Source organism: Pituophis catenifer, unplaced genomic scaffold (genome assembly GCF_029215685.1).
Source record: "Pituophis catenifer annectens isolate HBS135680 unplaced genomic scaffold, rPitCat1.0.hap2 SCAF_2, whole genome shotgun sequence".
Lineage (NCBI taxonomy): Eukaryota > Metazoa > Chordata > Lepidosauria > Squamata > Colubridae > Pituophis > Pituophis catenifer.
This window is the reverse complement of record NW_027256882.1, coordinates 148,717,265-148,844,684: the sequence shown is the minus strand read 5'-3', so window position 1 is coordinate 148,844,684 and position 127,420 is coordinate 148,717,265. Positions and strand designations below refer to the sequence as shown.

Genomic DNA, 127,420 nt, shown 5'->3' with positions numbered 1-127,420 from the left:
GTGAGGTAGTTCAGATAAGATGCATATTCAGGACTACTACTTCTGTCTTTATTACAAGTTTACATTAAGAGAATCTTGCAAGTCTGAAAGTGCCCCTCCCTCCCTTCCTTCCTTCCCTTTCACTGTCCTCTATTGCAATAGGTGGTTAAGGCTCTATGACACATATGCAGCCCCACTTTTGATATAGAGAGAATGGCTGCATCATCAGTAGCCATGGGGTAAGAGGAGGAGGAAAGCTAGGGTTGTTAAAAACAAGCCTCAACAATGTTCATATAAAGATTGAAGAGAAAGATGGCAAGATTGCATCCTTGATTGACCTCGACAGTAGCAATAGGTTCTGTCAGATCCCCTTTGCTATTACCATTGAGCTTTATGATACTGTAGTGTCTTCGTGTAATTGTATAATCCCCTGCTGGCAAACCTATGGCATGCGTGCCAAAAGTGGCACTCAGGGTTCTCTCTGGGCACGCATGCCGTCGCCCCAGCCCAGCTCCATCACGTTTCTCCATCATGTTTCTCACCATTGTTTGCAGGACTAAAAAAAATGTGTGAAACAGCATTCTGCCTTCGTCGTGGTGCATTTGCTATTGCTGCCTCCATGGCCTGCCCCTTGCGCAGCACAGTGAAGTTTGGCGCGCTTCACAATGGGGGAGATGGAGTCCTGTCCTTCTTCTGAAGCCCATTATGACATGGAGCCACAATGTGATCTTGCATCGCCATGGGCTCGCTCTCGCATCCTGGATGTCAGTTGCTTTTCCTGCAGAGCTGCCGGTGTTGGGATGCCCTGCCTCCCCGCCAGCTAGCTGGTCTTTGACATTCTGCAGATGAGCTGAGCATGGATGCACTGCTCCTGGGCTCCTTGACTTCCAGACACCAGATTCCCACCACCCAGCCCCAGTTCAGGGGTTCCTTCTCCCCCCTCAGTGGCAGGAGAGAGAGGGGGGAGAGAGGGAGGGAGGGAAAGAGAGAGGGAGGAAAAGAGAGATGGAGAAACAGAAAGAGGCAGAGAGGAAAGAGAGATGGAGGGAAAGAAACAGAGATAAAGAGAGGGGGAAGAAAGAGAGACAGGGAGGGAAGGAGAGAGAGAGGGAGGGAGGGAAAGAGATAGAGAGAGGGAGGGAAAGAGAAAGGGGGGAAGAGAGGGAAGGAAGGAGAGAAATGATATTACAAAAGTTTTTCTTTTTTATTGTTGCTATATGTAATATTTCAAAAGCAGGAAAAAAATGAAGGGGCATAAAAGTGCATTTATCATGTTTTTCTTAGAACAATTAGCTGAACTCTGCATTGTTTATCATTATTTTAGGTAGTAAAACCTCATTATTCAGGTTAAATTGCCGGGTTGGCACTTTGCAATAAATAAATGGGTTTTGGGTTGCAGTTTGGGCATTCGGTCTCTAAAAGATTCGCCATCACAATCAATGCAAATAGATGGTGATCTAATTGTTGAGGCTGTTAATTTTATCATGAGTTTCTCTTGGGATATGGGATCAAATGCCACCTTTAGTTCTAGCAAGGTGATATAAAGGGCTCCGTTTGGGAGATTATCAGTGGCATAGCAAGGATGGGCAGTGGGAGGGGTCCACCCCAGGTGCAGGCAATAAGGGGATATATTGTCTGCAATTTAGGGATTACAATGAGACTTTTTGGAGGACTGATGGTGGGGATGGAGTTGGATCGCTTCTGCCATCATGTTGATCAGCTGTTTGACAGTTGGCGCTGTGGCACAGCAACACCAGAGAGGGTGTTAAAAATGATCCCACTCTGGGCGTCAAATATGCTAGGTATGTTACTGTACAGCATTTCTCTGCTAAATGGTGTAGAATTATACACTGGGTTATTGTTGAATATGCAAACCTGAAACTGGCTTGCTTAGACCCTGGGATATTCTCAGAAGGTGGAAAACATTTTTCTTGGATCTTCAGAACCACGTCCAATATATTGCCTAAAAATTTCTGAGATTTGCTGGTGCCTATTTTTAAGATTTGTTGCTTGGGATAGTATACGGAAACTCATTATATGTAGGTGTGAGCTGTAAAAATTGACTCCCTCTCCCCCAAATAACATTTGTTGCTGCGTCAGTGATCAAGTCATGATATAAACACATACAGGTAGTCCTTGACTTGCAACCACAATTGAGCCCAAAATTTCTGTTGCTAAGCAAGTCAAGGGAGCGTTGTCCCATTTTACCACCTTTCTTGCCACAGCTGCTAAATGAATCATTGTAGTTGTTAAATCAGTAACACAGTTGTTAAGTGGATCTGGATTCCCACTGACTTTGCTTAGATCCCGGGATACTGCAACCATCATAAATATGAGCCAGTTGCCAAGCGTCAGAATTTTGATCCTGTGACCATGGGGATGCTGCAATGGTTGTTAAGTGTGAAAACAGTCATAAGTCACTCTTTTTAATGCTGTTGTAACATTGGTCACTGTGTGAATGGTTCTAAGTCAAGGACTATCTGTATGCTGTAAATCTATATTGTGAGACTTGAATAGCAATCCAGACTGACGCACAACAGATAAGCTTTCTGGAACACAATACTTTTTGGGCCAAGATGCGAGTAGAGCTCAGTCAAGAATCCTGTGGGGATCTTTTTTACCAGTTTTAAGTTCTCATAAACTAATTTCTAGGTGGTTCTAATTTTAAATATCTCCAAAATGCCAGTTTCCAGCAAAAACATTCTAAATTGCAGTCACACGACTGCAGGGCATTGCAAATGACTGTAAATGCAGGCTGGTTGCCAAGTGCCCAAAATGCAGTCGTCATCTAGGTTGTAAGTATCTTTTTTCATGGTCCAATGGTCCATCATAACTTCAAATGGCCATTGAGTGGCTAGTTGGACATCAAGGATTACCTGTTCTTTAGTCCTATTTTGTTCAATGAGACTGACTTCTTTATTTAATGGATCAGATTAAGGTACAACAACTTAAGCCATATATTCATAAGCGAGATACAAATTTGACTCAACAGGTTCTCTCAAAATGATCCTCAGTATTTTCTTCCACTTATCCTCAAAAAACCCCCATAATAAACAATGGGTTTGTTACCGGTAACAACCACAACATTCTCCGAATGACTGCCACAAAAAAAATGTTGTAAAACTGGGTGCAGTCGTGTGATGACCCACTTAACAACTACCACAACTTGTGACTGCAATTGCAGACTCCATTCCGGTCGTAAGTCCAGAATAAGAAATAATATTCAGAGAGCCCAAGCTCATAATGACAACAGTGCTAATAGGAACAGCCATATAAAATAAAAGTCTTGAGTTCAGCTGATTCCTCATGGATACATTTCTTTAGTTTTCTCGTCAAGAACACACAAGTAAATTGCTAGTGCTGTCTTCCAGGAAATGCATTTATTTTATTAAGTACTACCCCCAGGCTTCCCCCGCTCCCCCAATTCTAGAACCACTCAGATGCAGATTCCCTCGGATCAATGTTTCTTAATCAAACTCTGCAACTGACTGTGACTGAGTCTGGGCCTGGTACAACCATATAAGAATCTGAAGGCCAGAGGCTGTGACCAAACATTACCTAGTGATCTTTTGGATCACTATGTCTGTGCTGTGTGTTTGTCTTTGTGTGCATGTGTGTGTGTCTGTGGAGGTGCTTCATGGCTAAATATAGCCCAGTTTTGGACACAAGCTGAGTTGGATGAATTCCCATTGTCCTTGGGAGGCCAGCTGCCTGCAGTCCAACCAAAGACTCAGCATGGATAGCACCTGTAGTACACAGGATACACTAATCTGTTTGATGAGGGACCAAAATATTAGTGACATGGGAAATGCTATGTCAAATCCTAGTGGTTGCTGAAGCTTGCCGCTGTAGGGAGAGTGACAAGAAACATATTCAGAATCAGTGTAAAGTACCATTTTGTTGCAGGTATAAAGTTTTTATTAACAACCCAATATCACGGATAACATAAGCAATAATAAAGAATACTAAACATTGCACAAACATGTTACAGGTAGCCCTCAGCTTACAACAGTTGATTTAGTAACCGTTTGAAGTTACAACATTACTAGAAAAGTGACTTAGGACTGATTTTCAAACTTATGACCATTGCAACATCCGCAAGGTCACATGATCAAAATTTGGAAGCTTGGCAATTGGTTCATATTTATGACAATTGCAGTGTCCTAGGGTCATGTGATCCCACTTTGTGACCTTCTCACAGGCAAAGTCAACGGGGAAGTCAGATTCACTTAACAACCGTGTTACTAACTTAACAACTGCAGTGATTCACTTAACAAATGTGGCAAGAAAGGTTGCAAAATGGGGGCAAAACTCGCTTAATAAATGTCTCACTTAGCAGCATAAATTTTGGGCTCAATTATGGTCATAAATTGAGGACTACATGTATTAGGTCAGAATCTATTATTCTAACCTCTAAAAGGGTCCTGTCTAATGCTCCAGGAAACCTTTTTTGAGTTACAATTGTTTATTATAGGTCAGGAGTCAGCAACCTGTGGCTCTGGAGCCACATGTGGCTCTTTCACTCCTCTGCTGAGGCTCCCTGTCACTCAAAATACACGTCACAACTGCCAATGTGCGACACCCGCCGGCACGAGATTCATTGAGCTTTTCAACCCCCAGTAGGCCAACCATGGATAAATCCAAGAAAAGAAAAGTTTCAGAAGAAAACAGAACATTTAATTCAACTACATATGCTAGTTTTGTGGCTGCTCAAGAAATAGTCAGGCACGGGAAGGGTTTTGTGGCTCCCGGTGTTTTCTTTTCTGTGGGAAACGGGTCCAGATGGCTCTTTGAGTGTTTAAGATTGCAGACCCTTGTTATAGGAATTGGAGGGTGGGGTAAAATACACCATTATTTTGGAGAAAATACACATATATAAAGCAAGTAGCTTTATACTCCTCCCCAAAATGAAATTATAATGAAGTAAAAGTATAAGTATAAATAAAAAATACCAGCACTGTGAAATGCAAAGGAAATACTGTAATCATGAACAATACTGCAGTGGATTTCCAAAAACAGAGGACCAGCCCAGCTGACACAAAACAATAAAATCATTTTATCCTATTCAGTCCTCACTTCTGAAAAGCAAGGAAGGATTAATGACTCATGCCCATTTCACCACTTGGTTAGCCTCTTGCAATGCATCATTCATTCATTCATTCATTCATTAATTCGTTCGTTTGTTACCCATCTCACTAAGGCAACCACACATGGGGTTGTTTGTGAAGATCCCTCAGAAAGTGGCTGGTTCAAATTAGTGTAAACTTTTTTGCAGATGAACTCTGTCAATATAGTTAAAGCACGTAACAATACATGTTGGAAAGACCATTATTACAAAGGAGGAACAACTCATCCTACATGGCGGTGAAGTTAAAACAAAAATCCAGAAAAATATTGGAAAAAAATACCGTACATCAAAATATTCTGAAAATTCTCAAAATAAAATTTACACTGAAGCCACAAATATTTTATTAGACATAATTCCAGAAAACATAATTGAGAAACACAGCTGAATAAGATATGTACTGACAACTGCAAGAACAAATATGGTACAACTTTGGAAAAGAGGAACCTGGCCGATGGGAAACTAAAATGTAAAAATATGAGCAATAGCAAAATTAATAGTATCCAGCAGAGTTCTCCAATCTTTCTGGCTTTGCGGACTGGTGAGGGGAGGGGAGGGGAAGGGGAAGAGGGGATACTTCTGCACAAATGGAGCGCGCTTTCCCACTTCTCACACACTTCTCACGCTCACCCGCCACTTCCACAGCCCGGTTCTGAAGAGCTCAAGGCCTGGTAGTGGGGCACGGCCCAGGGGTTGGGAGCCCCTGGTATAAAGGGTATAGCAAAAGTCAGGCTTCATAGATAATTTATTATCAATTACACTAAACTTTGAATTGGCTGCCATTTTCTTTTAACTCTTACTTGTTAGAGGCATGAATCTTTCAACATTTCTAAATAGTGTAGGAACACTTTCTCAGGAAAAAAATTAAATAAAATATATAAGGGCCTGACTTTTGGTATATCTTGTATATCCATAATATGGTAGTATCCAGTGGTCCAGTGGCTAAGGCACCAAGCTAGAAACTAAGAGACGGTGAGTTCTAGCCTCGCCTTAGGCATAACTGCTAGCTGGGTGATTAGCCAGTTATTGTCTCTCAGCCCAACACACCTCACAGAGTTGTTGTGGGGAAAATAGGAGGAGGAAGAAATATAAAGTATGCTCTCGCTGCCTTGACCTGTTAATAATAAAGGTGGAATATGAACAAAGAATAGAAATTTAACCAAAAGTATGGTTCACTGTAAAGAATAACTATCTTGATGAAGTCAGTTGTTGGCAAAACAAGATGAGTTATTAGAAAGTTTTCCATTATCTACCTACCTACCTACCTACCCACCTATCTCTATTTATTTAAATCATTTATACAGCAGCCCATCTTTCAATAAACTCTGGGCGGCTCCTAATCAAAAATCATATAAAAGCACTTGAAACTATAAAATTCAACCAGTTAAAACATTAAAAAAAAAACCTTTATGTTTGTTTTATTCTACTGTCACTATCTCATGTAGACTTTCTTTTTCCTTTGAATTTCATCAATCTAACAATAAAAGTAGGTTTTTAAAAAAAAACCTGATTCAAAATACAGTAGCCCACTTATTGACTGGCGTTAATTTCTATGAGAATATTATACTTAAGAATCCCCTTCCGGCTCTATGATTTCAGCAACGTTCATATTCTGTTATTCCAGAAATGTATGTACTGAAATTTATAAACTTTTATTGGAAATTCTGTACAGAAAGCTGCAGTAATCCAAAATGAAGATTCCTAAAGCATAAAATTATGTATTTGTGCATATGGTAGTAAGCCTAACTCAGTTTTACTAGAACTATATAAGACATTTTGTTTGTGCTTGGAATTAAACCTCTTGCTTTTGTTACTTTCAAAAATTCATTCAAGATTTTTAAGAACACTAAAGATAGCCAAAGGATTAATCAAACTTTTATTTCCTCCTCATATTTATATTCTCCCTCAGGACTGCAAACGGAACCATTACATTAATTTATATAAAACCAATTGATCAGAAACTCACCCAGCATCCAAAAAACAGAGATGAATCTATAAAATACATTTATGAATGAATCCTAATATATATATTTTCAATTATGATAAAAGCAAGCCATGAGTTACAATGTTGCATGAACCAGGCCCAACAGGCCTTTCAACAATTCCTTACTAGAACTTCTGAAAATTACTACCCCTGACATTACCAACGCTTCGTAATATTTACATTTAAAAATTCCAAGAACAAAAACGCTGAAGCTAATCCATAGCAGTAAGTTTTGACAACCTGAAAGGCCCTATTTACCAAAGTATCTGGCTTTCATCCAATTACTTCACAGTGGCAACATGTGGGAAACAAAGGCATTCTAATTTTTGATGACCGAATATGAATGCTGGGAGGAGGGGGGGACACTTCTGAAGGTCTGTTCGCAGAGATGGTATTAGTGTCTAATATTAACATTAGAAGTGTGCAGTGTTTTGGAAATAATTAGGAAAAGAGGTTTTAGAGCAGAGGTCTTCAAACTTGGCATATGCTATGCTATGCTGGTTGGAGAATTCTGGGAGTTGAAGTCCACAAGTCTTAAAGCTGCCAAGTTTGAGGACCCCTGCTTTAGAGTGAGCAAAGGCCCCTGAAGTTTTTGCAACTCTTGAAAGCAGCTATGCCTTTTTCTGGGGTTGTGTGACTGCCTGCTGAGAAAGAAAACTGGCTGCACTAACGAACTACAATGAGGAGCTACATTCAATGTCTGCACACTCCAAAGCGTCCATGCGGAGTCCAATCCAGAACACTGCACTGCCTAAATACGTGTATATACCACACACACTCACACCAACATCGCACCGCCTAAATATGTGTGTGTACACCACACACACACACCATCTCAAAGAGAACTTTTTGCAGCAGGGCGCAGAAGCACGTTCTTTCCGTGCGGGGATCTCCGATTGAAACGGAGGGAGAGAGAATCGGTCCTGTCGGAAACTCAGTAGAGCCAGCCAGGGTCGAACTACCCGACCTAGGAAGGGGTCGATTCAATCTAACGCAGCTCCTTACGTTGCCATCCTCTTCCCAGATCTGGGCAACCAAGATCCGTAAGAGATCGAAGTGGATCAGTTTCCAACCAAGACCCGTAAGAGATCGAAGTGGATCAGTTTCCAGCCAAGACCCGTAAGAGATCGAAGTGAATCAGTTTCCAACCAAGACCGGTAAGAGATCGAAGTGGATCAGTTTCCAACCAAGACCGGTAAGAGATCGAAGTGAATCAGTTTCCAACCAAGACCCGTAAGAGATCGAAGTGAATCAGTTTCCAACCAAGACCCGTAAGAGATCGAAGTGGATCAGTTTCCAGCCAAGACCCGTAAGAGATCGAAGAGGATCAGTTTCCAACCAAGACCCGTAAGAGATCGAAGTGGATCAGTTTCCAGCCAAGACCCGTAAGAGATCGAAGAGGATCAGTTTCCAACCAAGACCGGTAAGAGATCGCAGTGGATCAGTTTCCAGCCAAGATCCGTAAGAGATCGAAGTGGATCAGTTTCCAGCCAAGACCCGTAAGAGATCGAAGTGGATCAGTTTCCAACCAAGATCCATAAGAGATCGAAGTGGATCAGTTTCCCTGGAGAGGCGCCGGACAAGTCGACGTGCTTTCAAACGAGGAGAAATCATTCAGACGACAACTCCCAAACCCACCAGATCCCCTCCCTCACCCCCCACCGCCCGAGTCCCGGGGAAGAGTTGTATAAGGTACGACCGCTGGAGGGCGCAGCGGGACCTCACTTGGAGAAGTCCCCGAGGCCGGCGCCTGAGCGAGCGAGCGAGCGCCCCCTTTCGGGCTCGGCAGAAAGGCTTTCCGTCCACCGCGGCTCTGGCCAAAGTGTCCTGGATCTTCTTCTCCGCTCTTTATTGTTGGTTCCTTGGGACGCCCTTCGCGTCTGCAAGGAGGAAGCCGCAGCCCGGCCGCCTCCTGCGAGAGGCGCACCTGTCCCGCTCCTCTCCCGCCAGCTCTCGGCCAGGGCGGAGAAAGGAGGAAGGGACCTCTGAACCCATCCCACGTGCTTTTGTAACCACCCGGCCCGGGCATCGGAGGGTTAAAATCGGCGAAGGGATTCGCCCACCGAAGCGTGCGCTGCGGCTCCGTACGGACGCATTTCTCACTTCCCCCGCGCCATTTCGGCGTGTCCTTCCGCCACCCGAGCTTCCAACACAAAATAAGTACTGGGTTGCTTCCTTTCGGGAGGCGTCGCAACCATCTCGCGCCGAAGGCGAGGGGCTCGAATCGGAGCAGGCCTTTAAGCTGGTCCCTTCCCGTCCAGCGGGGGGAGGAAGCCGGGCGAGAAAGGGGGCCGAAGAGGAGAGACAAGTCCCTAACTCCGGGATCCCACCCTCCCTTTTGCATAGGAGGAGGCGGAGGGAGGGGGAGGTTAAGCAAACCCGGAGCTGGCCCAGCAGGACCTACTTTCCTCTCTGAAAATGGCTGCCTCGGTGAACACTTTCTGTTCAATTCCTTAAAGCCCTTCGTTGGGTTGGGGGGGGGGGAGCGGAGGGGGGGGATAAAGCTCAGCCACCGATGCTTCTTTGACTCCCGTTCTCTGCTCGAGCTGAGGATTAGAGTGCGAAGGGAGCAGGTGAGAAGTTTTATAAAAAAAAAAAAAGGGAAGGAGAGAGCGAAAACAGGAAAAGAAAGAGAAGAGGCCTGGAACAGAAGCTAGGGAGGAGATTAAAGGGAGGGAGGAGGGGAGGGCGGACAAAAAAAAAGAAAAGAAAAGAAGGGGAAATCTCCCTAGGCCGATAGACGGAGCAAAAGCTTGGGGTTGCGGCGGCTTTTTCTTCGCGAGAGAGAAAGAGAGAGAGAGAGAGGAGGTGGTGTTGGTGGGGGGGGGGGGCGATGAGGGCATTTAGCCTGCTTGGGGAAGAAGGTTCAGGGGTGCAAAGGATGATGGTGCTAAGCTAAGACTCCGGGTTAGTTTGGGGCTGCGGTGCCACATCCGCGAGGGGAGGCTTTGCCAGGCGGGAGGGAGGCAAAAGTATGAACGTTCCAGCGGACGGGAAACTCTGAACGTTCGCTTTCCCTCCATTCGCTCCCCCTCCCTCGGGAAAACCTCAGCGTTCCATCCGGAGGGCTCCGGCGTTCCATCCGGCCTCCCAAAGCGGTCTGTTTGGGCGCCTCTCGCTAGGACAGGGGAGGGGAGGGGAGGGGGGGAGTGGGAGGTCTAGGAAGGGCGACCGAGGCAGCCCCGAAAGCAGGGATCTATCTCTTCCCTCGGATGCGGCTGCTGGAAGATCAAAGGCAAACCCCGGAGCTCCCTTTGTGTGCCGTCCTAGGAAGATCTGGCTCGTCGCTCTTTTCTTTTGCCTTATTTTGAAACTCCGAAGTATCGTGGTGGAAGGAAGCCGAAGCACCCTCTCCCTTGTGTAAGGGGGCTGGGCTGCTTGGTGGTTTTTTTTTGTGTGTGTGGTTTTTTTTTTCCCCCCCCCCCCAGGGGTGGAGAAAAATCTTCGGATATTTGGATTTAGCATCCTTTCTAAACCTATTTTTTTTTTAAAATGTGTTTGTGGGTTTGCGTGTTGTTGTTTTTATCTCCCGAGTGGCTATAAGTAAGCAACCAGCATCTATTGGGCATCTTTTTTTTTTTTTCCTTTTTCCTTTTTAAAAGGAGGGGACAAATGCAAATCTTTCCTTTTCCCCCCTTTTCGATTTTTGGGATAATGATTTCTGCTGTATTTTGCCTATGGATTTTGGCGGGTGAGAATTTCTGGATCGTCTTGTAGAAGAGAGGTAGGTGAGGGTTTGCATTTTTCCCCCCCCTATAGCCCCACTGCTGATTCCTTTAACTGTATTTGAATATCAATGCTCTTTGTATCTTGAGGCTGTATTTACTTCAGACTTTTCAATCTTTTGTTGATTTGTGTGGCATTTTGGTGCATGAGAAGAAATCTGTTTAGAAAGTGTTTCAGGAAGAGGATGCATGGTAAAAGGCCTTAGAATTAGATCGATCACAAGCAAACTGAAAATATGTCTATGTACCCTTTAAGCCTAGGCCTCATGTTTCCATTGGCTTATATAAATAAGTGACTGTGTGGTGGATGATGGTGGTGGTGGGAGGTATATGGCTCCCCTTACATCCTTCTTATTGAAATAATCGAGTTATATATTTTTCAGCAGGAGGATCTGTTAATTTATTTTCCTGTCCATTGCATATCTGCTGGTATGTTTTGCACAAAGAATTAAGCCCGAGGGAACTGTACTTGTGTGGGGGGGTCAAAATGGTTGGTCTCATTGTATTATTCTAAAGGGGGGGAATAGAATTAGAAAGCATTTAACACAGAGGTGGAAGTGTTCATTCCTCTCCCATTAATTTACATTTCTATTTTGTTTGATTGGGGATTTGGATTAAAATGATAGGGCCAGTTTTTAACGTCTAACTGGGTGTTTCTCAACTCAGCTGCATCTGATGGGGTTTGTTTAAATGGAGAGCTTAACTGCCCAGGAGGTTATGGCTGCTCCTGGATGGAGTCCGTTCCCTTCTGTCCCTTAGATAGAATTGGCCTCTTAAAAGCAATGCTGTCCAGTTTTACAGAGTGAGCCAGAAGCCTGCTTTTTTCCAAAGCAGAGCAGCCAAGTGGAAAGGCCTGCTTTACCCAGCAGTCCTTTAGCGACCAGTGCAGCTTGCATGGGATTATGGAGGACTCCAAAGAGATTTACCGGGAGAGGAGAAATTGCATTGGCATTTTCTCTCTTCCCCAAATCAGCAGACTCCTAGGTGGTTTCATGCTTCGGTACAAGACAGGGTGGCAGGGTTTTTACTCGTCTCTTGAAGTTCAGATTCTTTCTGTAGGTTATTCTAAATGCAGAGTTGCATGAATTGAGTGGATGGCTTTCCTGTTCTGGTTTAATGGGAGGAGGGTGACTGACTTTTGTCCCTCTAGCTGTCAAAGGGGACTTTGTGGGCCACACCTGTTGCATGGATATCTGATCACTCACAGTTGGACCTATGCTGCCTGGAGTTTAAAAAATGGAGAACTTTGATTTTCTTAACAGTGGGTAGAGAGCAGCTGAACAGCAACTGGTTTTGAGGAGAGTTAACATGAAGGGACAGATCTCACTTGAGGCTGCACTGGATGTTTAAAATCCCACTGCATACATAAATAGATTTGGCGATGTTATTACTAGTAGAAATGGCTGTAGAGCTTTTCAGGCACCAGTATTTCCAGAGCGTGTATGAAAAAATGCAAAGGAGTTTGTAAGCGTAATATATATGTAGGAATGCTTTTTAACTACACAAACAGACCCAGACAGACAGACACTCTTTTTGTATGACTGTGTTAGAGAAAGGTCTGGTGATGATGTGAATTTTGTGTTCAGTTGGATGGAGGTCAAGGAATAGACCTGGTGGAGCACATTCCTCTCAGGGCCCTGAATCTTCCTTTGATATCAAGGCTTCATGATATTCAAACACATTGATTGCAGTGACTGTAGATATCAGATCTTTTCACTGTGACAGTTGTTCCTTGATTACATCCTGATGAGCATGTACTGTGGATCTGTCTTTGAAAAGTTTTTGGAAATTTCATGTGGTCCAGAGCATGCAACTAGGTTAGACACTAAGGTTTCCTATACTAAAACAGTTCCACTGAATATTATTGTTTTATTTTATTTAACACTGAGTATTATTATTGTTTTGAATGATAATGCAAGTTACTAGTTGTAAACTATGTATCTCTTCATTGAAAGACCACAATAATTCCCTCTATACTTGCCCTGCCTTTAAAGTCTTGATAAAAGAACCTCCTTCCTCAGTTCTGTCACCATTTGAGGTGCATGTGACAGAAGTAGAAGGTCTTCACATGGACTGCTTCTAAATTTTGAGAGAAGCTCCTTCTGTTACTCTTTCCAGGCCAAGTCAAAACATTTTTAATTAGGGAGTCCCAAGATGATTTGCTAATTCGTTGCTTTTTGTTTTATTACCAACATATTTTAAAATGTTTTAATTATTTGACAATGTGATTTGTAGGGTGCTTTCTATGTTACTCGTTAGCTGTGTTGAGCACCAATAATTTCTGGAAATATGAATATAAATTAATAGAATGCAGTAGTTTAAACTACTGGTCATAAAACCAGGTTTATGACGATATGGGAACCAGAAAAGAAATGGAAGACACATTACTGTCATTCTGCTGCTTTTTACTAAATTTACTAAATTTTACTAAAGGAAGCAAAACCTGAATGAAAAAAGCCTAGAAATGCCTCCCGAAGTTTCTTGAACAAATATATATATTAAGGAAACATTCCACGGAAAATATGAATATGAACCTTTGCTTTGGGGATTTTGGCCGTATCTGAATCCAGACCATTAAGTATAGTGTATTTTTCTTTGTATATGCAGAATCCAAGGCTCTGAGGTCAGTAGTTGAGCTGAAACATTACAATGTAATGTCAATGAATTTCTACTATTTATTCAAGTTTGGCCAGGTAGAGTTTTCAAGCTGTTTGCTACTAGCAGAACATGATGCTAATTGCATTATTTCTTGCTGTATCTAAAGAGTGCTGCAATCTAAAATGTGCATTGGTCCATGAAACTTGTTATGCAAAGTCCCAGCCTTAGGTTCTTGGTTTAAATCTGTAATTGTTTTAATATTGAGAGATCCTATTGAGAAAATTAGTTTTTGAGGAGTTCTTTGTTTCTTCACACTTGATAATTGCATATACTTATTGCCAAATTTTGCATACCAGCCTCAGCCTATCCTATAAACTGAGAACTATTCTTTTGGAATGACAGGTTGATACTTTATCTTTTCCATTTATAAGTTTGGGGGGGGGGAGAAGAACGTTCTGTTACATTTCCAATATTGTAGAATAACATATGTGTAATTTACACAGTGTGGAATGAAGAGCGAAAGCAATTTGATATAGCTTAATTGAGTATGACATCAGCAGAATCGTCATCCAGCATTTTATCTACTGATCCTACTTCTTGTATACTTGGTCAGTATATGAATAGGAAGAGAGTTGGATTGTTATGTAGGCAGATGGGGGATGCTGGGAGTTGTACAGATAGTCCTTGACTTGTGACCACAATTGAGATCAGAAACTGAGATCAGATCATTTTTAAAGATATTTTTTATGGTGTCATTAAGCAAATCACATGGTTGTTAAGCGAATGGCACAGTCGTTAAACAAATCATTGTTCCGAATGGGTGTTTTTCGCCAGAAATCAGCAAAATGTCGCAAATCAAGTTCATGTGACTGTGGGACACTGCAACCAGTTAGTTGAAAAGGCGAGCACTGAAAATGTGGTCATGTGACCTTGAGGTAGGTAACATGATGGTCCGAAATGCTTTATGGGATGTAAAGCACCCATTCTGAGAGAGTCCTAACTCCATCAGTCATAAGTCGACCTGTAGTTCGGTACCTGGAAGGCTATAGGTTCTATATTACTAGGCTAGACATGCAAATGTAGTTGAAATTTAAAAATAGTTAAATTCTGTGATAATATTTTGGCAGAAGTAGAGAATTGAAAAATGAATAGAAAATGAATAGAAAAAACTTTGTTAAAGATCATCTCCCCGGAACAAAAGTTTCTCTTGATTTATTATTTGTATTTCTCTTTAAATTATTAAAACTTCAGCCAGTTTCTGTTGCATATCCAGCCCAGGTAGTCCCTGATCTATGATCAGTGGAATGGCTCGCCTTCAGACGTCGTGGGTGTTCCATCACTAGAGGATTTTAAGAAGAGGCTGGACAGCCATTTGTCTGAAATGGTAAGGTCTCCTACTTGAGCAGGGGGTTGGACTGGAAGATCTCCAAGGTCCCTTTTAACTTTGTTAACTTCTGTTCTGTTCTATCATTCGCCCAGTGACCATTTCAAATTATGACAGGGCTGGATGAATGGTGGTTATGAACTCCTTGGATTTCCAGCCATCCCAACACTTGTGGTCATGTGATCGTGATTTGGGTGCTTGGCAACCAGTTCACATGTAGGACCAGTTGCAGTGTCCTGCAATCACGTGATTGCCATTTGTTAATTTCCCTGCCAGCTTCCCCAGAAAATCAGTGAGGTTGCAAATTGTTGGGGTAAAGTCTTCCCCATCCACCCACCCTCCCTGACCTGTGTCATACCTCTCGTGTACCCTTTCATACCTTTGCACATCTTCCCTGATCTTTGCTGTGTCTCTCACACACCCCTTCGCCCCATTGTATATCTTCTCCAACCTTTGTGCCTCTCTCACATCCTCATGCACCCCCTTGCACTCTTGTGCCATGCTCCCGGCCCTGCCCCATACCTCTTGTGCACTCCCAGACACCTTCTCGCACCAATATTGTGCCTCTTGCACACCTTTGCTCTCTCCCCCACCCAGTAGCAACCACTTATATGCCTGCCGGCCTGATACTTACAAGTTCTTACTGGCTTCTCCACTGATTTTGGTTGTGGGAAGCTGGCAGGAAGTTGCCTCGGCTAATAACTGGGATTCAGTTAACAATGGCAACCAGGACTGCGGGGATTGCCGTCGCTAAGCGATGCTGCCCCACTTTACAACCATATTGCTCAACGATGGAAATTCCAGTTCCAATTGTTATCATAAGTTGAGGATTTTCTGTAAAATACCTTTTTCCAGTTATTATCTCAGCCTGTCATTTATAGTGCTACATTTTGTATTTTATCTTATCAGGTAACATTTGTTCCATATCCACATTCCTTCATTAACGTCTTTTAGACATAGTCTATTCATAGAAACAGACTTCATTATAGGTAATGTTGATATTATAGATACTAATTTCTGGCTCTATTCTTCAAAGATCTCCTTTAATATTTCCAATGTTATAACATTATAATATTTTGTTTTTTGCAAGTCCCAGTATTAATTGACATCAGGGTTGTTACTTATCTAGCTTAAATTATTTGGACCCTTCTAATGTCCAGTTTCTAAAATCATCATTTATCTTTTATTATGACTTGCACTTGCCAGGATAACCAAAATAGGTCTGTTTCCCCCAAGAAGTTGTTCATTTTTTTATAATTAATTCCAAAATCAATATTCAAACATTTATCTGGTCCCTTAATCTGTTGATAACTTTTGGAAATGAGCTTTGTGAGCTTTGTGTTGTTTAAAAGACTCTGCCACCCTTACAAGAAAGATAGATAATCCCTTCACCCAAAGGAGACCATTATCCTATGGTCTGCTTGCGAGAAGCAGTCATCAGGAACACATGTGGGCAATCTTTTGTCTTCTCCTTATCCAGAGAGGTTAGAAAGAAATATCTACTCATTGGTTCCTTGGTCTTTTCAGCAGTTGTCAGCTCCATTTTTGCAGAGTCATCTTCCATTTGCCATACCATAGGGCATGCTAGAGGTTCCATCTGTGAGAGACCTACATTTGATAGGTCCCAGGAGAGTGGGCCTTCTCTGCCTTGGGGGCAACTTTATGGAACTCTTCCCCTCCCACCCCTTAGTTAGGTTAGCTGTATCACTCTGAATGTTCAGGAGGTCCCTCAAGACCTGCTTATGTCACCAGGCTTGGGGAAACAGATGACATTCTAAGGTCACTCTGGTATTGTGGATGACCTGTGATTGCTATACTTCTCTTTCCATTTGTGATTTGTATTTTTTTTTTAATTCCTTTAATAATTTTTACATTGTTTATAATAATGGCTTTTATATTGTGGTTTTATTTGAGTGTTATACTCTGTCCAGAGTCATTTCTGGTCAGATGGATGACTATATAAATTTGATAAATAAAATAATAAATAAATACCTCTCTCAAGATGTTCCCCATCTCAGGGACGTTTTCACCACAGAGATTCTAAAGGCATACCGTACCTTGCTGCCAAGAAATATTTGAAGACCTCTTTAAAGTAGTCATTAAAGTCTATTAATCCCGAGAAAGCTACAAAACTATTTCTAATGCTCTGGAGTCCCACAGATCCACAGTCAAAAGCAACCTTAGAATGGAGAAGATTGGGGACAATAGTAAATCTTCTCAACAGTGGCAACCCTCTCAAAATTACTCAAGAGCACGGCATAGAATTATCCTGAAAATCACAACCCCAGACCAACATCCAGGGAATTGCAGGCCTCTCACCTGGTTTGTGAAGGTTTTGTGATTCCATCAGCAAAAAAGAACTAGGTAAAAACGGGGTTATAGAATAGCAAAATGCAAATAATTGCTTCCTCGGGGAAAAAAACATTAATTTTTGTCCCAAAAAGCAACTAGATGACCCTCCAGATTTCTAGAGAAATGTTGTTGTTATGTTCAAAATATGATCTAGGGCAGGGGTCCCCAACCCCCAGTCTCTGGATCAGCCCGATCTGTGGCATGCCAGCAACCGGGCCGCACAAACAAGCAAAGCCCCATTTGTGAAATGCTGGCAGCAAGCAAAACTATGCCCCCTCCGGTCTGTGGAAAAACCTTAATGGAACTGGTCCCTGGTCCCACAAGGTTGGGGGCCACTGATCTAGGGAGACTATGTTCCTATGTCTGGTAGAAACCAAACACTGCATTCCACAATGAGACTCTTATACTAATTATGACATTTGGAAATGGCTTGGCTTGGCTGCCTTACTTCCTGGATGACTTGCCATCATTGAAGGAAGCAGATTTTCACAGCAGAACATCATGCTACGTTTCCATCAGTGGAAAGTGAAGCATAAGTGGGTTATGGAGCAAGACAATTCCAAGCATGTAAACAAGTCTTCTTGTAGACAGTAGATGACAAAGTCAACCCCATAGAAAAATTCTAACAGGATCTGAAACGACTACAGTAGTTCATGTGAGAAAATTCTCAAATGTTACTGAGTTGAAGCCTTTTGTCTTGGAGGAAATGGGCTATGTAGTGATGTGAAAAGCTAGTCACCAATTACTGCAGCTAAAAGTAATGAACCAGCCACTGAATTTAACAGGTAGGCTAATTATTTTTTCACACAGGCAGATTGTATGTTGGATGACTTTGTTTATAAAATAAATTCCAGACTTGAGTATTATTTGTTCATTCAGGCTCCCTTTATATAGTATAGCTATAAGACTTGGGTAAAGCATTCACGGAAAACTATCCAAAAATTCAGATAATCTGAAAAGTGAATTTTTTTAAAGAACAGCATAAATTGCTGTAGTTCCATAACTGTCTGGTAATGAATACTATTTTAAGTATCTAAAATAGACAATATTATGATCTACTATAATCACAATTCTGTGACACAAATTGTTTTCGTAGATTTGATTTGCAATTGTAACATGACAGAGCTCAAGTTATTTTTATTAATTGAGACTCACGTAAGTGAAAAAGTTTTTGGTTCGAAGAAGGCATCAGTATAGAAATATAATCACATTTGCTATTAGTACATTGTAATGTTTAGCCAACTATCAGGTTCAAATAATTCACTTAAAAGCTTTAGTTAAAAATGTCAGGTGTCAACAACGAGATCTACCTGTAAAGAGTTCAATTAGCTGTTTTATTGTTCAAGCCTATACACAGGAGTCTTCTCAGATTGATGATTTTCACCTGGGTAAGACTAGGTAAAGTTCAAGAACATTCAAGGGAATGTTAGACATAGCCCTCTTTTGCCCAGCTAGGGGTTCCAGACTAATTCTGCATTTGACTCCTCCTCCAGTCTCCAACAAAAACTAGACAATCCATGATCCATCTGGTCATCGTTTCAGAGATATTTCCTTACCAGATTCCTCAATGCCTTTAGCCATGGCAGAGCTTCTAATGTACTGCTTTCACTGGAAAAGTTCTGAAAAATTCAGAGAGATATTCAAAGATGAATCTGCCTTGAAAATAGCTCATGTTGAGCTGTATAGCACAAACATCAGGAGTTGACCACAGGAAATGTGTTACAACTTTCTGTCATAAAATGTTTGATAATAATTTTAATGACATTAAATGTTTTATAACATTTGCCAGGTTTCAATTCCATGGGAGTCATGGCTTCCAGATTTTGGACGTATTCTGTAAGTTAACCCATTTGTGGAAATGACTGTTTGGTTGTGTGTCAAAAAAGAATGGGTAGTTTTCTCAGAATTATTTTAATGCGAATTTGTTGTATTTGACGAAAGATGTATCTAATTTATGCAATCTGTCTGTGGTAGAAAGTGGCAACATTAATGCGTCAATAAGAGCCTTGGTACTACAGTGGTTTAAAGCACCCTGTTATTAACACAGCTGCCTGCAATTTACTGCTGGTTCGAATCTCTCCAAGGCTCAAGGTTGACTCAGCCTTCCATCCTTTCTAAGGTAGGTTAAATGAGGACCCAGTTTGTGGGGGCAATAAGCTGACTTTGTATAAATATACAAAAGTATGAAGGCTATTGCTTAATGCACTGTAAGCCACCCTGAGTCTCCGGAGAAGGGCGGCATATAAATCAAATTAAAAAAAAAAAAAAAAATGATGTGAAAATATCAGTGGTTAAATTTTGAAGGCAATTTAAAATAGCAAGAATACTCAAAGTCATAAGTTGTGTTGGTTGTAAATCGGGTCGCCCATGTGACCCACCTGGTTTTTGCAGCAATTGTTAAGCGAACACAGTTATTAAGCAAAGCAGGGGTTCGCTACTAGCCAGTTTTGCTGAAAACCAAAGTAAATGCTGGTTTTGGGCAAAACTGCCATAAAATGTAGTCATTGGGCCATGGGACATTGCAAATGATTGTAAATGTGGGCTGGTTGCTGAGTGCCCAACATTTGGTCACATGACTGCGGGGTCGTGTGGTCATCGGAACTTTGAATCTGGGTCATAAGTACCCCCAGGGAGGTCTGGGTAGCTTTGAATGAACGCTGAGTGACTGGTCATAAAGTCGAAGACTACCTGTAATGCCAAGTTACTGCCTGTAGAAGAGCAGCCAGAGTTAAACAAGTCATCAGCCTAGAATTGTTATGTTCCCACAAACAAGTCCAATCCCTCTTGAATTCTGTTGACACTTATCTGGCGCCAATTTAATATTGAACTTTGGTTGACTAGAGTCTTGTGTATAGATTTGAGCAATAGACCTTCTAACCTGGAACTTAATGTATGGTCCTGATTCTTTGTGCTGATACTGCCTTTATTTTAACAAAGGAAAACTATACCAGTGTTCCTCACCGTGATGCCCTTCAGGTGTATCTGTACCCAAATTGGGATTGCAATGGTGTGACATCCGTTTAAAAAAGATTGAGCTTCAGACATGCCTTTGAACTCTGTGGAATCCTTGATTATGGGGAAATTTATTTATTACTTATTACACTTCCTTTTATGCTGCTTCAGTCATCAGGACTCTGGTAAGCACCCCACAGCAGCAACACAAGACATAATAAAATCATAACACGGGAGGCATATAAATTTAATAAATAAATTTTTAAAAATTATATTGAATTCTTGAACCTGGATTTCAGAACCAAAGCTAATATTTTGAATTGGACCATCTCACAGAACTAAGAAGAGTGCAATATATCATGCTACATGAGGAGGCTTTTCCAAAGTGATCAGTATCGACCCCCAAAATTTGTTGCTATTATTGTAGTACTAGTTAAAGTCATATTTATTAAATGATTTTCATATAATAAATATTTGGGGGTCAGTGAACAATCTGAAACTTAATGGTAGGTTTGAGGACCTCTTGCACTACACTGTCCATTGAGTGCAGGAGAGCCACAAGCATAGATAGCATCTGGTTGCTTGTCAGTTTCAACTCATAATATAAATTTCTTATATGTTTTGTTTCCCCAAATGCTGCCTGCATATTGCTGAACATTTGCTGAAAGCCTGAAAAGTTCCTGTCCCTTCTAAAAGAAAAGCATTATTATTTTTTCTTTAGTAGGGGGAGATATGAGGCTGTTTCTCTTGGGCTGAACTGGATGCCCTGGTAACATCATGGACTGGACTGTGTATTTTCTTGGCAACAATATTTGATTAGTAACAATACGAAAAGTAAAAATGGCTTCTACCTACTTTTTAGAATATGGCCTTCGTTTTGCTGCCCAAAACTCAAGAGCATTTATCAAGTCAGACGAAGTAGTGCAACCCTAAACTAGCCTAAAATGGGCTACAGAAATTATTAATCATCTCCAGGATTTCAGGCTGATGATTGGAGTCATCACACACATATTGGTGTTTTGATGGAGTTGCCAAAGACTTTTTGATGGAGAGCCAATTTGGTCTAGTGGTTAAGGCACTGGGTTAGAAAGCTGGAGATTGTGAGTTCAAATCCCTCCTTAGCCATGAAAGCCAGTTGGGTGACTATGGCCAGTCACTCTCTCTCAGTCTAACCCATCTCACAGGGTGGTTGTTGTGGGGAAAATAGGAAGGAATATTACATATGTTCACAGTTTTAAGTAATTTATAAAAATAAAGGCAAGATATGAATAAATAAATGAAGACTGCATTTAGAACTTTAAAATAGTTCTATGCTGGGTCACTAAGTTGTGGCTCCCTTCCCATCCCTACCTTATTTGTCAGCAAATATCCTGCTAGATATTGGATAGATCCATGCTGTGCTAAAAGTAGCCCTGTAAACTTGGTCTACAGTTTTCGCTGAGCCATAAGGGCCAAAGAGAATTAGGCTCCAGCTATCAAAACAGACTTGCTGGCTTTGGGCTAGATGTCTTTCAGCTCCATGTACTTGTCAAGAGGTGTTGTGCTGGGAGAAGATTGGAGGAGGGTGTGTTGCTTTGACTTCCCGGAGGGGAAAAATGTGACATGCAGTAATGTATGTATGTATGTATGTATTGTTTATTTGATTCTGGCTTAGCATATTGTGTTAAGTTAGCCAATTGTAATTAAGTCGCAAGTTTTATTTAAAATGCACCTTGCTCAATACAGCATCTGGCAGTGTCTATTTTGGGATGTTAGGAGATATGGATTCTAATAATTGTGGGCGGACCTCTCTTTGCATACATTTTGGTGCTGCTATGTAGATCCTGGAATTTTGATTTGGCGATAGTAGTGTAAATGTTGATTCTGATGATTAGAGCCCAAACCATTAACCATTTTATGGAATTAGCTCTGTATTTTATACTCCCAACTGAGAATTGTGAACTTTGATTAATGTGTGTGTAGCTACATCTTTAAAGAAATCAAAATAGTGTGGTAAAACCAGGGGCGAAATGCTCCCGGTTTGGACCGGATCACCCGATCTGGTAGCGATGGAGGCGGGTGGTTCGGAGAACCGGTAGTAAAAATCCCTGCCCCCCCCCTCCCCAATGCCCAGCTGAGCCGTGCAATCATCAGAGGCTTTTTTTTTTTTAAATTTTTAAAAGCATTTTTTCTACAACCTCTTTGGTGGAAAAAATGCTTTTAAAAGCATTTTTTTAAAAAAAAAGCCTCTGATGATTGCACGGCTCAGCTGGGATCATCAAAGGCTTTTAAAAGCATTTTTTCTACAAACCTCTGAAGAGGTTGTAGAAAAAATGGTTTCAAAAGGCTCTGATGACCCCAGCTGAGTTGCCTGATCGGCAGAGGCTTTTTTTCTTTTAAAAGCCTCTGAAGATCCAAGCAGAGTTGCCTGATTGGCAGAGGCTTTTCAAAGAAAAAAAGCCTCTGCCGATCAGGCAACTCAGCTGGGGTCGTCAGAGCCTTTTGAAAGCATTTTTTTACAACCTCTTCGCCAAAGAGGTTGTAGAAAAAATGGTTTTAAAAGTTTTTTTAAAAAATGGCCACGCCCACCCAGTCACATTACCCCCCCAAGCCACGCCCACAGAACAGGTAGTAACAAATTTTAGATTTCACCACTGGGTAAAACCACTTTACTCCTTATCCCCAAGCTGCAGTCCTTTTCAAAATAATTAACACAGACCCAGTAGCATTTGGGTGTAGCAGCATGCTGCAAATAGTCTAACTGGGAGAGAGAACTAGTCAGTAGTGACTTTTCCTGTGATGTGTGACCTTTGACTCAGGAACAGAATTCAGTTCTGGTTCTCATCTCTACTCCAATTCAAAAATGTCCTTGAACATCTTGAGCACCTCCTGACAAAAAAAATGACAGATAGGTTTTTTGTTGCAGTACTCAATGAAGATGTTACTTGATTTATTTAAAGAAGCTCATAGCAGAAGTGAGCAGCAATCTTTTTATTCCAGTGCATGATTTGGGGGGGGGGGGGAAGCTGAAATGAAATGTAGCTAATGTGATCCCAGTTTTCTTCTAAATCCAGGGGAACTTGAATGATTCAGTGCGAGTGGTGATCTTCTATTTTATCAGCTTGGGTCTTGTGTTTAGCTTTAAACTGCAGCATTCTGGCAAACTGTATGTTGTACCTTAGGTCTTTGTCCACCTCTCCCTCTTCTCTTAAACTTCAGAAAAATGGCATTGCTAGGATGACCCACTTCAGATTATTAAATTATGGGATATGATCATTAAGTAAAGATCAAATTTATGGCATCTTTGGATGTAGAGTAGTGAATTTTAATATAATTGTCACCCACTAGTTTTTCATTAGGAAATTATCAAAATCCAAACTATGCTGATTTGCATGTAGTGCTCGTTTGTAGAATGAAATTATTTACAGTATTGTTTTTCTATTTCTCACTAAACTGTTTAGCAGTTGGTGGTATCTAGCTGAGTTTAGCTGATTTGAAAAAAATTTAAGGCCTGCTTAAAACTTGGATGAAAGAGCACCAGGAAATGTCAGAGCTGTAGGCTAGACTGGGAATTCAAAAAAAATATTCTGATATAAGACAATAGCAAACAATTTTCATATTGCCAGGAAAGGAAAGTAGATGGCTATGTCCATGAAATCAAGAGACATCAAATTTGACTTAAGGGAGACCTGGCTCGATTCACTGGCTTGCAAACACTGTTGATTGTATTGTGTCAAGCTATAATGTTGCTTATTTGAATTCAGTTTCTCTTTTTAAATGTGACCTTTGCCAATATAGCATAGTTATCAAGTTATATTAAAACTTAGTTAAGTCCAATTTCAGTTTGGCTCAGAGGTTCTGTATGCTATTAACTAAACAGGTCTGGATTTGTGAGGGTCTTGTCTTTTAAGCTAATTTTGAAAATAGTGACCTTTACAAGATGAGTCTAGATTTGAGTTGGCTTAGGTATATGTCAAAGGCAATGAATTCTAGATTGATAGAGGTGACCTTTGTTTGCTTCCCAGCCTCTCCTTAATTTGAAAAGGTGTCCAGTTTTGAATTTTTCCTTCAAAATGGAGTTTCCATTTGCAAGAGTCGAGGATTCCGCTGCTATGGCGATAGTGCAATTCAGGCCTAACAAAAAGCAAAACCAAACTTTTTCAGTGGGGCAGAAAAGAGGTATGGCGCAATTTGGACAGGAGAAAGGACAGAGAGAGATACGCTTGTCTCTTTATTCATCCTGGCATCAGGAAATAGGCCTGATTAAAGGAGAATTGGGTTCTCTTGAGCTACAAGGCCTTGCCTAGGCCCTAAAGTAAACTGCTTAAGAAAAGCCTCTTCTCCCTCACCACCCTCCACAAGGTTTTAAGCAGTTGCCTTCTAAGTTACGTTTCAGAAGTGGTCCAGGTTATCAAAGTTGCAGCCAGAACTTTGAAAAGTTGACAGGGCACATAGTCTAAACCAATACATGTGGCTCATACCCTTGCAAGATGAGGCCCCAGAATTTATTTTACTGCCACTAGCTTTTGTATGCTTTATTTTATAAAGTCACTATTATTAAGGGAGCATGAAGGAAGAGAATATCTTCTCAAGAAACTGCAGATTAATTCCCCATTTGGTCTAATGTCCTTTGAAAAATGGGGGGGGGGGAGAAGGGTTTTGAGGAGGTGGGCTAAGCTGCTTTTTCTACACAAGTCCTGCAGAACCATGCCTGAACACGGGCAGAGCTTGGCTGGAGGAAAAAAATGAGGTGGGAACACAGCTTGGGTGTAACACTTTGCAAAGTGATCAAAAGTATCCAAAGGGAGCCAGTGTGACTGGCCTCTTAGCTTTCTCCATGTCCCTCTTCTTTCCGTCTCTCCTGGCTCCTGCCTGGCTCTGTATATGCTTTTCCTTGCATGAATTCATTGCCCTCTCTATGCTATTCATCCTGTTTGGCAGAGCTGTGCACAGATCCAAATTTCAAGAGCCCTGTGTGATTGTTAGTGCGCACAGGCACTTTTTTGGCCCTGAGCCCAGGAAAAGTCACATCTGTTTTAAGATGCTACTGACAGATGTTACATGTGCACCCATACAGTCCCCAAGTCCCACTTTCGCAGATCACTGCACAGTAGGACTTTTTGGCATTAGGGTGCTTCTGTGCTTTGCATATTATTTACACCACTTAAACAGCTACTTTTCTTCCTTTTGTGTGTGTGTCTGTCTGTATCTGCATTTTTGAGTCGTCTTCACTCCTGGCTACATACAACATGAAAGAAGTCTCTGCAGTTTTCTTAGTAGTATTTTTAAAAATGGTTTGCCTTTGCTGCCTTCTTGGTGTTAAGAGTAAATATCTGGTCCATAATCACCCAGCTGGCTTTGTGTTTAAGGTAGGACTAGAACTCCCATTCTTCTGGTTTCTAGCCCAGTGCCTTTAACCACTTCACCATATTGACTCTTTAGTTACAATACTACCCTTGAACGTAACTCTGCTGAGTCCTTAAAGATCCGATAAGGATGAAAGTCCAGTTGTACTGTTAAGATATCTTACTGTATCTTCTGAGCCATGGTTTTCAATGAGGAATGTTTCTTGGAGTCTTTATTTCTTATAGTCAAACCAAAATGGCTAAAGAAAAAGCATAGATGGAGATGGTCCCCAGGGGCATCTGATTTCTAGTCCTTTCTCTAGTCACTTTGGCTTAATGAGCTTCCCAGTTCTTCATTCTGTGGTAGACATCCTGCTGGTGCAGCCGAGGGTCGGGATCCCTGCTTTTTCTATAGTTTTAGACTGCATTTTGTCTCCTGCTCTTTCTCACCCCTGCCTCTTTTAGGGGGAACATCAGCTGAAATATTTTTTGTTGCTTTCTGTGTTTTTGAGATGAAGTCAGTCTGTATAAATGCCAAAGGACCTTGTACAGCTTTGCCACCTCTTCCTGATAATGGAGGGCTTCTTCCTGTCCCCTTAACAAGGCAATTCTTCCATTGGGAATTATTGTTTTGAAGGATGGCTGTGAGGCAGGTGTCGCTTTCCTGGATTATAGCAATGAATAAGAGCTACAGTATTCGTTATCTCTCGCATGTAGGGATGGAAGCTGTCTTAAACTGACCAGTTGCTTGTGAATGGTTTTGCCTTGAGGTAATTTTCCTTGGTTGGGATTGCAGAGTCTACTTTAGAGGCAATAATTAGAGAAGAGTACAGAAGAGTTAAAATGTGGGATGAAATACAATAGCCTTGATCACGTTTGGGCACAATTTAATACTAGCTTTTCATTCTCCATAAATTAAGTTTAATGTTATGCTCTTATAAGAGATCTTGGGAATTTTTAAACCAATAAAGATTAGTTAGTGGTTGCCTGTTAGCTTTTTGGTGTAGCTCCTGGGTACCCAACTTGCCTTCCTGGACCACCTGATTTTATATTCCTATTTATTTTAATTAAATGATAAAATAGTATTGCTGTAAAGCAACGTGCCAGTTTTGAGCATCATCTTTATGTAAATGATCTAAGCATTCTTAGAAAATTCTTTAGAAGCATGACCACCCGCCCCATAAAGTCAAAGATACATTAAGGTGATAGACAGTGTTTTGAAGGCTTAGAATGATGGACAATTATAGAATAATGGAGAAGAGATCAGTTTGTTTTAGGATTGGAAGTTGTTATTGTCGCCTTACTGATTGCAATCGTAGTTTACTATTTGGGTGAGGGGTAAATATAGCATGCATTTTATAGGTTTCCTGGTTTAATCCTAATTTATTTTTGTATCTTGCCCAAACCTGAAATGTTTAAAAAATGGAAACTAAATCAGAAATACTACTTCTGCCAGATTGAATCTGGTTTGTTTAATGAAGTGTGTCCTGGTTTAAGTTACGATATCAGGATGAGCATTGAAATACGAAAACCACAAATGACTTTACTTAGGCATGCTGCACGTTTTTTATAGAAGACCTTTAAATGGTCTGAACAAACTGATTGCTCTAGTAATAGCAGGATGGTCTCTGAAGGTCACTTTCAGGTAATTTATGTGAACATACCTATCAGGGTAAATGGAACCCATTTCCTCATCCACAAATAGGCATGATCCTTATTTACTGAAGGGACATTAATTTGAGAGATGCAGACACTGGTTCTTAGTTTATTGGTCATACTTGTCAGAATATATTTGGAACTGGTTTAGGATTTTAGGAGTTTTAATCCAACACAAAGGGACGTAGTGGCTCAGTGGCTAAGACGCTGAGCTTATCGATCGAAAGGTCAACAGTTCAGCAGTTCGAATCCCTAATACTGCGTAATGGGGTGAGCTCCCCTTACTTATCCCAGCTTCTGCCAACCTAGCAGTTTGAAAGCATGTAAAAACTGCAAGTAGAAAAATAGGGACCACCTTTTATGGGAAGGTAACAGCGTTCCCTGCACCTTTGACGTTTAGTCATGCTGACCACATAACCATGGAGACGTCTTCGGACAGCGCTGGCTCTTCGGCTTTGAAACGGAGATGAGCACCGCCCCCTAGAGTCGGGAATGACTAGCACATATCTGCGAGGGGAACCTTTACCTTTACTAATCCAACACATAGAATGTTATATGTTTCTGCTGATCTTTCTGATTTTTAACACGGTTAGCTTTTTGCCTTTTGTTTTTCTTTTTGTGGAGATAGTGTGATTTAAACTTGTTTCACTTGTAATTTTGTGTTTAGTATTTGGGAGTTTTAGGGCTGAAAAGTTTGAATTTCTGCTTTGGAAAACATATTTGGATTTATCTCATACTCTTGTACTAAAAGCTGGAGATGTTGTAAGGCAAAGACAAACATAATCTATTAGGATTACTGTAATACTATGTTATTATTAAATATGGTATATTATTTAAAATCCACCTGTGAAACCTAGTTACAATAAATTATATTCAGAAGCCTTTTAGCTAGGCTGCTTTCTTTTCTTCCCATAAGACCGTTATTACCTGCTGCCGTTTGGAAAGATTCCTAGTTTTTTTTTTAGTATGTTTTTAAAAATGTACAGGTTTTTTTTCCCTTTTATATTTGTTGCCTGTAGTGGATTCTTGGGTGGATGGGGAGTCTTACCCTCAAAGGCAATATAGAGATAATTTTTAGCAAATAAATAAAAGAATTGCCTTCCTGGAGCTTGGGTGAATATACCATTTGCAGTTTTACATATCTTTGTGTTGGTTGCAGAGTAATATTATTTTCATACAAGGAACTTAATACAAAGTTGTGAAGTCTTCTTTTATGGCTGGAGCTCATAAATTAAACGTCAAAAAAAGGAGGGGAACCTATTTTGTCCTCCATACCACTGACAATCCTTTGAGTGTGAGATTTCTCTCGTATAGCTGTTTTTCAAATATTTGATTTGTATTTGATTTTATAATGAATTTTAAAAAGCCCCAAAATTGTAATATTAAAAGCAGAGGTTTCAAGTTTTCATTTGCACTTGACATCTAGTAGCAAGAATATCAAAATAAATACCCTGTGTTACACACAGTGGATGTTTATGTTAATGCTTATTACATTGCCCTACAATTACATTTAAGATAATTTTTTTAAAAAAAATGACAAGTATCTCAGCACACTGAGAATGAACACATTACTTTTATGGAGCTATCATAACCCTTAGAATTTAACACTAAATTCAAAAATACATTTAATTGCATAAAAATTTTACTTGTGCCTGGGATATGCTAACCTTTATACCACCCTTCCCCACTCGGGACACTTTCAGATGTATGGGCTTCAACTGAAGAATGCCCAGGTTGGACAAGGCTGCTTGATACTAAACTGTGATTGTATTTTTCTTTCAATATAAATGTTTGAAATCAAGAGTTGCCATAAGTAAGGTTTAAGGGATGGGGGTATTAACATTTATGTTGATTAGGATAGAATAACTGTAAGTCCTTGACTTACGACCACAATTGAGTCCAAAATTTATGTTGCTAAGTGGGAAATTTGTTGAGTTTTGCCCCATTTTACAAGTTTTCTTGCCACATTTGTTTCATTCATTCATTTCATTTCATTTATTGGATTTGTATACCGCCCTACTCCCGAAGGACTCAGGGCGGTGAACAGCCACAGAATAAAACACATAAATACAAATTTTAAAAACAGAATAAAACCGAATTAAACAATTTGGCCGAGACAAATTTAAAACACCCAATAATTTTAAAAACAAATTAAAATTTACATTTTAAAGGGGAAAGATTTAGGCCAGGCCGGCTTGATGGAATAAAAAAGTATTGAGAGCACGGCGGAAAGTGCGCAGATCTGGGATCCTCCGTATCTCCGGGGGGAGCTCATTCCAGATAGTAGGTGCCCCCACAGAGAAGGCTCTCCCCCTGGGGGCTGCCAGTCAACATTGTTTGGCCGACAGCACCCGGAGGAGCCCCTCTCTATGAGAGCGTACCGGCCAGTGGGAGGCTATTGGTGGTAGCAGACGGTCCCGTTGTTAAGCGAATCACTGCAGTTGTTAAATTAATAACACTGTTGTTAAGTCAATCATCTTTCCCATTGACTTTGCTTGTCAGAAGGTCACAAAAGGGAGACTGCAACCATCATAAATATGAACCAGTTGTCAAACATCTGAATGTAAATCACATGACCAAGGGTGTTGCTGCAATGGTCATAAGTGTGAAAAATGGTCATAAGTCACTTTTTTCAATGCCGTTGTAACTTTGAACGGTCACTAAACTAACTCTTGTAAGTCGAGCACTATCTGTACTGAGTTTGTAATCCACCATTTGTGTCAACTACAACTGCATACTAGGGCAAGCCTTAATTATTGAAATGAGAACATTCTCTTACAGAGTTCTTAATCCCAGGCAACTCTGATCCAATTGTTCTTTGATTCAGAACAGACGTTCACCCCTTTTGAATTATTAGGTGGGTGGGTGGGGGGAAACCCTTGCAAAAGTCCTGGAAATCGGTACTGGTTTTGGTAATGTGAACACAGGCATGCTTGGATGTCATTGTTTGGGGTTTTCAATATCAGAGAGGTCAGTGACCTGATTTTCCTTTTTGTTGCCCCAGAGTTGTTTTTCATGACACTACTTATGCTGTTGCCCGGCCTTCCTCAATCCGATACCCTTTAGATGTGTGAGACTGCAATTCCTGAATATGGCAGCCAAGCATGGCAGTGAACAGAGGGGTTGTAGTTATCACAACTAACAAGACTTCAGGTCAAGGAATGCTGCTTTAGTCCCAAACTCATGCCAATCTTTGTTTCTTATCCTTACTTCCTCATTCAGATGACTAGATCCTTGTCGACTAGATTATGGAAAACAAGTGGTTATAAAAGTGCCTGGCATAACCATGTACCTGTGTTAACATAGTCTTATTATATGAATGTATTTATTATACTTACACCTTAAAGCAACGAAACAGCTCTCAGCGATCGACACAGTATAAGGAAAAATGATTTGAAACATCCACCTTGCTCCATTAACGCTCCATCCAACAGCAGCACAAAGTGTGTAGCGTAAATTAGAGCAGCTTCTTAATGGAACTGGTGAAAGAAAGTGACATGAGCTGTTTTCTCTGTTTTCTAGGTCTCTTTGAGACAGGATGGATGATCAGAAACCACCTGGTGAGGAAAAATGCTCTGGTACACAAGGTAGGTATGCCCGTTTTGGTCTTTTCTCTTGATAAGCAATTTTAGGCAGATATATTACATCACGCAGCATGAAGGTGGGTGGATAGTAGTATTTAGAAAACATGCAAGCTGCAGTTATAGAACAAATGACATCCTCCTCCAAATTACACCTACAGCGGCTAGTCAGAAATTTTCTTTGATGGTGGCAAAATGGCAGTAGCATGTATCATACCTGAGGACCACAGACTAGTTTAGGGGGTAGGTTATAGGGGCAGGATTTGCTGTCCAACAGAAATGACTACTAACCTCTGATTAATACCTGAGCTCACTCTGCTGTCACCAACAATTTTGTGCTTATGAAGAGGGTGCATTTACGTATCTCTTGGACTACAGTTAATCCACTATCTAGCATAGCCAAATAGTTGGGAGATGACATGGTGAGGGGGCATATTTTAGGCTGAAGAAGATAAACAACCTGCTTTATACTTTGATACTGAAAAAAATGACAGTTGAAAACGATGTATGCTTTACCCTCGTTAACTGCAGTGATTAACAGTTATTCTCAAATTATTTGACTGGCTTGAATAGAATTTAGTTTGTTTTATCTCCAGACCAGTTCTGATGAGTAGGTTCTTAATATGCTTTTGGACAAGTCGTTTAGGCTATTTACTACCTGTTGTTTTTCCCAAGGGCCATTCAGTGTATCAAAGGTTTAGCATACTTTATTTCTCCCTTAATTTCCACCGGGAAATTCCAGAAATATAGTTTTATTTGATCATTTGCTGCTGGGTATCAGCAAAATGTTCTTGGAGATGCCAGTAGTGTCAAACCAGGGTGTTTGGGTTGTTTGAGATTGGCTATGTCTATTTTAACAGAAGGATGCTTTTCGTGTTAGAAATTTCAGGGATGGTTGTTTTGTTCCTTTCCTAATGAGCCACTCAGCCTGTTTTGCATCCTGATACCTCATCTGGGTAATTTATATGTTATACATCCCCCCGCTTTCAGACACTGGACTCATAGTTTGGAACTAAGGAAATGCCCATCATTATTTGTCAAGATACATTGAAATACCATATTTTTTGGAATATAAGACGCATCTAAATTAGAAGAGGAAAACAACAAACAAAAGTTTTTGGCTTACCTTTTTTTGGATCTTTTCCAGTCTTTTTCCAGCCTGTTTCAGGGCTTTTTCAAAACCATTTTGGGGGGCTTTTTTCAGCCCATTTTTGAGGCTTTTTTGGGGCCGGTTTCGAGCCTTTTTTGAGGCCAGTTTCGAGGCTTTTTGGGGGCCAGTTTCAAGGCTTTTTGTGGCACATTTTTGGGGCTTTTTTCGGCCTGTTTTTGAGGCTTTTGGGGCTGTTTTCGAGGCTTTTGGGGTCTGTTTTCAAGGCTTTTTTGGCCCGTTTTCGAGGCTTTTTTCAGCCTGTTTTTTCCTAAATGGGTCGAAAAAAGCCCCCCAAAAAGCCTCAAAAACAGGCTGAAAATGGGCCCCAAAAGCCCCCAAAACGGGCCCCAAAAGCCTCAAAAATAGGTTGAAAATAGCCTCGAAAATGAGCCCCAAAAAGGCCTGAAAAAGGCTGAAAAAAGGCCTGAAAACAGGGCGTGCGGAGCCAAAGAAATGGCTGGCAGGTGGGCGGGACTTCAGCAATATTCAATCTATAAGACATTTTCGCCCCCTTTTGGGAGACAAAAAAGTGTGTCTTATAATCTGAAAAATACGGTAGATACTGAACTTGCTGATTTGGAGGAAGGTCCCCATATGCTTTGACATCCTTAGAGCAAGCAATGTGGCAGAAATCATGAGTCTTATACCAGGGTGCCACAGCAGAGTCTGACTAACAGATGTCCTTTTGCAGCAGCAGATGGAATTGTGTCCTCAGAAGAGCAGGGCAGTGTGGAAGCTGATCCTCTGAAGCCGCCAGAAGAAGGCCTTGTGAGAGAAGCATTGGACACGGTGGATATTAAAGAGGAATTGCTCCAGACTTGCAGGTGAGAAGTTGTTTAAAACCACTTAGTGTAGTTTTGGCTCATTGATTAACTCTGAACCTAGGAGGTAGCTTAGCCTGGATGAATGCCAGAGGTTCCACCTGAGGTTTGCTCGCACTATAGCACTGAATGTGAAGCGGAGTATACATGGTTCTGATAGCAGAGGACATTTCTAGTTCAGGGTTGAACTGTGGGGTTCTTGGTGCTCTCCAAGCTTGGTGGTGTTTTTTTTTTTTTTTTTTTTTTTGCAGACATAATGAAACACCTGCAAGAAAGCCATCAAGCTCAGAGAGCACCAAGATTATACAAGGCTGTAACCAGGGATAGTAGAAGCCTGGAGTGTTTAAGTGGTATGGGGGTTGGTGGGATCCCGTAGATATTTTGATCTGGATGGCTCCTTTTAAGAAGGCTTGGTGTTTCGGTTGCTTATGGAATCGGGAGAGATTTTCATTCCTTTGTAGTGATGAGAGCTTTTTCTTTTTCTCTGCTTGCCTCCCTCAGCCTCCCACCCAAACGCTGTGCGTTCTGTAACTGCAGCAAGTGGAGCTTGCACGGACAGCGAGAACTGCTGCGATTTGATCCTGCACCTGGCTGGACAGCGGATCTTTCTGATTTGCCAGAAGGGAAGCAGCCCGCCTCTACAGAAGCTGGAAATGATGATCTCACCCTGATTGGCTTTGCAGACAGTGTGTCAGCAAGGGAGGTGTTTGAGCCAACAGGTGAGTGGTAGGTGTGGGGAAGCTTCCATCAAGGGAAGCCCAGTTTTTATATTCATTGTGAAGAGGTTCAGTTGTAACACACGAGGATCCTTATGATCCATTGAAAGCTCTACCCTGTCTCTATGTGTAGAATGCTATCAGTAAAATGGAATGGCAATTCTTGCAGTTCCTTAACTTTTATTTTCTCCCACCCTCCCTCTCTCCTTCTCCTACTTCTCCCCCACTCTCTATCAGTTAAAGTAAATTAGGTGAGGCGAGGGAAGCCTGATAGGGTCAGCTTCCAATTAAATGGAATCCAAGGCCTCCATACTTGATTCCCATGGCAACTAATGGACTTGGAGCCATGTCTAAAGAAACAAAACTTTGATTGCATATACTCAGTCCCAGGAGCCTTCTTTTCCATGCCAGAACCAAGTTTTCAGTACTTTCACAAAACCACTTCTAAATTTCTCCCCTCACCTGTGTTCGCGTGATTAGTTTTGTGGAAGATGTTTTGGAATAGCAGCTGTTTCTGAATAACTAGGGATCTGAAACGGTAATTCCTGTATGGAGGTGTAGCAGCAGATCTTGGAATAATACATTCCTCCTCTTCAGTTATATCTCCTTGTTCGTTCCAAATTCTCTACCTTATCAGTTACCTCAAACCATAGGTCCCCTCTCCTTGGCTGAACTTCTTAATATCATAAGGGAAGGTTAATCTTTGCATTTACCTATTGTTTTATTTGACTTTCTTTTCCAGGGCACTTCTGGGCTCATCACTGGTGTGTGGTGTGGTCAGCTGGAGTTGTACGTGCAGAAGGGTCGTGGCTGAGCCTTGTGAACAAAGCTGTCATCTCAGGGATTGCACAGGTCTGTCCTGGGGGAGGGAGGGAGGGTTCTTTCTAACTGCTAGTGAACAAGGACAGAGCTTTGCAGACTCTTTGTTAAAGAGGTTCCACAGGATGTAGTATCATGTACCATCAATACAGATAGTCCTTAACGTGTGACCATAATTGGGGCTGGAATAGCTGTCGCAAAGCAGTCCAGTCATTATGGGAGTCATGCATGGTTGCTAATCAAATTGCCATGGTTCTTCAGCAAATTATGTATTTGTTTAAGCAAATCTGGCTTCCCCCATTGCTCTGCTTGTCAGAAGCCCTCTGGAAAGGTTGCTAACGGTGATCACATGACCCATTTTCGATGCTATCATAAATACATGCCAATTGCCAGGTGTCCGAATTTTGATCATGTGACTTCAGGGATATTGTAACAGTTCTAAACATGAGGACCAGTTGTATGCCGGTGGGAGGTGTGCATGCATGCGCAGTGAAGCTGAGCTGGGCGACAGCTCACGTACCCGCAGAGAGGGCTCCATGTGCCACCTGTGGCACACATGCCATAAGTTCGCCATCCCGGTTATAGGGTGAGGTTATACTGGGAATCAGGACTTTAGATGGTTTTTACATTTGCCAATAAGGAAGGGATTAAAATCAGAAGGGGATTCCGTTTTTTCCTACCACATGTTGCTACATTCTGTCTAATTAAATTTGTCTTGTCATAATATAACATCCTTCTCTTCAAAAACAAATCCTCTTTAAATTCAACTGAATTTGCCATGCTGTCTAAAAATGAAGACTTGAAAGGAATATACCCATTCTTCATTTAGCACAGACGTGTCAAACTCAAGGCCTGGGGGCTGGATACAACCTATGGGGTGCTTACATGTGGCCCGTGGGGTCGCCCTGGGAACAGCAAAAGACTGGCCCATGGGTGGCCCTCCCGAGCTCCATTTTCACTGGCAGAGGGTTGCAGGAGGCCATCACAGGTGAATACAGAGCTCGGAAGCCCGTTTTCACTGGCAGAGCACTCGGGTCACCACAGGTGCCCCCAACACAAGTGACGTTGAGCTGGCCATGCCCCCCCCCCATTAATAAATGTGTTTGGGGAAATAGCAGAACACCTAGTTAACTGGTCCAAGTTGGAGTTTATGCAAATGAGTCAAAATCTCTTTAATTCGATCAGTTATCAGTTTCATTTTCCAATAACTATATTGACTCAGTTTCAACTTGATAACTTACATAGTTATTTGAACCAACAAATAACTATATAAACTATCAGAGTTCTTTACTCCATGTGATGTTTTGCTCATCTACACAAATAAAATATGTAAAGAAATCTCTTTGGATCTTTGATAGATGACAGGATCTAAATTTTATCCTTTGAGCAAGACTCTTGAAATGAATGTATTTCTTAGAATATTATACATTTTGCATAGAATTATTATACTGTCCCCAAAATATTTTTAAAAAATTGATATACTGCTTTATAAATTTTCAAGGGAAGAATCAATTTCAGATAAAGATAGATAGATGATAGATAGATAGATAGATAGATAGATAGATAGATAGATAGATAGATAGATAGATACTGTAGATAGATAGATATTGTTTATTAAAAAGGAGGGATTTTGTTTTCCAAATCTTGAACTGCATCATTCTGCATTTCCCTTAGCTAACCTCAAATTTTCGATAGCTCCCCCTGGTGGAAATTCTCCTTGGGTCCCTCTAGAATATTCATACATTATATCTTTAGTTAATAGGGATGCTCTGGGATGTAAATATAATAGATGTAAAATAGTTTCTCTTATTATTACATCAATTTGAAGATTCTGGTACATTATTTATAGAAAATGACCTTTGGATGCTTTTACTCATCCTAGGTTAAGATTGAATAATTGAGATCTTGAAATTAATTTTTTAAAAAATCTCCCAATCATGCAGAAAATTTGGATTGAGGCTAACATTTTATGTTATAGGTTAATTAGATGAAATGATGAATTGAATTATGTTCCATTTAAAGGACAAATATTATTTGCCCAATATGATTCAGTGGCAATATTTACAATTACAACATCTGTTCACATCCCTGTTTGCACCTGCAGCATTTTTGGCCTTGGAAATACCCATTTTACTACAAACATCAAAGAAATAATTCTCCTATAATTATTCTTTATAAAATTCTGTTGTAGTGAACCAATTTAGAATAAAGAATTGACATTCCTTTCTTTGCCGTGTTAATGGCAAGCAACCTTAACACCATCATCCAAAAAGATATTGGATTATATTTCTTCAACCAACAATAATATTTGAAATTTATTAGATTCCACAGGACTCTATATAGAGTTTATATAGAAAAAGCTACATAAATCATTATGTTGGAAATGTAGTGAGATGTTGTTTAATTCAAATATATGTACAATATCCTATAATTGTTCCATTTTGGGAGGAAGATGTTACGTGTAATTCAGCTTTGAGGCAAGAGATGTTCATATTCCTACTGTGTGGAAATTGACATCTGGGCAAATAAAGTGGATTCTCCGTGCACTATTTATTCTGCGTTGAAAACTATACTATGGTCTGCTGAGTTGATGTCATTAGTAACTTATGAATGAACCCCTTACCAATGTAGATTAGCTATGTATGATAATAATGGAATATGATTATCATTCATTAAAATGCCTATGTAGCATGCGTACTTGTAGATACATTATATTTTTTAAAAATTTTGTTTGTGTGTTTCTTTTTTCTATTCAATTAATAAATGCCAGTGACAATATTGGTATTGTGTTCCCACCCCCACCCAGTCTGCAGAGTGTCTTTAGTTCACATCTTATAAACCGTGGCCAAAGTGAAATCATAATAGTATTATTCTAAATTATGTTTATACCTCATTCTTCCTTAAACACAATTGCCTGGCCACAGTTATTTCATCACTGGATATGTGACACATTTCTGGTATGCTTTTTTATTTGGCTACTTTTCTTTGCAGGAATAGTGCTTTTGTCCTGCTAGCTATAATCTTACCTTGCTCTTTTCAGAAATGTGAACACTGTAAAAGGCAGGGTGCTACTATTCCATGCCACGCAGAAGGGTGCCAGCGCCACTATCACTTCCCCTGTGCCGCGGCTAGTGGCTGCTTCCAATCTATGAAGAGTTTGAAGCTTCTGTGTCCAGAGCATCTCGATCAGGCTGTACAGATGGGTAAGTCTTTGCAGGATTGGGCTAAGAGCAGTTGCGTTTAGCAACTGGTTTCCTGGAATTGTGACAATTGTGTCTACCCTTTGAATTGTCTACAGCCAAATGGAAGTCACTCTGATGGGTACAGTTGACACAAAAGAGTGTGAATCGGGTATTTCTGGATTTGGCTGTAAATAGAGGGTTAGGATTAATGGGAGAGGAGTTGACTCCAGTATCTTTTCTTTTTTTTTTTTTTAGTGGTTTTCAGTCCGACTTCTTTTCTTTCCGCAGAGGATTCACGCTGCATGGTGTGCGATGCTCCAGGGGAACTTCGCGACTTGCTCTTCTGCACTAGCTGTGGCTTGCACTATCATGGCACCTGCTTGGAGATCACGGTAACGCCGCGGAAACGCTCGGGCTGGCAGTGTCATGAATGCAAGGTTTGCCAAACCTGCAGGTGCGTGTGAAGGCCCTTGGCACGTGCTGAGTACCTCAGGAAGGACTGAGGAGGAGCAGCCATTGATTTGACTGAGATGTGTGATGTCTCTTCCTTTCAGGCTGTCTGGTGAGGACAGCAAGATGCTCGTGTGCGAAGCCTGTGAAAAATGCTACCACACCTACTGCTTGAAACCTGCTATTGAGAGCCTCCCCACAGACTTCTGGAAGTGCAAAGTAAGCCATGTCTTTTTGAGCAGATATGCCAAAAAATGAGATGACCACGTTTTGATAATTTTTCTCCTTAATCCTGAATCTCCCAACCTCAGCCAGTTAGATGAAGAAATGTGCGCATTTGCTGATTTTGTTCAGGACAAATACAGGTAGTTCTCGACATATGACCACAATTGAGCCCAAAATGTATGTTGCTAAATGGGATATTTGTTAAGGGAATTTTGCCCCATTTTACAACCTTTTTTGCCCCAGTTGTTAAGTGAATCATTGCAGTTTAGTTCATAACATGGTTGTTAAGTGAAGCTGGTTTCCCCACTGACTTTGCTGGTCAGAAGTCGCAAAAGATGATCACCTGACCCCGGGACACTGCAACCGTTCGTAAATATCAACCAGTTGCCAAGCATCCCAATTTTGATCACGTGACCGCAGGGATGCTGTAGCGGTCGTGTGAAAAATGGTCATAAGTCACTTTTTCAGTGCCGTTATAACTTTGAACAGTCACTAAATGAACTGTTGTAAGTGGAGGATTATCTGTGTTTGAGGAGATCAGTGGTAATGCTATTCATTTTTTCTGCCCAGTGAATATCGAGGGAATCCCATAATGTATCTGTATGTTTACTGGCCTAAGGATTAGAAACCGTGTTCTTACACTGCTGTGAATTTCTCCCTTAACTAAATACACTTCATGTAAATTACAGTCTTTAAGCTCCTGTCATGTTTATAGCCATGGATCTGTTTTGGATATGACACTAAACTAAACAATAGTTCAGTGTGAACAAGCCATCATCTCCTTCCTGCCCCCTTCTTTCCGACATGGCTGCAAAAGGTGATTGTAGCATTTGTGTCCAAGTTTTAAGTTACTAAAGCTCAGGATTCCATTCAGAAAGAGAAAGTGTTGCTTATTTTTTGGTGGTTTAGACTAATCTATTAGTCACAGTTTTAGGAAAATCCAATGCAATCAGGCTGTCTGTGAAAGGACACCCCCCCCCCCAATGCTCTTTTCCCATTCAGAATGCCTGTATTTCTCTTCCAGAGCTGCCGTGTTTGTTCTGACTGCGGCTTCCGCCCATCCTCATTGGAGTCCAGCATTCAGTGGTACGAGAACTACTCTCTGTGTGAAGGATGTCGCGAGCAGCGCTGCAGCAAAGCTAACAGTACAGAGGCTGTGCAGCACAGTCCGGAGTGAGTTCCTTCAGATGAACTAATCCCCATCTCTTTGGCCTCAGTTAAATGGGTTGTCTGCAGTGATGGCTTACCTTGTTTTCTGCTGCTGAGGGTGATCGCAAGATATGTTTGCACTGAAAATAAATTCAAAACCTCATATAATAAGTTACAGGGCCATCTGTAACTTGGCCACAAACATTCACCACATTTCATTTTATTTCATTTCATTTTTTTTCATTTTATTAAATTTGTATACCGCCCTACTCCCGAAGGACTCAGGGCGGTGAACAGCCACAGAATAAAACACATAAATACAAATTTTAAAAACAGAATAAAACCGAATTAAACAATTTGGCCAAGACAAATTTAAAACACCCAATAATTTTAAAAACAAATTAAAATTTACATTTTAAAGGGGAAAGATTTAGGCCAGGCCGGCTTGATGGAATAAAAAAGTCTTGAGAGCACAGCGGAAAGTGCGCAGATCCGGGATCCTCCGTATCTCCGGGGGGAGCTCATTCCAGATAGTAGGTGCCCCCACAGAGAAGGCTCTCCCCCTGGGGGCTGCCAGTCAACATTGTTTGGCCGACAGCACCCGGAGGAGCCCCTCTCTATGGGAGCGTACTGGTCGGTGGGAGGCTATTGGTGGTAGCAGGCGGTCCCGCAAATAGCCAAGTTCTAAGCCATGGAGCGCTCTGATGACCAAAACCTTGAAGCGCACTCGGAAGACCACCGGGAGCCAGTGCAGCTCGCGCAGGAGAGGCGTTACATGGGAGCGCCACGTCGCTCCCATCACCACCCACGCGGCCGCACTCTGCGCCAGTTGGAGCCTCCGAGTGCTCCTCAAGGGGAGCCCCATGTAGAGAGCGTTACAATAGTCCAGACGGGAGGTGACGTGGGCATGAGTGACCGTGCGTAACGAGTCCCGATCCAGAAAGGGATGCAACTAGCGGATCAGGCAAACCTGATGAAAAATCCTCCCGGTCACGGCCGTCAAGTGCTCTTCTAAAGACAGCCGTGAATCCAGGAGGACACCCAAGTTGCGAGCCCTCTCCGTGGGGGCCAATGCTTCGCCCCCAATAGTCAGCGATGGCACCAGCTGACTATATCGGGACGTCGGAAACCACAGCCATTCGGTCTTGGATGGGTTGAGCCTGAGCCTGTTTCTCCCCATCCCCATTTGTGCATCATGTCATATGTGATCCTTTTATCTTTTAGACCTTGCAACTTTTTCTTGATTTTATCAATTCTGTCCAAGCCGCCTTCTCAACCGTTCACTGTACCTTCATATATTGGTTTTGCGATTTGGTATACATTCGTTCTTTGTATATGAGACCAAACTACAGGTAGTCCTCAACTTACAACCACCGTTGAGCCCAAAATTTATGTTGTTAAGTGAGACATTTGTTAACCACAAGTGTCCTATTTTACGACTTTTCTTGCCACAGTTGTTAAGTGAATCACTGCAGTTGTTAAATTAGTAATACTGTTGTTAAGTGAATCTGGCTTCCCCATTGACTTTGCTTGTCAGAAGCTTGCAAAAGGTGTCAAGCATCCAAATGTAAATCATGTGACCATGGGGTTGCTTCAACAGTCATATAAGTGTGAAAAATGGTTATAAGTCACTTTTTTTCCAGTGCCGTTGTAACATCGAACTAAATGACCTGTTGTTAAGTTGAGGACTACCTGTATCTTAATTTGATTTTTATATTTAATCTGTATTCTCTTAACCCCCTTTTTCTTGACCTTATCTCTTGCCCTGTTTTACCACCCATACTTACTTTATTCCTACTACTGGAACATTCAACGTACTTTTATGTTTTCCTCACTGTACAACAGAGGGCGCAGGCACACACACTTTTATACCCAACTGTTTTTAGTTCTTTTGACAAACATTCATTCTTCACAACATACCATATGATTTCCACTACTTTCTAGCGGTATTTACACATCTTAAGGTAACTTACATTTTTAAGAAACTTCTACCCGTTTTTGCTGTTCACGGTGTATTTTTTTAACTTGTAATCATTCGCTCTATTTTCCCTGTCAGATATACCCACTTTGGTCTTCGATACATTACATTTTCAGATCCATGTTCACTGTTGCATCATACAGTTCAATATTCATGGTCAGTCACTGTGGGTTTGCAGCTGATGTTGTGGCATCAACTACCTATGAAAAGACAACCTGGCATGTGCTTTGTCCACAAATATTTCATTAGATATTATAAAAACCTATGCTTAATGTGGAGAGAATTGCCATTATTTGTGCAGCTGAGAGAGATGCACTCCAATTCTGCCAAGGTTGATTAGGTGTCTGCTCTTTGAACATCCTGTAAAGGGATATCTTTTACCCTTCTGTGTAAGCAGTGATGGAACACTGAACCTTTTGATAATGGTTCCTTTGGCCCATATGGAGCTGGGCATCCAGATGCTTCTGGCAGAAGTTATGTTTTGACATGTTTTCAGTTTATATAGGTTTGTTTTTTCACCTGGACAACTATTAAAATTGAGAAAGTATCTCCCCCTGGTGGAAGCTTAAAGCTCTTCTTCCATTGGCTATAGGAGTTCCCATATTGTAACTGAATTTCCTATGCTTTATGAGTACAAAAGACATCGAAGATAAGTTCACGTTTTCACTTTAGACTGGAGGGCTTTCAGGAGAATGGAACATTTCTCTTCACTCTTTTAGATGAAACGTTAGATTTTACTAGATCAAGGAAAACAGAAATTCAGTTTCAATTTCCCATTCCCCATTCATATTGACATAGATTTGTTGGCTATTAGTCATTTCACTTTTTGCTCCAAGTTAGAGCAAATCACCAATGCTGTCCGATAAATAATACGCCAATACGAATGGGGAGAGGCTAAATCTCTGCTTTCCTTGACCTCCAAATATGACTGTTGAGATCATACTTCGGACACATTAGGCAGCTCCCTTGAAAAGTACATAATGCTGGAAAAGATGCAACGAAAGGGAAGAAGATAGCAACCAATAGCAAAGTGGATGTACTCCCGTTACAGTGATGATGGCTGGACTGGGATGCACCAGGAAGTATTGAAGGCCCTGGTTTGAAACAGATCAAACTGGAAAAAATCTATATATGGTTGTTAAAAATTGACACTGGTGAGATGGCAAACTGAGTGTCTTTTGAGAGAAAATTTGGCAATAGCTTACAAGGCTGTGTTATAAACAGTCATTATGTCTACCACAATATTCACGAAGTAGCCTTAGGCTACCACTCTCCATCCCTCTAAAGCTATAAGAGAAGTGATTATAAAGGCATGCTTCATATGATTATTATTGGAAGGAATATTTACAGAGAAAACTCTGGTGAATGCAACTTCTAGCCTCAAACAATTCATTTCAAATACTTTCTTTTGAACACCTTAGGCATATTCCCCCAGCAAGCAGCATCCCCACAACCGACGAGGTGATTTCCCCTCAACCCCCAGAAGAAGTTGATGTGGCCAGTCAGGGACAACTAGAAGGTCACGTCAGCCCTGTAAACATGCAACAAGAAGAACAAGTGCCACTGGAGACTGGCCAGCAGCCCCTTGGTGAGTCACCTTCTTTCTACTTTTGGAAGTAGGCTATATTAAATCTGAGAAGAGCTAACTTGTGTTCATGCTTTTTACAGCAGTTGGCTAGGCTAAAACAAATGATATGTGCCAGAATTATACATGAGGTTCAATAGAAATCTTACTCGGCAAATTGTTTTTGTTTGTGGCCTTGGTGGCTTTAGGTGCCAAACTGTTGCGTGAATAGGCTCAGAAATCACGGAGCAACTCTAGAGCAAGAAAACTTTCCTACTATCCTGTTTTATCTCCCCGCATTCATTTACCCAGGAGTTGTAGGTCAGAAGAAACCTTGAAGTGCTGCTTTGTGAAGAACTAGACAGGGAGTTAGATTTGATCTCTGTGCAGATTCTTTTAAACAAGATGCGTGTTTCTGTTCCAGATGCAGACAGACCTTTAGAACTCTGCAGTGTGGAGTTGGAGGCCACTGTAGGGCAGGAGCAAATGGAAGTGGAAACAGCATTAGAGCCTGAGAAAGCCCCCTCCCCACCACCCCCTCCCCCAGTACCACCAGGTGAGTTGCATATCTTGGATATAGCGCTAAATTTTAAAACACAAAAAGCCTACCCTGCAGTCCAGTATTTTAGAGATGGTGAGGACAGATTTAGTTTCTTGTTTTGATTCTGTTAGTGGGGGTTCAAGTTGCTAGCTGTCACTTTTAAAGCCCTTCATGGCTTGGGACCAGGTAAATTTGAAAGACCATTTTTTCCTGGTCTCATCTAGTTGACCCACTAGAGCCAGAAGGCAAGGAATGTTGTGGGTCCCATCTCCTAAGGAAGTACATCTGGCGGGACCCAGAAGAAGAGCCTCTCCTCCATGGTGGTTCTCTCCCTTTGGAACATCATCCTTGCAGAGATTAGACTGGCCCCCAATTTGACATTCTTTTGCAGGGCCCTGAAGATCTGATTCTACTACAGGCCTGGGGAATCTAGAGTGGGAGGGAGCCCATCAAGTGGCTTATCTGATTGATGGTTGTTGCCAAGGGTGTAGGGGTTATTGTTTTTATTGTTTGTATGTTGGGTTTTTTATTGTTTTTATATTTTTGTATTGTTTTTATATTTACTATATATGCTGAGAAGTGATTCTGGGCGGCCATGTAAATCTTCTAAATAAAGTATGTTTCTTCCATGTATGAGTTTGGCTCCTTTCTCCTCAGGGTTCCTTATCTTCCTCTCATCTTTCTTCTTATATCCATCCCTCAGATCCAGTGTTTTCTGCTCACCCGGAGGAGTCCCCACTTGGTGCCAAAGAGCATCCTGCCTTTGAATTGCTGCCCGCAGAGCCAGAACCCCCAGAGAGTCACCTTCCATCTGCACTCTTGGCTCAGGAAGCAGAGTCCTCTCCGAGGAGTCCTCCTCCGCTTGGTGTGCTCCAGGGTGGCTCTTCAGAAGCAGTTGAAGAAGGAGAGCCCAGCGAAGAGCCCATGGACACAGAGGTGGAAGCCTCAGGCCTTGATAGCCCTGACAGGAATAGAATCCTGCCCAACCAAGAGGAGGAGGTGGAGGAAGAGGAGGAGGAAGAGGTGGAGGAAGAGGTAGAGGCGGCAGCAGCACCCAAGATGGAACATGAACAGAGATTCTCCCCGCAGCTGAGTGAAGAGGAGGGATTAGACGAAGGGCATGTCACCGTTGAACCAGAACCCAGTGAAATTCACCTCAGCTTTGCCAATGAATCCAAGTGCTCTCCTTCCCCCGTAGAGGTGGAATTGCTGGACAGAACGTCTCTTCCAATGGAAGCTTATGGATCTGCCATCCCACTTGAAGGAGGGGCTGTTGGAGAGGAGGAACTAGGGCCAGCATCCCCATCCCCAAGGCCTCACCACCTGGTGAAGTCGGATATTGTGAATGAGATCTCAAACTTGAGTCAGGGGGATGCCAGCGCCAGCAGTTTCCCAGTATCCCCGTATCATGAAGGCGGAGGCTCGCTTTCCCTAGAGATGGGTGGCTTAACCTCCACAGACGTCAGTCTGCAGAGGGAAGATGGAGCCTCTTTGCCTCTGGGGGAAATGGAGGATTCTCTGCTATTTGATGTAAAAGGTGAATGTGAGAAGGGACGACGGCGTAGCTCCCCAGCCCGCTCTCGTATCAAGCAGGTAAGCGGATGCCTTCGGCCAGCTAATTTTGAATGTTGTTTGCTGTCTCCTTCATACACTATTGAAATCCCCCCTCCCCACCTGCATGTAGGGGAGTCCTGGAGGAAGGGTGGTGAAATAGAGGATGTCTATAACTCCCCTATATCTCCAGCCATTATTCTCCCTCCCTTTTTTTCTTTTGGTCATAGGGTCGCAGCAGCAGTTTTCCTGGGAGGAGACGGCCTCGGGGAGGGTCTCACACGGGCCGAGGGCGGGGCCGATCACGTTTGAAATCCACCACTTCTTCCATCGAGACACTGGCGGTAGGGGCAGCTTTTAGAAGGCAGGACAATATTTGGGACTGGGATCGGATGGGATGAGTGGGATCCAGTCTAAGAGACCTTATGGTTCCCAGAAATGGGAGATTAGCTAATATAGAGAGCAAGTATGGGCTTACAACCAAAATTGAGCCCAAGCTTTCTGTTGCTAAGTGAGACAGTTGTTAAGTGAGGCTTGCCCCATTTTACAACTTTTCTTGCCACGGTTGTTAAGCGAATCACTTCAGTTGTTAAGTTAGTAACCCAGTTGGTAAGTGAATCTGGCTTTCCCCACTGACTTCGCTTGTCAGAAGTTTGCAAAAGATGATCGCATGAGCCCGGGGACACTGCAACCATCATAAATATTGAACCAGTTGCCAAGCATCCAATTTTGGTCACGTGACCATGGGGATGCTGTAACGGGTATAAGTATGAAAAACGGGCATAAGTCACCTTTTTCAGTGCCGTTGTATCTTCAAACAATCGCCAAATGAAACGTTGTAAGTCAAAGACTAGCCGTAAGGGCCTCCATTTTAATTCTTTGTGTGGCTCAGATAGAGAGGCAGGTAGCAAAGCATTATCGATCTGCCTACAGTTGATTGGTCCTGTAGTCCTTCCTGCAATGACTGGAGCCAGTGGTCTGAGTTTTCTCATCTCCCTTCCTTATTTTAAATGGGTTTTCTAGGGGATTCCTCCTCGGTTGGCTGGTTGTCTTCTAGCTACGATAGGATTTCTCCCCTTTTGGAGCAGTGCATTGTAAGGAGATGGAGAAGCTCTACTTGTTGAAATTGCCTTCCTCTTGTGCTCTTTCAAGGGTAGGTTTGGGAACAGGGGCATCCTACCGAGGCATCTTGCACTGTTATTGAGAGAGAAGAAGACAGATAGTTTGAGTAGTTGGTTGGCCTCCTCTTCTGTAGTATGGACAGGACTCTAATGCATCATGAGCAGGCTGAAGCTACCTGTCCCATGTGCCCTCAGCTATGAATGCTTACTAAAATAGCAGCGCATAAGTTCTTCCTGAGTCTTGGGTCACTTCTAAGTGCCCCCATTCAAATCCAGGAGGGCAGGCCTGCCAAAGGACCAGCTCTGGCAGCAAACACAGCAGATCGTGAATAAGAGAAAGAAAGCCTCTCGCTCTTCAGCTGCCATCTTGGGGAGCAGTCCCAACAGTGTATAAGTTCTGTCAGCTGAAGGCCACAGCAGGTTCTGTGCAGCATGCCTAGGGCCACATTCCTGAAATGCAATGCTTTTGGGGAGCAATATCTTACGAGAATCTTAAGGGATAAATTGGGTACCTCAAACCCCATTTTGATCAGCTCCATTATGGGCAAAAAAAAAAAAAAAAAAAACCCTGAAAAAATTGGCCCCCTGCTGTTCTGGAAATGGGATGCAGGCCACACTTTTGGCACACCAGTTCTAAATGCCTTTCAACCCTTACTTTGTGCTTCTGCACTCTTTTCTATAAGCTGGCCGATATTGACAGCTCCCCAAGCAAAGAGGAGGAAGATGACGACGACGACACAATGCAAAACACAGTGGTGCTCTTCTCCAACACAGACAAGTTTGTGCTAATGCAGGTGGGTCGGCTGACTTCGGTTGGTTTCTGATTGCATTAATTACGTCAGTGGAAAGAAAGATCTACCCAGATTGATTTCTTTCGTTTGTGTGAGTAGGATGCATAAGAGGGCTCAAAGAAGAGCAATTTTTAAAAACGTAAACCTTATACCATGCAAAGCTCTGGAATATGCTCCCTACTTTAAAGAGGGAAGATGCTGCTTTGCAGGATGAGGCTCTGTCTGTTTCATATAAGAACTTACCGTAGATTGCACATAGATCTGATAGCCTTCATAGTTATTGACACATATTCAGCTTGTCACTTTATAATTGTGTCTGTGTTCCATTCTTGGGCGATCTGCTTTATTAGGAAACAAACTTTTGGCAGATTTCATTTAAAGACTTTTTCCAGTTGAGATATGTTATACGCTTGGAAATTATGATTTGACCAGTTAAAAGCCAGAATGCAATTTAGCATTCGCTTTTTATGGCCAACTATCAGTATGTTTATGGGAAAGGGTGGTAATAACATACCTAACATCAATAGAGTAGGCAGAATAAAAGAAAAGTAAGGGTAGATATGTAGACGCTTCCCTAGGCTTGGGGAGATCTGATAGTTCTCATCCTAATTTTTCTTCTTTCCTGGATAGGACATGTGCGTAGTGTGTGGTAGTTTTGGCCGTGGCGCAGAGGGCCATCTCCTGGCTTGTTCTCAGTGTTCTCAGTGTTACCATCCTTATTGTGTAAACAGCAAGGTAAGACCTGATTTTAGCTACTCTTCTTCCCCAAAATTCCCCCCCCCCCAAAAAATGCTGCCCAACACATCCCTAGTTAGGCAATGCAATCAGATGTGCCAGTTTGTCTAAATATATTGTGGACTACAGCACCCTTCTTCCATAACTAACGTGGCAAACCAAGGATGAGGATTAGAATCCAGCAAATCTGGAGGATATCAGAGGAGGGAAATTTTGAAAAATAGGATTCCACTTCTGAGGTGTAGTAGTTATCATTTGGTGTCTCATGGGTTTGGGGACTGGTGTGTTTGGAGAGAACTAATAGTATACAGGAAAGATTGGGTTGGGTTACCAAAAGAAGAAAATATTTGTAGCTCAGGATTGAACTGTGGGGTCCTTGAGACTCTCTGAGTTTGGTTGTTTTTATTTCATTTCATTATCACTTTAGGTAACATCAGTGGCACCAAGCTCAGGAAACACCAAGGATCCCACATTGGGATGGGTATATATATATATACATATATATTTAAAGAAACTGTGGGTACCTGTCAATTTATCCTGACCTGTGGAAGTCCCATTAGACCCCTAGGATTTGAACAATCTATTGTGTCATTGGAATTGATTAGGAAATAACTTTTTTTAAAAAATCCATTTCTATAGGATAAAGTTACCTTGAGTTACCTTGTGGTAATATGGGTGGCGAATTAAATTTATAAATAAATATAAATAAAGTGATTTTTTTTTTTGCCCTGTTCTCTATTGCCTTGCACAGTTAGCAAACTTCAACAGCTTATCTATGTTTATCTATAGTATAGTAAACCCTATGGGAGAGTAGTCACACAACACATTTACAAGCAGTGGGTCCCAAACACCCCATCCCCTTGTTATTATACTGCAGTTTCCATCCTCCCTACTCATGGGATGATACATCATTTGTCCTACACTATTAGCAGGCATGGCTGAGAACCATCGACAGGGAGGAGTGCCAGATGTTCTGCAGTCCATATGCCTTGGGTCCCAATAAAGCAACACTGCAGGCTCTCTATAAGCTCTCCCACCAGGACCCACCAATCTTTCGACTGTGTAGGCCTCCTTTTCTCCATGTCTGCCTCTCTTTCTGTGTTAAGATTACAAAGGTGATGTTGCTCAAGGGTTGGCGTTGTGTGGAATGCATTGTGTGCGAGGTGTGTGGCAAAGCATCTGACCCCTCCCGCCTTCTGCTCTGCGATGATTGTGACATCAGCTACCACACATATTGCCTGGATCCACCTCTCAACACCGTGCCCAAGGGTGGCTGGAAATGTAAATGGTGAGTGACAGATCAAAATTTCTGTAGGGAGCTCCAAAGGGCTGATCATACTGTGTGTATGTTAACCCATCATAGGATTTGTTGGGGTTGTTGGTTTAGCACAATCCACGTGTTGCAGCTTAGAATATGCGAGAACAATACTTCGGATTACTTCCTGAGTCATGCTTTAATAGTATTTCATTTAACATTTTATGCAAATTCATCTGATGTATTTTACTGCAAATAAAGTGGAAATTAAGTTTTGCTCTTGCACATGGTGATATATTGAATTCTCAATAAGAATCTTATTAGGAATTCTGGTTGGTTAGGTTAGCTGAAAATGTACCTAACTTTTCAGCTATACATAAAATCAGATGTTTCAAATTGCATTATATTATATTATATATATTTCAGTAGCATGCCTCCAATTTTCTAAAAACAGGATATTACCTCCATGCATTATTTATTTACTAGGACCATTGTTCTTCTTCTTTTTTAAAACCATTTTGATGTATTTACATGGTTGCACAATTTGTAGTGACAAACTATAATGAAAAATCAGATTTCCACAATGTAATGCCCTCCAGATATTCTGCAATTACAACTCTTATAAATCCCCAACTTCACAACTATGAAATGTACTGACTGGACATTATGGCAGTTCCCATCCAATAGAATTGGAAGACAGGCACCTATAGAATGCTGAAGAGAATGTAGAAGAGAAAATTCATGAGCTCTTTTTGTCACTTTAAAGTATTTCTGGCTTTCTGTTCTTAGAGACGAGGAGGGAAATAAGTTGAATCTTACAGGCAGTAATTGTTTGCCCATCTCTCTTTTATCAGGTGCGTGTGCTGTGTGCAGTGTGGAGCAGTTTCACCTGGCTTCCACTGTGAATGGCAGAGCAATTACACCCACTGTGCTCCTTGTGCCAGTCTTGTCACTTGTCCCATCTGCCACGTGAAGTATGTTGAGGATGACCTCTTAATCCAGTGTCAGCATTGTGAACGGTAAGCCCAATCCCTTGACCCACCTGGTATTACCATTTTATCATGGTATTAAATTTATGGAAATACTTTTGGATCCCGGCACCTGTTTTGTTTCCTGGAACATCCTTTTAGGGTAGTTTGTTTATTGCTATACTCATGGGCATTTCAACTTGCAAAAGTTGGATGCCAATGTAGCCTAGAATTTTCCTTTATTTCTTTTTCATTATTCATTACAAATGCTTGCTGGCATTATTACATTGGCAGGTGACACATATGAGAGAGTGTATTGAAGCCATGAAAATGAGAAGGAAGGGAAATATCCACTAGAAAGTTTAATATGTGGCATTTATGTGAGCAAGGATGCTATAAGGGCTGTGGTGGCGCAGTGGTTAGAATGCAGTACTGCAGGCTAACTCACTGCTCACTCCAGGAGTTCAATCCTGACTGCCTCAAAGTTGACTCAGTCTTCCATACTTCTGAGATCGGTAAAATGAGGACCCATATTGTTGGGGGCAATATGCTGACTCTGTAAAACGGCTTAGAGAGGACTGTAAAGCACTGTAAAGTGGTATATAAATCTAAGTGCTGTTATCCGTAAGATATATTGGATTTCCATCCTAGCTTAGGGATAATAGGAGCTGAAATCCACCACACCAGGAGAATTGCCAATAAGGGGAAGATTGATCTATAGCTCTTCACTAATATGCTAATTATAACCGGTTCCTCAAAGTTACGGCCATTACAAGGTCCCATGGTCATTTGATCAAAATTCATCACCCTTAACGATTCGGTTAGGACAACTCCTAATACTAGGGTTTGTTTCCTGGAGAAACCACAGGTTCATGCTATGATGTGTCCTGACGTGGCTCCTAATTCTAGATTAATTCTAATACATCCATAGTGTTCCCCTGTCTGGCAGTGGTCGAGGTCATTCTGGGAAAGGTGTAGGACATTTCCTTCACAGTCTGTTTGCCCTTTTGAGGACTTAGTATTTTTCTTGGAGAACAGAGCAAGATGTAACCTGAATAATGAAAGATGTGAGTGGCAGTGTGTGGACTGGCAGTAATGGTTCAAATGTTTTAGCTTCCTCCCTTTTGTCTTAAATTGTACTAGGATGCTTGAAGTGTGTATATGTGTTTCCCTTTCCCTTTTCCTTTTTGCCTTGTACTTTCAAAAAGATAATGGCAGGAACAGTCTAACTCCTAGAAGGACAAAATTTAAGGCAAGAGCAGCACCTACGTTTAGCATTTAACATTAGCAGCATGCACAAAAAACAGGAGTGCAGGTGCTACTGCTCTCTAACTGTCTGTTTCTCAGGTGGATGCATGCCGTATGTGACAACCTTTTCAGCGAGGAAGAAGTAGAACAGGCAGCAGATGAGGGGTTTGATTGCACTTCATGCCAGCCATATGTAGTCAAGCCTGTTGGTGAGTACTGCAACGGGTCTGAACCTTTTGATTCTTCCTTCCTTTTTTCCAGCATCTGTTGGACAGAGGACTGGAGATGAGATCTCTATAGCATCCTTTTTAAGATGGTTGTGTACTGGTATTCTGGCAAGCATAAACAGATCCTTGCCTTAGCTGTGTTTTTGCTGTTGTTGTTGTACTTTGACGACTGTCTGGAGGCTGAATCTAGGAATGGTTCCTATAATATAAATAAATATTTTTGAAATATCTGCAAGAAATTAAGAATGCTGCTCCTAGAAGCCTGATGTGCTCATAGCTGTCAGCTTCCCTACCACAAGCTTAGCCCACCATGGATCATTTTGAGAGAATGGTTTATTAAAGTTCTCTCAAACCTGGAGCCATCCTAAAAAAGAGACTTTGCTTCTTAAGAGTTGGCAGAATGGATCTATTTCATGTGTAGTGTAATCCCATCTAGGTGATCGCCAGCTACTGTCACTTCTGCAAAGTCTTTTTTAAGCCAGATGTTTCAGATGCAAGAGTAAGGGCTATTGATGTTCTCTAGATAATTGTTAACTTTAAATGGCTTGAAGAGATTAGGGCACAGGAGGGAAAGAAGCAGAACGTGGCTACATGATGGCTTCAGCAATATTATTTGGGGAGACGGTTTTGGAGGGAATGCATTGAATAAAAACACGGGTATAATAGGGCAACACTGAAGCTGCTGCAGTTGGAAATGAATAGAATGTGGTTGGGTGTCACTTGATAGAGAATAGTGTGTGGGAGCAGAACAGGGGAGAGCCTGGGTATGAGGTATGCTCTTAAAATATTTAAAATGGGATGTCTGAGTTTATTACATTGTTCTAGGACAGAGGTGGGGATCTATGGCCCTTTTATGGTCTTTGTGGACTTCAACCCCCAGAATGCATGGCTGGCTGAGGAATTCTGGGAGTTGAAGTCCACAAGTCATAAAAGGGCCATAGTTCCCTACCCCTGATCTAGAGGGACACAAATCATAATTAATAAATTGACTTACTGCCCCCAGCAATGATTTACCTTTTGCTTTCTTCCAAGTTCCAGTTCCCCCTCCAGAAATTATCCCAGTGAAGATCAAGGAACCAGGTAAATTGCTTCAATTTAAAGACCTTAAATTGCATGTATCTACTTTGCAGCCAGGTAGGTACAAGCAAGCTTTTCTTTTATCCTGTCCATGCAGAGCCCCAGTATTTTCGCTTTGAAGGTGTTTGGTTAACAGAGACAGGCATGGCGGTGCTACGTAACTTGTCTTTGTCACCACTGCACAAGCGTCGGCCGCGCAAAACCACACCAATGACACCAATGATGCCACGGCCAGGCGTTCTTAATGGTGAAGGTGGACTGGATTGCATTGGCTCTCTGGGTGCAGATGAAAAAAAGGACGGGGACGTGGAGGCAGATGAGATCCTGAAAGCTGAAGGTTCGTGTTTATCCTACTAGTTCCTTGGGAAAGTAGTAGAATAGCCCCATTGTCTCTGTAATATAATACTGATTGAGATTACATGCCTCAAGCTTCATACTTGAATTCTTGAAATCAGACCCTGTTAGTCTAGGCATCTGACTCTGGGAGGCAGTAGAAGCTAGGATGCAATTGGATGGTTGCAAACTAGAAAAACTTGTTTTGGTTTTGTGCTATGGAGAAATATTTTTTTCCCAAATGGTTAATTCTGAGTAGTGATCTCGGGGCTTGCTATTTCAAGCAGAGGCTGGATAGGCATTTGTCCAGGATGCTTTAATTTGGATTCCTGACCTGAGCAAGAGTTTGGGCTAGATGGCCTACAGTATGGCCTCTACTAACCCTGTGTTTTTGAGATTTTAGGACTCTAGAACCAGTTCATTTGTTTCCAAACATAATCTGATTTCTGGATAAAAGATTGTTACAGTTACAGTTTTAATCCTCATGGATTTGTGGCAGAAGGAAAACTGGGACCCTTAATCCTATACCCACTCCCCACCCCCAAATTAGCTCTGAGTGCATATGCATACTCCATTACAGTAAAACCTCATTTTGTAGACTGCCATTCAGCAGGCCTCATGTGTGGGGCTAAGGGACAGTTCTCTACCAGGAAGTGCAGGTGGCTGGTGTGGTCTGTCACGAGCACAGAAGGGCTGGGGGGCAGGGGAGAGATGTACCCAAGCAACTTGCGACCTTCCGTGATTTTGCTTGAGGAAAGCTGATGGAGAAGATTGCAAATTGCCATCCTGTGACCGTAGGATGCCACACCATCATAAGTGCAAATTTATATTTCGCTGATAAATAAAGGGAGACTAGTATAGATCTATTTCAAGCTATTTAGCTCTCATCAGCTAGCTATACCCTTACTTGGATTCGAACTTGGGCTGCCTGCATGTTAGGCAATTGTATTAACCTCTGAGCCACAAGTTCTCCTCCCTTCATCACTTGAGCCAGGGGAGAGATTAAGTGTTTTTCTATCGAGACACCTGGTCTACCCCAGCATGTGGGAGGGAGCATACTGCATCCCTTTCGCCTTTCAGTCCAATCCAGGAGCCCTCAAGCAGTCGCATTCTGCTTGGTATAAAATGGTTTGTCATAAATGCGACTGCTTGAGGGCTCCTGGATTGAAGCTGAAAGGCGAAAGGGATGCAGTATGCTCCCTCCCACATGCTGGGGTAGACCAGGTGTCTTGATAAAAAAACACTTCAGACAGACATACATACATACATACATACATATACATATATATACGCACACATACATACATACATACATACATACATACATATTATATACCTTTCTCTATAAATGGGAAAGAGACTTTGAATGGTTTGCTTTTGTTTTTGCTCCCATTGCAGTTAGCGTTGAACACATGGAATGTGAGATCAAATTGGAAGCCCCGTCGACTCCGGATAGGGAAGCTGCAGCCGAGGCTGAAGCGGGAAAAGGCCTTCTGGAAGATTCTGAGGAGGTCAAGAAGCGGAAAAGGAAACCCTATCGCCCGGGTAAGTGCTCCTCGCTTTGGGCAAGCACCAAAGAGCCTGTATTCTTCCCACACCGATCCATTTTCTAGCTCTCGGCTTGTTTCTCCTCTGTCTTGGAATAGGTATTGGAGGTTTCATGGTGCGGCAGCGGAAATCACACACACGCTTGAAAAAGGGCTCAGTAATCTTGGCCGAAGTCTCTCGGGAGCTGACAACTACGGAAGGGCAACCGGAAGAAGGTAAGGGCTACTTACTTGTAGTTGTACTTCTCCCTTGCTTCATCCAAATAGTTTGAATAAATGTGTAAGGGTGCAAGTCTGGGAAGGCTCTTAAAACTCCCCAAATAGCTACAATCTTATTTTTTTTTAAAGAAAGAGGATTGCCACTCCTCAGATACAGTAGAAGAGAATATTTGTAGTTCAGGATTGAGTTGTGAAGTCCTTCTAGCAAGGATCTTTTGGGACTGATGATGTTACCTAGTTGGGTAATGAAACGTCTTCAAGTATAAAGAGCCAAGCTCAAGGAGCACCAAGGACCTCACACCTCAGTTTGCTGGCTGAGTCATTTCCATCAGTGTTCCATTTAAAGTTTAAAGTTTTTGCTTTAAATTGCAGTGCATATTCTGACTTACAGATCTGCATTCTCAAATTTGGAATTGGGGGGGGGGGGAGAGAGTCAACAACAAAGAGAAAAATAAATGATGGAATCTAAGGCACCAGTAAGGAACCTTTGGCCCTCCGGATGTTGTTGGGCTGAATGTTTATCACCTGTGACTTTTGGTCTCGGTGGATGAGGTTTCTTGCCCCCAGAATTTGTTGCTGGGAGAAAGATTATTAAGAAGCAATAGTCATCAGTGTCCTATGCACGTCCACTCCTTTCCTTTCCTAACTTGCTGCTGACCCTGAAAGTTACTGCAGCGAAGTCAGCAAATGTCCTTAGCATTCCTAGGCTTGGTTGGTTCATACAGGGCCGTGCTAAACTCAACCTTCTCTCTCTATCAGGGGTGCAACCTAACCCACCTGCTGAAAACCCTGCTGAGACCTTGGCTGAACAGGGAGTGGTTGAAGCTGATGAAAAGAAGAAACGGCGGGGGCGGAAGAAGAGCAAGCTAGAAGACATGTTCCCTGCCTATCTTCAGGTAAGAGTGTTTCAGTGTAATGCTTCCCAACCTTCCGTCTCTGTAGGGATACAGAACCTTGTCACCCAAATGCTTGGTTAGCTGTTGATAATGTGAGTTTTAGTCCTACGCACCTGAGAAAAACAAGCCCAGGAGAGGGCTAGCTTAGTGGGAAATAAACGTCTCTGGGCAAGGATTACCAAGTTTCTTTGAGTCTTGTATTTGTAGCATTAAGGAAGGGCAGAGAGAAGGGATCTGGATCTCATGGATCAAGGTGGAAGATACAATGATGCTGTTGCAAGTCAAGGAAGTAGATCTCTATATGGACAGGAATAAAAATGAAATCTGCAGGGGGTGGGGTAGGGTTGGATAGCTTGGAAGATGGCAGGAAAAACCAGATGCACAGGTGGAGGATAGGCAGTACCGGACTCAACAGTAGTGCCCGTGAAAGGGATCTAGGTGTCCTGGTGGTTCATCACTTCTGCAGTTGCCAAAAAAGCCAACACAGTTCTGGGCTGCATCAACAGAGGGATAGAATCAAGTTCATGTGAAGTGTTAAGTACTGCTCTATACTCCACTAATGAAGCCACACTTGGAATACTGTGTCCAGTTCTAGTTGCCATGGTACAAAAAAGATGCTGAGGCCCTAGAACCAGGATGGCGAACCTATGGCACACGTGCCACAGGTGGCACGCAGAGCCCTCTCTGCAGGCACGCCAGCTGTCGCCCCAGCCCAGCTGTACCATGCATGTGTGTGCACCTCCTGCCAGCCAGCTGGTCTTCAGGTCTCTACTGCGCCTGTGGGGGCGGGATGCATACGTGGGGGTACATGCATGGGACGCTCACGTTGCATTTTGGGGGTTTGCGCATGTGTCCCCTGCGCCCCATTTTGGGCCTGGAAAGCCGCCTACACCAATCTGGAAGACAAAACAGTGCAGAGGAGGCTGGGGAGCATGTGTGGGGGGGCGCATGCGCAGGGAATGCACACACATGCGCGGGACGGGGTGCTTCACATTTATGTGAAGCCGCTGGGCGAGATCATCTGTGGCTTCGGGGTGAGATACCACCAGTACGCTGATGACACCCAGCTGTACATCTCCACCCCAGGCCACCCCAACGATGCCCTTGAAGTGATGTCCCAGTGCCTGGAGGCTGTGTGGATCTGGATGGGGAGGAACAGGCTCAAGCTCAACCCTTCCAAGACTGAGTGGCTGTGGCTCCCGGCATCCCGATATAGTCAATTGACTCCATCACTGACTATTGGGGGTGAGTCTTTGGCCCCCACAGAAAGGGCTCGCAATCTGGGAGTCCTCCTGGATATGCAGCTGTCCTTGGAGGAACATCTGACGGCTGTAGCCAGGGGGACCTTCTGTCAGGTTCGCCTGATTCGCCAGTTGCGGCCCTTTCTTGATCGGGATTCCCTGTGCACAGTCACTCACGCCCTCGTCACCTCTCGCCTTGACTACTGCAATGCTCTCTACATGGGGCTCCCCTTGAAGAGCACCTGGAGGCTCCAACTGGTCCAGAATGCAGCAGCGCGGGTAGTGATGGGAGCAGCATGACGCTCCCATGTAACACCGCTCCTGCACGAACTGCACTGGCTCCCGGTGGTCTTCTGGGTGCGCTTCAAGGTGTTGGTCATCACCTTTAAAGCGCTCCATGGCATAGGACCTAGTTATCTTCGAGACCGCCTGCTGCGACCGACGACCTCCCATTGACCCATGCGCTCCCACAGAGAGGGCCTCCTCAGGGTGCCATCAGCCAAATAATGTAGGCTGGTGACCCCCAGGGGGAGGGCCTTCTCTGTGGGGGCTCCTACCCTCTGGAATCAGTTGCCCCCTGAGATAAGGAGAATCCAAGACCTCAGTGCCTTCTGCCGTGCCCTTAAAACCCACTTTTTCCAGCAAGCTGGGCTGACTTAAGAAGTTTTTAAATGTTTTAATTGGTTTGTGATTTTTAATTTTTGGGTCAAATTTATATATATTTTAATTGTTTTTTAATATTTGTATTTCATGTTCTTAATTCTGGCTGTACACCGCCCTGAGTCCTCAGGGAGAAGGGCAGTATATAAATTGGAAATAAAATAAATAAATAAAATAAATGTGTGGGGGTGCTCCCATTGCATTCGCGTGCACACACACCTTGGGCACTTGGTACCAAAAGTTAACCATCACTGACCTAGAAAGATTGCGGAGAAGAGCAGCAACAATGATAAAGGGTCTGGAGGCTAAATCGTGCGATTTATGGCTAAGAGGAGCTAAGTATGTTTTGCCTATGAAGAGAAGGCTTAGAGGTGACATGATAGCTGCCTTCCGGTACTTGAGGGGCAATCACAGAGATGAGGGGAGAGATGCAGACTTATTCTGCAAAGCACCTCAGGGCAGGACAGCAAAGCAACAGGTGCAAGCTCCTACTTAGAGGAGATCCTACCTAGAACTAAGGAGAAATTTCCTGACAGTTGAGAACAGTTAATCTATGGAACAGAGTTGTGGGTACTCCATCCCTGGAGGTTTTCAAGAAAAGATTGGACATTCATTTGTCTGGGATGATGTAAGACTCCTGCCCTGGGTAGGGAGTTAAACTAGTAGAACTTCAAGGTCCCTTCCAGCAGCATGATTCTATGTATATTATTAGTTAAAGCAAGAGTCCTCCCAGACACTTGGAACAAGGGAGTTTCCAGAAATTCATTCATTCATTCATTCATTCATTCATTCATTCATCTGGGCCTTTATCATGTTTTTTTTTCCTTCTTCAACCTCTTTGACAGGAAGCATTTTTTGGCAAAGCACTCCTAGACCTGAGCAGACAGGCTCTGTTGGCTGCTGGTGGTGTGGGTGGAGATGGAACTGCCCATCCTCCTGTCGGTCAGGGAGCTCCCAGGCCCAAGGTGGATTCCAGCAGGCTCCAAAAAGGGCCGGAGGATGGAAAGGCAGCTCCAGTTCAGCCCAAAGGTAAGTGAAAAGCTGAGGAAAAATAGCGGGATTAGAGGAGGTAGAAATGATGGGATTTGGGGATCAGACTTTGATTTGGCTCCTGAGTGAGGGAGTGAGTGAGTGAGTGAGAGAGGGAGGGAGGGAGGGAGGAAGGAAGGAAGGAAGGAAGGAAGGAAGGAAGGAAGGAAGGAAGGAAGGAAGGAAGGGCAAAATGTTTATGTTCTAAATACATTTGCTTGGGAATTCAGAAGAAAATTTCCTTTGATTTTGAAGAAACATTGGCCAAATAAAATGTCCTCAGGCTTGTAGGTGGAGGCAAGCTATAAAGTGAAATTTGTTCTGTGCAGAAATAAGTAGTTGGCCCTCAGAAGCCGGGAACCATTTTTAGAGCCAGTATTAGGACATTAGCTGTCTGTTCTAACAGATCAGCTTCCTGTCTTCCCATCTCCAGGGGATGAATGCCTTAGTAGCAGGGAAGCAGCAGCTCCTGAAAGCAACTTGAAAGCAGCTGATGCCAAGACTGAGAATACTGGTGGGTATCAGGATTTTTAAAACCACGTAAGAGGTTTTTGGTCCTCAGGATATATTTCCATGTTACTTTTTGGGGGGGATAACACTCCACCTATGTATTTCAATAAGGATGCATAGCATGGTGCTCTAGAATACTTATTTTTATTGCCTTGAACATATTTGCTGCATATTAATCTGCACAATTTCTTATAGCTACATACCCAGACGTCTTTCTTTTGGGGAATCGGGAAGGTCATGTGACGTGCACAAAAATCAATTAAGAATTAGTAAGCCAAAAAATCTGAAGACATAAGAAAGAAAAAAAAACCACAGCTAAAATTAGTTTACTTCTAAACACCATGTCACGTATTGTTGTTTGTTCTTTATAAATGTCTTAGCTCTCTCTTGTTGTGGAACTCATCAAATCCATCCAACCACAATTTGCTTGTTTTTTCATCAGCTCTGCTATTCAGGATCAGATTACTTTTGTTCTGATCTGTTACCTACTTTCCTTTTCAGCTAATTTCACAAAAACATGGCATATCTTTTTTTCCTCTTTATTTCAATTGATCTGTTTTCCTGCTCTTTATTCCTGTTACATTCTAAATTGCACTCTTTCTTATATTATGAAAATTGGTAGATGGACCTATATGTATTGGTCACTCCCATATTGTGACTTCGATCTATTAGTTTTCAAATAACACTTTTTAATAATTCTGAGAAGATGGTGCCTAGATTACCGGTCTTAGTCATACTGGTGCCACATGCGGCATCCCTTGCTAGAGATTAGAATGGGGGTGGTCAGTTAGGGCATATCTAGGACACTAGAATTTCCAAAACCCAGTTTTACCCCCAAACACAGTCACTCTCTTCTAGGGAAGCTAAGTTGTCAAATCTAGAGATTAGTTTGCAATCAAACATTACAGCTTAAAAGCCTGCAGTCCACCAATTATAGAATATATTGACATGCACTCAAGATACTTAGGACATAGAATAGTTCCTTATAGTCTTACTTAAATCCAATACCTGTTGCAGTTATACTTGATTCTTGAAAGTTTGTGAGTATAGGTGTAGCTCATACAGTTGGTGCTTGTTAGTTGTAGCAGCAGCATTGGCTCCCATTAATGGAAAGATAGCTCAAAATGGATTTCTTTGACATGTAAGATGAAAGAAAATGGATTTGTTGCTGCTGCTGCTCCTCCTTCCTGACAGTTTGTCCCAAGGTCTTGGGAATGGAATGAGAAGCTTTGTCTGCTAGTGCAATAAGAAGCTTTTGAGGGTGGCCACAGTGTGGTTACAATGAGTGTCACTTTGTCAAGAAATGCTAACTAGGAGGCAATTTTCCATAAAAAGTTTGGTCAATGATTAAAGGAGACGGCATAACTGTTCCCTCTTAGTTCCTTTTAAAAGGATAGATAATGCCTAACGTCTCTGCAGTGCTGAACGATAAAATCATATTGTCCATATAAGCCAACACCCACTAAAATGCTTAAGAAAAATAAAAACTCTCCCCAGCAAGTATCTGAATTATAACGAACAGTACTTGTTTTATTTCCAAGGGAATAGGTATTCATAGTGGCTGGGCTGTTCTTTTTAAGAAAAAATTCCTGTCACAATTGTTACCATCAAAACTCTTAAACCTGCCCCAGTGGCAGGTTTAGCATCCAGTGTACATTTTTCAGCAATAGTGTTAGTTGGCAGTGCCTAAAGGTAAAGCACACAGAAACTTTATTATTACATTTGCACTATATCTCAGCAGCCCCCGACCTTTTGGGCACCAGGGACTGATTTCATGGAGAAAGATTTTTCCACAGACCGGAGGGGGTGTGGTTTTGTGTGTCGCATGTAGATGGGGCTTCACTTCTTTGTGCGGCCCGGTTTCTGGCATGTCGCAGACCGGTGCCGGTCCACAGACGGGGATTGGGGACCCCTGATCTACAGTAACTAGAGTGAGCATCAAAGCAATCCATGGTGGCATATGAAGCAGGTATCAAGATTTATAATTTAAGTCTTGTCAGTGCATAGATCTGTAGTTCAGCTAACTCCTATCTCAGAGTAGCTGTAGCCAGCCTTCTGAGTCAAGGTAGCAAAAAGCATTCCTTGTCATTACAGTCACTGGTCCCTGTTCTTTACATTTGATTTTTGTCTTGCCTTCACAGCAAAGAGATGTAGGTGCCTTTCAAGTTCCATTGAACAGAATGTTCAGCTGAGGGGGAAAGAAAAAAAAGACACACCAACGCTATACCTGGGGTAGCCCCACCATAGAACCCCTGACATTAACATTTACTCAAGTACCAAAGGTGCTTTTTTCAAGTGGCAACTGGACTTTCTGGTTTTTCCTTGAAAATGTTTCACTTCTCATCCAAGAAGCTTCTTCAGCTCTGACTGGATGATGGGGAATGCAAGGATTTATACTCCTTGTAGACAGCTGGTCATTTGCATTCTTTTAGCGGGTCTTTAAGGTCACCTGGAGGTTTATCTGTGTCCTCAGGGACACCTGAGTGGTGCAAATGAGTGTGGAGCCTTCTTGGAACTGTTGAAAGCACTTTGTTGTAGACGAGATAGATGAGGTTGTATTGCTCCCCCTCTGTTGAGAGTGGGTTGTTCAATTTTGACATAGATGGCTTCTTTGATCCCTCTTTCAAACCAGCGGTCCTCTCTGTCCAAAATGTGGATTTTGCTATCTTTAAACACAGGGGGAGGGATACGACACAATTTATCTCCAAACTTGCGGTGTCACGTTGTCAAACTCGCACTGTCACGTTGCCGTCATGTGGCGTATCACAATGTGATGTTTCCCCCCCTTCGTGGAGCTGGGGTGGGCATGGCCTGTGCATGATGCATCCAGCCCACCAGTTTGACACCCCTGCTGTAAAAGGATGCAAATGACCAGCTGTCTGCAAGGAGTATAAATCCTTTCATTCCCCACCATCCAGTTCAAAGCTGAAGAAGCTTCTTGGATGAGAAGTAAAACATCTTCAAAGAAAAACCAGGACGTCCAGTTGCCTCTTGAAAAAGCACCTTGTGACAACCACGACCTAGATGACTGAGAATCTCCATATAGACATTTACTGTAGTAGTTTTTTTTTTTTTATCTAAAGAGCAATTTTTATTTATTAAATTTACATGCTGCCTGTTTCCCCATCCAAAGTGACCCTAGCTTGGCTTTTCTAGATGCCCAGAGTCATTCCTTCTAAAAAGCCTTGCTTTCTAAATACCTAGCTATTGGAGATTTGGGAAACTCCTCTTCGACAAACTCAGCTTGTTTCCATAAGAATGCAGCCAGCTGTGGGGGGGAAGGCTTAATCTTTCATTTTAAGGAGTAAGCCCTCCTTGCAAGATACAGAGGTTAGACCTCTTGCCCACAGTCTGGCCACTTCGTACTGTAAGTAATGCCGTGTGCTGATTGACATGGTATGCTTGCTCTCTACAGGGACAGAAGAGCAGATGGTGCCCAAGACCTCTCCAGAACCTACAGGTGCCGAGAACCCAGCCACACCCCCGGGGGAGGGGGTGCTCAGCTCCGACCTTGACAAAATCCCCACTGAAGGTCAGGCGGGTCTTTGAACAGACCCTACTGTCCCCATCCCCCTGCCAAGCGTCTGCTCCGTGGAGAGCAGCAGAGAAGGAAAGCTAGGTTTCTCTCCTGGTTTCCCTTCTGACTGCTAGCGAAAGGCTTAAAATCAGTCTCAGGTGCTCTCGTTTCCCATGTTTCTTGTTTTTTGCTCTCCTCATTCCCCATCCATGTCTCACTTCCCTTGTAATTCAGCCTGCTGTTATTGGAGACTCTCAGATTCCCTGCATTACTCAGCTTGCTCCAAATGAACTTCACTGCCTTGTGATTTCACTGTGACTTTCTCCCCCCACCCCCTCTTTTTAACAGAGTTGCCGAAAATGGAGAGCAAGGATGTTCAGCAGCTCTTCAAAGATGTCCTGGGTTCTACTGAGCGAGAACAGCAGCTTAATTCTGTTGGGGTAGATGCTGAGGCCAGAGGCATGCGTGATCCGAACTGCTCCCAGCTGGCCCAAAGGCCTTTTCTTCAAGGTAAGCTGTGAATACTGAGATTGGGGTGTTATACAGATTCTTACCTGCCTGAGATATTTTGGGTTTTCTACAATTAAAAAAGGGTGCCTATGTTTGGATTAGATCGTGGTTAAATCTCTTGTGCTTGGCTAGAACTCAGTCAGAAAATCAGTGCATTAATACTGGGTGATAAGTGCTCACTGGGACAGTTGGCCAAATAAATATACTTCACCCATAATAAAGCCAAAAAAACCCACACCATTATCTATTTTGTACACAGTACATATTTATGTGTTCTTTTACCCTTGATCCAGGGGTGCTATTCAGCATTTTCTGACAGGTTCTGGAGAATCGGTAGTGGAAATTTTGAGTAGTTCAGAGAACCGGCAAATGCCACCTCTGGCTGGCCCCAAAGTGGGGTGGGAATGGAGATTTTGCAATATCCTTCTTCCAGGAGTGGGGAGGGAATGGGGATTTTGCAGCATCCTTCCCCTGGAGTGGGGTGGGAATGGAGATTTTGCAGTATCCTTCCCCCAGGAGTAGGGAGGGAATGGGGATTTTGCAGTATCCTTCTGGAGTGGGGTCGGAATGGAGATTTTGCAGTATCCTTCCCCTGCCATGCCTACCAAGCCACGCCCACCAAGCCATACCACGCCCACAGAACCGGTAGTAAAAAAATTTGAATTCCACCACTGCCTTGATCCGTTAACTTCTGAAATTTAATTTTTAAGATTACTTCAGACCTCACCTGCTTAAGCTCACAGCTTCTTGCTTTAGGTGATATTCGCCAGAATATCTGGATGGTGCTTTACATATGTGAGCTCTTTTTGATTCAATCTCTGCAATGTTGCTCAACTCATTTGTAGGTGGTGGTACATCTCTTGGGCCCCTGCAGCCTGCTGTACCCATGGAGACTTACTCTGGAGTTTGCCCGTCCCCGTTCCTTGATAATAAGTAAGTCACCTACGTGTACAGCATAATCTCTGGGCTCAGCCCAGATCCCTTCCTTGACAGTTCCCCCATTATACCCTGCTGTTAATGTGTTTTCCTGTCTTCCCTCATCTCTGTATAGGGAGAGGAGTGGCTTCTTCAGCCCTGAGCAGTGTGAACCAGAGAGTCCTTGGGCCAGCAGCTCTGCAGCTTCCACACCAACTACACCCACCACAGAGGGGGAAAGTGACGGACTCTCGTATAACCAGCGGAGCCTGCAACGTTGGGAGAAGGATGAGGAACTGGGAGAGCTTTCCACCATCTCACCTGTCCTTTATGCCAACATGAATTTCCCCAGCCTGAAGCAGGATTACCCAGGTTAGTTACTTATTTTTCTCCTCTTTCTTCCTTCGTGTTTGAGGTCCTTTTAATGACCTCTCAGTCAGATCTGTGGAGATAGAAACAATATGCTTCCCTTTTGCGGTGGGCCTGCTGTGCAACAGAAATCAAAGTCAACAGTTCAAGGATCCCAATCATCTTCTTCAAGAAACCAAAGTTTGTGTGATTCAAAGAATCCAAATAATGCCGCTAGGATCAAATAAATCTGAAGAGCATTACAACCCATACCCTTACTTTGGGAGTCCTCTGCTTCCTTTGTTGGCATTATTGTTGTGTAATATCATTGTGTGACCCGCTGTTGCCAAATGCTAATACATTTCATTCAATTGTGTTATTATGGCACAGGGGTGGGCAACTATATGGCCCATTTACAACCTGTGGACTTCAACTCCCAGAGTTCCTGACCAGCCACATCTCTACATTTGTCAGTTTGGATCCGCTGTCCTTAAGCTCTATGTTCTCCTAGAATATATATGGAACTATTCATGTTGCCACTAAAGAAATCCTTGATTGAACCAGTTTTATGTGATAATATACTAGATGGAAAATAAATCTCTGCTTAGTTCGTCATATCCCAAATTTGTTTCCAAATGACATACCCCAGTTTTCCAGTTACTATGTTTATACTTTCTATTAAGCAGAACTCCTGGATAGGATACTCATGGGAACAGAGGGCAAAATAATTTTAAAAAATTATAACTTTTTGTTTAGTATTAAATTAGAAGAAGAGCAAGTAGAAGAAACATTGATTGCATGGGCAAAAAATTGTGGATACTCAATTGAGCTTGATAGATGGCAACAGTTATGGGAAAGGAACTATAAACTAACAGTGTCAACTGCAAATAAAGAGAATCAATATAAAATGTTTTACAGATGGCACATGCCTTCTGAAAAATTTGCAAAAACGTTTAAAGATAAATCAGCTAGATGTTGGAAATGCTACCAAATACTAGGATCTTATTATCACATGTGGTGGACATGTCCAAAAGCTAAAGATCATTGAAGCAGAATTAAGATATGGATAGAAGAAATGACTCAACAACATATTGATTTAAAACCTGAGTTGTTCCTACTGGGTATCCTACCAGAGAAAATTAGTAAAGAAAATGTATACTTGATTATACATATAATAACTGCAGCAAGAATAGTATTTGCACAAAGATGGAAAGCAGAGAAAATCCCTTTAGAAGCAGAAGTAATTAGAAAAATTTTGGACTATTCAGAGATGACTAGATTAACTTTAATGATTAAAGAGAAAGAGGACATGGAATATTTTAAGATATGGGGAGAAATTTTATGATTGGATAGAAAAGAGATATAAAGAATTTGATAAGCAAACAGGAGAAAGTTACATTAAATTATGTATTTTGGGGAAAATATTGAGATAGAGAAATGGGATTTATTAAGGAAGAAATAAGAAGAGGAGTAACAAAAAGAAGAAGTCACCGAAGAAACACCGAGATGATACACGGAAGGACAGATGTATTATATGTTTGTTTGTCTTAAAAAAAATTAACTTTTTATTTAAAAAAAAGCAGATCTATGAGTGACTTTAAGATTAATGATGATGTTGGTCTCAGAATATTTTTCGTGAATACCAAATTGTCTGTGATGTGGTTATTTATGAAGGAGAATGTCCAGACATTATTCCATTTTAGTTTTATCCAGGTGGTTAAAAAGCAAGTCCTAGGAGTTGTCCATGGTTATTTGTAGCAATGTGCTCAGAAGAGATGGTTATGGATATTTTTTCAGAAATGGTTGGGTGAGCAGTCAAGTTTGGGAAGAAGACTTGGACATTGATGGCTGTGCAGACTCAGAGGTAGGGAAGGAGGATAGGGAACGTGCTGGGAAGATTGGGGAGGCAGTAGGCCTGTGGGATATGGTGTTCTGGGATATTGGTGGTAGCAGCTGAGGGAGGGCTCAAGAAAGCTCAAATAACGGCAGGCAGACCTGGAGTGGTAGAGTGGGCAGCAGCTGTGTGATGTGCAGCAATCTAGCCCTCCTGGATTTGTTCAGATTTGTTTTTTCAAAAATCTGAAATAATTTCAGTTGATGCAAAATCGGTTTCCAGGTTCCAAGCAGGAGATTTCCCATTTCATGCACAATGCTAGTGTTTTCGTAATCTGTGAAACAAATTCTACTGTTTCACTCACGGCTGAAGCCTTGTGTTACCTTTGTGATTGCTCCAAAGAGATAGTGGTTCTAAACCCTGATTTGTGGTTTGCATTGTATTTTCTTATGCATTCTTCTCTCATCTGTTGCTTTCCAGATATGTTGAGCTTTTAGTACCATTATGGCAGTTAAAAATCAAACACATCTAGAAGCCATTGACTGAGAAAAATTGGTATAGTCTATTATCTGCCTGTAGCAGGATACAGAATCTACTGTTCTCTAGATGTTGCTGAGTATGACCAATGATGAGGGATATTAGGCGATGCTGTATCCTGTAGTATTCTTGGATTGACACAAAGAATTGGCTGTTTTTGTTTTCTGAGATGCGTTTAACAAAGTTGTTTAAAAATATAAGGATGGAATAAGCAGAGATCATGGAGATACTGACTGGGAAACTAGGCAGATGTGTTGCAATAAGAATATAATTCTGCTAGCCGGGTGGAATAAAGTGAACCTTTTGCTAAGTAGACTCCTACGCTGGCTTTATGATAAAATGTTTTTGTAGAATCCCTGGACAAAATTAACTGGCCTTGGCATATGAGTGTTTCCATTTAATTTCAATTTTATTCTTCTTCTACTACGTCCAGACTGGTCTAACCGTTGCAAGCAGATCATGAAGCTTTGGCGAAAGGTGCCAGCTCCAGACAAAGCCCCATATTTGGTAAGTGGGCCATGTAAATATGAGTTTTGAATTGGATATTTTGTGAAGCTTTTTAAAAAATGTGTTTATTTTTTCTCTTATATTTAATAGAATTTATTTAGATTTCTTTTTTTTTTAAAGTTTTTTATTTTTTTATTTTTATACATCTCATTGCATGAATGGTTAGATACCTGGGTGTCATACATTTCAAAACAAGTAAACATAACAATATTATTCCTAATCATTACATTTCATTTTCATTACTAATTTTACTAACATAACTTTTACTATCATCTTTCAGTTCTAATCCTTCTCATAGTTCTTCCATATGTTATATCCTCTTAATATCTATATTATTTTCCTCCTCTTATTTCTATTTCTCTTTTAGCCTCTTCCCCACCCCCTTCACCTATCACTCTAGTAATTGAAGCCGTGGTTCTTCCCTTTTTATATTATTTCATATTTCTAGCATCAATCATAATTTCTTTCAAGTATTTAATATATATCCCTTCATATTGTTGTTTTCCAATCCTTCAATCCTTATCATTCTCATTAAAATATATCCTACCTTTGTCTAATCTCAAATTGCTTAATTCTAGCTTTTCACTATTACTCACATTTTTATACATATTTAATAATATCCTTGTACAATTTCTACTTGTCAGATTTACAAAATAATTTCCCAATCTTTATAATTCTAATGATAGTATACATTACATTTCTACCTTACTGATATATATTCAGAAATAATTTTCATCTGTTAGACTACATACAATGCAGTTCTAGTATTCATACACATTATTAAAATATTTTTATAAAATATTTTGCTTTACATTCCTTTTCTTTTTCCTTTATCCCACATCTCTCACCCACATCCAAATTTTCAGTCTCCTTTTTTTCTTTTGGTTGTCTCCCATACCCTTCTTTTAGTTCTTTTATTTCATCTACTCTTAATTCTATATTTTGACTATACCCTCTAGCTTTCTCTCCCCTCGCCTTTTTTCCCCACCATCTAATTCTACAGCTATCTGTTCCAACCCCTTTTTCTTCTCCCCAGCTGTCTCCCTGTTTCTCCCATTTCCTTTTCACATCTTTTAAAGTATTTTCCTTCTGTTCTGATTCCTTATTCACTGTCAATTTTAATGATATCTTCTTGTTGTTGTCTTCTTCTTGTTGCTTTCCCAATTCTGCTGTCTCCTCCGCTCCTTCTAGTAGTTCCATTCTTTCCTCTTTGTCCTGGTGTTTACTTGTTATTCCTTTCATTATATTGCCCAATTTTTGATCTATGCGATCTATACCTCCAAATATTTCCATCATCTCCTTATGTTGTTCTTTTATGAGATCCTTAATGTCTTGATACATCAACTCCATTTCATTGTCTCCACTTGCTTCCATTTTACAGTCAGTCCAATTTAAGAAAAGAAACCAGGGGGTTATCCACGCCTCTTCCAGTCACTTTTATTTGCTCAACAATATTCAGGGGTCACTTGGCTAAAGGTCTTGTTTATTGTATAAATCTCCAATAATTTTAAAGTAAATACTTATGGTCTAGCAAATGCGGAAGATCCCAAAATTGCACAGTTCTCCTTTTAGCAGCAGATGGCGCTCAATTTTCAAATTGCTGCTGGCTCTGTACAATGCTAATAGTCTGTTTTCAATTGTTTTAAATTATAAATCCAAGATGTGGGCAAAATTGATAATAATGAAAAACAAGTTCCAGATCGAATTCCAGTATTTTTTGAAATACCTTTTCAATCCCACGTCTTCTCTTTTTCAATTTTCAAAATTTAATCAGAGTTCAATTTTCTTTTCCTTAATTTTCTTTAAAGAATTCTCTTCTTAAATAATCTGTTTTTTTAAAAAAATGTGCTTATTTCGCCGCTAGCAAATAGTTCAAATATGCTTTTCCCTTGACTTTCTTGGGGTCAATTTTCAATAGCAGATATTCTCTTACCCAGATCACACGCCACTCACTTTCTTCCTTCTGCACAGTCTTATATATTCAGTCTGTCTTCGGCTTCATGACAGCCATATTTGCTGCCACTGCTTCTTGTCGTCATTGGAGGGGGCTTTCCTAGTCAGGGAAGGGAGATGTGGCTCCCTTCTACCTGCTTGGCTATCCCCCTTTGCTTTGCCACCCCTCCAGGGTGGCTATGGTCCCAATTTGGACCCTCTGATAAGGAGAGGTTGGAGCCGGCTGCGGAACTCGCGGTCCAGGCTTCCGAAGGCGCCAGAAGTACAACTGAAAGTCCTGAATTTATTTAGATTTCTTAAGGGGAGGATACACTCTTGGTATCCCATAGGAATGTATCCTATCTTCTTAGCACAACCACTACAGAATGTTGTACTGTATGTAGAGCATTTGTGTTCAGCCACCCACTCTTTAATACATCCTATTTCATTTTCTCCTAATTCTCATCATACCCCAAGCTTTCTTTTTGGAGGGTTTCCTCTTTAATGTTTTTTTATACTTCTCCAGACTGAATGCCCTGAATCAGGTGATGCCACTCTTGCTTGTAAGCAGATTGTGCAGAAATCCACACTTGGAAAATGAGATTGCTGTTATGAACCTGTGAGGGGGAAAGAATCATTTGTTCTGAGAGTCTGTTGCACTTCTCTCACAAATAGAAGTAAAGCACTTGTGCCGATCTTTGAACTGCTTTAGGAGTGGGACACATGAAGTTCCAGGGTTTCTCTATGAATAAATGAAGAGAATGACAGGCAGAATAAAAATCCTGGTGATGGCGTTTCACTCAGAGTAGCCGGATCTCCATTAACATGAAGAGTTTGAAACAAAGAGGGTTTTGTCAAATTATAATTATCTAATTTATGCGTTTGGGGACTATAAAAGATTAAAAGGGATGTGGAAGACAATTACTAACTAAGAGGGGAGAAAAGAGGGAGGAGAAAGAGCAAGATGGCAACTACTCAACCAGAAGAAAGGCAGAAGTCATAATTCTATTCCTCCTTCCTTTCTCTCTTTCTTCTCTTTTATACTTTTATTGTATTTAAAAATTCTAAATAAATGTAAAGTTTGCTAGTCCAGTATAGTGTGGCCTAACGAACCTAGTCTAGATATCTAATCTAATGAAGAGAAGGACTGGGGTGACTTGATCGCAGTCTTCCAGTGTTTGAGGGGCTGTCGGGGAGAGGGTGGGTTTGGCCTATTCTCCAAAGCACCTGAAGGCAGGAGAAGAAGCAATGGGTGGAAACTAATCAAGGAGAGAACCAACCTAGCACTAAGGAGGAATTTCCTGACAGAATAATTTCTCAGCGGAGCGAGTTGCCTCCGGAAGTTGTAGATGCTCCATCACTGGATGTTTTTGTGAAGAGACTGGATAGCCATTTGTCCAGGGTGGTATAGGATCATCTGATTGAGCAGAGAGTTGAACTAGACCAGGGGCAGGCAATTGTGGCTCTTTTACAACCTGTGGACTTCAACTCCCAGAATTCCTGAGATAGCCAAGCTGTCTCAGGAATTCTGGGAGTTGAAGTCCACAGGTTGTAAAAGAGCCACAATTGCCTGCCCCTGGACTAGACGACCTCCAAGGTTCCTTCCAACTCTGTTATTCTGTATTCTGTAATTATCCTGTGATCCATTCCAAGGGTTTTTCAAGCCCATTTGGCCTGCAGAAAGAAATTCCTAGTAAGCCCTTCTTCTGTTCTGATGTAGCCAAAGCTAATCAGCTCTGTGGGAATAACAGGACCTCTCCTGTTCTATCTTGTTTGGTATTTTGGGCAGTATTCTAATATTTCTTGGATGACTCCCCTGCTTCTGCATACCCAGAACAGAATAGTTTTAGGTTTTCACCTTCTTATTCTCTTTCTTTTCTTCCATTCTGAGGACAGCTGAAGCCCCTGTCATTTGCTCCACTGGGCAACAATTGTTCAGGAATCCATTTTTTTTGTCCTGTGTTGAATGTTTACTGTACCAATCATGGCAAGAAAGTGGGGTTAAAGGAAAGAGTCCCTATTGCCCTCCTCTGCTACAAATACTTATTTGGATTTGCAGACAGATACCTGATTTTTAAAACATTAAACCATGCTTTGGATAAGTTGATTTTGATCCCAAAAGGATGTTATATACTTAACAGTATATGACTTAAAGTGACTATGTATTAAGAGCCATGCTGGCGCAGTGGTTAGAATGCAGTATTGCAGGTGAATTTTGCCGACTGCCAGGAGTTCAGTCCTGACCGGCTGAAGATTGACTCAGCCTTCCATCCTTCCAAGGTCATTAAAATGAGGACCTATGGTAGATTGTTGGGGCAATATACTGATTATGAAAACTGCTTAGAGAGGGCAGTAAAGCACCGTGAAGCGGTATATAAGTCTAAGTGCTATTACTAGAGAAATAAAGGTTTGGAGACAAAATATTTGATTTTTTGAAGTGTTTTGAATTGATAGCCATTAGCAATAGTCAATTATTTTATATTACACACAAAATATATTATACACACACACACACACACATACATGTATGTATATATGTATGTGTATATTATACTATTATTTATTTGATTTGTATCCTGCCTTCATTGTTTTGACAAATAACTCAAGGCAGTGAGCATATCCAACACATCTTCTTCCTCCTATTTTCCCACAGCAACAATTCTGTGAGGTGGGTTGGGCAGAGAGAGAGTGTGATGGGCCCAAGGCCACCCAGTCAGCTTTCATGGCTAAGGCTGGGTTAGAACTCACAGTCTCCCGCTTTTTAGCCTTAACCGCCAGCCCAAACTGTCTTTCATAGTATTAAAATACTATATATTTTGATGATTTGAAAATAACAAATTATCTGACTTGTTCAATAGCATTGAGTGACTGGAGAGGGGTTGTATGGGAGGGATTTTGTTTTCCCTCTCTCATCTTACTCTTATTTCTCTGACAGCAAAAGGCCAAAGATAACCGGGCAGCCCATCGCATCAACAAGGTGCAGAAGGTAGGTAAGACAATAGATATGAAATGGGATTGGTTGAAACCAGGACAGAGAAATTTGGGGAAACTAGGCCTGACATGCCATGGTACTCATATGGAATATATTCTTTCCAAGGTTGTATGTGATTCGGTGCCGAGAAAAGCTGAATCCTGTGTTGACACCTATTTTTCAGTACACATTAATCAAATTTAGAGGGAGAAAGAACAGAGACCATTGACAGCACCTCAGGGTTTTTCAAGGACCACTTAGATACTCTTCTTCTCCCGCCTCCCCAGGAATATCTAGCTTTCCATGTTCCTTAAAACTTTAAACTCTTTGTATTTTGCCTTTGCGTCTGCTCTTCTGGCATTGACGATGCCTTTGTCCCTTTGGGGCACTTTGTTCTCCCTTTTCCACAGCAAGCTGAGAGCCAGATCAGCAAACAAACCAAAGTGGAGGTGCTGCGAAGGCCCGACCGCCCCACGCTTCATCTGCGCATACCATCTCAGCCGGGGGTGCTGCCTGGTGCCCCTCAGCCGTTGCCACCTCCTTCCTCTGCTGCTTCAGCCTCTGGACAGCCCCTCTATATTAATCACGCTGCAGCTCTGCCAAGTGGGCCGGGTATTGAGTCGCCCAGTGAGCTCTTCCTTAAGCTTCCCTCTTCTGCCACCAGTGCCCAGCCCCCAGTGCAAGTGCCTTTGCACGAGCCCTATGGCATGGCCTCTGCTTGCCCTCCACCAGATCCAGGTTTTCCTTCCCCCTCCTTGGTGGGCCAGAGTCCTACAGTGCCTAGCGGCTTTGTCTCTTCCTCTTCTGCCTCCTCTGGACAATCTCCGCTCCTACCAAACCTTCGTCCGTCCCCGCAAGCTGGAGAGTTGCAGCCCACCCCGCCTGGAACTCCAAGGCATCAGCCCTCCACGCCGGATCCCTTCCTTAAGCCACGCTGCCCTACTGGATCCTTGGAAAACTTGACTGTGCCTGGAAGCCCTCAGCGAGCTGCGCTTCTGCTTTCTCCCCCACCCTTTGGGGAGCAGCAAAAAAAGGGGCTGGATATCAAGAAGGAAGAGATCGGTCCAGGGATCAGCTCTCCTAGTTACAGCTGCAGCTATAGCAACTCCCCTTCCAGTGCTCTCCCCTCCAATGAAATGAAGGCCCCGGACGTTTTTAAAGCCCCGCTCACCCCACGCCCGTCTCAGGTGGAGCCACAAAGCCCGGGTTTAGGGCATCGTCCCCCAGATTCTCACCCTCTGGCTGCTTCCCCACCCAGCCAGGCTGATCTCTACAGGCAGTCGCCTTACCCAGATCCCTATGCCCAGCCCCCACTGACCCCGAGGCCTCAGCCCCAACCCCCAGAGCCTTGCTGTGTTTTGCCTCCCCGCTCATTGCCTTCGGACCCCTTCTCACGCATACCTGCCAGCCCACAGTCTCAGTCAAGCTCCCAGTCCCCTCTCACTCCCCGTCCCCTTTCCACTGAAGCCTTCTGCCAGTCTCCCGTCACTCCTCGCTTTCAGTCCCCTGACCCCTACTCCCGGCCCCCCTCCAGGCCCCAGTCCCGGGACCCCTTTGCCCCCCTGCACAAGCCCCCTCGGCCTCAAATTCCAGACGTTGGCTTCAAGCCAATGCCCGTCTCCCATAATACCCTGGCAGTTGGGAATTTCTCAGCGGTGCCACCCTCATCTGAGTCCCACCCAAAGACCAACCAGCAGTCTCAGTTTATTCGTTCTCCTGGTGCCAGTGTCTTTCCCGGTGCTCAGCCGCAGATGCGGTTCACCTTCCCTCCCAATGAGCCAGTCAAGAACCCTCCTTCCCAAGGGGTCAACAGCCATTTTGCTCCTGGCAAACCTCAAAGCACAAGCTATGTTTCTTCACCGGGCTTCCATCAGGCTGGGAGCCCTCTGGGCCCAAGCAAGAACACCCCAGACTCTTACACGATCTCCCCGTTACGACCTCCGTCGGTGCTGCCCCAGCAGCCACCTTCACAGCAAGATGGCGCTTTGTCCTTTCTGCCACGAGGAGGCATGCCTTCAAGTGACAAGAGAGAGGAGGGGACAATAGGACCCCCCAGCAGGGAGCTGCAAGAACTGACGGCTGGCCAGGAGGGGGCTGTCGGCAGCAACGCCACCCAGACAGAGATGGAAAAACAGCGCCAGGTGAGTGGATTACATTGGGGCAGGGAAGTTGGATTTCAGCTTTATGGGAAGTAGAGCAGATGGATCAAGAGACAGGAAGAGCCTCCATGGCCTTTTTCCAGTCCAGCTACCTGAGTGTAGTAAAGATTATGTGTGTCCTGAAGCAGGCAAGAAAGGCAGATTTGCTTAAAGGGCTTCTGAGCACAAGATATTCACAACTGTCTGTGCCCCATTCCTTTGGTCCTCTACCAGCGCCAGAGGCTCCGGGAGTTGCTCATCCGTCAGCAGATCCAGAGGAACAACTTGAGGCAAGAAAAAGAGAGTGCAGCAGCTGCAGCCACCAGTGTTCAGTCCTCCTGGAATGCCGAGGGCACCGGGCCAGCCTTTGAGCAGATCAACCGCAGCATGACTCCTTACCCATCAGCACAGGTAGGCCTGTAGCCACAGAGAGAGACTTGGATCCAACTGCACTGTGAATTGTGGAATCTGACTTTCCATATTGTTTTTGATATATCACCGAAAAGGTTCTGTCAGGCACAAAAGATAGGGTCCATGCTGGAAGGATCAATTAAACCTATTTACTGGTATTGGTAAGGAATCTTCTCAACTAGTTGTCAGCACCTGGGAAGAGTTAGATAAGGGTCGACAGCACCCAAGAGGGGGTTGGGCTTAATTCGCTTGTAGCTATGTAGGGATTTTAGGCTGATCTCCCTTTTCACCCTGCCATTCGTTCTACAGATTCCATTCTTTCTGACATTCTGGAACAGAGACAGTACCAGGGTCTAAATCTGCTCTATCTGTTGTATGCATAACCTTTTACACATGCTGCTGGGTCCAGTGTTTAAAAAATTGATACTGCCTTGATGGGTTAAACGTGTAGTGCTAAATCGTGTTAAATCTAGTGAAATAAATGTTCAAATGAATATAATTGGGTGATGTCCTGATCGCACTAAACTTTGTACATTATTTATTTTATTTATTTGTTAAGTTTTTATGCCATCCATCTCCCCTATAAGGTGACTTTACATTATGACTTTCCGGAAAGTATTTAATTCCACATAGAACTCATACTAACAAAAGAGAATAGTTGTAGCTAAACTGTGGGGTTCTTGGTGCTCTCTGAGCTTGGTTGTTTTCTTGCCCATGTTTCATTACTCAACAAGGTAACATCAACAGAGCTAAAAGTCTGTAGAAGTCTTGGATGAGAAGCAAAACATCTTCAAAAAACAAGAAGAAGAAGAAAGTCCACTTGCTTCCTGAAAAAGCACCTTTGGATCAACAGTGCTAGTATGTTGATGTTACCCAGTTGGGTAATAAAACACGGGCAAGAAAACAACCAAGCTCAGAGACACAAATGACCTCCAGAACTCATCCTGTTCTGTCAAGCAGTAATAGTCTTGAATGTTGACTCTTCCTTTCTGTAGGACAAGGGACTACTTGGCAGCCTGGGGAGCGCTCCAGGAGGCAGCAAGCTGCCCAGTGGTGTGATGGTACAGGCACCCTACATGCAGGATGAGCGATTGGCCCGGCCACCTCCAGCGGCAACACCCTCTGCCATGGATATCAATGGCAGGTAAGAGGCAAATCATTGATCAGTAGGACTCACTTTCTAGCCAACAGGAGGTTTCTTGCTTGTTTGTGACTCACTCCACCCGCTTTTATGCACACACCCACACCCCAGAGCATCCTAGGATAGAGCCACGGTGACGTAGTGGTTAGAGTGCAGTACTGCAGGCTACTTCTGCTGAGTACCGGCTGCCTGCAATTTGGCAGTTCAAATCTCACCAGGCTCAAGGTTGACTCAGCCTTCCATCTTTCGGAGGTTGGTAAAATGAGGAGCAAGATTGTTGGGGGCAATATGCTGACTGTAAACCGCTTAGAGAGGGCACCGCCAAGCGGTATATAAGTCTAAGTGCTGTTGCTATTGTGCCACAGAAATGTAGTGATGAAACGATGATATCGAGTAGCAAAAGCAAGCTGTGCAAATTATTCATTTATTAAATTTACATTGTCACCCAATTCTTAGCAGCCATGGTTTACAAATGATTTAAACAGGAAAATAGTAAAAAAAAAAAAAAAAAAAGTGGCAAACAAAAAGGGTCGAGATGGCAGAATAGAAAACTGGATAAAAACAAACATTGGTCACAACTGCCACCTGGTAGGGAAACTGTCCCCTGTTTTTGAGGATTTCTTCGTACTGGCACCATTATATTACCGGGGCAGAGGAGGGGGGAGAGATATAAAAGATATTCATCTATTTATCGAATTTGTAAATTTTCCATCTCGCTGTTTGGGTCGACTCCAGAAAGCAGTGGTGGGTTGCCCCCGGTTTGAACCGGTTCACAAGAACTGATAGTAAAACGGGCGGGAGGCTCTGCCCACCACCCCAAATGTCATCGGCGATCTGCACATGCGCGATCCAGGTGCGAACCGGTAGTAAAGTTAAGTAGAACCCACCCCAGGTGAATGGTAATAGGTTACCTAACCCGTTTTTTTTTTTAAATGTCTCCTTTTTCAGGCCATCAGTGACTGCAGCTGCCCAGTCCTTTTATCCCCGCAGTGTCTTCCAAACGCCACCTACACAGCAACAGATGTGGCAGCAGCAACAGCAGCAGCAGCAGCAACAACAAGCAGCATCCATGCGTCTCCCAATCTCTTCACGTTTCCCCCAGCCCCCCACCCAAGACCTAAGTCGACAAACTTTGGGAGGCCTGGCTCCACGCCTGCCCGGTCCTGGTGAACAATTTCAGACTTCCTCTGGCCCACTGGGAGCCCAGTTCATTGAGTTGCGGCACAACATCCCAAAGGGAGTGCTAGGAAGTGGAGCTGGCCCTCCCTTCATCCAACAGAATCTGCAGGCTCGACCCAGATTCTTCCTGCCTGGGAACGACAGCACCAATCAGGCTTTGAAAGCTTCTGTTATGCCTGTGCAGGCCCCTGTCCTGGGAAACCAAGGCCTACAATCACAGAAGATCCCTATTTCATCCACTCTTCAGGGTTCAGAGATGAGCAATAATCATCACTCTCATGCCAAGGCCATTCCCCAGTTGATACTGCCCCCTGGCAACATGGAGGCGCGACACATCGCAGCTCGAACACCCTCTTCATCTGTCCCTAAAGATGTACCCCTCACCTCAACTAACATTGATTCTACCCCAGCCACTGGCAAGAATCAGCTGAGTCTGGTCAGTAGGCCATTAGCTTGCGAGGTCCCAGTGGAACCCGATTTAGATGATGAGTTTGATTCTCACAAGGATCTTGTTGAAGATGACGATGACTTGGCCAACTTAAGTCTTGATCCAGACGTTGCCAAGGGTGATGATGATCTTGACAACCTGGATAACCTGGAAACCAATGACCCGCACCTCGATGATCTATTAAATGGTGATGAGTTTGATTTGCTGGCGTATACAGACCCAGAGCTGGATACTGGAGATAAGAAGGATATCTTCAATGAGCATTTGCGGTTGGTGGAATCTGCCAACGAAAAGGCTGAACGTGAGGATCGGCTCAAAAAAGAACCCTCCGTAAGTCCCTACCTCAAGGATGCTCCTTCTGCTGGTGTTGGCAAGCCAGATGAACAGAAGGCACCATTAATGCCCAGAGATGATGTTCCCAAAGTGAAAGAGGGACTTGGTCTTCTTCAGGTTCCCTGTTCATCTTCTGCAAGGGTGTCTCCATCCCCCATCCTTGCAACCTTCAAGGCCCAAAGTGACCTGCTGGACAGCAAAATGGCTAGCCTGCCAGCTGATATCAAACCCAAGATAGAGGAAGGGTGTTTAAAGTCTTCGCCCTGCCAGTTTAACACTAGCACTGTAGAGAAGCCTCCTGTGAAATCTGAAGGAGCAGAGAAAATGATTGCTACCTTAGGAGTCAACATCAAAACCAACCAGAATCTTATGAGTCCTGGTGGAGTGCATCTTGGCATTACTCAGTTCCACAGCAACAATCACCCTCCCATATCAGATAAAGTCCTCTACAGCACCCAAACTCGTCCATCGCTTATTCCTGTCTCAATGCCCAACAACACTAATTCCATCCTGGAAAAGTTTGAGCTAGACGGAGGACCCTTGAGTTTGAGTAGCAGTCAGCAGCATTCTCCAGCTGATGAACTAGACAAAATGGAAAGCTCCTTGGTGGCCAGTGAGCTCCCTCTCCTGATTGAAGATCTGCTGGAACATGAAAAGAAGGAACTGCAGAAGAAGCAGCAGATGTCTGCCCAAATGCCGGGGGGTTCCCAGCACCTCCAGCCCCACACTGTGTTGGCACATCCTGCTCCCCCTTCCCAACCTCATGATGGGCAGCTAGTAAGCCCTCAGCAACAGCTTCAGTTGAGCATTGTGGCCAGACCACAGGGCATGGTGGGCAACCAGCAACTGATGCATCAGCAGCAGCAACGTCTGGCTGGTCCTCAGCAAAACCAAGGGCTAGCACCACACCTGGCAGTGCCTCAGAACCAGTCTCAACTGCTTACCCCTCAGCATGGCATGCAGGCCACTCACAGCCAGCAGAACCAACAGCAGCTCTTAGCCCAGAAGAATATGCAAGGTGTCCAGCAGCAGCAGATGATGGGACTTAAGCCTCAGCAAATTGTGATGCAACAGCAACAGCAACAGCAGCAGCAGCAGCAACAACAGCAGCAGCAGCAGCAGTTGGCTAACAGCTTCTTCCCTGATACTGGTATGTGTCAGGTGCAAAAGATCAGGACCACATGCAAAGCTCCAGTTAAACTTTATTACTAATCATGCCTATACACAAGCATCTACTCAGCTAATGGTTAGCACTAACTTGACATTAGAAAAGGATCAATGGAATTCAAGAGGGTTGGATTTGGTCCATTTGTGACTATGTAGAGACTCTAGCAGTGGTGGAATTCAATTTTTTTTACTACCGGTTCTGTAGGCATGGCTTGGTGGGTGTGGCTTGGGCGTGGCAAGGAAAGGATACTGCAAAATCTCCATTCCCATCCCACTCCAGGGGAAGGATACTGCAAAATCCCCATTTTCTTCCCACTCCTGGGGGAAGGATATTGCAAAAATCTCCATTCCCACCCCACTCTGGAGCCAGCCAGAGGTGGTATTTGCCAGTTCTCTGAACTACTCAAAATTTCTGCTATCGGTTCTCCAGAACCTGTCAGAACCTGCTGAATAGCACCCTGGACTCTAGGCTGACTCCTCTTTTGACTCCACCCCCAGATTCTGCCATTCTTTCTCTTACATGATGGGAATTACAGCTAATCCCTGGGTTACGAGGGTTCATTTAGTGCCCAGCGCCCGTTCGAAGTTACAAGATAAGCGCCCACTAGTGTTTACGAGCAAGTCCCAAAATTACAAATGTTGCAGCACCACAGCAGTTGTTCACCCTTACGAATGACTGCAAGTCTGCAACATTAACTCTATTCTCCTGCCCCTGCTCCCCAGAACTGCTTCCCCCTCCCATCCTGTTGGGGCCGGACTCACTTACTTTACAAGATCTGTCTTCTCTCTGCCACGGTTACTTTGCTTTTGAGGGACAGGAGAGTTGATGGAAACTCTTAGCTGCCGTAATATCGTGCGAGTTCAGGTACCCATCCTCTTTTGCAGAAACTGGGTGCCTGAACTCATGCGAGATCACGGAACACAGAAATTTTCATTCTCGGCGCTAAAACTGTTTGTGGTGCCTGTCTCCTGCTCCTCTCCCCAACTCCTTTCCGCCGCCACCCAGACACTTTTTGCCAAGACAGAGACCTGAGAGAGACTGAAAGCTGCTTCACAGAAGGATTCACTCCCTTTTGAAATGCCCCATAGACGTCTATGAAGCCTCTGAAAACGGAGGAATTCGCTCCGTAATGAAACGCCCCATAGGCACCTATGAGGCCTTTGAAAACGGAGCAAATCCTTCCATTTTCAAAGGCCTCCTAAGTGTCTATGGGGCATTTCAAAACAGGGAATTGCTCAGGGGTGGCTTCCAAAACCCGTTGCTACCGGTTCGTTCATGGGCGCGCATGCGCAACGCTTCTGCCCATGTGCAGAAGCATCCAGGCGGGTGGGCGGAGCCTCCTGCCGCTGCTGATCGGGCGAACCGGTAGCAACCCACCACTGGATTTGCTCCATTTTCAAAGGCCTCATAGGCATCTCTGGAGCATTTCAAAACGAAGCAAATCCCTCCGTTTTCAAAGGCCTCATAGACACCTGGAACGTTCGCGCTCACATTTGCGAACCTGTAGGGAAAGTAAGTGAATACCACCCCTGTCCATAGGGCATACCTAAACGTAACTATGTGTACAGTGAGGATATCCTACCAATCAGGTGTGATTTAAACATATGAAGGAGAGAAGTCTTAGAAAAATTACCTTGACCATGTGATCTTAGCTCTAAAGAATTTGTTCCTTGTGAATTTGGAGCTGTCATATGGTGAGTTCAATTCACTCCCATATTAGAAATAATAGACTGAAGCTGCTGAAGATTGGTGGTGATGTTTGTTTGAGTTTACTGTATGCAAGCAATAGAACTCTAGGTGATCACTAAATGGCAGCAGAGAATTAGAGTTTAATATTTCCAGGAAGTCTTTAGCAAGGGGTGATTTTCCAGTCAACTTACTATTTGTTTTAGTGAACTATGCATTAGATCACAAATGCTTTTAATGTTGAGATAACAGCAATGCATAGGCTCCTCATGTGTTGGTCTCTTTTCTCTCTTGTTTGTACCTCCCACCTCCTGTCCCCCATGTGCTTGTAAAGATCTAGATAAATTTGCTACTGAGGACATAATGGATCCCATTGCCAAAGCCAAGATGGTAGCTCTAAAGGGTATCAAGAAGGTCATGGCACAAGGCAGCATTGGGGTTGCTCCAGGCATGAACAGGTAAGCAGAAAACTGGGCCACTGATGAAGCAGACGGTTTTGAGCTAGGATTCCCATGTAACAATAGCAGCAGTTGCTCGACACGATTTGAGCTTCCTCCTCCTCTTTATTATTAAATTCAAATAACGAGTTTTATAAGTAAAAGATAAATGATAGATTTGCACCAGCCCTCCTGCCTGAGTTAACATAGTCTGGTGCCTACTGAACTGGAAGTTTTGGGGTGTGTGCTCCAGAGTAAGTAGAGAAGGGCTACTCTATCTTACGTGGCAGAGTGTCTTTAATTTTCATTTGATTATTGAAGAGGTGATCATTATTATTAATATTACATGAATGTTCTGGAAGCAAAGACAGTGGCTTTCTAATGATGGCTCCTGGTGAGATACTTACATTGCAATAATAAAAACAAAAAGGCCACCTGTCCCTTCCTGTCTTTTGAAGGAAGTCTTTGCGTAACAACTGGTTGCTTAGTTGTTACGCAAAATTGCTTAATGGTGGTTAAGCTTCCGGCAGACCCCTCAAAAGCTACTTATGATCCAGTCTCGAAATCACAGCTATTGCACCACTCCCATGGTTGTTTGTTGCTACAACTGACCACAGAAATGCTGCAGCGTTCCCGCATCTAATCTCACCCGCCCCCATCTCCCCCACCAGGTGCCCTCAGGCCTTTCCTTACCATCAGTGGTAAGGAAAGCCTTTTTCTCCCCCATTAGGTCCCTGCAGAGCTTGGGCCTCCTCCCACCCACCCTCTGTCACTGATTGCACACTTTGAAAATCTTTGGAGCTTTCTGCAGTGCTGTGTCACCTGGGTGGCCTCGTGGCACGTTTCCAGAAGCAGCTACTATTTTCCAAGTGATCAAAATTGAATGAGGCCACTTGGAAAATGGCAGCTGCTTCTGAATCACACCATGCAGCTGCCTGACAAAGCAATCCTTTCTGCTTCTGCACAGCACTGCACGCGCCTCCTTGGAAACTTTCACCAATCAGGAAGAAGGGCATGAATCGAATAAATAGGTGGCCAAACTCACACCTTGTTTGCTTCCTTGGGGCCAAGAGGCTGCACCTGCACCCCAGACATCTCCACAGGTCCTGTACCAAGACTAGCATTAGTTGGAAACAAATATTTTGTTCGCTCTTTTGGTTCAGTTGATGTACCAACAATTTACCAGCATTTTTGCGAATTCCCAATAATTTAACTTTATTCTCCTCAAAGCAGTATAACCTGCTCAGCATAGAAATCAGCTAGCTCCATGTTGGCTAACAAAAGCATTATAAGTTTGTTTGGTAGATTTGGGTTTTTTTTTTTGCATTGACTGAATTAAACTTTCTTTAATTCCTGTTGATACTGAAGATTTTTAAATTTCCCTCACCAAGCAACATGAACAATGATTTGGATCCTTCCATTCACCTTGCATGCATCCCAAATTATCTGAATATTAGTTGGATTACAATTTTTTTTAAAAAAATGATAATATTTGCTGTCTAATATAAATAGGAAAATTATTACATTATCACAGAAGTATTAAAATTCTATCATGAACTAACATTTTTAAATTGAAGTGTTTCTATGATTGGAGCTTCATCTGATACAACAGAATCTAAAACACAATCTAATAGAAGACAAAATAAAAAAAAATAATCACAAAAAAATTGTGGCATGGGAAGTAAATGTGTAATCCCTAGTGGTGAGATAAAGTTTATGACAAATATACAGAATTAAGTGCATGGAAGCAAGCATAAAATATTTTCTAATTCTGATTACAAAGTACATTTTGGGTAGGATACTCCACAATAAAATCAAAGGCATAATTGAGATCACCACCAAAAATTATGAAATCGTGTTGAATTATCTAGCTGCTATCAGTCCCAGACAATGTGGTCGTTAGTGAAGGAAGATGGAAATTGCAGTCCAAAAACTTAACAGAGATCCAGATGTTGCTCGCCCGGTCCTAGACTAATGTTAGCTGTATCCATTGTATTTATATGGTATCTTCCAATCACTCTGTGCCCTGCATCCTTCCTCCTTCTAGGCAACAAGTCTCCTTGCTGGCTCAGAGGTTATCTGGAGCTTCATCTTCATCTGAAGTGACAAATCACATTTTACCTGTAACTGGAGGGCAGGTGAGCAGTGATTGGCAGGCCGTGTGAGGTTTTCTATTGGTGGGTTTGGGAGGAGTTGAGGTGATTCAGTTGGCGTCAGGTGCAACAACCAAACCCACATGTGCAGAGGTCAAGCGAATTACTTTATTCTGCCTATAGTACAGGAATCTTCCCCAAGTCTGGCAGCCTTCTCCTGGGAGCTATTACGTAAGGCTCCAAGGAACCTTGGGGGTCGGGGGAGGTGTTGGTCCTAGCCCTTTTACAGAGAGAATAGTAGGTGGAGATTCATTTTGGCCATAAAAGTTTATTAGGTTACTTTAAGTTATCTCAAGGAATAAAGTATAGGAGGAGGAAGAGTTTTCTTTATCCATTTTGAGGTAGTTTGTGCATAAATGAAATGGCTATTGTAAAATATTTTTAAAAAGATCAGGCTGCTTGTAGTTCTTATAATTTAAACTTCCTTGCAGGAGCGCAACAACGATCCAGCACAGGCTCGTCCAAACCCTCCAACCTTTGCTCAAGGTGTCATCAGTGAGTAGCTGGCCATCTAGGTTGGGTTCTGCCGGGTAGTGCTTTTCTTTAAAGTCTCTTCTTGGCTCATCTTGCATACCACACAGTCATTTGCTGAGATCATTTCGGATTGCTTAATTTGGAATAACTATTGCTTTCTGGTTCCAAGTACAATTTCTGTGCTGCATAAATATTTCTGTTCATGAACGTGTGGAAGGTTGACACAAAAGGCTAGTAACATAATTCTTATTTGTATTGGTTTGTTGTGTTAAAACCAGGCATCCATGTTCTTTGAGCTGTACACGGAAAGTCAAGGAAGGTGTGGGTAGATGCCATTCTCAGACATAACTAAGAAGAAACATTTTCATTTCAAGGGTCCCACATCAGTTCTCAGCAGAGCCTAAGCTATCTTCTGGGAAATTTACGAGTTTTGAAATAATGGGTCAAACTGGATATACTATATGCGAAAGGAAAGGGACGTGGTGGCTTAGTGGCTAAGACACTGAGCTTGTTGATCAAAAGGTCGGCAGTTCAGCAGTTCAAATCCCTAGTGCCGCGTAATGGGGGGAGCTTCCGTTACTTGTCCCAGTTTCTGCCAACCTAGCAGTTTGAAAGCACGTAAAAAATGCAAGTAGAAAAATAGGGACCACATTGGTGGGAAGGTAACAGCATTCTGTGCGCCTTTGGCGTTGAGTCATGCCGGTCACATGACCACGGAGATGTCTTCGGACAGCGCGGGCTCTTCGGCTTTGAAACTGAGATGAGCACCGCCCCCTAGTGTCGGGAACGACTAGCACATATGTGCGAAGGGAACCTTTACCTTTACCTATATGCTAAAGAGAAAAATGTCTTGTCATCTTTAGCTCTATTGAATAAGTGGTTTGTTTGCCTATACAAATAAGCATTTTTAAGGGCAGTGATGTTTCTGATGTTTGTGATGTTTCTGGGAGGGTGCCTTAGTTATCCACAGATATGCCTGAACAGGAGAACGGCTTTTACCCAAACTACCCTCACATTGCAGTGCAATAATATGGTTTGCTGAATTCTGGCTTAGCGTAATGGGTGAAATCTGCCATTGTAGTTTGATATCCAGGCTTTCTCACATCGCACTGTGTAAACCAGGCCATTATGACATTCAAGAAACCACGTTTTAACTAGTAACATCAATATTAATAACAATGTTAATATGATGGAGGCAGCACCTAATGCAGCACGTTCGTAGCTTTTATTGTTCCTTCTTTCTGATCCTGAGATATTAATCCCTAGCACACCTGTTCCTAGCACACACCCCAAAAATAAATCCTGAAAATCTGAAGTAGAGAAAAAAAAATCCCTGAAGATTTTAATATCAAACAAGCAGATGTACCTATCCTGTGCTGCTTCCTGCAGTGTTCGGTCTTGACTTGCTGCAGATGTTAGCAAGTTTTGTTTTTTCCTATGCAAGGCGTGATTCACAGGCGTGGCTCTCCAGCTATCCAAATCCTCCTCCTTCTGTTTCCATCTCCAGATGAGGCTGATCAGCGTCAGTATGAAGAGTGGCTTTTCCACACCCAGCAGCTTCTCCAGATGCAGCTAAAGGTGCTGGAGGAGCAAATCGGGGTGCACCGCAAGTCCCGCAAGGCCCTGTGTGCCAAGCAGCGGACGGCTAAAAAGGCCGGCCGTGAATTCCCGGAGGCTGATGCTGAAAAGCTGAAGCTAGTAACTGAGCAGCAGAGCAAGATCCAAAAGCAGCTGGATCAGGTATGTTCCTGTATCGGGGCGCTCTATACACTCGGTTCCTGATTTGACCAAGAAAGTGGCACATGTGCCTGTGTCTCTGTGCACATTTGTACAACATTAGCAGACGCTAGGTTATTTATTTATTTATAGTTTAGTTCACCCAGTAACCCAGAGCTGTATGTGCGGCTTCAACTGTGGCTAAAAGATCCTAAAAGATTATCACCACCTTATGGAAACAGAACCAAAATAACATAAGAATAGGGGAGATGGGCAGCACATGAGTTGAATAAATAAAATAAGAATAATAATAACAACTAATAACCTATAAGAACAAGAGACTTGTTGTTTCCTCTGGAGTGAGGGGTGCTAACAGAGGAAGACGAATGAGAGTTTGAACAAATTAAGGTAAAGATCAATCAGAATAGACCTGGGAGAGATCCTCTTGAGATCCTCTCAAGAGATCCTCTTGAGATCCTCTCAAGAGATCCTCTTGAGCAGTCCAACCCCCTGCTCAAGAAGGAGACCCTACATCACTTCAGACAGGGGGCTGTCCAGTCTTTTCTAAAAAAAACTACAGTGATGGGAGCACCTACAACTTCTGAAGGCAAGCCGTTCCACTGGTTAATTGTTCTCGCTGTTAGGAAGTTTCTCCTTAATTCCAGGTTGCAGATTGAGATGTCCAGTGAGAACAAGGGAGGGGGGGGGATTGGCTAGTGAACTGGGGCAATTGCTAGGTGGAAGAGCAGGCGGAGATTTTTTCATTATTTTCAGTGGGGAGATTAGAGTTCAGAGTGACGTAAATCTCTATCCTTGATTCTTTGGAAGAGAAAAAGAGATAAGCCATGGGGTTCCTTCTGACGTTCTCTTTCCCACTCAACAGGTCCGAAAACAGCAGAAGGAACATACCAACCTCATGGCTGAGTACCGCAACAAGCAGCAGCAGCACCAGCAACAAACCTCCACGGTCATGGCCCTCAGCCCCTCCCAAAGCCCTCGTCTCATGAACAAGCTTCCCGGCCAGTTGCTTTCTACTCACGGCCTCCAGCAGGGGGGACAAGGCCTGCCTGGTCAGGCAGGGGGCCTGCGCCTCCCTCAGGCTGCGCCCATGGCCGTGCAACAGGGCTTACCGTTCATGAGCCAGCAACAGTCACCGTTGCCACCACCATCCGGGGCCACCCCCGCCAGCAGTTTCTTCCCTGGCAACCGCCTGTTACAGGAGAGGCAGCTGCAGCAGCATAGGCTGCAGCTGGCTCAGAAGCTGCAGCAGCAGAACTTCATGGGACAAATGACAATGCAGCAGCAGCAGCAGCAGCAGCAAGGCATGATGGGACAGCTGTCTGTGCAGCAGCAACAGCAGCTTCAGCTTCAGCAGCAAAACCTGATGGGACAGGTATCCGTGCAGCAGCAGCAGCAGCAGCAACAACAACAACAACAACAAAGCACAATCGGCCAATCTGGTTTGATGGGTCAGCCGCCTCCACCACCACCACCACCCACCCCACAGCCAAATCAGAACCTGCTCCCTAAGCAACAAGGGCTGCTGAACAGCCAGCCAGGAGCTGTGATCCAGCAACTCTCTCCGCAGCAACAACAGCAGCAGCAGCAGCAGCAGCAACAAGTCATACTAGGGCACTCCATGCTGCAGCAGCATCAGGGTGTGTTAAGCCACCAGGCTGCCCAGAGGCCGATGCTGTTGACTCCTCAGCAACATCGGGCGTTGGGTTGTCCTCAGCAGCTGGCCCAGCAGACTCAGGGGATGATGGGGCACCGGCTTCTTTTGTCTCCTCAACAACAACAGCAGCAGCAGCAGCAGCAGCAGCCCCCACCACCACTAACACCACACCAGGCAGGACTCCTTGGCCAGCAGAGGTTGCTAGGCCAGCAGCAGCAGCAGCAGCAGCAGCAGAATCCCCTAGCCCAGCACCAGGCCCTCCTCAGCCAGGGGCAGGGCACGCAGCCAGGAATGTTGTCCCAGGCCCCTCCACCAAGTGCCCTTAGCCAAGGGCAGGGCATAGCCCCTGAGCCTATCCAGCACTTTGCGCAGCAGGGGTCTCTGAACCAGCCGCTGCACTCAAGTCAGGGAATGCAGCCAGCCCTGCCAGCACAACAGCAGCAGCAGCAGGGCTTGGCTGTGAAGGAGCAGCAGGGAGGGCCGGAAGGCTCCAGCGTCCTTCCCCAGGAGGGAGCAGTCCTGCAGCAGCAACAGCTTCGGCCTCATTTAGGAGGTCAGGAGCTAGGAGGGCAGATGAATCCCCCTGACCAGCAAGGGATGCCCGGCCACGGAGCCCCTTTGCAAGACCAGCCCCCTCAGCTGATGCTCCAGCAGCATGGGGAACCACAGAAGCAGCCATCCGATCTGGGCCAAGCACAGCAGCTTCACCTGGACTCTCAGCAGAAGAGCCTGCTGGGCCCGATGCAGATGCAGATGCAGCAACAGCAGCCAAACAGCAACCTGCAGCAGCCCCTGCGGACTCACCCGACAATGGATGGCATCTTGCAGCAAGAGGTGTCTCCTCGGCAACCGCCACACCACCACCATCAGCACCGGGAGGCCCCTCAGCCTCCCCACTTGCTCAGTCAGCAGATGGAGCAGCAAAGCCAAGGGCAGAACACCATGGCTCCACAGCAAAGGATTGTGGGCCAAAGCCTGGAACAACCTTCCAAAGGCTTACCGGGCCAACTTGCGCATCAAAACCCAGCTGGAACTCCCAAAACTCCTGGGTTGATCATGTCATTGCAGCAGCAGCAGCAGCAGCAGCAGCAAAGCATGATGGTTCCACAGTCATCACCCCAAGGCCAAAACTTCCTGGCCAGCCCTGTAATGGGTCAGATCCGGGCTCAGCTTCAGGGAGTCATCTCTAAAAATCCACAGCTCCGGAACCTCACTCCTCAACAGCAGCAGCAGCTGCAGGCTCTGCTCATACAGCGGCATCAGCAGAATTTGCTGCAGCAGAACCAAGCGTTGCGGCAAGGCAGCCCTTACCCAGGGCAGGCCCAGGTGTCATTGGACCAGGGCCGGCCAGCTGCTCCCCAGCTTCCCCTCCCCAACTCCATGGGACAGCAGATCCCAAGGCAGCCCCCTCTTGCTGTATTCCAGTTTCGTCCAGAGCAGGGATTTACTGCATCCGCCGAGCACCAGAAGGTCCCGGTGAACCAGCAGATGGCCACCAGTCCTCACCAGCAGGGGGCACCAAGGCTTCCAACTCCTCAGACTCCCTCCGTTCCCTTGGGCGTGGCTGGTTTGGCCTCTCTACCACCACAGCAGCCCAGCCCTTCAGAGCCAAAGAGACCATCCCCATTGCTCCTGGCTAAAAGCCCTGAACAGCAGCCGGCTCCCAGCCAGAAACACCAGCCGACCACTCCCAGCCCCCTGCTCTCCCCTAACCCAGCGCTTTTCGTTCCAAACACAAAGGAAATGGCTCTTGGCCCCGGGAGCTTCAGAGACTCAGTAACCCCCACCAAAGTGCCCACGGAACCAGCAGCGGTCAATGGGCAGACGAGGGAATTGGCTTCCTTTGTCGTGGGAAAAGCTTTGCCCCAATTGGGAGACCCTCCCCTTGTTTGTATCAAACAGGAACCCAGGGAAGAGGTAGCCCAGTGCGCACTGATGAGTGGTCCCCAGCCAGTCAAGCGGGAAGCAAACGGGGAGCCCGTCTCGCAAGCAGCCACTGTGGCTGCTGCTGTTGCTGCCGCTGCTGTTGCGGTGCCCACTAACAATAACAGCCTCAGCCGCACTGAAGCCGGCCACCTCTTGCTACAGAAATTGCTACGCGCCAAGAATGTCACGCTGGGGACTCAGCGCTCGGGCGATGTCAATGGGCACGTGGACGGCAAGTTTGCTGGGACGGAGGGCCGATTGCAGATGGCGCCAGATCTTCGGGAGGTGAGCATAAAAGGGAAAGGGAATAGTGGCGGCCACAGTTGCAGAAATCCTGGCTTTTTGAGCCCATCTACTTTTATGATATCTCTGGGGCTAATGAATACCCGAATTGAAAACTATATCTGAAAGAAGGGGCCTGGTGGCTCAGCAGACTGATAGCATTGTGATTAACACCAGCTGTCTGCAATTACTGTAAGTTCGAATCTCACCAGGCTCAAGGTTGACTCAGCCTTCCATCCTTTCTAAGGTAGGTAAATTGAGGACCCAGTTTGTGGGGGCAATAAGCTGACTGTATAAATATAGAAAAGTATGAAGGCTATTGCTTAACGCATTGTAAGCTGCCCTGAGTCTCTGGAGAAGGGTGGCATATTAATCAAATTAAAAAAAAAAAAAAGTCAGTCCCAGCTACCCAATGGCAGAGAAGGTATTTTTGGCATGGTGGAATGGATTTCACGAAGAATCGATTGAAAAAGGTCTCCTTTTAGGAGATGAAATCCTTTATAAAAAAAGAGAGGCATGAGGTAGTGCCATCCTCCACTTTTGGTGGGCATCGCTTCTCTGCCACTGGCTAGTTTGGGCCACCCTTTTATTTTGGAGTGGTTAACAGTCACAGTTGGGGGCAGGATAATATCACTAAAATAGCATTGTGAGTCAGAATGTCCAGAGTCCCACCATACCACAACCCATCCCACCCCAAAATAACCCAGAAGGAAGTTTCTTCTTTACTTATTTATTTTTATCCTGCCTTTATAATTTTTACAAATCATTTCAAAGCGGCAGACAGATCCAACATATCTTCCTTGTCCCCATAGCAACAACCCTGTGAGGTGAGTTGGGCTGAGAGAGGGGGTGGGGGTGGGACTGGCCCAATTTGGTAGAATAATTTCTGCAAATTCTAGGTGTTCACACATGAGGCTGCAGGGGGCCTCCTTCGGCCTTTTTGACAGGCTTCAAATGTCTAAGGGGAGATTCTCAGTCATCCAGGTCATGGTTGTCCCAAAGGTGCTTTTCCAAAAGGCAACTGGACTTCCTTGGTTTTTTTCCTTGAAAATGTTTCGGTTCTCAAACTTCTTGGATGAGAAGCAAAACGTTTTCAAGGGGAAAAAAGTCCAGTTGCCTTTTGGAGAAGCACCTTTGGGATGACATTGCCTTTCATCCAGGTTTTGAAATAACTTATTTCTGTCCCTTATATAGGTAGTCCTTGACTTACAACAGTTCATTTAGTAACTGTTCAAAGTTACAACGCCACCGAAAAAAAATGCGACTTATGAACCGTTTTTCACAGTTATGACCTTTGCAGCATCCCCATGATCATGTGATCAAAATTCAGATGCTTGGCAACTGGTTCATATTTATGACAGTTGCAGTGTCCTGGGGTCATGTGGTCCCCTTTTGCGACCTTCTGACAAGCAGAGTCAATGGGGAAGCCAGGTTCACTTAACAACTGGGTTACTAACTTATCAAATGCAGTGATTCACTTAACAACTGAGGCAAGGAGGGTCATAAAATGGGATAAAACTCACTTAAGAACAGAAATTTTTGACTCCCTTGTGGTTGTAAATTGAGGACTACCTGTAATGCTAACTGATTCCTGCCCTTCTCCTGCTACAGCCATTGAGATGAGGGACATACCTCTTTATTCCATTTTTTTTTTTTTTTTTTTTGAAAAGTAACTTCCCCAAATGTGGTTGAATGTGTAGATTCCCTAGTAAAACAGCAAAATGAGATGAGAGGTTTGGCATAGCCATCTGCAGGGCGTTGCCACTGGATACATGAGAAAGCAACATTTAAAACACCTTCTCTTCATCTGCAGTGTAAAATACGGCTGCCCATAATTCTGTCCTTCCTGCTCAGGCTTCTTGGTACTTTTGCTTGTGACTCACTTAACCCGTCTGGGGCAGGGAGGGTTTAGTGGGTGAGCTTCCATAAAATGACTCCATCATGGAGCCAGTTTGCTGAGGAGAGAAAGGGACTACTGCCTGCCTCTCTCCTCACCAGGATGTCCTCGCAGCAAAGAAACTCCCCCCACCGAAGCCAAAGCGATCCCAGAAAGCTGGGGAGCGACTTGTCAATTCCCGCAAGAAACTGCGCAAGGAGGATGGAGTGAAGTCCAACGAAGCCCTCATGAAACAACTGAAGCAGGTACAACTCTTTTGGATTTATCTGGCTGAAAGGCTGAGTCAGAATCAAGTGTGTTTGTGTGTTGCCTGAAAAAGACACGACAGTCTTCATTGATTTATAAAATTTAGGAATGGTATTTCCTCCCCACCCACCCACCCACTGCACAGAGTGGAGCAATTCTAAACTCATGCATGCCTCCAATTTTTCCTTACGTTTTCAATCCATTTTATGAATCTAGTGAAACATCAATTATTTTCTATCTTTTCATTTGGGGTTGAATTTTGGTTGGTCAGAAAAGAAAAATAAGTGGACCGATACAGTTGAAGCCATTTTACAAACCAGATTTGTTTTTCATTGCAAACTCATAAATTACATCTCCAAATATATGAAGCTATTTTCCCTTATTAATTTACCTTTAATAAGCAAGAAAACAAGATGGCCTAATAAATTTTGTGTTAGAATGCATGCCGCTTTTTTCAGCATAATGAGGGCTGTACACACTTTCCTCTCATCGTTTTAAGCTGCAGATTTGAAAATTTATATCTGATTATAGGAATGATCCCCTACTTTTTTAAATTTTAACTTCTGAATGTGAGAGGCTGATGATGATACATTGCCATTTCATTCGAAGACATTTGATTGAAATAATACATTTAGCAATTCTCACCTGTTATCACAGAGACAGTTTTAATCCATATCTCTACTTATATTATCTATACTTTAGTCATTACGAAAGATGGGGGACTAATTCGGAAGAGGAAAACATTTTTTAAAAAGACTTGGGAGGTATTTACTATACCAAACTAATAAAGAGTCTATTTTTCCTTTCAGCTAGAATAATTGCTTGTGTTCAGATTATTATTTTTTCCTTACCATAACTGATTGCTGCAAAGAAATAATGGCAGTATCTCTCCAACCCAAGTGGCTTCCTTATAAAGGTAGACCTTGCTTAATGGCTGCCCTTTTAGTGACCATTCAAAGTTATGATGATGCTGAAAAAGTAACTTCACAATCAGCCCTTGAATTTATGACCATTGCAACATTCCTGAAGTCACACGATTGCTGTTTGCTTGCTTCATAACTAGCTTCTAATAAGCAGAGTCAGTGTAGAAGCCGGAAGTAAAATTGCAAGTCACAGTCACATGATCTTTCGTTTACTAACTTGTGGTGATTCACTTACCAACCTAATGAGAAGTGACTTAAGTCCACCACAGTCACATGATATTTGCGTAGTGACTGCATCACTTAGTGACAGTTGCAGGTCCCAATTGTGATCGCTTAAGCAAGGGCTACCTTAGATGGAACACTTTGTGTTCAGTTGCATTCTGGTTAAATTATGGTAATTTAATTTTTTAAAGCAAATGATTATATGCTTCAACAATATAATAATAATATTGCAATATATACAACAAATATACAGATATTCATTTTAAATACTCATTAAAATCCTCATGGTATTATTGAATGGATAGCATATATAAGACATATGAAAAAGAAAAGGGCATTTGCAAGATGAGGAACGAAACAGGAAATGGAAGCTTATGTTCTTTCCATTTGTTATTCATTCCTCCCCAGATTTTTTTTGAGGAATTACAAAGTACTAAGTGTAAATTGCTTTTTTGTTAGAGTAGGCTATGCACAAATATGCACAAGCAAAGAAATTGAAAATCAATAGAGTTTCAGGGCCAGATTATTTTCTTGTAGAATAATATAAGGCAGGAGTAGATAAATTGCTTCTTAAACTGTGTAAACTTTTATCACATCAAGTGTTGAATGTTCCAGTTTGCTAAAAAAAACAACAACAACCCTATATTATTGTAAATTCTAAACTCAGAAAAATTCCATAAATGTTGGGTTAATTTCAGAATCAAACTGGTATACAGATACTTTCTATAATTAATTAATTCCAAAATAGCGGTAATCCTGTTCAACCAGGATTTATTTGTCATGTACCAGGAGTTGATAATTCTGTGCATCAGATTTACAGTCCTTTTGACTTAAAATAAATCAATACACATTTTTCATTCCTCCCAGATTTTCTTTTCATACAGATTTCTAAATACAGCCAATAATTTTATATTCTTTTTTGGAAAGATGGAAAAAAAAATGGTGTTATGTCTCAACCTTATTTGTAGAAGAATGTTCTGCAACAGGGCACTCTCTCATTTTCTGTCTATTTGTGCAGATAACATACTAGAAAGTGATACAAGTTGTTTTGTTCCCAAATGACCTATTGGTGCTCATTCATAACCTTGAATCTTCTCTATCTCAATAAAATAGATTTGGTATCCTTTTCAGGGTAACATATTAAGAGTTCAGAAGCAGCACAAACAAGTCAACTGCATTAACACACACTGTCTTAGAGAAAGACCTGAGCTGGTTGAAGTTGGTCTAATGCAGGGGTATCCAACTCGATTTCATTGAGGACCGCATCAGGGTTGTGTTTGACCTCAGGGGAGGGGGGGCAGGAGGCCAGGATGGCCATGGCCAGCTTGATGTCACTCGTGTCAGGGGCGCTTGTGGCGGCCCAAGTGCTCTGCCAGTGAAAACGGGCTCCCAATCTGTTTTAGGCTGGGACGGCCTCCTGCAACCCTCTGCCAGCGAAATCTCCGTTTTCACTGACAGAGGGTTGCAGGAGGCCATCCCAGCCAAAAACGGAGATCGGGAGCCCGTTTTCGCTGGCAGAGGCACTGCGGCCCCGTCCTTCACTGTTTCCAGGCCAGCTCCGTGGGCCAGATCTAAGTACCCCACGGGCTGGCTCCAGCCCGTGGGCCTTGAGTTTGACACCCCTGGTCTAATGTAGCTTCTTCTTGCCTTCAGCAAAATCCCACCAGCTGTGGATACTGTAGATACAGAGAAATATATTTTCAAAAATCATGCAGGAGCTATGTAACCTCGAGATTTTCCCACTAAAGTAATGGGAGGATAGGCCTAAATAGGAGTCCATTAGACCTTCAGGGTCTGTGAACTCCTATTGTTCCCTTTTATTTATATCAGAGGATTCCTCTAATACGGTCCGCAGAATGTGTCGCATATGAAGAAGCCTCGGTCTGATTCAGTTCTTTTCTCCTCAGGAACTCTCTTTGCTGCCTCTGATGGAACCGGTAATCACAGCCAATTTCAACCTCTTTCCCCCCTTTGGAAGCAGCCCAATCAATGGCAAGAGCCAGTTGAAAGGCACGTTTGGCAATGCGGCCTTGGACAGCATTCCGGATTACTACTCACAGCTGCTCACCAAAGTAAGGCCAGCCCTGTGGCATTTTCTTCTTCTTTAGCTAACAGAATATGGAAAAAAGAAAGAAAAAAAAAACATTAATGTATAAGAAAGAGGGAATAAGCTGGGGGGGAAAAGAAAACCACTTATATTTTACCCATTTACCCATTTATAAATACATTGTATGTTTCGTGGAGACAGGACAAATAAAGCTATATGATAAAATGGATACAAAAGTTCAAAGAAGCAAGAGCAGTGGATCAATGGGAAGATTCATTTGGGGGGTGGGAATCAAAATTTACACCACGCTATGATCTGAGGGGAAACTGGTACAAAATGTTCTACAAATGGTATATAATTCCACCAATAATTGCTAAAATGGATAAATCCTGTAACAATAAATGTTGGAAATGCCACCACAAAGAAGGAACATTTTTAGGGCCTAGGACAATTCACCGCAGCCACTGTGGCACCACAAAGTTGCCGCCAGATACTTCCACATATCCAACTACCTGCAGGGACAACTTTCCAGGGGTGGCCAGAGGAAGGGTTGGGCGGGCAAGTGAGCGGGTGGGCAGAGCGTGCAGGGTGTGGTGTGCAAGCTAGCTGGTGAGCAGACCATGTGGGGTATGGCAGGCAAATGAGTGGGTGAGAGGAGCGCACGGGATGCAGCAGGCGACCAAGCAGGAGGGCAGAGTATGCAAGGTGCAGCAAGCAAGTGGGTAGGCAGAATGTGCAGGTTGCAATGAGAGAGTGGATCGCATGGGAGAGCCAAGCAGGCGAGTGAAGGTGGAAGAGGCTGGGGACGGTGGAGGTGGTGGCAGTTGGGGCAGGCAGTGGGGAGGTGGCAGCAGTCGGGAGTGGCGGGGGGTGGGGTATGCGTCCATTGTGAAACAACCATTCTGGGAAAGAGGAACCCTCAAACTTTGTGTCACAATAAATTACTATGGATGCTTTGTTTCCAAATTTTATGTTGGCAAGAAGTTGAGTTGCTGAGAAGTTCTGAGCAACGTCCCCACTGCCACCCACCCAGCTCTCCCTCTGCCGCCCATGCAGCCCATCCTCTGCATCCACATACTCTGTCCACCCACTCATTCGCCCTCCTGTGGTCCATCCTCTTACCGCACCCTGTCTGCTCTGCCCACCACTTGCTTACCTGCCACTACACCCTGCGCACTCTGCCCACCTGCTTGTCCTCCTGCCCAGCTCTTCGTCCGGCTGCCCATGGTGAGTTGTCCCTGTGGCAAGTTGGCCATGTGGAGGTGTCCTGTGGCGAGTTGGCAGAAGCGAATTGGCCGCAGCAAGCTGGTTGTGGTGAACAGGCTGCGGCAAGTTGTTCCATTCCAAAGTTTTTACATCTATATATGATGGTTGTGTAAAGAAAACCCAAGAATATTGGAAAGAAGTACACCAAAACAATCTGAAAGTTCAAATTAAATTAAAACTACCAATATTTCATTACCGTGTTTCCCCGAAAATAAGACCCTGTCTTATATTTTTTTGAACCCTGAAATAAGCACTTGGCCTTATTGCCATGCGCTCATAAGTCCAATTGGGCTTATTATCAGGGGATGTCTTATTTTGGGGGAAACAGGGTAGATGTGATCTCAGAGAATATAAATGAAATGTATCAGGATATACTAAGATATATGCTGATAGCGGCAAGAATCAATCTGGAGCCACATTGGAAAAGAAACTTTACCATTAGCATAGGATTGGGAGACTAAAATTGAAGAATTATGTGGCAGTGGAGAAAAAAATAACTGTCTACATTCACAGCAGAAATTAAGCAAATTTAAGCAGAAAGGGGTCTCATATAGAACATATCACATAGCATGGCAAGCTAAGAAACAGTATATGATTTTTAAAGAAAAAGGACTGTTTAAATAATAATACCTAGTAGCAACAAAATAATCTAAACAGAAATTAGTAATACTGTAATATCCAAATGTCTCTGGAGATTCTCAGTCCTCCATCCAGGTCATGGTTGTCCCAAAGGTGCTTTTTTCAAGAGGCAACTGGACTTTCTGGTTTTTCTTTGAAGATGTTTCGCTTCTCATGCAAGAAGCTTCTTCAGCTCTGACTGGATGGTGGGGAACCCCATCCAGTCAGAACTGAAGAAGCTTCTTCGATGAGAAGCGAAACGTCTTCAAACAAAAATCAAAATGTAATATCCAAAGTAAAATATACAAATATTTAAGTAGCAATTAGTAGCATTTGTCATATGCTGGAGCTGCTGGCTCAGTAATTTTTAAAACTATTTAATTAAGTTTATATATGACACACAGTTAGCAAAACAATCTTTAATCTAAACATGATTTTTTTTTTAAAAAAAAAATACAAACTACAAACTAGTTCTGCCTAATAATGATGAGCTTTCAATAGGTGTTTGATCTGCCCTATGACCCAAGATTCTTCCTGTTTGTCAATAAAGGAAAATTGGTAGTCCTTCAGATGTGTCACACTGAATGTCACTAGCATCTTTTTTCATAGGCTACAGTTTAGTACTTTTGTTGTGCTATGCTTGAATAAGTCAGTGCAGAGAAGACTTGCATGCGTTTCCATTCAGGGGTAAATGTAATACAATTTAGTAGAAAATGTTTTTTTTTCAAGGCAGGAGTGTAGAGCGGTAGACCAGAGTACAGTTGTAGCCAAATCTCCATGACCACAAAGATCACTCTAACACTTCAGTCGTGTTTTAAAATGCGTTCATTTCTTTGCATTACTTATAACACAATTTTGGGGCAGCCCAAACGGTCAAAGGGAGAATGTAAATGCAGCATGTGCCGGAGTAGCCTGTCAGATTTGTTGCAGCCTTGGAAATGAAGGGGGAAAAAACAGGCAGGGGACTGTGGTGGGTGTTGATTCCTGTGTTCTCTGTCTAGAACAACTTGAGCAACCCTCCAACACCACCTTCCTCACTGCCCCCCACACCCCCACCCTCTGTGCAGCAGAAGCTGGTGAATGGCGTCCTGTCTTCTGAAGAGCTGACCGGGCAGTCCAAAGAGCCAGAGCTACCCCATGAGCCTGAAGGACAGAAGGGTAAGAGCTATTGCTGAGCATGGGTGTTAAATCTTATAGTCTAAAATACTCAGGGAGGCACTTGAATGCTGCAGCATGGTGGATATTCAGCATGTGTTCTGTTCTGTATCTTGTGGGATAAAACCGGAAGCTTCTGATTTTAGTGTTTGTAAGTGGAGGAGAAGAGGGAATTAAATGAATTGGTTCAATAGAAGGTGCTGTGATTCAGAAAGGTTTATCTTGGCAGTATAAATGCATTATAAGCAATGCAGGTGATCGTCGACTTACGACCACAATGGAGCCCAAAATTTCCATTGCTAAGCAAGACATTTGTTAAGTGACTCTTGCCCCGTTTTACGAGTTTTCTTGCCATGGTTGTTAAGTGAATCACTGCAGTTGTTAAGTTAGTAACACACTCATTAAGTGAATCTGGCTTCCCTGTTAATTTTGCCTGTCAGAAGGTCGCAAAAAGTGATCACACGGTCCTGGGACACTGCAACTTGCCATAAATACATGCCAGTTGCCAAGCATTCGAATTTTGATCACCTGACCATGGGAATGCTGCAACAGTCATAAATATGAAAACCAACCATAAGCCACTTTTTTCAGTTCCTTTGTAACTTCAAATGGTCACTAAACGAATGGTTGTATGTTGAGGACTACCTGTAGAACAAGGTACATTTAAGGCAAAGGTTGCAGGTATGGAAAAGGCAAAGAGGAAGAGCTTTGAGGAGGTCTCTGGAAATGATTTTGTATGTATTGAGCCCTGAGAAAAGTGCCAAATATAAAATACATACAAATTGCTGTTACAGTTTTTTCATATACAGTTTATTCCCATCTTCTGGGGATCCTTCACTTATTTCTTATTTATATTTTATAAGAAATTTTAAAAGGAAATAAAAAATGATAAAGGGTGGCCAAGAGGATAATAAGAAATGATTGCAAATTTCTGAAACATAAACTATGGTTTATCTCTTCCTGGTTACAGAATGGCATTTTGCAAGGTCCTGCTGTATCACTGAAAAGGCCTTATCCTTGCTTGCCATTGACCTCTTCTTTGCCAAGAATTGGGGGTGTATATTAGTGCAGAACCACAGGCTGTGAATTCTCGTGCTGTAGGCATGGTTAATGGCACTCCTGGAGCAACTGATGTTTGATCCTTTCTTTCTTATCCCACATGTGCAGATGCTCCCCCTGTGGAAGTGAAAAGCTTAGATTTGCTTGCAGCTCTGCCTACCCCACCACACAACCAGACTGAGGACGTCAGGTGAGAATAGAAGTCTGATTGAGCAGAAACACAAAAGACAAACTGGAAAAGAAAAGCTGCTTAGCTTGTGTGCCATCCGAAATCTTCCCCAACCCTGTTTCCTTCAGATGTGTTGATCATTAATTCATACCATCCTGTAACAAAGTGTAATAAAGTCCATACTTCTGGAGGGTATAAAATCAGGAGATACTGCTTAGTTTATAGGAAGCAAATGAGGCCTGATGCATAATCTTTTGAACTTGGAACGTATAAAGCTTCTTTTGGGGAGCATTAGCCTTTTTTGTCTGAATGTAGTTGGAATGAATCCCTTGCTGATTTGCTGCATTTCATCCAATTCCCAGATCTACATCCTGCCCACCTCTTAGCTCTGGAAATGGCAAGATAAATTGGTATTCACCAGCACTCCCATAATGCCTCTAAATCATTTTCACAAAAACCAGGCGAGAGCGAATGCGTCCTAAATTGTATAACCGTTCTCCAATATCTCTGCAGGATGGAGAGTGATGAGGAGAGTGACTGCCTTGACACCATTGTCCCAGCATCGTCTCCAGAGAGCGTCTTGGGAGAAGAAATACCACGCTTCCCATTGCTGCTTGGAGCCAAGTCTGAAGTGGACGAGTGCCCCATGTCCCCTGTCATCCCCATAATTCCAAAGGCCAGCATCCCAGGTTCGTGAAAAGTAATGACTTGTAGGGAAGATGAGCTAGAACTGTGGTTCTCAACTTGCAGTCTGTGACCCCCTGGGGGGCTGCGATGTCACAGAGGGTCTGGGAAGGCTTGAAGAAATGTTATGATTTAAATCTTGAGTTAAATCTTTGGGTTCCGTGGCCACAAAAGTTATTTAAAGGGGGTCTGTGGTGAAGAAAAAATTAAGAACCACTGAGCTAGAATAATCTTTAATCCTTGTTGCATCTGCATTTCCTAGACGAAAAGTTTCCTCTAATCCAAACTGTTTTGACCTAAAAAGATTCTAAATGTTATATACCGGAGCAATGATAACAACATACCAATGTCTGTAATAACCATAATAAACTGTTGCATTATACAATAACAATTCCAGTTTGGCATTAGACATAAACTCTAAAGACCTCTCAAAATAGCCAGGTCTTCAGTAGGTTATGAAAATGGGAGCCACCTTGGGGTGGCAGACAACAAGGTATTCTAGACCAGGGGTCGCCAATCCCCCAGGACACAGACAGGTACCCGTCTTGTGGCCTGTTGGGAACCAGGCCAGGTAAGGGGCAGGTGAGTGCGCAAAGCTTCATTTGTGCATGCATAGAAAGCTATGTTGCATGCGTGAAACCATCCCCTACCCACCGCCACTGCTGCTGCCAGTTCATGGAGCCAGAAAGATTGGGGACCGCTGTTCTAGAGGAGAGGCACTTCTGTGATCTTTCCCACAATGTCATGTTATAGATGGAGAACTTCAGCAGGCATTCTATGGTTGCTCAGATGGATAGGCAGAATCTATCTGGGAAAAACAATATGTTAGACAACCAGGCCCTTGAGAGGGTAAGGAATAATCAGTGTTTTGAATTGTACTTAGAAGCATACTAGCAATCAGTGCAGCTCCTGTAGCAGTAAGTAGTGTTAAATGATAGTAATGCAACAACTCTGTAGGCATCGTATACTAGTTGACATTTCTAGGTTGTCTTCAAAGGCAGCCCCGTGTAAAGTGTAATACAATAAGTGAATGAGATAATGATGAATGAAGTCTCCTAGATGTTGAGTTCCCCTTGCTCATCGCTGTCGTTATCCTCCTCTGACCTTCTGCTCTGAGTAATTTTTAATCTCCCAGACTGATACTGAGAGCCACGCCTTCAGGAAAACATTGGCATTTGTATTGGTTGATCTGTGACTTAAGTTTATTCAGGTACACGATTCCGGATTAAGGGGTCAATTACCCTAACTTTAGATAAGTGGTTTGAATTTCTGGAATAAGGGCTTGAGTGGCAGCTTCTGACACGTTTTTTATTTTCCCTTTGCTTTCCTTCCTTCAGTTTTCCCAGATTCCAAATCCTATGGGACTGTAGAGCCAGTGGGAAAGGAGACACCCAGCACTTCCTGGGAGAGAGCCAAAGGGAGTGAGGTCTCCGTCATGCTCACCGTGTCTGCAGCTGCTGCCAAGGTATGGAGCAAGCACCAAAAGTCGTCTTTTGAGCCTTGGGAATTATAGTCCAAGATATTTGAAGGCCGTGAGTTGGCAAGAGTTGCTGTATAGATATTTTAGGCATGATAAAATCCTCATGAAGTGACTTATCTGCCTTGTTTGTCACAGAGCCCTATTAACTGGGGTATCATTATCAATTTTTCACATTTGGTAGAAATGCAAGAAGTTTCTTAGTTTTGTTTTGTGCCATAGCCATCACCTATTCTGACAGCTTATCCTGAGTCTGAACATCTTTTATTGTTATTACTTTTCTGGGTCTTATTACTAAACAGCTGTCAAGCACTTGGTAGGTGTTCAGGTTGATATGTCCCCCCACATCGACAAGAATGTGCTGACATTCTTCTGTCACATGACCTGCACCATGGATATTTTAATCAAAGTATTTATTTGGTGATTAGGCTACACTAAAGGGTTTGGGGGTTCCATTTCTCAATCTGCTCAAAATACTTTCCTGACCATTCCCATCGTCTTCTCCAGAACCTGAACGGTGTCATGGTGGCAGTGGCAGAACTTTTGAGCATGAAGATTCCCAGTTCTTATGAAGTGTTGTTTCCAGAGCGAAATGTAACCGGTGAACCTAGGAAAGGTGAAACTGATGCACAAAGTGAGTATTCCAGTCAAGATGGCCTCTTGGTAGTACATCTTTTTCTGATTTTTTCCAGTCTGTCTTTTATTGGTCCCTGTTTCTCTATCCCAACCTTCTTAGGCAAAGAGAAGCCAGTAGTTTCAAAGGGCCCTGAAGGAGGACCAGAGTGGTTGAAACAGTTTGATGCCATGTTGCCTGGCTACAGTCTCAAGAATGAACTGGACATCTTAACTTTGCTCAAACAGGTAAAGGAGGAGCTGGGAGCTTTTTTTTTTCTTTTTTAAAAAATCTCCTTTGTTATTGAACAGCTTTTAACTACTTGCAATAAGCTTATTTCAAAGAAAATTGTTCAAGCTTTTGGCGTAATTCTTCTTCCTTTTTCATGTAAGAATAGATTACAGATTATCACCACAACCTCATATTTGTTTTGTTCAATTTTTTAAAAAAAAGTTCTTGAAAGAAGATAATGATACTTTACGATACAGCAGAGGTCTTCAAACTTAAACCTGCCAAGTTTGAAGACCTCTGCTCTAGCATATCTGGCTGGAGAATTCTGGGAGTTGAAGTCCACAAGTCTTAAACCTGCCAAGTTTGAAGACCTCTGCAATAGAGCCACATCCCCCCATTTTATCTTTTGCACGAGGACCCTATTGAGAAAAGATGTTGATTACCTTAAGAAGCAACTTGTGATCTTTCTCAAATTTTGTTGCTTTCAGGGTGGAACTCCTGTCTGAGGATACCCACGCCCTCCTTTCGTGACATTCAGTCAGTTCCCCTAGCCAGCCATCTCTCTTAACCAAATTCTTAAAAATAAAAAAGGGAATATCAAATTTCTGATAGTCAACTGGCTTTGGTGTGATGGAATAGTGCTCATATTAAAAGCATATGTTGTGCTGGTAGGATGTCTACTATCAAGCAAATTGACTGGTAGCCTTAGTTGGGTCTGCTTCTTTTTCAAAGGTGTTTGTGGTAGAATCTCTAGCTAGAGTGGGAGGAAAAGTGAAAAAACTATCAAGCTTGGAGTCCTTGCAGGGAAGGAAGCCACAGAGGCCAGACTCCACCGCCCCTCTCCTCTAGAATTCCTGAAGTCTTTATCTGATGGTTCCCAAGAGAGTGTAGTCAGTCTGGTGAGATTCTTGTAAATAGTCAAGCAGCAATAAATATTGCTGAGCACATTGTAAGCCGCCCTGAGTCTTCGGAGAAGGGCGGCATATAAATCAAATTAAAAAATAATAAAAAATAAAAAATAAAGAAGCAACTTTGATCAGCTCATAGAATTGTTGTGGTTCTTAGTACCTGATAAATTTCTCTCTCTCTCTCTCTCCCTCTCTCCCTCTCTCTCTCTCTCTCTCTCTCCTCTCTCTCTCTCTCTCTCTCCCCCCCCCACCCCTTTTAGGAGACTTCAGTTCCAGAAAAAGCTGCTCAACACTGCTACATCAACAACGTTGCCAATCTGGATGTCCGGCAACTCTTGACACTTCCTGAAGAACCATCTCCTCCTCTGTCCCCGTTTGCACCCTCTCCACCAAGCCCACCCAAGGTTCCCGAACCACCCCCTGAGCCCGAAGCACCACCTCCGCCTGTGAACTCCCCTCCGCCCTCATCTCCTAAAGAAGAAGCTCCTCAGTCTCCCCCTAAAGCTAAGCCTCGCTCCAGGCCCCTGGAAGAGAATGAGGAGAGCAAGCCAAGGCTAAAAAAGTGGAAAGGGGTGCGATGGAAACGATTACGCTTCCTCATTACCATTCAGAAGGGTGGTACCAAGCGTGACGGGGAGAGGGAGATTGCAGAGTTCATCGAGCGCTTAGCCACCACTCTTCGGCCCGAGAAAGTGCCACGTGATTTACGGAAGTGCTGCTTTTGCCATGAGGAAGGAGATGGAGCCACGGATGGTCCAGCCCGCCTCCTTAATCTTGATCTGGACTTGTGGGTGCACCTCAACTGCGCCCTCTGGTCCACGGAGGTTTACGAGACTCAGGGTGGGGCCCTCATTAACGTGGAAGTAGCGCTGCACCGGGGCCTGCTCACCAAATGCTCACTTTGCCAGAAGACTGGTGCCACTAACAGCTGCAACCGTATCCGCTGCCCTAACGTCTATCACTTTGCTTGTGCTATCCGTGCCAAGTGCATGTTCTTCAAGGACAAGACGATGCTGTGCCCACTGCACAAGCTCAAGGGTCCCTGCGACCAGGAGCTCAGCACCTTTACTGTCTTCCGGCGGGTTTACATCGAGCGGGACGAGGTCAAGCAGATTGCCAGCATCATCCAGCGCGGGGAGCGCCTCCACATGTTCCGAGTGGGAGGCCTGGTCTTCCATGCCATAGGGCAGCTCTTGCCCCACCAAATGGCAGACTTTCACAGCGCCACGGCACTCTATCCTGTGGGCTACGAGGCCACCCGCATCTACTGGAGTTTGCGGACCAACAACCGGCGTTGCTGCTACCGTTGTACCATTTGCGAGAACAACGGCCGGCCAGAGTTTGTGGTTCAAGTGATGGAGCATGGTTTGGAGGATTTGGTCTTCACAGATTCCTCGCCACAGGGTAGAGATCAGCTTGGGTTCTGTTGTCATGAGTTTGCTGGTTGTGAGCTTTTGGAGCAGGGCCAGAATTCTTCCTCTAAGATCCCGAGTGTCTTAATATTGTGCAGGGTTGATTTGGGAAAATCCACTTCCTCTGCCCAGAATTAATTGTTTGAAAAGCAAAGCAGCTGAAGGCGTATGTTAAGATCAGTCTGTTTTCTGAGGCATTGAACTTATTTCGTGTTTGAAAGTAGGAGGAAGACTCTTGGACCCTGCACAGCTCAGCAGAGACATCCAAAGATGTCCTCTTGGGTGCATGTAAAATTAATAACATTTTAAAATAGTTGCTACCTTATAAATCATGCTTTTCAGATAACCAGTATTTGAAATGGCTTGGAGGGGGGCTATTTTCACATTTTCAATCTAAAAAGACCATAGGGAGGAGAAGGGAGATTAGTTTTTCATGATCAGGAAGATGAGGGAGTAATACATTGGCATATAGAGGCAATTCAGACTAGAGTGGCCATTTCTTTGTGAAGTAAATATGGAAATAATCTGTGCCATCATTTCTTTGGCCCAGGCCTGAGGCCTGTGTATACGGACCTTCAGCCTTCTGACAAGAGGACGTGGGCATGGCAAGTTCCCTGAAGGAAACTTTGGTGGGGGTGGGGAGATTGAGAGTTTACTGAGGCCAAAACAATACAGATAGTCCTCAACGTACAACCACAATTGAACCCAAAATTTCTGTTGCTAAGCAAACCAACTGTTAAGTGCATTTTGCCCCATTTTACAACCTTTCTTGCCACCGTTGTTCAGTGGATCACTGCAGTTGTTAAGTCAGTAACACGATTGTTAATTGAATCTGGCTTCCTCAATTATACTGCTTGTCAGAACTTCGCAAAAGGTGATCACATGACCCCGGGACACTGCAACCGTCATAAATAGATGCTGGTTACCAAGTGTCCAAATTTTCATCACATGACTACGGGGATGCTGCAACAGTTGTAAGTGTGAAAAATGGACATAAGTCACTTTTTTCCAGGGGCTTTATAACTTCAAACGGTCACTAAAGGGATGTTTGTGAGTCAAGGACTACCTGTATTTGCTGATATGGGAGCGATCTTTTCCCCCAAGCCTAAGCAAACAAATAATCCCCACCCAGATTAAAAGAGAGATAACTAGTGCATATGCTTTCTCTTCCTCTCTTCCTCTTTCTTAATTGAGAAGGAGAGTCGCTTCCCCACCAGAATGAAACATATTACTACTAGTTGAGAAGCATAGCTGTATATTCAAACGTACCAAAGCGTCGTTCCCTTTTAGGATCAATTTCATTTCCCAGAGAACAGGTTTCCTTAAAAGTAAAACAGCTTTCACTCACATTCAAATCTTTGGTCTTTTGTTCATGTCAGAAAGTAGTACCTATTCCATGTCTGCAGTTAGAAGACACGGTATAAATTATACGAGCATCCAGATAGTTCTTGTTTAATGATGGCTCACTTGTTCAAAATTACAACTGCACTATATGAATGGTACTAATGACAAAGTTCTCGAAGTTCTGGCTGTCCCAGCACCCCTGCAGTCATGTAACTAAATCTGGGTGCCTAGCAACCGACTCACCCTTTCAACAGTTGCAGTATCCAAGGGTTACATAATCACTATTTGTGACCTTCCATGCCCGCTTCCCCTAAGCAAAGTCAATTGGGAAGCTGAAAAGGAAGGTTGCAAGTAGCTCTGGTAAATCGCATGCACTCTCCCTCACCTGGCAACAGCCAACCCACCTACACTCCTGTTTTGTGCCTCACTGGCACCTGCACACACTCCCCCACCCAGCTGCAGCCACTTACCTCCCTGTTGCCCTGCTTGTGAGTCACCTGGGACTCCTTTAGTGACTTGTGATCCTTGCACAACGACAGCAAGGGGGAGTGCAGAGATTGCTGTCACTCAGCGATGAAGTCATGTGATATTGTGCTTTACAGCCGCATCACTTAGCAATGGAAATTCCAATCCCAATTTACCGTTGTTAACTGAAGGACTACCTGTACTCTTTATATTAGTTGGAGTTTTGATATTTAGATATAGAAAATAGATAATAAGTAGAACAAATTGTTTTGGTGGAACAAATACAGGGTTGGATGCCTTTCGGCATGGACATTATGAAACAAGAGTCTTTTTGCCCAATTCTATCCTGTTGTCAGTCAGTTTTTAGGGAGCTGGTTGCATGTATCTACTTAGCAGTTGTTGAAGGTTGCCTAACGCACATTTGTGCCATCTCTAGTTTTTGCATTTTTATGCCTGAATTCCTAAACACGGGTCTGAAACCATAGAGGATTGTCCTACCGCCAAGCATTTTGATATATTTGGAGTCTGGTTTCTGATTCTCCCCCTCAGCAACTGTGTACTTAGCTGCCTCAGATGAATGAACATCTCTCATTTTCAATTCTTCTTCCTTTTTCCTCTGTTCTAACAGCCGTCTGGAATCGCATCATCGAACCGGTGGCTATGATGCGCAAGGAAGCTGACATGCTGCGACTTTTCCCCGAGTATCTAAAGGGAGAAGAGCTCTTTGGCTTGACAGTGCATGCTGTTCTGCGCATCGCGGAGTCCGTATGTACCAAATGCAAGAAATAGGAACCCTGAATCAGGAAGTAACAACTGGGTGCCAGCAGCCCAAATCTTGACAGAAAATGATCTAATCCTAAAGGGATCGTTCAACTCTTTTATGACTAGCTCAAATCTAGCAGCTAAATCAGATTGAAGATGTATCCTGCCTTCTGTGTAGGAAGAATGATGAATAGGGATGTTCCCATGACTGTCATGGAGACCGTGAAATGCCAAGCAAACAACAATTTTGGCATGGGTATTGAAGCACTGCCCCCTCCCCCCCAAGACTACAACTACCACCTCTAGGATTTTCCTGGCCATTTTTCAGGGATAAAGCTGTGAAGTAGAGAAGATGGTAGATTAGCAGCTTCTGAAATTTATTTCTGTGACCCATCCCTAGATATAGGTCGCTCAGATTCTAATCCTAAGAAAAAAGAACTAGCAAGATTGATAAGTCTTTATAGACAATAGTAACTTCACTCATAAGTCCTCCAGTCTCTATTGACAGAGAACTTGGTGGCAGAACTGACTAATTTCCCATTACAAGTCTACCAAGACACATGGTCTTATTTAACCAAGCATGCTTGGATTAGTGTAAAGCAGACAATATTAATTTTGAATAAACTATATGTTTTCTTGACTTACAGTAGCAAATTGAAGATGCCTTAAAATGAAGTCATTATCTTACCCCCTTTTTCAGTGGGGTCCACACAATATGTAATCTTGGTGGCATTTTAGTTCTCACAAAAGGGACTTTACATTCTCTGAGAGATGCTCTCATTGTTGTGTCTGGGTTGATCCACAGCTCATAAAAGGTTTAATAAAAGCCACAGTCCCAGAAATATGCATGCTTTCAAGTTGATACTGATAAACTGGTTAATGAGACCAGTTCTGGAAGTGAGGATGCTAAATTTGCTCATATCGTATTTTTACCACTTGAACTTTGTACTCTGGGAAAAGGTTTGCTTTAGTGGGCACATGTGAGGGATTGGCTTATTCTCTATTCATACTATGTTTTCTCCAGGAACCCTGGCAAGATTGCATAAAACTCCTCTACTATTTTTCCATGCTGACAACCCTGTGGGATAGATTAAGGTGACAGTGAGTCACAAATAATTACCGAGTCGGCCACTCTAATTGAGGATAGACTTGACTCTGGATCTTCCTATGTCTTACTCAGCACCAGGAGAAAGGACTGCTCATGCAGTAGAAATATTGATGATGCGATCCATTCAATCCTGGTCGATTTTCAGAGATTCTATGAATCCACTCACTCCACGTTTTCCAATCTTAGATGGCTTCTGTCAGTTGTTTTATGTTCTGGCTGGTTTTGGTTTTGATGGTGTCTAGTCCAGTGGTGAAATTCAAAATTTTTCCTTACCAGTTCTGTGGGTGTGGCTTGGTGGGCGTGGCTTGGTCATGTGACCGGGTGGGCGTGGCTGCACAACTGACACACACAATGCAAAAGCAGCTGGACCTCACACAAAATGGCCCCTGCAACAATCAGGAACCTCACAGACAATCAGGCACAGCTGATTGTCTCACAGCTGATCGGTAGTAAAAAAAAATGCTTAAAAAAAAGTAAAAAAAAAGTTCCCACCATTGCCTGGCACAGCTGATTGTCACACAGCTGATTGTCAGAACTTTTTAAAAACTTTTTAAAGCATTTTTTTAATACCGGTTCAGGCGAATAGGTAGTAAAAAAATGCTGAAAAAAAGTTCCAACAATTGCGCAGCACAGCTGATTGTTGTCGGAACTTTTTTTACTTTTTAAAGGATTTTTTTACTACCGGTTCGGGCGAACTGGCCCAAAGCAGTAGCATTTCACCCTGATCTAGTCACTGTGTCTTTCCTTTTCTCACTGACCATTCTGAGCATTACTGCCTTTTAAGTGACACATCCTTTTCTCTTCCCAGCTGCCTGGTGTAGAGAGCTGTCAGAATTATCTGTTTCGCTATGGACGTCATCCACTCATGGAGCTGCCACTCATGATCAATCCCACTGGTTGTGCTCGATCAGAACCCAAAATCCTTACACACTACAAACGGTGAGTGAATGGCATTTATGTTGCTCCATTGATTGCTGATCTTCAGTGAAGAACCTGCATTGAGATATCAAGTTGAGAGTAAAATGTATGCAGAAGATTCTGGGACAGAATCACATTTGATAGGAAAGACCATAAGCAGCCACTTGTGATTTAAAACAAGGGAGCTTCCTGTGTTGTGGCCCTGATGTAATGGCATGGGAACCTAGGCAAGAGAAGCTTTGCAAAGCAAAGAATGAACCCAGTATTTCTTACCTTTTCCAAATCGGGAGCACAACCGCATCTAAAATACCATGTTCAGTTCTGACCACCATCTTTGGAAAGGGATGTTATACAGCTATAAAAGAGAACAACCAAAATGTTTAAAGGAAGCAAAGATTTTCTTTATTAAAAAAAAAAAAGCTAGAACATTGGGACTGTTCAGGTTAGGAAGAGATGATATACTGTTGTACAAAGTCCTGGATGACATAGAGGAAAATAACAGGAATATATGTTTCTTTTGTCACAGTGAATATACTAATACCAATAGTTGCCCAGTGAAACTAATTAGGAGATTTAGAGTGAAAGAGAGCAGCTAGTGCAAAATTAAATTGTGGAATTCATCGGCCCAAGATGTGGTGAGTGACTCTAACCTAGATCAGGGTTCCCCAACCCCTGGTCTGTGGACTGGCACCCATCCGCAGCATGCCAGAAACCTCTCAGCACAAACAAGCAAGACCCCATCTGTGGCATGTAGGCAGCATGTGAAACCACGCCCTCTCCGGTGTGCAGAAAAAACTCTTTCTACAGAACCGGTCGCTGGTGCTCAAAAAGTTGGGGGCCACTGACTTAGATTATTTTATAAAGACTGGATAAAGTCATAATGTTTGAAGATTCGTCTTCCAGCTGTGTGATGAAAAATAAGCATATTCTAGATCCGTGATGGCGAATTTATGGCACACGTGCCACAGGTGGCACATGTAGCCATATCAGTGGGCATGCCAGCTCAGCTCTGGCGCACATGTGCGCGCCGGCCAGCTAATTTTCAGGTCTTCTGGGCCCACCAGAAGTAGGGAAACAGGCTGTTTCCTGCCTCCAGAGGGCCTGGGGGAGAGGGGGGAAGGCCCGTTTTCTTTTTCACCTGGCTCCAGATCCTCTCTGTGCATCTGGGGAGGGAGAAAACAGCCTTTCCCACTCCCTCGGAGGCCTGCAACGGCCCATTTCCCAACTCCCAGTGGGACAGGAAGTGACGTTTTTTGCTGTCCCCAGCCTCCAGAGACTCCTAGAGGGGGGTTGCACGCGCATGCGCAGGGTGGGGCGCATAGAATTATGAGTGTGGGCACACGCACACAAACCTCCCCCGCTCCCCCCCCCCTCCTGGCACGCGATGGCAAAAACGTTAGCCATCACTGTTCTAGATTGTTTTGTTAAGAGTTAGTGGACAAGTTATTCTTTTAAACCTATTTTAAAGTTTATGGTTTAAAAGTCTTTTTTCCACCTTGAAACGGCAAAGAACTTTGTCAATGGATTTCAGTAATTGGGATCAGAAGAAGCTGAGTCCTACATATCCATCATAGTCCCAATGATTATTGCATATCAAAACCTCTGTATTTTATCCTAAGTCTTCACTACCCTTACTGATGGGCGTCATATAATTTGTTTTTCTCCCCTCTCCCCCTATGTATTTTGAAGGCCCCACACTCTGAACAGCACCAGCATGTCCAAAGCTTACCAGAGTACGTTCACAGGTGAAACAAACACACCCTATAGCAAGCAGTTTGTGCACTCCAAGTCCTCACAGTACCGCCGTCTCAAAACTGAATGGAAGAACAATGTGTACCTGGCCCGATCCCGCATCCAGGGGCTTGGGCTTTATGCTGCCAAGGATCTTGAGAAGCACACAATGGTTATTGAATACATTGGCACCATCATTCGGAACGAGGTTGCTAACAGGCGGGAAAAGATCTACGAGGAGCAGGTAAGGAGTGGAATAAGGACTCTGTACTGGAATATAGTTGTGCCAAGGAAATAGAAACATCCACTTCTTATTGCAGGAAGGATGGGTGGCCTTCGCTTGGGTAGTAGGTCTTTGTAGAGAAGTGTTTCCCAAATGTGGCAACATTAAGACATGTGGACTTGAAGTCCCAGAATTCCCCATCCAGCATGGATGACTGGGGAATCCTGGGAGTTGAAGTCCACACATTTTAAAGTTGCCAAGGTGGGGAAACCCTGTTATAAAGGGTATTCCAGGCTAACATTTATAGTGAGAAAGTTACTTGCTTTATTGATTATGAAGAATCTTCAATCAGAATCAGATTCTGATTGGATATTTGGTATTTATAGATCTTGGATTGCCACCGAACTTGGATGGTTCTCTCCTTGAATTCTGTTCTGTCCTTTAATTGGGGAAGAATAGTTTACAATACAGTTGTATAAGTCATTATCACATGCGTGGCATCGGTCCACGCCATCAAAATCCTATAACCATTTTGTATTTTCATTAATTTTACAAAAAAGAAAACACTGTGTTTTTTTTCGTATGCCATTTCTTCTGACGTTTTTCTATATGCTTTTGTTGTAACGTGCAATTTTAAGCTAAGCAAAGTTTTGAGGTGAGTGCTAGCAGGCTCTTTGAGTTAGCTTACCCAGATTCTGTTTTGACAGAGCTCATATTTGGCTTGTGAGGAAATGTACAGTATACTGCTTTCTGAAGGTGAAGAAACCTGTTAGTTTGTGTCTGTGTACATTTCCATGTGGTTATCTACTAAATATGTTCTAGTTTTTCCCATATTCATATGGTAAAAGTACACACAGATAGTCCTTGCTTACTAGTGATTCTTTCAGCAACTATTTGAACTTACGATGGTGCTGAAAAAGGATACTTGCAATCAGTCCTTGAAGTTGTCACAGCACCCATGCAGTCACATACAGGAATCCTTGATTTATGACCACAATTGAGCCCCAAATTTTTGTTGCTAAGTGACACACTTGTTAAGTTAATTTTGCCCCATTTTACAACCTTCCTTGCCACAGTTATCAAACAGCCACTCCCAGCCCTCCATGTGCTGCACCTACCTGGGTCTCGCAAGCCACCTGGAACTGATTCAATGACCTACAATCCTTGCTTAATTATGGCAATGGGGAGTGCCGCCACTAAGTGATGTGGTCACATAATATTGTGGATTACAACCTGTTGTAACTGAAATCCTAGTCCTAATTACCATCTATAATCAGGAATTACCTGTACACATTAAACATACATTGATGCTTCTTCAGCCAGTGGATAAATAGATTTCAGTCTAAATATTTTGGTGCTGGATGTGGATGAAGTCAGGTGATGTTAAGAGTTTTTCAAAAGAGAGCGATCTCATGCTTGTCCCCTAGCATTTGTGCTACCAAAGCAGTTAATCTAAATTCAGCTGAAATTGATGGTAAATCTGTGAAGCATGAAGGAAACATGAAACATGCTGTATAATTTCTCTCTTCATGCTTTTCCAGAACCGAGGCATCTACATGTTCCGTATCAATAATGAGCATGTAATCGATGCCACCCTAACAGGTGGCCCTGCCAGGTGAGTGAATTTGAATTTATAAGTATTTGTTTACAAAATTAAAAGTTATTAGCTTTGTCGATCCATTTAAAGACTTCATTGATTTTAAACGGGAATAGTTTCTTTACTTCTCAAGTTCTCATTTGAAATATAGGAAAAGCAACAGGTAAAGTTAATTGATTTCAATATGCCTGGTTGTGTTTTTCATTATTGGTCAATGCTGCTTCTTCATTATTAGTTACAACATTTATTTCAGTAAGAAGGAGTGTGTCATTAAGTACTTCGGAACTGCTGTAACTAAGGGTTGCATAGTTTATTGGCCAGTTAATTCTTGGCTTCACAACTGAATACCAATTGTCATTCTTTGTTCCTCTTAAATAGAAAGCTATTATTTCCTTAAAAAAAATTTTTAAATGCAATTGTTGATATTTTTATTTATTAATTAGTTTTATTAATAATTAAAATGAATTTTATTGTATTTTATACAAATAAAATAGCATGCAAATCAATTAAAACAGAAAAACAACATAAAAGCCAAGATAGAAAGCATTCAGTAAGTAAGATTATCGTAACAATAAGAATAATAAAATAAAGGTAATGTAAGCAATCCTTATTAAATCCTGTCCCAGGTAGTTCAAAGGGTTCTTAATACACTACATATTTTTGCATAAACTCTTGGTCTCATAAACCCACAGTCCTGTTAATGTTAAAAATAGACTAGCAATAGTACTTAGCATTTAGACTTATTTAGACTATACTGCTTTACAGTGCTTTACAGCCCTCTGTAAGTGGTTTACAGAGTCAGCATCTTGCCCCCAACAATCTGGGTCCTCATTTTACCTACCTCAGAAAGATGTAATGCTGAGTCAACCTTGAGCTGGTGAGACTCGAACTGCTGGCAGCCAGCAGTCAGCAGAAGCAGCCTGTAATTCCGCATTCTAACCACTGCGCCACTGCGGCTCAGAATGCCAGAATCCTGCAACAATGACCCTAAACAAGCACCATTCCAGAGTTTCAAGAACGTTCTGAAGAATTCTATGCTGAGCTCTTCTGACTTTTCACGGAATGGGTCTCCACAGTGAAGAACCCAGGGCCCCCTTGCATGATTTTCCTTCTTCTTCCCCTCCAAGGTACATTAATCATTCCTGTGCACCGAATTGTGTGGCTGAGGTTGTGACTTTTGACAAGGAAGACAAGATCATCATCATCTCAAGTCGCCGAATACCCAAAGGAGAGGAGGTGAATATTGGATTATTGTACACACAGACAGCACAACAATGAACGTGCAGGTAGTCCTTGAGCTACGACAGCAACCGATTCAGTCAGCAATCGTTCCAAATTATGGCAGCATTGAACAAATGCTGGTTACAACTGGTCCTCAGCTATCCCAATACCCACGTGTCATGGGACGGCAGTCTGGATGTTTGGCCATCCATTCACAAGTACAACTGGTTGCCAAGCATCTCCCGAACACATGATCGCCATTTGCAACCTTTCCTGCTGACTTCTCTAGAAGTCAGTGGAGATGCTAGCAAGAAAGGTCACATGTTCCTGGGATAAGCCTCCCCCATCTGCACATACCCTTGCATAGCCCTTCTGCACGCATGCCGCACCAGCTATTAACACCCCCCCCAGGCACTCTCCCCAATATGTGCTGCAACTCTCACATGCTGCTGTGAACCCTTTCCTGACCTGCGCCACATCTCTCAAGCACCCCCTTGCACCTCTTAGGCATCCCCCTGCATCCTCCCCAACTCGCATGGCACCTCTCACACCTTTGCACACCCTTCCTGACAATCCAATCCAGGCTGCACCTCTCATGCACCCTCTTGCATCCATTCTGTATTGTGCCTCTCACATGCCTGTTTGTTCCTTCCCCACCTGTGAACTCCTCAGGCACACATTTGCACACACTCCCTGACCCTCCCCAACTCTCCCTGTGTCTCCCGCACACACTCCCTGACCCATGCGGTGCCTCTCGCGCACTCTCCCTCACCCTTCCCTGCACTCACACACCCCTTTGTACTCTCCCTTACTTGGCAGCAACCACTTATTGACCCATGGACTTGGCATTTACGACTTCCAGCTGGCTTCCCCACTGCCTCTGGAAGTTGCATCCTCAAACTATTGTGGGATTCAATTAACAATGGCAATCAGGACTGCAAGAATTGTCGTCACTAAGTGATACAGTTATACTTCACAACTACATCATTTAGTGCCTGTCTCAGTTGCCATTGTAAGTTGAGGACTGTCTATAGAGTGCATTATTTCCCTTAAAATGTTACAAAGAAAATGCCTGTCTGATGATAACAGGGTAGATTTCATATTCTAGTATACTTTGAGCGTATTTACTTACCTCTATTTTTTATTAATTCTTCTTCAAGCTAGAACATACAGGCTTTCAGTGATCTCTCACTTATATATTGACAAAACTGATCTGCTAAATTTCAACAAAGCTGTTACATTATGTTCCATTAATATTATCCTTTGGAGAAAGTTTTCTGCCTTTCTCCCGTAATGAATACATTGCTTTAAAACGGTAAGTCCCATATACAGCCTAAATGAGGAAGAGAGGTACACATAAAAAAAAAAAAGTTACAGCTTATTTCATTTTGGTTTTAATGCTCCACAAAGGCTTTGCTTTACTTGGCTTGCTTATTCTGGACAATAGGGCTATGAATATCTCATTTGATGTGTTTGCATTCAATCCTTTCCTTGCCTGTACCAATGTCTGACAGGTGTTTATAGACAGTCATGTGAAAAAGAAAAAAACACCCATTGAAATGTTTGGACTTTTTTCAACATCTAGGTCTGTGATGGCGAACCTATGGCACACATGCCACAGGTGGCATGCAGAGCCATATCTGTGGGCATGCAAATGTGGCCCTAGTTTAGTGCAGCGCGCATGCGCGTGCCAGCCAGCTGATTTTCGGGCCTTCTGGGTCCACGGGAGAGGCCTCTGGAGGGATGGGGAAGGTCGTTTTTACCCTCCCCAGGCTCCAAGAAAGCCTCTGGAGCCTGGGGAGGGCGAAAAACAGGCCTACCGGGCCCACCGGTAACGTATTTGCCGTCGCATGCCAAAAGCAGGGGGAGTGCCGGGGGGGAGTGTCACGTGAGCATGCGCGGGTGGGCATGGCGTGGGGGGAAATTGAATTATGGTTGTGGGCACGCGCGACCCCCCGTGCTCCCCCTGCTTTTGGCACGCAACGGCAAAAAGGTTAGCCATCACTGATCTAGGTATTCCTCAAATTATGACCATTCGTTCAGCAATTCATTCAAAGTTACCGTCGCATTGAACAAAACAAACTTATACCCAGTCCCTGAAGTTAACAGCTGTTGCAGCACCCCTGTGGTTATTTATTTATTTATTTATTGGTTCGATTTATATGCCGCCCTTTTCCGGAGACTCAGGGCGGCTTACAATGCGTTAAGCAATAGTCTTCATACTTTTGTATATACCTGCTTAGTAGGGCTTTCGGGGCCCCCCCCCCAGCGGTGTTCTTTTTTATACAAAGTCAGCTTATTGCCCCCACAAACTGGGTCCTCATTTTACCTACCTCGAAAGGATGGAAGGCTGAGTCAATCTTGAGCCTGGTTATGTGATCAAAATTTGGACGCTCGCCCTTATGACTGAGGGGGGTTTCGACTCCCCCCACCCACCTATCTCCTCCCCACTCTACATCTGCCCTTTTGACCACCCTGCATAGCAGTACTTCGTGGCGGGGTGTTGGGGCTGAAGTAGAAACCTTGGGCCTTCAGCAGCCTCAGCTGGCCCCCATTGATCCCAGACCTCAGCCCCAGTGCCATCACCACAAGGGAGGGGCCACTTCAAACCCTGTGCCATGGCCAGCAGTCATGCTGCAAAGCCATTCCCCCACTGACTTTGTTTGATGGAAGCCGGCTGGGAAGGTTATACATGGGGATCACATGCTGGTTGCTAAGCGTCTGAATTTTGATCACGCGACCACAGGGATGCTACGACGATCGTAAGTGTGAAAACCAGCCTTAAGTCACTTTTTTCAGTGCCGTTGTAACTTTGGAACGCTTCACAAATGGCCAACTTAACAACTGTTCATTTAGTGACCGTTCAACAGCACTGGAAAAAAAATGACCTGTGACCATTTTTCACACTTCCGATCATAGCAGTATCGCCATGGACATGTGATCAAAATTCAGACGTTTGGCAACAGATTCAATATTTATTATGATGGCTGCAGGGTTCCGGGGTCATGTGATCCCCTTTTATGACCTTCTGACAAGCAAAGTCAATGGGTGAAGCCAGATTCACTTAACAACCGTGTTACTAATTTAACAACTCCAGCGATTGACTTAGCAGCTGTGGCAAGAAAGCTCATCAAATGGAGCATAATTCGCTTAGCAAATGTTTCGCTTAGCAACAGAAATTTGGGGCTCAATTGTGGTCGTAAGTCGAGGGCTACCTGCAATATAAGTGTGCCAGAAAAAAAAAGCCTGAATTAAGCCTGAGTTACCCTGTTCTCGTTTCTTTCTCCTGCAGCTGACATATGATTACCAGTTTGACTTTGAAGACGATCAGCACAAAATCCCGTGCCATTGTGGAGCCTGGAACTGCAGGAAGTGGATGAATTAGCCCCAAGGGGCTCTTTGGCGAGGCAGAGGCCAACCTGATAGCCTGGCACGCATGGTGCCCTCGGCTGGGCGAGAGAGGCCTTTCCTGCCAACTCTCCCAACCAGCCAGCGTGGCCGAGAGTCACCCAGGGAAAGCATGATTGGAACTTGCCATCCCAACATGCTCGTGGGGTAGCCGGGACCCAGATTTAAAAGGGGGCGATGTCAGCCTACCTGCCCCTGCAAGCCAATATCATTGGTGGTTTACATCGCGTTGGTTCTATGGCAGTTGGGTTCGGTTGCCTCCTGCTTTTGACAAGGCAAACCGACTTTTCCCCCAACAAAAGGCAGCCGCCGCTAGCAACTCCACCCGGGGTGGGAAAACGGATAAACTGGAACTCAGGGTTTTCTTTTTAATATTTTTCTTTTGCGGGCAAAATGGGGATCCTTCTACCCCTGTGCACCTGTATATAATGGACTATCAAAAATATACTGCGGTGAGGGGTGGGTGGGGAGAGCCCTGGGGCATTCTGTTTAGCGGAGCTGGGGAAAGAGGGCTGCAGCATGGCTACGGAAGCCCCAGGCAAGAATTTGTAGGGTTCCCTGCCCCCCTCCCCCTTTGTGTGTGTGCGTGTTGGACGCAAGAAGAATTAAAAAAAAAAAACCCTAATCTCTATTGCTTGCTAATCTACCAAGGTAACAAGAGACTTCAAAGAGACTTGTTTTAGCTTGACAATCCACCTTCCAGAGCATCTCCCTCTGGATTTTCTTTACTTTTGGGTGTTGGATTTAAACTGTGTGTGAGTGTGGGTGTACATACGTGTGCTTTTTGGAATCGGTCTGTTTCCAAGAGAGAGCAGGCGCTGCCTTGCAGGAATTGGAAACAGAACGTCCTTGTCTCTAGCCCCGCCCCCCCACCCCCGAAAACTTCCATGTGCGAGGAGCATCTGCACTTGAACCTACCTCATTTGAAGCGTTAGATTTTGGTGTCTTTCCCCCCACCCCCCCTTCTCTCTAATGTGAGCCCCTCGCTGTGCCGCCCTTCTTTCTGAGTCCCCCGAACACGGAGAGCCACAGTTGCCCTGTCATCCATGGGAAATTACTCGGAGGTGAGGTGAGAAATGTCTTCTTCTGGACTTGTCCTTTGCCTTTTTTCCTCTTCTCTTCCCGGTCTCCCTGCAACCCCAGGTAGCCCTCAGTCTCCTGGACCTCTTTGGAGGCTGAACCGCAGAGCTCTGGGAATCCCCATACATCAACAGAAGAGCCGGACGCACTGCAAAACAAGAGGTGGCTTGACTGTGCCAGGAGGAGAGAACTTCAAGTCACCTGAGACCATACCCAGCAGAACTGCTTGGTTGATAGACCCAGATCCGAGAAATCCTTTTGCCTGTGGGCCAGAAAAGGGAAATGTTCATTGGATTAAGAAGGAAAGGGTTAGCATTGGTGAACTCTTGACAGTATCAGGTGGGGGAGAGATGGTTCCCAGTGAGACTCGTCCCTTCCGGTAAAGAGGCAGTCGGTCGGTTCCCTCTCTCCTCTCCCCTGATCAACTTGCTGCTCTGAAGGCTCACAGTGTGGATGCGTGCAAGTGTGGATGTATAATTATGTCTGTATATATAAACGGAGGAGATTGAGAGATGTGGGCACATTGCAGAGTTTGGGATTATTTATCTATTTATATAAATAAATATATATATAAATATATATATATAAATATATAAATATATTGTGTATATATTTGAAATAGCATGGGGAGGAACACCCTGCCTGCAGGGTTTTTCTGGACTGCTGGGTGGATCTCTGCAGAACCTTCCCCGCTCTCCCCCTCCATTGGGTGGGACGGGAACTACGGGAGAGAGAGAGAGAGAGAGAGAGACTTGTTTATTTGCAGAATTTTGGGTAGGAAGCGTGTAAAGAGCTTGTTTCTATGCTTCCTGTGTATATACATATATATTTTCCTTTTTTAAAAAAAAATAAGAAAAAAATCAGTTTATAACCAGTATCTAAAGAGCCATCTGCCCAGCAGCATCTCCCTCCCCCCCTTATAGGGAAATTTCTTATTAACCGAAGGCAAACTATGGGCATTATACAGGTGAGACAGTCAGAAATGTGTTTTCACCATTTAAAATATGACACGTGTTCTCCCTGCTGTTGAACGAAACTTTGGAAGATTGCTGTACCCTTGAACTGAAGTTGACACGCCAGAGGAGCAGATGTCAGAGGGTCTTGATGGAGAAGGCTTTCTTATCGTTCAGATCATTTAACGCACAACTGCACCACTTCCCTTCTCCGGTTTCTAAACACACACACATCCTCCAATATGCCCTCCAATAAGAGTGGCATTGACCGACCACAGTTCACAGATGATCGCTCAGACAGTGCAGAGGGAACGTGTGCATAGTCGAAGTCAGAAGAAGGACAAGAGGGGGGTATTAAAATCAGGGTTAGCATGCAAAAGTGTCTTTTTTAATAATAATAAAAAAAAAACTTGTGGCAAGATGAGAACCATGTTCTTGAGTGCAAAGCTGCTTCTGCAAAACCGATCTAAGCTATGACGGTTACAAAACAGTAGGAGGGAATGACAGATTATTAAAGTAATTAAAACTGTATATAAGGTGACATTTGTGTAGAGAAGGGGGGAATTTTTTTTTATCATTTACAAAACCACTGGACGTTGTTTTAAAATAAAGGTTTGAGTTAAAGCCAGTATACATTTTTGTCTCTTTGGATTTTGTTTTTGTGTGTCTTTCCATTAATTTGGAAGGCTGTAAAGATGTAAAAAAAATAAATAAATAAATTTTAAAAGAATTGCTACAAAGGTTTAAAAGCTTGAGAGAGATTTTAAAGATGATAAAATGACTGAATATAATAGATTGTCAAAAAATTTTGGGATGACGGTTAGAGTTTAAGATAATTCTGTAGATTTTAGCTGATGAAGAAAAAGACTATACGATTTTTAATTTTTATATAAACTATAACCTGGTCTTGAAGCTAAAAATTTTTTTAAAGTTCTCTGCCTGTATAACCGCATTTGACGCCTTGTCCCATACATCTGTTTACAGTTGCACATATTATATATATTAAGTTTTAACCCTTTTATGAACCCAAATAATCACTTTTTTAAAAATAAAGTGTGGACTTTGTGAGGAATAATATTTTGTGTTGGGGATTTTGTTACTTTGTGTGTGTGAGTTCTGTATAGCAAAGTTATCTTTCGTAATGAAAGAACTGAAAACAAAATAGACCTATTCCTTAAAAAGCATAAATAAAAGCAAAGAAATTAAAAATCAAATCCCATCCTTGCTCCTGCTATGTTGTGTATTTGGTATAGCTTTAAAATAGATATAATTTGGGTTCAAAGATGGGGAAAAAAATTCTCATGATTGTTTTTCTGAGAAAGGCTTTGTAAATCAAGAGATTTTTTTAAAATGCCAAATGACAAGTCTGATTTTTTTTATGCTTAATATGTGCCGGTGGAAAATAGACTCACATCTGATGTTAAATGCAGGTAAGTTATTTTCTTACTAGTTCTCTTTCATTCAGGAGAGCACATCAAGACCAGGCCTGACTTACAAATAAACATATATTTGGAGCAATGTCTGTGCTACCGTATTTTTTGCACTATAAGACTCACTTTCCCACCCCAAAAAAGTGGGTGGAAATGTCTGTGCGTCTTATAGAGCGAATATTGTGGTGGGGGAGGGGGGTGCAAGGACACTAGCCAAATGAATACCGGATGGATGCTGGGAGGCAGTCAGATTTTTTTTCTTGTTTTCCTCCTCTAAAGCTAATGTGCATCTTATAGTCCAGAACGTCTTGCTGTGCAAAAAATACGGTACCTTATTTTGGTGCCCAGTCAGTGGATACTTCCTGTTATTTCCTACTTTTTAGTGTAAAAACAACCCTGGGATGGCCTGCTTGGCTTTTGAATGAGAGCCACCATCAATGGTTTAATGTTTAATTTTAGTTTAATTTATCTGCTGGGCTGCCAATGCCTAATCATCATTTGCTGTAACCGTGATCACTGCTGGGTTAATTGACACTGCCCCTATTCTCTGTTTTTATGTACATAGAGTAGTGGCCAAAATTGTGGAAACCTTTTGGGAAAAGTGTATTTTCTAAAACTAGCTAATAATTTTTTATTAGCTAGTTTTAGTGGTTGAATGATCTTGGTAGAGGGGACCTAGACATTAAACCCTTGTCATGGACAGATCATTCACTCCTTCACTTGGATTTTCCAGCCGCTTCCCACTCTGGCACATGACTCAACCGAAGACCTGGTGGCCGCCTGGGAGAGTGCGGCCACCGGGGCTTTGGACCGCGTTGTGCCTTTACGGCCTCTGACCCGATGCTGATCTCAATCGGCTCCTTGGTTCTCCGAGGAGCTGAGAGAGATGAAGTGTCGGAAAAGACGCCTAGAGAGCATCTGGAGGACTAGTCAATCCGATTCTGACTGGACACAGGTGAGGTCTTATGTTTTATCACCACTACCTAGTGGCGATAAAAGCGGCGAAATCTAACCAATTTTCCACTCTTATCACATCTGCAGAGAATTGCCCAGCTGCTCTGTTTAGGGTGGCCCACTCCTTTCTTTGGGGGGGGAGTGCGGGAAGATCCCTTGCAGGGTCGAGCTGAGGACTTTGTGCAATTCCTGCATGATAAAGTCGCTCGGATTCAGGAAGGCTTGGACTCCGACTCGATGAGTCCAGGGGAGGAGACGAGGGTAGGTCTTGAGAATATTATCTGGGAGGAGTTTGATCCTGTGGTTCCCGAGGATGTGGACAGGGTTCTGGGTAAGATTAGTGCCGCCACGTGTTTATTAGACCCGTGTCCCTCCTGGTTGGTACTGGCCTCCCGGGAGGTTACACGAGGCTGGCTCCAGGGGATTATAAGTGCTTCCTTGAGTGAGGGTGCCTTTTCCACCGCCTTGAAAGAGGCGGTAGTGAGGCCCATCCTCAAGAAGCCTTCCCTGGATCCGGCTGAATTAGCTAACTACCATCCGGTCTCCAACCTTCGTTTTGTGGCGAAGGTTGTTGAGAGTGTGATGGCACGACAGCTTCCCCGGCACCTGGATAAAGCTATCTATCTGGACCTGTACCAGTCAGGCTTCAGGCAGGGGTACAGCACAGAAACGGCATTGGTCGCGTTGGTGGATGATCTCTGGAGGGCTCGGGACAGGGGTTGCTCCTCTGTCCTGGTCCTATTAGATCTCTCAGCGGCTTTTGATACCATCGACTATGGTATCATGCTGCAGCGGTTGAGGGGGTTAGGAATAGGGGGCACCGTACTGTGGTGGTTCTCCTTCCTCTCCGACCACTCGCAGTTTGTGTTGGCAGGGGGGCAGAGGTCGACCTCGAGGCGCCTCGCATGGGGAGTGCTGCAAGTGTCGGTCCTCTCGCCCCTTCTGTTCAACATTTATGTGAAGCCATTGGATAAGATCATCTGTGGTTTTGGGGTGAGAGTCCATCAGTATGCTGATGACACTCAGCTGTACATCCCCCCCCAGACCACCCCAACGATGCCCTTGATGCGATGTCTCGCTGCCTGGAGCCCGTGCGGGTCTGGATGGGGAGAAATAGGCTCAGACTCAACCCTTCCAAGACCGAGTGGCTGTGGCTTCCGGTGTCCCGATATAGTCAGCTAGTGCCATCACTGACTATTGGGGGTGAATCTCTGCCCCCCACAGAGAGGGCTCGCAATCTGGGTGTCTTCCTGGACGCACAGCTGTCTTTAGAAGAGCATATGACGGCCGTGGCCAGGGGGGCTTTTTATCAGGTTCGCCTCATTCGCCAGTTGCAGCCCTTTCTGGATCGGGATGCCTTGTGCACGGTCACTCACGCCCTTGTCACCTTCCGGCTGGACTATTGTAATGCTCTCTACATGGGGCTCCCCTTGAAGAGCACTCGGAGGCTCCAGCTGGTCCAAAATGCGGCCGCGTGGGTGGTTATGGGCGCAACCCATTGTGCCCATGTGACACCCCTCCTGCGTGAGCTGCACTGGCTCCCAGTGGTCTTCTGGGTGCGATTCAAGGTGTTGGTTACCACCTTTAAAGCGCTCCATGGCATAGGACCCGGGTACCTTCGAGACCGACTTCTGCCACCAACAGCCTCCCACCGACCAGTTCGCTTCCACAGAGAGGGTCTCCTCAGGGTGCCATCAGGCAAGTTATGTCGGCTGGCGACACCTAGGGGGTGGGCCTTCTCTGTGGGAGCCCCTGCCCTGTCAAGGTAGAAGTGCTTCACCTAAATGGGTTCTTAGATATATCACCAGACCAATGACAGAACTAAATTAAACATACCCCAAATTTACTGAGGATACAATCCTGAATAGAAGTTAACTGCCTGGTGTTGATAGGCAGGAGAGGCATTACTATTGCAAGGTACTTTTTAAGGATCATTCAGTGGAGTCGGATGATTTATATACAGTAGAGGCAACCTTGATGGACAGGCGTCAATCCCTTTGACTTAGACCAGTTAAAGGCAACCAGGAGAAGTTGCCCAGAATTACCTGACTACTTAAAGCAGGGATTCCTTATTTTTTTGCCATCACACCTCCCTTTGTGTAATGTCAATGTACACCTATATCCTACGGTAAACTCTCAACAGTGAAATGGGATACCATTGGGCAAAACGTTTTGAATCAGGGTAGCTCAAATGGGCTAATTGACAGAATGCATCCAAAATCTGGTACCTAAAACTCCGGGGGAATTGAAATTAGGCAAATTTTATAAAACATTTTTATGATACGACATAAAATTATAAAAGTTTATGGCATAGAGCCAAGGTGGCGCAGTGGTTAGAGTGCAGTACTGCAGCTACTTCAGCTGACTGCTAGTTCAGCAGATCAGTGGATCAAATCTCACCGGCTCAAAGTTGACTCAGCCTTCCATCCTTCCGAAGTGGGTAAAATGAGGACCCAGATTGTTGGGGGCAATATGCTATTTAGTATACTGTCTTTAGTATAAGCTGCCCAGAGTCCTCGGAGAGTGGGCGGCATAGAAATATGACTAAATAATAATAATAATAAAAATAATAATAAAAATAATAATAAAAATAAATAAGTAAGTAAAGCAGACTGTGGAAGAAGAAAAACACAGCTTTAATGATTACATCCAGAAAAATGAAGAACCAATGATTAAGGAAGTAAATAAAGGAGGCCTTTTAAAGACAACTAAAACAAAAGCAGAATATAAGAAAGAAGTAATTGAGCAGCGAGCTGAAAATTGGAAAAGCAAAACTCTGCATTGCCAATACTTGAAAAGTATTGAAGGCAAAGCTGACCAGAAACTAACTTGGAACTGGTTAAGATCAGGAGTACTGAAAAAAGAAACAAAGCTTTATTTTGGCAGCTCAAGAACAAGCCCTAGCCACAAACTGCATGAAGGCAAAAATTCAACGTTACCACCAATAGCAAATGCCGCCTCTGCAATGAGAAAGATGAGACAGTCGACCACCTGATCAGTGGGTGCAGCAAAATTTCACAAACTGACTACCTACAACGCCATGACCGTGTTGCTAAGATCATTCACTGGAAATTGTGCCAGAAGTTTGGATTTGAGTACAGCAAAAACCACTGGGAACATCAGGTTGAGAAAGTTTTAGAGAATGAGAAACTCAAGATCCTGTGGGACTTTAGGATTCAGACTGACAGGCACTTGGTCCACAACACACCTGACATAACAATAGTTGAAAAGAAAAAAGTATGGTTCATTGACATTGCAATACCTGGTGATGCACGGATTGAAGATAAGCAGCAAGAAAAAATTACAAAGTACCGGGATTGCAAATTGAAGTTGAGCGACTGTGGAAAAAGAAATCGTGTGTTGTCCCGATTGTAATTGGAGCCCTTGGAGCAATACCCAAAGGGCTACCCCGCTATTTAGAAATTCTAAATTTGCCGGACTTGAACATTTTGACTGTACAAAAAACCACCTTGCTCGGATCAGCTTACATCCTCCGACGATACCTTAACAGTTCCTAGGTCCTTGGTTAGGACTCGAGCTGCTGAGCTATTAATCAGCCTCAAAGGCTGTGAATCTCACTAAAGATTAAATAATAATAATAATAATAATAGTAATAATAATAATAATAATAATAATAATAATAATAATAATAATAATAATGCAAAATGTCATAAAACATTTCCTGTGCTGTTTGACGGTGCTATACAGTTCAACATGGGCTATTTTCAAGGCAAGATGCATCTCTGAATCTTGGGAATCTTTCTTCCAGGGAAGAAAGTACATTAGAAGCTCTGTCACTGTTGAAGGCAATGAGGAATCTGGTAAGGCAGCAGTCCCCGACCTTTGCGGGTCCTTGGACTGGCAGTAGCAGTAGCAGCAGCGTGGGGGAGGGGATGATTTTGGAAGTGAAGCTTTGTGTGCTCACCTGCTACTTTTGCGGCCTGGTTCCCAATGAGCCACGGACAGTACTGGTCTGCAGACCTGGGGGTTGGGGACTCCTGTGGTAAGGAAATAGCTCTGAAAGGAGAATCCAACACAGCACAGTACCTCCCAAAAAATATGAACACCAAAATGAACAATGGAAACAATACAATATAGTTTTTGGAAAGATGGATTTATTGTAATAATGTACAACTAAAAGGTCCCTCACACTCCCCTGGATTCTGTGGACACCTCCTCAGTAGAGGGTCATGCCATCATTTGGGAAAGCCCCACTTAAAGCTATTCACCATAACAATGGCTGTGTTGGAAAGAGGCATTAGAATGGCTCTAACTGAAACAGGAACTGACCATCCAATATCTGGTTTTGTACTTAGCAAAATGTTAACAGAGAGAGAATCCCATTGGAGCATTGCAGAATGGGAGTGCTATACCTTTGGTATGCTTTAGAGAAGCCGGGCCACAGATTCCTACTGCATATAGACTATTTGTGTGAGGGGCCCTTGGTGCTCTCTAAACTTGGCTGTTTCTTTGCAGACGTTTCAGTACCAAAATTAGGTAACATCATCAGTGCTGATGCAAGATATCAACCAAGCTCAGAGAGCACCAAGGATCCTTCATTTCAACCCCAAGCTACAAATATTCTCCTTTTTTGGTACTATGCTGTGTGGCAGTGGATGAAAGAGGCCAAAGACTTATTTCATCCACTGAAAAAGTGTGATTTCAGGTAGACTACATATAAAGAAAGAGAAACTACATCCAGAGAATTGTTTAATGACAGGAACTGTATTGGACCTTGGGACCAACCTAGCTGACAACTTTGTTACCCAAAAGGTAGATGAGGGAACTAGAGGAACAGCAATACTGGACTTAATTCTTACTAACAGAGAAGTGATAGAGGGAGTTGAAATTACAGAAACTTTGGGGTGAGAGTGACCATGTCATACTGGAACTCAATATAATGCAAACACAAGCAATAAAACATAATCATACCAGAGCCTTAGATTTTAAGAGTTTATTTTAACAAACTCAGAGCTTGGGGAAGATTCCTTGGATGAAAATCCTAAAGGGGAAAACAACCCAAGAAAAATATGATAATAGAAGCCCAGTCCAGCACAATATAACTGAAAAAGAAAAACAAGAAATTCAAGAAGAAACCAACATGGTTGCACAAAAATCTCTGATAAACTGAAAGACAAAAAGGATAAGTACAAAAAATGGAAAGGGGAGGGGGACACATAACTAAGGCAGAATATCAGCAGTTAACATCTACAAAAATGAAGTCAAGAAAGCAAAGGCTCAGAATAAACAGACTTGCATCAAAAGTCAAAAATAATTTTAAAAAGTTTCAATATGTAAATAAGAAAAAAGTCAAGAAAACTCAGTCCATTAAAGAGAGAAGATAGCAAGGAAGTAACAGGCAGTTGAGAGAAAGCAGAGTGCTCATTCTTTGCATCAGTCTTCATGCAAAAAGAAACTAGCCCAACCTACCAAAAACATAACTGTAAAAGACAGACTAGAAATAAAAAATAAAATAAGCAAGAAAATGGTAAGAGAACACCTGCCTGATCTTGATGAATATAAATCACCGGGACCTGACAGATTGCATCCCAGAGTTTTAAAGGAGCTGGCAGATGTCATCTCAGAACCACACTACCATATCTTTCAAAAATCCTGGAGCACCCGGGAACCACTTGAAGATTGGAAAAGATCTGATGTGGTTCCCATCTTCAAAAAAGGGGAAACAAACAAAGAAACCCACGAAACTACAGACCAACCAACCTAACATCAATACCTGGGAAGATACTGGAAAAGATAATCAAAAAAACATATCTGTGAACATCTAAAAACAAAAGTTATAACTAGAAGTCAGTACCGGTTTGTTAATAACAGAACATGCCAAACCAATCTTATTTCATTCTTTGACAAAGTGACTAAATTAGTAGACTAGCAAAATGCTGTGGACATAGTATACTTAGACTTCAGTAAGGCATTCAACAAAGTAGACCACAACTACTTCTTGGTAAGCTAAAAAAAAGTAGGATAGATAACATCACCAACAGATGGATTTGTAACTGGCTGACAAACATATTTAATGAGTAATCCTTAATGATACTACATCTACATGGAGGGAAATAAGGTACCACAAGGTCTGTCTTAGGCCCAGTACTCTTCAACATCTTCATAAATGACTTAGATCAGAGAATAGAAGGGGAATTTATCAAATTTGTAGGTGATACTAACTTGGCAGGAATAGCCAAAACCCTAGATGGATCTTGACAGACTTGAACACTAGGTCCTATCTAACAAAATGCAATTCAATATAAAGAAGTCTTATACGTAGGCGAGAAAAACCAAAAGTACATGTACAGATTAGGTGAAACCTGGCTTAATAGTAGTAACTGTGAGAGGGATCTTAGGACTCCTAGTAGACAATTAAATATGAGCCAGCAGTGTGC

At 43.2% G+C, this 127,420-nt stretch overlaps 1 protein-coding gene across 1 annotated transcript; it reads left to right on the top strand.

Annotated features, from left to right (window-relative positions):
• Positions 1-9,598: 9,598 nt before the first annotated feature.
• On the top strand, positions 9,599-119,713 carry KMT2D (lysine methyltransferase 2D). Its single transcript, XM_070937756.1, has 55 exons — positions 9,599-9,661; positions 30,602-30,666; positions 32,502-32,634; positions 33,133-33,350; positions 34,090-34,199; positions 37,207-37,369; positions 37,637-37,802; positions 37,903-38,017; positions 39,048-39,196; positions 42,572-42,738; positions 43,139-43,270; positions 43,959-44,848; positions 45,037-45,150; positions 46,611-46,721; positions 47,349-47,453; positions 48,560-48,741; positions 49,563-49,727; positions 51,024-51,133; positions 52,184-52,231; positions 52,326-52,565; positions 53,960-54,106; positions 54,208-54,324; positions 55,087-55,223; positions 57,970-58,153; positions 58,587-58,667; positions 62,079-62,195; positions 62,529-62,690; positions 63,536-63,623; positions 63,742-63,977; positions 66,758-66,831; positions 71,699-71,749; positions 72,145-73,875; positions 74,107-74,283; positions 75,279-75,427; positions 76,373-78,534; positions 80,573-80,696; positions 82,723-82,813; positions 83,260-83,323; positions 84,810-85,042; positions 85,902-88,904; positions 90,900-91,043; positions 94,097-94,261; positions 97,122-97,278; positions 98,443-98,524; positions 99,017-99,192; positions 100,525-100,652; positions 101,172-101,298; positions 101,401-101,525; positions 102,677-103,820; positions 106,266-106,402; positions 108,316-108,446; positions 110,115-110,400; positions 111,921-111,994; positions 113,104-113,212; positions 116,490-119,713. The coding sequence occupies exons 2-55, from the start codon at positions 30,618-30,620 to the stop codon at positions 116,580-116,582; spliced, it is 15,573 nt and encodes a 5,190-aa protein (XP_070793857.1). The 5' UTR covers positions 9,599-9,661; positions 30,602-30,617; the 3' UTR covers positions 116,583-119,713.
• The last annotated feature ends 7,707 nt before the right edge of the window (positions 119,714-127,420 follow it).

Excerpts from the sequence above, each read along its gene's own strand:
- KMT2D (XM_070937756.1), top strand. The coding sequence starts at position 30,618 with ATGGATGATCAGAAACCACCTGGTGAGGAAAAATGCTCTGGTACACAA. Across the intron at positions 37,370-37,636 it reads CGATCAGGCTGTACAGATGG|AGGATTCACGCTGCATGGTG; the intron begins GTAAGTCTTTGC and ends TTCTTTCCGCAG. Across the intron at positions 52,232-52,325 it reads AGTGAAGATCAAGGAACCAG|AGCCCCAGTATTTTCGCTTT; the intron begins GTAAATTGCTTC and ends CTGTCCATGCAG.